This window comes from Oenanthe melanoleuca, chromosome 21 (assembly GCF_029582105.1).
Source record: "Oenanthe melanoleuca isolate GR-GAL-2019-014 chromosome 21, OMel1.0, whole genome shotgun sequence".
In the NCBI taxonomy this organism is placed as follows: Eukaryota; Metazoa; Chordata; class Aves; order Passeriformes; family Muscicapidae; genus Oenanthe; species Oenanthe melanoleuca.
Genome location: NC_079354.1, coordinates 4,950,297 through 5,080,292, shown reverse-complemented (window position 1 = coordinate 5,080,292; position 129,996 = coordinate 4,950,297). Strand labels below are relative to the sequence as shown.

The following is a 129,996-nucleotide window of genomic DNA, read 5'->3' as shown; positions in this document are numbered from 1 at the left end:
TCTCCTTGGTGTCAGTCAAGTCCCAATAACACTCAGCATTTTTCTGGCCCCGTGTGTATTTGGTTAAATGAAGTCCTGCTGTTTTTAGCCCCTGGGGTTAGTGTAAGAGAGGAGGAGAATCTGCCTTTCATCCTCTCAGAATTTTGCAATGTGACTGAAAACTTGGAGAGAATGTGTCAGATCTCAAACAAAGATTAGGTTTGATGGCACAGAGCCATGGGTTCTGTGGCCCAGCCCAGAATTCTGCTGAGGGAGTTGTATCATCTCCCCATACTTTAAAGGATTTAGACTCTGAGTTTAGGATGAAATATGGCTTGAGGTTTTCATATTTATTTCTTGCTTGCTTTCTTGTTTTTTGGGTTGGGATTTTTTTTTTTTTTTTTGTTTGTTTGTTTGTTTTTACTTAATTCTAAGTGTATCTCATTAATTTTAGCCAATAGTAATCTGAATTCTTCTTTGCTGGGTATCATTCCTTCATTTGAAATCAACATGTTAAGGAGCTCCACAAAAAAATCCATAAATCACTTGTTTATGGGCAGGAAACCACAAAACAGTGGGACAAAATTACCCTACTAGTTAATGTGGTGTGATTTAATCCATAACTACAATGGTGTAGAAAATCAACATAAAATAGAAAGTAATTCAACAGATGAGTATGTATTTATTGCTTCAACCAATGTGGGTAATAGGTTTAGTTAGTTTTGCAATTTTTTAAAGATGTGACTAGTGTTTTAGAAAGAAAATAGGGTAAGTCTGAATAATCAAAGCTATGGAGGAAAATAGAAATCTTTGCACTGCGGAGGGTGTATTTTCATATTCATCCTCCCTTTGTCATTAATGCTTTGATAAAAGAAATATAAAATGGGATTAATTTAGAATCCTGACAGTAAAATACAGAAGAACTCTAGTTTATTTTTTTTCCAGGTGTCATTTATTTAATTGTATCAGACATGGGCTGAGTTTGGTTTATTTACATTGACTTAATACCCAGTGAACTGAAACTCCCCTGAGGTGCTGTCAGTGTGAGAGGTCGCTGTGTCTGATCGTCCCTTGTTGTGACCACACCCAGTCCGAGGTGCTGGCAGGGCTGTGCCTGCCCCTGCTGTCACTGACCCCCAGCAGCTGTCACTCAAATCCACTCTGTCCACGATGCCTTCCTGCCACATCCCAAAACTGCTGTTAACAAGGGGAGCTTCATGCTACTGTTGCTGTCATGAGTGAGTTTGGAATTGCACTGATTTTGGAGGATTTTCCCCAACAGAACCTCCCTTGCTCCCTAAATCCGTTTTGCTGTTCCTTCAATCCAACTGTCCTGCTCTCATAGGAAGTTTTGGTTGTTCCCTTTTGATCAGTGGGAAGTCTCTGAGGGAGATGTGTGGTAGCTAAACCAAGATGTTGTGGTGCTGGCTGAGGACAGGAAACATGTTCAGTTAGCTGCAGTGCTTGCTCTGGTTTGTACCACAGTCTGGTTCCATCATTAGCCTGTTTTTATGAGTCTGTCCTCCCATACTGGAATCAGATGTTTTATCAGAGCACTCTGAGGAAAAGCAGCAGCCTCACAGCTCTCCATGACTGTGCTGTACCCTGCAGAAAATGAGCTGTTTAACTTAAAGCCACATCCCACCAGGCAAGAAGCAACATCACAAAGAGCTGCAAAAATATTGGCACCATCAAACCTCAGTATCAAAGGAAGAGATGAATCTGGGTCCTTCCAAGAAGCTGTTTGGGCCTAATTGGGTTGGCTGGGCATGAGGAGATGCAATCTATGACCAGTGCAGCTTTGCAGGCAGAAATGTCAAATATGGATGCATTTAAGTGAGAGCTACCTCCTATTCCCTCTCCAGGCAAATGAGATTTGGAGGAGCCTGCTCGCTGCAGGGTTCAAAGGACAGCAGGGATCAGCAGGGAATTGTCGTCAGTGGTTTGGGAGTGGGCTTTGAGCTTTGCAATTACAGAGAAACTAGAATTGACATCCTCATTTGCTGGTCCCATTATTTAGTAAGGGATGGTTGTTTTTCTGAAATGTTTACCTGTTCAGTGATGATTTAATTTAGGAATTAATTTGGGGAATTTCTACTGCCTGTAGTGTGGTGCAGTAAGTCAGAATACTTAATTATGACGTGCCCTCTGCCTTAAAGTAGCCCTTTCTTACCTAATTTCATACTGATACCTGTTTATGAGATAGAACACAGGTGCACAGAAATTTGGAATATTGCTTGTGATAACACAAGACCCGGTAACTGAACTCTGGCCTGTTCACTGGGTCTCTGCAAGGCATAAGACTGATCTTCCTTTCAAGCCCTGTTTTACTCCCAAGGGCTTCCAACACACTGTCTTTCATCAGCTTTGAGTTCACTAGAAAGAAATAAAAAGCTGGGACATCTTTCTGAAAGTCTCTGCCTAATGGCTCGTGTTTTCCAGAGTATTGATAAACCCCAGTGCAAATCCTGAGCCTGCCCTGCCCCAAAGACGTGCTCTGGCTTCAGTACCACACTTAATGACAAACAGTCACCTAGTTTACCATATGCATTCTTTTATCTTAGCTGCTCTCCGTGCATGCTAGGAGATTTATTCCTCCTCATAATGCATTTCATGTGTGTTAGTTGTAAATATTGTGCTCATAAATCAGCCTGGAGCATCCAGCCCCAAGGATGGAGACAGCTCACAATAGGTCTGTCTGCTTCACATTGTGAGGCTGAGCTCGCTCTGCTTTTTCCATTGCTGGGCTCTGCGAGTGGCCTGTTGCCAGTCTCCTGCCTCACATTAACAGGAATACTATATATTACTAAATTCAAAGTGTTTTTCCTTCAGGACTAGAAGAATGTAATGGAGCATGCATCTGGCAGTAGGACACCGTGCCTGTGGTGTGCAAGGAATCACCCCCAGGGCTCCCTGCTCCAGTCACCCGGGCTGGGGACACCTTATGGCAGGGACTGCAGGCAGATAGACACAATTTGTCATGAAAAACTCATTCTTCTCCCTTCCCTTGGCCAGATTCTTTAAGTTCAGTACCACAAAATTAGCAAATCTGGTGCATAATCCCTAGAACTAATTTTTTTTTTTTTTAATGCCACTTCTAAAGCCAGTTCTATCTGTATTCACACCTACTGACCACACTTTTTTCACCTGGGAGATGGAACCTTTTTTTATCTTGTCTCATAAGAAGTTTTTTTGAGAATGGATGAGTTTGTTATGTATGTGCATGAGGACATGAGGTGCATACCAAACTGCCCCAAAACTTGGATTGTTACTCCCTGTTTTTGAGTAGTATCATTTGGCTTTCTCTCCATCTGTCCTTTCATTGGGAAGTTTCTCTGCCTGGTGGAACTGCAAGTACTTTGTGCAGTGTTCCTGATAAATTACTGCCCTTTTACTGATTTTAAGGATATTGTGCTCTCAAAATTCCTGTATTTACATGCATCAAAACTGCATTAAATTGCATGGTCTAAAGCAATCAATATTCAATAAGCTTTTGGAGTTTTAATTGGCTTGTATTTGGAAGTCTGAAATGGGCTGAGCTGCAGGATTAAAACTAAACAGAGTCTGTCACACCAAAAATACTCTGAAGGAGTGTATTTCTTCATGGTAGTGCAGCTGAAAACACCCCGTTTTCTGTAATTAGTTCAGCTCACTCTTGTGACTAGGCTGCCCACCTAATTTATACATATTCAAATATGTTTCTAGGTATCTGATTCTTGGAGACCGTGTTAAACCGGTGCCTTCTGTTGGTTCTTCTGGTCTAGGAAGATTTTGATTTGTCTCATGCAGTACATCCCAAAGCTATAACCCTTGATCTGCCTCACACAGTACATCCCAAAACTCTGACCCTACATGCAGGATCTGTTCCCCAGAACAGTCTGTAACCATGATGCTCACAATGCATTTCAGGAGAGCTGGAGAGGAGAATGGTGTCATCACCTGAGGGGAAACACAAAGCAGAAAGAAACGAGGAGGGGAAATTTTGGTGCTTATTTTTAGACTCCGTGGGTGAGTATTATTTTCAGCCTTATCTCTATTAATTTCTGCAGAACACGGTGTTAACGTGTGATTAGGCTACCTACAAAGAACACATTGTAGTTCCTAGCTCAAGCTAAAGTAATCCCTCCCTGGCAATCCGTGGAGAGTCAATACACCCCTTTGTACCAGGGTAAGGCAGCAAAGACATGGCTGCAGACGTGTATGTGTCTGAGACAGCTCTAAGCTGTTGAGAAATGAACCTTGCACGTTCATTTATGCTTATGGAGTTCACAAAAATTGCCCCTGACACTGGGTCAGTCCTCCCTGTAGCTGAAAACACTCTGTCAGTGAATTGGTTTAAAACTAAATTTCAATATGTTGACGGGGAGCTGTTCTCACACTCGTCATCACATACCTTCAGCATCTTCTGTATTTAGCACAAGACTACACACTGATACATTTCATTGAAGAACATGCTGCCTGTTAATCAGCACTTTATTGTCTCAGTATGCTTAAAATAAGCATTTTGTCACTTTCAAGAAGAAGAAACTTTATTGGTTTGCCTTCTGGCACAGTGCTCCATGTTGTCAAGTGCTGTCAGTTGGCTTCTCTCTGTAACTTAAGAGATTGAAACATTCTGGTAACAATTTTCATCAGATACATATTGGATGTGTTAGAGAAGTATCTCCAATGTTCCAGAGAAAAGAGATTTAGTGGGTAACAGTTTGATCTGGAGTGCCAGAGGTCCCCTTTAGAGCCTCTGATTGCTGTATGGGACAGGGAAGACGAAACTGAAATTCCCCTGTTGAACAGAGAATGCAGTGAGAGGAAGGAAAGAAGATAACATCTTATCAAGGGATCTTCTTGTTTCCTTTATGAACAGCAAAAAGCAGCATTAGCCCTTCCCTCACTCAGTATTAAGCAGAGGACCTTTAGGGGAGCAGTGGCTGCCAGGCTACCAAAATTCAGCTTGACTGTCTGAGACTGTGTCTGAGGAGCAGTAAAAGCTCATACTGCCTTCAAGCCAGATGTTTTGAGTTAGGCTGCAATGCTGTCTTTTAATTTGGTGTAGAGGCAGAAAAGTACTATGGAGTCTGATCTTTGCTTTGAGAGACCTGTCAGTAGCCCTGAGCCTTTCAGGCAGCTCTGAGCCATTTCAGCTCTGCAGCACTCCCACTTCAGCACCAGCACCAGGAGCAGGCTTGTTCCTGACACAAGAATGACTGATCTTGTTTGACATTAAATTAGTTCACTGTCATTAAATGTAATAATTTTCAGAATTGTCCATTGCTATTTTATATTCTAAGTGGAGCATCAGAAAAGGCAGCAGAGGAGACTGAAAGGAGACAGGGAGAGCCAAACCCTGAAGTGATAAACTCATAGTGCCCAAAGCAGTCTGTGGAACTGCAAAGCATATTAATTCCTAAATTCCAATAATCTGTGAAAACTTTTGAGGCTTGGCTGTGGAAAAATAGACCAGAAGTTTGGGAAGAATTGAGTTGAGCAATGTCCTCTGCAAAAGGCCACAAGTAGCTTTACAAGACTTGTGTAAGCCTATTAAATCTGCTTAGGTTCTTGGATATTTCCTGTTGTAAATAGATATGCTTGGGGCCTTTATTCAAGGCTATATGTAAGAGAATCTAATTATGGTTATATCTTTTAGCCTGTTGCAAAACTTTGCAGCTCTTTTTGAGAAAATAAAAAACAAAACAAAACAAAACAAAACAAAAAATAAAAAAAGAAAATAAAAGTTTCTTAGGGCAGGTGAACACAAATGCATGAGATTTTTGTATTGGAAAATGCAGCAGATGGTAGCTAGCCTTGAACTCTCTAATTAGGAAGAAAAGTTGTGAGAACTTAACAAAATGCTATAATTATCCATGTTTCTAATGGGGTTTTTTGGGTTAATGAGTTTTATTGTGCAGCAACTTTTTCAGAAATCATAGGGGCCAGGAGCATCCCATTGAGTCTTGTTTTGAATCACCCAGCTGACAAAAAAATCTACAAAAGAAAAGCTTTTTGGATTACAAAATGTAAGAAGCATATTGATATAATTACCCTTTAAAGCAGATACTATAGGAAATAGGATGGATTAAGTTATTACAAACATTCATGGAGTAAAAACACTATTAAAGCATTACAAGATTCAAACAACCAGTGAACCAAAAGTGTAAAAACAACACTTTGAAAATTAATATTTTCTCAAGAAATGTTTCCAGTAAGAACCTGGGAAACTGCACTTTTTCTTGTGGGTGAAAAAAAGTCACATTCCAACTTTAAAGGGAACAGTGCATCTGGAGAGTTTAGACATTCAGGATGTTCTCTATCTCCATAAAAGCTGTGAAAAAAGAAGTTTAAGGGCATCATCTGTTTTTTTTTTCCCAGTGTATGCCCGTCAGTCTTTTTGTGTGTTTTTCCATGTGGATGGTAAAAGTAGACAGGACAATTTCACAACTGCTTCCATTTCTTTTTCTGACTCCTGGGTACTTGTGGCATTGCTGCGAGTGGAAAATCCTAATAAAGTCCCTCTGGGGAGCAGAGTGCCCAGCATATTTTGGTGACATTTATGGTGCCCTGGGTAACCCTTTCCCTCCCCCAGCTCTGTGAGCCTGTTCTCAGGGAGGGATGCTGGGCTTTGCTCACAGGCTCTCTGCTAAGGAAACCAGAAACTTTGATTGCATTTCAAATCCAGTCCGTGCCAGTAGCAGCTCCCTGGTTGTTTTCCATTGGGTTATTTTCAAGTGGCCCATAAATAAACAGGGACATGGTCCCCGATGTGTTCCGGCCTCAGTGACGAACACGATTGATCTTAATTGGTTTCCTTGGTAGTTCTCAGAAAGAGCTCTCAGAAAAAGAGAACCTTGACTGGTTATTTAGTCTCAATATTGCTCATTCCTGACTTTTGCTGGTGGTTCCTGGAAGTTTCTCAAGGCATTGTTGATTGAAATATACTGCTGAAACAGTGTCCAAGTGAAGTTCCAGCCTCCTGCTGTCAGAACTGGACCTTTTGTGGAGACAAAGGGCTGCAGACTCCAGGGCTGTCATGTCTGATATCCTTCACTGGGGACAAATGCACAGGGAAAGGGAGCGAGCAGAGGCAGACCCAGCTTCAGCTCCTTTCTGTGTGGAGGCACAGGCTTGGGCTTGTAACGTGTACCATGAAGCATAAATACATATATTTATATCTATATTTTTAACTGTGTACTGCTGGCTGTGCAGCTGAGTGTGGAAGGATTCAGGAATTATGGGATATTTGTATGGTGCAACCCCCCCCCGGATTTGTTCCAGTAATGATCTTTAAAGCAAAATACAGCAGAGAAGGAACAAGAGAACCCTTTTAACTCTTGCTGGAGAAGGACTGACTTCTTTTTTTTTTTTTTTTGATTGGTACCTCTTGAAGTGTCTTAAAGTTTTGTGTGAAGCAGCTTTTCATGGCCAGGGAAAGGATAGGGGGCACTGCATGGGATCCGTTGCAGCAATTCCAGTGCTGAAAATAACACCAACAGCATTTGGTGTCAAGAAACAAAGGCTTGGTCCCAAAATTATTGTGGATCAGAAGAGTAAGCTTTTGAGAATGGAATGAAAAAAGAAAAAATAAAAAAAGGGAAAATAAGGCCTGATTAAAGGCTTTAAAAATGCTTCTTCCTGTGGGATTTTTTGACAGTGTCATTCTATCGGCATAAATTAATTCTAATCCAACAGTGGCCATCCTCCTCGCCGCCTCTTTTCTTTCTTTCTTTTTTTTTTTTTTTGTTTTTTTGGCTTATCTAACTGAACAAATTACTCAGTTTTCCTGTGTAAAAATTCAAACACAGAAAAAATAATCCAATCCCTGGATTTCTAAATTCAAGCAGCTTTCAAATCAGAAATAGTTTTGAGGCAAGAACAATAATCTTTCTGGTAGTGGGTGGCATAAAAAGACTGGTTTTTTCCATTCAAGGCTTTTTCTTTTAAAGGTATTTGATTTAGATTGATTTAGCCTGGTGTGGGAATTGAAAGTCTGACTGAAACTTCCTGTTCTGAGTTGTGGCTTGAGCGAACTGCTGGGTGAAGGTGTCGGAGCAGCCCTGTATCCTCTATCTTGCATAATGATCCTTGGTTCTGATGAGTTTCCATCACCTGCGTGGGCTTGATGAGGCAGAGCCCTCATGACTGATTAAAAGCACAGGAAATCTGTGCTTCTCTCCAGACCTCCTCTGTTTTTTGAGAGAATTGCTTCATTCCTTTCTCTTGCCTCAGTTTGTTAGTACAGTGTAACTTTTCTGAGTGCTCTGAAACCTGGTGGAGGACTTGTTGAAGTCCTTGGGTGGGGGGTTACACATGATATTCCACAGGTACTTCTTTACTGAGATCCTAAATAACCTCAGCACTGTCAGTGGAAATAGTCCAAGTTGCCTTTCCTTCTTAGAACTCAGTTCCTAGTTCTTTCAGTGAATTGGTACTTTTCCTGTTTCCAATACTTCTTTAACGATTTTGTGGAATGTTGTAGGATGTTTGTGGCAGCTCAGACCTTGTCCTGCACTGACAGCTGAGCAGGCTGGCACCAGAGGTTTCCGCTGAGTTAAGGCACATGGGAAGCAGTTCTGTCTTTCCAGGCTGTGCAGGGAAGGCCTTTAAGTAACAGCAACACCTACAGATGTTTCCCCTCTACTGACTGCTCCTGTCAACAGGAAATGGCCAATAAGCAGAGAGGCTTCCAAACTGCAAACTCCTGCAAGAGGTACAGACAGAGGTGGGAGTGCTGGTGCTCTCCAGCTCAGGGAGAGGTTCCTGGGCTCTGGAGTTGGTGGTGCATGGACACACCCCTGACCGAGTGCAGGGTTTTGGTGTTGTGAGCCACAGTCCATTTCCACAGGGCTTTTTGTGCTCATCTTCCTGATCTAGAGGTGGGTCCCTCAGTGCTGTGCTCAGGTATTGGGACTGTGTGGCATGAAACACTCCCCCAGAACAGCTCAGACCTTCTGGGTTGGTGGCACAGACCTACTCTCAGGATCTGGAATATAGGGGAAATTTGGAAGTTTGTGTTCATTGTATGATCTCACTCACAACAGGTTGTGTATTGAAGCCCATGTCCTAAATGCTTCTAGGTTTTTTTAAATGCTCAACTGATTCCTTACTTACACTGAACAGTTACTACTTTCTTAGATTTTTGGAAATTTTCCTCTTCTTTCCCTGCATCAATTAATATAAACTAGAGGTCAGAGCAGCTCTTCATTATAAAAATGTGCTAGTTTTTATCTGGTCTGTGACTCATTTTTCGTGAAGAAAATCAAGAAGGAAAGAGTCTTTGAATCTTTTAGTATGATGAAAAGCACACAAAAATGATTCCTTTATGTGCTTGAGTGTATGATGTTTTCAAGGTTCTGTTTTTGAAGAAAATTTTCAGAATCCTACTGATCATGTTGACCTGCTGAATTTCTTTCTGCACTTCACATTTCTAGTGAGTGATACGTGGGAGCACTAAGTTGAAATCATTTGAGGCAAATCTTTGTGCTTTTCAAAGAGTGTAACTTGCTATCCAAATCCAGTCTGCAAAATACCATCTTAAAAATTCAAATGTCAGTGAAGACAATTAGCATAGATTTAGTGAGTTCAAAATTGAACTTTGGAAGATAAAGGAGGTAACCTTTGGCTTACTACAGAGCATCAGCCACAGAGCCTCTGCTGAGATTTGAGTTCTTAGTGCTCAAGCACTGATGACACAAATCCTGAGGATCACTGTGTGTGGCTGGCTGCTCTGTCTCCAGTTTGGCAATCCCTTGGAGTTAGGTGAGCAGCACCCCTGTGCAGTGCCACCTTTCCAGGGTCTGTGCATTCCCTCTGAGTATGTGGTGCCCAACCAGCCAATTGTTTTTCTCCTTAGCCTTCCTTCCACGGCTGTGAAATATTTCAGGACCTGTATTTCATGACTGGCCCAGTTACTGATTTAACTGCTGTACTGTTTATTCCACTGGGACCATGTTATTTTTTTTCAGAGCTGACCTCCCTTGCTCACAAACCACAGCTAATTTAGGTTTATTTCCCTCCCTGCCCCCCTTCTGGCATGCTCACAGTGATTCCAACTGGCTGTTAACTTCCACTCAGGAATTGTCCCCAGATCTTTCCAGGTAAAATCTTGCAAATGAAAATCACAATATGCTTGGCACTGTCTTCACCTGGAGGTGCAGTCTGCCCTTAGGAGGTGATGGTCATTACCAAATGTCACTTTTGGGGAGATCCAACAGATGGGAATGCTCTGGTTTAGATTAACTGCTCATGTTTTTTGTTTAGACAGTCAGGGGCACTTCTGATGCCTTTGGAAGCCAGAATTCCAGTGCAGAGCACTGGAAAGGAAGGGAAACATGGAGGTGGAAGGAAGTGCTTGAGGTGCACATGAAATGCTTTCAAGTAAGATTTTGAAATTGCACGAACAGTGCATACTCCTGTTTGTTTCAACAATGTGGCAGCAAAATGCATTAAAAATAAATCTGGATGGGCATTCTCTCAGGTGGCTGAGACCAGTGCATGGAGCCCACCTCTGGACACCAGAAACAGAGCTGGACACCAGGAACAAACTCCTGGACACCAGGAACAGAGCTGGACACCAGGAACAATGTCCTGGACACCCCATTATTGACAGATGTCTGTGGGAACCAAGTGTCAGCAACAGTAGCTGCAGCTTTTTAGAAGCAGTCTTTTCTTGCTTGCTATTCCTAGAACTAAAATAAAATGAGAACAGGATCTGTGGCCTGGCCTATCTCCAGAGAAATTTCATGGATTTTATTAATCAATTATATAAGGAAGATCATTGGGCAATGGGCAGAAAAGACAAAGCATCTCTGAACTTGCTGAGTTCTTCTAAGCAGTCCTTTTAAGGACCTCGTTGTTTTTCCTGCTGAGGGAGAAGAGTCTCTCTTCACAGAGGCAATTTAAGGCAGTAGCTCCTTGTGAGAAGGAATGAAAGCATGCCATGAGAACTTGGTTTTGGTAGGTAACACATGACACATGTCTTGTTCCTGGTGCTAAACATGACCCACTCCACTGTTTCTCTTGTGACACACTGCTCTTGGTACAGCCTGTGTACAGCTCTACTACTAAAAGAAGTCATGGTGGTTTGACTTGCTAAAAATGGCCTTTCCAACCTGGGGAAGAACCAGGGATTCAGTTCTGAACTTTCACAATTCCATCAATCCACATGTATTTGTAATTGTAACTGATCAAAATGTCAATTTTGACATTTTGGGTAGAGTAAGCAGGGAAGGAGGGCATGAAAAAGATTAAATATGGATAAACTGCAGGTGAATTCTAAACATACACAACTCCAGTGTGGGTAAGACTGAACATCTAAAAGAAACATTGATATCATTAGTCATGGAGCTTTTCTAGGTATGAGCAAAAATGAAAGGCAGTACAAATCTGTGTCACACACCTCTCATTTGCATGTCTTCTTTAACCTGGATATGTTCCCCATGGAGCTTCTGGGCTAGCCCAAAATAATCTGCATGGATCCAAACAGACTTAATTTTCTGTGTGTAAGGAGACTGAACTTGGCATTTCTGAATCTTGCTAAGCTTTTCTTTTTAGGCTTAAACACAGGAAAGACTTCAAACCTCATTTCTCAGCTTATCGTGCAAATAATATTCTGAATCTTGCAGGATCATAACTTTTTGTATAAAGCTTTCCAGCTGTTTTCTGTTGATAAAAGACTTTAGCTGGGCACCAGGAGATAAGACTGTGGGACTGAGAAATTGCTGACTTAGTCTTGTAATCTTCCAGCCTGGCATTCCCATAGGGAAGTTATGGATAGGTGTAACTCTGCACAAGTTAATGTTCTAATCCTTGAATCCCACTCAATGGCTCAGGCACTGAATTTGATGGAAATTCTGGGCACCTGACACGTTTCAGCATTCAGTTTTATACAGAGACTTTAAATTCCTGGCAGATTGTCAGTGTGGAGCTCAAACTGATTCACTTGGGGCTGTTCCTCTGGATTTGAGAATATCGTGTTCTGAGAGCAAACCTGGCTGGGAACTTCGGTGGCACCCTTTGGAAGGACTCTGAACTTCCAGGCTCCAGATCAGGAAAAACTGTCAGGATCAAACATGATTTATAGCATGAAGAACTTTATTTATTGCCAGCAGAAAATGGCAGTGGAGTTTGGAATAGCTTAGAGCTTATGTTCTTTGCTTCTGATAGCAAATAGAAATAGACTGTCCATCCCTCTGCTGGGACAAAGGCTTATCTTGATGTTCCAGATAACTCTAATTATGTAGACAGGGAGATAAAATTAAGACAAATAAACTGAAGATGGAAAATTAGTTAGACAAATAGAAAAAATGCACGCAGATGGTTAGGAACACCTAAAATCCCACATGGTGCAGTGACTGCTAAGTCAGCCAGCAATTTTTTATGAATGAGAAATCTAATAAGGAGGGGAAACCAGTTAAAATTTGCCCTGGAGCCATTGTAACTTCTACACCTCTTTTTTTGGTTCATAAACACCTCTGTTGCCTGCAAAAATACTTGTGAAGATGCTTTTTAATATGGTTTGCTAAGTTTTGTTGCTTGACTTCATTGTTCCTGCAAATCAGCAAATGAATTCCATTCGCAGTTCGATTTTTTTCCTGAGACAAGGAATGTTCATGCCAGATTGCTGCTCCTACATTTTCCCTCCCAGCTCGCACAGCACTGGAGCTCTGTGCAGGAATACACAAGTGTAGGATCCATGTGCAAAGAGCCAGACTATGTCAGGTATTTTGCAGTGCTAATCCATTAAGTAACTCGAGCCATACATTGAATGGCACTTTTATCTCACATTTAATGGGTAAATACAGGCAGTGAAGTTGTTGGCTGTGTGTCACAGTCCCTTTGTCTCAGCTTCACATGGCAATCATTCTCTTCATTTCACTTGAGCTGTCCTGTAGCTGATTTATCCCCAGCCCAGCAGATAACACTCAGAGAGTGATTGGAGTCAAATCATTCCAGTTTGATACCGATGCAAGACAAAGCTCTATGTTTGAAATAAGATTTTTCCTTAGAGTAAGGAAGAGGAGAAGGTGTTCTCCTCAGCTGAAGCAGCTGGAAGGCTGCTTTGTTTGCTTGTTTCTTCAGAAGTTTATGACTTTTTAATAATCCATTCTGTAGAGGATAGTGCTGATGCAAAGTACATAAAGAAAATAAGAAGTCTAAAGTAGAAAAAGGTCTAAAAATCAGAGAAGGCTTTGGAGCTGGTGAGAAAATGAGAGGTGACATGAGAACAGGAAGGAAAGGGGAAGGTTATGTCATTAGAGGCTGGAATTCAATGTTTTGATGAAACTCCATGGATACAGGAAGGAGCAGGGCGGGTAAAAATAGCCAAATGAAAATGGTATGAGTTCCAAGAATTCAACTCTGAAAAGAAAAAAGAAATACACGTTCTTGTTCAAAACCAGGCAGAAAAAGTTATGTATTCTTATGAAGCATTCGAAAGAATGAAGCAAAATTTGCTGTCTGCAATTTCTTTTTTTTTTTTTCTCCAACAAAAACTTGAAATTTTGTTTTATTATACACAACTCTTCCAAATCTGCAGTGGCCTGGTTCCCAGGAGAGGGAACACTTTGTCAGAAAAGTCATCTCATCAGAAGCCCTTGGAAGCTGTTCAGATCCGAGGAGTTTTTGGGTCTGAGCACATGCAAATGCTTGCAGACACAAGAATTCTCTCCCTCCCTGAGTGACAGGAACACTCCTGATGGCTGCAGGAGGAAATGGCCATCACTGAGAGAACAGTTTACTTTGCAGGACGTTGATTTGCGCAAAGCCAGCAAACAATTACACTGGAGTCTCTATTTTCTTGTACTGAACTCTATGTGCTCACAGTTCCCCTTGGAGATTCACTCTTATCTACAGAACAGAAAGCTCTTACTACAAGAAAAAGAAAGAAAGAAAGAAAAATCAACCCATTTGCTTACTTTGATTTTGTTTTTGTTAATTTCTGAACAGATGGTAACATACCACAATGGAAGTTTTATAAAAATTTCCATCTTTTAAGTGAGTGCAGGCCTGAAATTTTTCCCTGGTGAAAAAGCGGAGTGTGAGTCATTAAACAGGCTCTGTGCTATCTGCCTGGGATTTTCACTCTGCAGTCAGAAGAGTCAGAAAGCCCTTCCATTACAGTAACCACCTTTTTTTTCCCCCTTCACCTGGGCAAATGGCCAATTCCATCATCTCAGGCTCAGTAGGAACAAGGAAGGTACAGTCCGAGGAGGGATATAATGCACAGACAAGGGGAGAGGCCAAGAGCAGGAGTCCAGTTCTAGAGCTCAAACAATTGTCAAAAGGAGTGGCCTGATTTATGATTTCTCCAGTCCAGTCTGAATTCAGTAATTGAAAAATTATGGGCTGGGTTTACAAGGGAGACGTTCTGTTGCCTGCAGACTGCTCAGCACCTACTGAGTCTTGGCCCCAAATTATCATTATGGAGATAGAGAGTCTAAACTTAATCTTTGTTTGGACTCTGTTCGAAATTTGGCACTGCTTGCTGTGGGACAAATCAGGCCCAGAGATGCTGAGTATTCTTTTCTGCAGGACTTCTGATGTGACCTTGGAGAGCTGGAGGAGTGCAAGCTCCCTGGTCTCCAGTGCTGTTCATCTTAGTGAAGTTACAGAACTTTGCTGAGGGGGGTTGGACATAAAAAGGGGTTTTTACCCTAAGGCTCCAGGGCATTTGTAAAATCCTTTGTGTCTCTCCAGAGTCCTGAGTGCAGGCTCTGGTGCCCAGTCTCACACACAGCATCTCCCTGAGCACTGCAGCCCTCACCAGTTTGTTCCTTGTCTCCTTTGTAATGCCTGTAAAGCAAAATCACCTCGGCAAAATCAAACCAGGGTCTGAAGTTTACATTTTGGACTTTCCTCTGTGTAACATCGAGGTGGTGCCTTCACCAGCTTTGGAGTGCAGATGTGACAAAGCTGCTGACAATTAATGGATGTGTTAGAAATGCAGATGGATGGATGGATGGATGGATGGATGGATGGATGGATGGATGGATGGATGGATATATCAACCTTCGAGGTCTCTGTCATTCAGGAAAAGATAAGTTCATCCTTCTCAGTCTGTGTGACACTTAATGACATGTACAAGGGAGGTGAATGGCATCTTGTTGCATAGCAAGGGTAATATAGAACACAATTTCCCCTGAAGAAATAGCTCACATACCTTATATAATGAATGAGCTCATTTTGCCTGTGTTTGCCAGAAACAATAAAAGTTAGAAAATGTCCCAGTAATTAAAATAAAGTGTTACCCAGATTTATGGTGAGAAATGTGAAATGTCAGGCAATTGAGTGCAGCTCCACACTCACAAATAAGCTTCACATTCGTTAGAACAGGTTGCATTCATTAGGAGGAACAGTGTGGGTCCAGTGCTGGCCCCAGAAGGCAAGGAATGGTTTCTTCTGCACAGGGAAAGAAAGCAGAGGGGAGGGAAAGGTGCCAGCTGGCACATTCCTGATGGATCCTGGTCTTAGTAGTGATGCTGCAGCAGGCATGGGACAGACTGGATCATTGCTTCAAGATGGGCTTGGATTACATGATGGATGGTAGGGGGAGAGGAGGGAGAGTCCCACTGTCAGCCTGCCACGTGCAGGGAAGAAATCTAATAAAAATTTTTGAAGGGTGGAGATGAAAAAGAGAATCTAAGCATGGCCAGCCTTTCCTGTAGTCCTTCCTCTCACAGTCACTGTTCATTATTTTAATATAAATGCTGTACCCAGGAATAGTTTAGAAGTTTACTAGATATGAGCTCATCTCTTGCTTAAAATAATCTTAAACCCTAATTACTTTTTCTATGCACCATTCTTTGTCAGAGGGCACGTAAGTGAAGTGGGTTTAATCTACATAAATACCATTCCTGTAGCCATAGGGAGCCCTGGAAGTGCAGAACTGCTGGAGACAGAAGTGGAACTCTGAAAGTCTGGTGGAAGCTCATTTGGGCAGATCCTGCTGGAACATCCCCAGTGCCTCTGTGTTCTGTGCAGCTGGAGGAGGGCTGCTGGGACAGGGATTGGGACACTGGGAACTTGCCCCAATGTCTCCTGTCACCAGCTTTCATGCTCCTCTCTTCTGAAACAGCTAATTAAAGATTGAAGAGACTTGAAATGAAAATGCTTTACATAAAAGCTAGTCTGACAGCTGATGCTGTCTAGAAATGAAAATGTTCAGTGCCTTTGTCCTGAAAAAGAGAACAGGGCACTGTTAAATCAGGCACTTCAGTAAATACAAATCTAGTGGGACACTTTCATTACCTGCTTCTACCAGACTGAAGTGTCTGATTCAAAACATAGCCTATCTTATCCACTGGAGTATGGAATAAGTCTTATTGACAAAAAAAAAATCAAACCCCAGACCTCTTTGTCTTTCAGTGTTGGACTCTCTTATTGCATAGTTTGGATCTGGGAGTAGTTCTAGGAATATCATGGAGTTTTGTTAGGAAAAAACCCAGTCATGAAGTTAAAAACAGTTAATTTTAACTTGGTAAAAGATTTGGATTGTGATAAAGATCTGCAGGGTGGCCTTAAGCCACTTGTATATCCTCCCTGTTCTGCAGTTCCACATCTGTAAAATGACAGAATGAATTTGTTTCGTTTTCATTACATGCTTGTAGGAAAAATCTCATTATGCTAATGAGGTGTGCATGTGCTTTAATCACAGGTTCATTCAGAAAGCCCATAAATTAAATAAATATGAGATCAATGCATAAGAATTTGTGAGAAAGGAGTAGAAATCCAGGATTTTTAGGACAGCATGTTCTGAATGAGTGAAGTGATGATGCAAGCACTGATCTCCACAGAGTGCCTGGTGCTTCATGTGTTATTTATAGGAGGCACAGGCCTCTACAATAAATTGCAGGTTCACCTGTCAGACCAGCAGACAGGGGATCACTTTACAACAAGAGGGAGAGGTCATAAATTTCAAGCAGACTCATTCCCTGCCATGATTTTGGACGTTGAACTGCTGTAAAGGATGTACCAAAGGACATGAGGTGAGACACCAGGATCAGAAGCTGTGGTGATAAAACCCAGCCAGCAGATCAGAACATCTGACAGAGTCTTTGTAGCAAAGGTGCATTAAGCTTATCAATATTATTTGCAAAATACAGATAGCTTGATGATGAGAAATGATCTCCAAGATGGATGAGATTATAGAAGAGAGAGGTGAATTCCCTCTGTGAGAGGCTGTGGAGGGAGGGAATGTTTGGCCTGTGGGTTCTGGGTGAGGTGGGAGCGAGGCTGTGTCACTGCTGCTGTCACAGAGGGTCACACTGCTTGTGGAGCCCAGCTCTGCTGCCTTTGCTCATCCCAGCACTGCAGCAGCTCCAGTCAGCATCCCCAGAGCTTCTCCTCATGGCCGGGTATGTGTGGGAGGGGAGGGAGGGCAGGTCACCCTCCTCATTTGCTGCAGCTCGAGTTTTGCTGATCAGGAGCTCCTGTAGGGCAAGGCTGGCACACTTCTTTAATGTAGATTGCTTTGGAGAGACTTGCTTAAATCCACTTTGTCTGAAATGAGTTGACTTTTCTTCCCTAGGATGGTGGTGGTGGCTCTGGGAGGAGCTGCTGAGGGTGGCCAGCAGCAGTTCAGTGCAATACTGACAGGGACAAGGCTTTGGGTTGGTGTTCCTGACCCTGCCTCTGCTGGATGTGGATGCTCTGCCTTGTTTGCTCAGTGCTGGCTCTGCTGAAAAATGAAAGATTTGCTATTAATGTAAATGACAAAAAGTCTGTGCAGCCCTGATTCCCTACAGGACTATTCTGTGAGCTCCTTTGGGAATCCCAAGAGTTCCAGCCTTATTCCCTTCTCTGACTGATTTTTCCCAGTGAATTAATTTTTTTATTGTCTGTAGCAAGCATGTTTTTTGGAATTTTTTTTTTTTAATGAGGTGTTTGGCAGCGTCCACCAGGACATGTAGGTGCAGAGTGTGTGAGGGAGGGAGGGGTAGCCCTGAGCAACATACCAGGCAACTTGGGATGAAAAAATTCCAAAAAATGGAGAACTCTTTCCTGTGCTTTTAACAACCCCTCACCTCCCATGCTTCCTAGGATGCCTGATGATTTCCTGCAAATTATATATAAATTTTAAGTGAGAGCAAGTCATGTTTTAAGCAGGTCATATGTTCATTGCATGTATTCATCGTGGATATATGGCCAATGGGCCATGACCAAGAGGTTCTGTACTTGGGAAAGATATAAAAGATACAGGAGACAGGCTATGGAGCTGAGCTGAACAGAGCCAAGAATTTGGAAAAGGGTTAAGGAAATAATGATGAGTTCTGAATCCATAGGGTTCTCTGGGAGAAGCTGCTCCCATGGTGAAATAAAATCAGAGGGCTGAGCCAAAGCCCTAAAACACAGCCTTGCTGCCATTGCTGAAAAGTCCCAGCCACCTCACTGAGCTCTTTGCCCTGAATGGTGTCTGGAAATAGTTGACTTTTCCGTTCATTAAAAAAACCCCACTGTTTTGGTTGTCATGAGTCTATTGCTGACCTTCTCATACAGAGAAAATTTTTGTTTGTTCATCTTAAATACGACTGATTCTTGAAACTTTTTTTGGTGACTTTTTAGATGTCTTAAATTCACTTAATGCATATCTCAGAGAAATATGTACAAAATTAATTTTGGCCAAAAAGATAATTTAGTTCACATTTGTGAAGTAATTTTCTGTAAGCAGAATATGTGTGCTGATGAAAAATTGAAACATTTGAATGAAAAAGACCACCTGGCTCTCAGATAATCCTTTCCAACAGAGAGCTTGAAACCTTATTCCTCAGGTTCTGGATAGTTTGGCATTCCCCAGTTTCATTGTAATTGATCAGTGAAAACTATGACTTTGATAAATGATAATCTCTAAAGGAAAAGAGGGAAGGAAATATCCTGGCCATGCAGAAATAGTTTTACTTCTGTCACAATTAGCAATGGATATGTACAGTACAAGCATGGAGAAAGTGGAAATTGGCTGCTCCAAGGGCTGTGCTGTCTAATGTGAGCTGCAGCAGGAATTTTGACGTGTCGCATTCGCACCCACGCTCCCCCCCTTCCTTCTTCACAATCTTCACAATAGGCCCTTCCCAAACGTTTTGTCAAATAGCTGCAATATGCAGCACAGCCCTTGCTAATCCCCAGCTCTCCCCGAGCAGGCAGGCAGTGAGAACCAGAGGGGGCTGGGGGAGCCCTCTCAGAACACACTTCTGCTCTGTGTGTACAAACACAGGCACCAACATCCCCCCCAACCCAGAAGGTGGGACCTGGTGCTGGGGAGAGGCACCGAGTGAAGGCGATGGGGAGGGAAGAGCACTGCCTGTTAAATATGGAAAATGGAGTCTGCTTTTTGTTCTGGGCCTTTGGAATCTGTGGGTGGATTGGAACTGGCAGGCAGGGAGCAAACACCCACCCACCATAGGGCTGTGTGGTTCAGAAGTTTACAAGAGTGTTTGTGTTCCAGGAGCTGTTGGCCTTGAAGCCAATGGAGAGGGGGAGGAGGAGAGGGAGAGAGTGAGAAAAACACTGTGGTGTTAGGGCCCTTCCTCAGAGATATTTTTCTCCTCTCCTTTCTCCAGCTTCAAGAACTGGAGCAAGACAAGCAGTGACTGGGGGACAGATTAATCTGATTTTAAGATGTGGTGCTCACTTGAGAAGCTGCTGCCACCTTAATGCCACATGACAGCTCCCTTCACTCTCCTTCTCCTGCCCTGCTGCTGCTCAGTTCTGCACACTCTGTAAAGATGTGCAACTTTTGCTGTGTTGTTGCTGCAGGAGTTGAAGCTGTCCCATCATGGCTTTCAGTTTGGAAGCTGCCACTCCAATTGCTCACTGTCTGAGTATTGCAGATACAGAAACTGAGGCACAGAGAGACTGCCCAAGGCAACAGGAAATCTGTGGGAGATCTGGGAATTGACCCCAGATGTCCTGAGTTTTCTGTCTTAACCACAAGACCATCCTTCCTGTCTCTTTGGTAGTCCCCTCTGCTTCAGGAATTCCATTTACAAATTCCACCCATAAACAATCTGTTGCACCATCCAATGATTTACTTGCATTAAAAAGTCATTTGGAAGAGAAAATGGCACCTCTTTTAAAATGAACTGCAACTACTGCTTGCTGTCCTTTCTTTCTAGGGGATGAAGGAGAGGGAGTGAGAAAAGAAACCACCAGCTTCCAGAGCTGAGAAGCTTTTCCATTGCTATCCAGACTTCCTGCAGGCATTAGTTTGGTTCTTTAAAAGAATCAGGAACTCCATATGTGATGTTTGAGTATATCTGGCCATTTATATTTTAGTGGATTAAAAAAAAAAAAAAAGCTTGAAACTGCACTAAATCCATCTAGGGAGTGATCCTGCTGCTGGTCCCCATTGTATCCGAGTGTCTCTGATGACAGTCTGGTCAACTGCCACAGCCCTGGGGGAATTCACTGTGTGTCTGCTGCTTCTCCCTTGTCACACTCACAGTCAGAGCTTCACTAAGAGGAGGCTGAATGTTGGGAGGGGTTTCCATTCTACCAAAGCACACCCTTCAGTCTGGAAATGGTGGAGTGGATGGATGTCCCTCATGTTATTGAAAGGTACCATATGTACTTTCTGAATAATATAATTTAAAAATTATTCTTAACTAAAACCTTTTAGATTATCCTGTTACCCAGTGAGGAATGTTCCTAACCCTGCTTTCTCTTAATGTGGTTACTTCTTTAGCATCAGGAATCAACAAGGACTGTATGGCCTAAATTGTTAAATCCCATCTTTAGACTTTGGTATTGTGGTAATATCTAAAAATCCCACTCATGGATCAAATCCATGTGTGATGGATTGTATAAACAGAAACTTCAAGAATCCTTCTTGCTACCAGGACTTTCTATTAAAGCAATTTGGTGAAGATCCTCCAAGTGTCTTCTCTGAGCACATGAAGACACAGCTGCTGACCTGAACCAGTGTGTTTGGTTCCTGCCTCTTCTGAAGCCATTTAGCTCTTTGAGGGTTGATGTCCAAGTTTGGTATATGAGAGTGGATTTCTCTCAAGGGAAAAGCTGACTTAGAGGCAAGGTCAAAACTCTTATACAACTCTTACACCTTTTCCCTTTATTCTGAATAACATTTCAGAATATAAAAGTCCAAATAAAACACAAGAGCTTGTTGTGTGCCCTGCCCCATTACAATGAGTCTGAGTAAATCACAGTGGGTTTGTTTTCCAATTGCTCTTTTAAGCACTGTTTGGATATTTGTCTGTTTGCTCCTCCTCTTTTGTCCTGATGTGCTTTTTCTGCTGTTCCACTGCCATGAACTCTTCCAGATGAGACTGTCCAAAATTCAGTGTCTGTGTCCCTCAGTCACACTCTATGGATGTGCAGTGCTTAAAGTCCTTGTTGCATTACAAACACTATTAACCATTGTGCTGGTGTGAAAGTGCTCCCCAGCCCTTTTTGGCACACAGTTGACAGAGCTCTGAGATAACAGTGGAAACCTTTTCAGCTTGTTCCTTATGGTGATGCTAAGTGGTGGTTGAAATGTTTGTTAGAATTCTGGGTGTGCAGTCCATGGAAAATGGAAGAAGACACAGTTATTGTTTTTTTCTTTGAAGTTTAATATTAGTAGAAAGTAAGAGCATCTCACTCCTGAGAATAATAAATTAATAATAATTTCATAATGGAGTTGGCAGTGCTGCTGGGCAGTGCATGTCCATGTCCTGGTCAATGACTGTCCGCCCCATGGACAATGTATGTTCATGCTATGGTCAGTGTGTGTCCATGCTAGGGGCAGTGGATATGTCAGTGCCCGAAGCAGTAGATGTCAGTACATGTCTGTGCGCTGGGCAGTGGTCATTTGGTGTCCGTGCCATGTGCATGTCCGTGCCCTGGTCAGTGTCAGTGGTGTCCGTGCCATGTGCATGTCCGTGCCCTGGTTAGTGTCAGTGTCAGTGATGTCCATACCATGTGCATGTCCGTGCCCTGGTCAGTGTCAGTGATGTCCGTGCCATGTGCATGTCCGTGCCCTGGTCAGTGTCAGTGTCAGTGGTGTCCGTGCCATGTGCATGTCCGTGCCCTGGTCAGTGTCAGTGGTGTCCATGCTATATGCATGTCCGTGCCCTGGTCAGTTGTGTCCATGCCATGTGCATGTCCGTGCCCTGGTCAGTTGTGTCCATGCCATGTGCATGTCCGTGCCCTGGTCAGTGTCAGTGTCAGTGGTGTCCGTGCCATGTGCATGTCCGTGCCCTGGTCAGTGTCAGTGGTGTCCATGCCATGTGTATGTCCGTGCCCTGGTCAGTGGTGTCCGTGCCCTGGTCAGTGGTCAGCGGTGTCCGTGCCCGGCCACGGTTGTGCGGCCGGTCGCGGTGATCTCTCATCGGTCGGTAGAGGGCGCCCGTCCCCGACGTGCGGGGGCGCTCGGTGCCCCCGGACACTCCGGACACTCCGGACAGTCTCGGACACTCCGGACAGCCCCGGTCCCGCGGGTGGCAGCCCAGGAGCCGACCCGCCTGTGTGCCACCAGCGTGGCCTTAGCGCTGCCTCTGCCTTCCTGCTGCAGCGAGGACTCGGACAGCCCCAGCCCCTGCCCACCCGCGCTGCGGTTGCGCCTCTCGCTCCTTCCACGCGTTGAGCGTCGCCCGTGGGTGGAAGGAGCGTGTGACGTGTGCCGGGAGCGGGGAACATGTGTGTCGGAGCAAGGGAGCACATGTGTGTCGGAGCAAGGGAGCACACGCGTGTCGGGACAGGGAAGCCCACGCGTGTCGCTCGTCGGTAGCGCTCAGTGGGTTCGGGGCTCCGGTGTCCCGCGGCGCCCCGAGGATGCGCTCTCGTTGGGTTGTCGCCCATCAGTCGCGCTCTCCCGCCTGTGGTTGCTGTCGGCGCGGGGTGTGTGCCCGCAGTTGACGCTCCGTGAGCGCTCACACACGCTCCGTGCCCGTGCGAGCGCCGCTCCCCGCGTCTGTTCCATTTCACCGCTGCCAGAAATCCAGCGGCGACAGGGAAAAAGCCCTCGCCCTACCGCCCCTCCTTGGCGGCGCGGCGGTCCGTGAACCCAGCAGTTTATCCTCCCCCCGCTCCCTCCCTCCCTCTCCGGCGCTGCCGCGCGCCCGCCCGTGCAGCGGCTCGGCTCGGTTCGGCTGAGCTCGGCACGGTTCGGCTTGGCTCGGCACGGCTGGGTTTGGCCCGGCAGCACTCAGCACAGCTCGGTTCGGTTCGGCAGCACTCAGCACAGCTCGGTTCGGTTCGGCTGGACTCGGCACATCCCAGCTGGGTTCGGCTCGGCGCGGCTGGGCTTGGATCAGCTCGGTTGGAGCGGCTCGGCTCGGCCCGGCTCGGCCGATCCCGGCACATCCCGGCCGGTCTGGGCGCAGCGCGAAGGGGGAGGCGGGCGCTGTTCCTGGAAGAGCCCGGCCCGGGGAGTTGGTCACATTCTTGGCCGGGATTCAATGACTGAGGCAGACACCAACAAACAGAGGGGGGGAGGCGGAGGGCGGGAGGCTGAGCCCGCCTGCATTAGCTCAGCTCTCAGGCACTCTCAGTCACTGCTGGAAAGAGGAGCTGGGAGGATGTGCGCGCTCTCACCGCGGCTCCCCACGGCACAGCGAGAGCACCGGCAGAAGTGAGGGAAGGAAGGCGAGCCCGGAGCCGACGAGCCTCCCAGGCCGAGCGGAGGGACCACGAGGGGCAGCGGAGCCGCTCTTCGCCCGTGCGGAGCCCCCGCGCCGCTTCGCCAGTGCCGGAGATTTGGGCCTTTTCTCCTGCCTTGTTCCTTGCACAGACCGAGCGTTCTGCCTCCTCCTGCTTTTTACTTTCCTCCCCCGCGCCTTCCCTCGGTGGATATGGACAGAAGGGGGATCACTGCAGAGAAGCAGCAGCCGCTAGAACATATTTGAGCCCCGGGTGCTCGGAGCGTGGCACAGACTTTTTGTGTTTCTGTGGGTGGTGTGTGTGTGTGTGAGTGAGTGTGTGTGTGTTGGAGGTGTGGGAGGAGGGATTGGTTTGCCTGGGGGTTGGCTGAGGGGGTGAGTGCTCGGATGAAGACCTCTTTTTGCCGTGATTCTCTGCTCCATCGGGGCAGCTTGGAGACTTGGAGGGTTTGAAATTGTAACGCGAACCAAGAGAAAAGAAAGAAGAGAGAGACACGCATACAAAAGGATTTATTTCCTCTCCGTTAGTGGATTGCTGAGTGAGAAGGAGGAAAAACACAAGGGTGGGTTGTTTTATTTTGTTCATATTTTTTCCTTAAAAAAAAATCCATTAAGTGGATTTGCATCAGGGTGGAAGATAACTGGGGATTTTTGCTGTTTGTTTTGGGAATAGAAACTAAAAAATGGAGACTGTAAGTAGAAGCAGCTTCCAGCCTCATCCAGGACTGCAGAAGACCTTGGAACAGTTTCATCTGAGCTCTATGAGCTCCCTGGGTGGCCCTGCTGCTTTCTCAGCGCGATGGGCACAGGAGATGTACAAGAAAGACAATGGCAAAGACCCAGCGGAACCTGTACTGCATCTACCCCCGATCCAGCCTCCTCCGGTCATGCCTGGTCCCTTCTTCATGCCCTCGGACAGATCCACGGAGAGGTGCGAGACCATCCTGGAAGGGGAAACCATCTCCTGCTTCGTGGTGGGCGGAGAGAAGCGGCTTTGCTTGCCCCAGATCCTGAACTCGGTGCTCAGGGACTTCTCCCTGCAGCAGATTAATTCGGTGTGTGATGAGCTACATATTTACTGCTCCAGATGCACTGCTGACCAGCTGGAAATCCTCAAAGTCATGGGCATCCTGCCCTTCTCCGCTCCTTCCTGCGGGCTCATCACGAAAACTGATGCTGAGAGGCTTTGTAACGCCTTGCTTTATGGTGGCACCTACCCTCCCCACTGCAAGAAGGAATTCTCTAGCACAATTGAGCTGGAGCTCACGGAGAAGAGCTTCAAGGTGTATCATGAGTGCTTTGGGAAGTGTAAGGGACTCCTGGTGCCAGAGCTTTACAGTAACCCCAGCGCAGCCTGCATCCAGTGCTTGGACTGCAGGCTCATGTACCCACCTCACAAATTTGTGGTCCACTCTCATAAATCGCTGGAAAACAGGACTTGCCACTGGGGCTTTGACTCTGCAAACTGGAGATCCTATATCCTCCTCAGCCAGGATTATGCTGGGAAAGAGGAGAAAGCTAGACTGGGCCAGCTCTTAGATGAAATGAAAGAAAAATTTGACTATAACAACAAATACAAGAGGAAAGCCCCCCGGGTAAGTGGTGCTTGTAATTTTAAAGGGGGCGGGGGGAATTTCGGTAACGTTCATCGATATACCCAAATTGTTCCCGGCTGCTTTCCCTCGGAGTCATTTAGCAGTTTTAGTGGTGTTCTCCATTCTCCCCGCGTGTGTGTCACTGGAGGAGCAGTGCTCGAGATGGCACCTTTATTTCTCTGGTTGTGTTCTGACCACGGTGGTTGGAGTTTGTTTAAATTACGTATGTGTATTTGTGTATTTTACTACGTGTGGACCTTGATCTTTGAAGCCCATCAAACTGCCCCAGACTTTATCTGGCAGTGCGTGATTTCGGCTCCTCAAGGGCTTCTTCACTCAGGGGTCAAGGCAAGGAAGAAGCCAGAAAAAAGAAGCAGGTACTTAGAGCTCCAGACACAAGTCTATGCACTTTTCTGGTCGATTGAGTGTCGCTAGGGATGGAGGTGCGGGCTGAATGCTCTAAATGCTTGTATAGAAATAAAATGTGCCTGTAAAGAAAAAAAAAAAAAAAAATATGCCGGTAGTGCAGGTTACTGGTTTATAGATGAAGTGTTCAGAACGTGAATGGAGAAGTCCCTGCTTTTAGAGTATCCCTGTGGAGCCTAAATTTCCCCGGCAGACAGGCTTTTGTATATTGGATTATGTATACATCCAGCAAATGACTCTGTCTTGGGCCAGCTGCAGCAGCTCCTTAAGGTATTCCATGCCGTGCTGTGCTGAGCCAGACAGCTAAAGCACATTTTTTTTAGGTGCCACTTGTTTTTCTTTCAGTCTGAGCTGCCTTTAGATCCCAGAATCCCTGGTGTGTGGGTGGGAGGCTGCCTTGGCATCTGGCAGCGGTCCTGCTCCATGGGCAGCAGTGCCACAAGGCCTTGGGGACGCGCAGACACCGGGATGTCTGTTTGTCTGTCTGTGTGTCTGTCTGGCTCCTGGTGTGGTGCAACTGCCTGGGGATGAGCCATGCTGCTTCCTGCTCCTTCCCCCCGGTGCGAGGGGAAAGCAAACTCCTGCCTCCCGAGTTCTGCCCTGCAGGTTTGGTGGTTGGGCTCTGCCTCACTGTCAGAGATTTCCAGACTTTAGGGTTTTGTGTCTGGAGTGGAGGGGCAATACAGGAGCCTGGAAAAGAGAAGCAAAGCCTGCTGTGAAAACTCTGAATTAACTTACCAAATACCTGCTTAAAGGGGCAGACACACACTCTGACTAAGGTAGAGCTTTTATTTATTAAAAATTGTAACAAAAATACTCAATCAAAACCCAGATTTTTTTTTTTTTTAAATATGCGGTGCCAACAGTACAGTAATTCCACAGCCAGACTAGGAGGCCCAGTGAGCCCATCTGACCGGGCTGCACACTTCTGGATTAAGCAGCACAGTCTCACTCTTGCAGTTCCAGTTTCTCTCCTGGCCCCCGGCTCAGTCCTTGTCCTCACCCCTCCTTTTCCTCCCCGGAGTGTCAGGACGCTGTGACAAAGCTGGGCTGTAATGAGGGACATTATCCCCGTGGTTGGAGGTGGATGTGTTTTTAATGGCTTGTCTATTCTCCGTCAGTCATGTGCTGAGATGGAATGGTGGGATAGATCTACATGCATGTGAGAGGAGAATATGGCTCTCAAACTGGAGACATTTTTCATGCTGGGAAAGGAATTTTCTAGGGCATGCTTTGTTTGGGAAGTAAAACGAAGAAATCTCCACATTTTTGTTGTAGAAAGGTCCTGTTCTCCTGGCTTGTGTAATTTCCAGAGTCTAATTAAAATGAGTGTTAGTAGAGAAGTGCTTTCCTTTTCTTGCAAGGCTTTTTCTCTTCAACTGCATCATTTATCCAACACCCCAGGCGAGGCTGCAGATGGAGAACAAGAAAAGGTTACAAAACCTCAGGTTTTTTGGGGACCCTTTCATAAGTCCTAGTTCAGAACATGAGAAACACTCTTCCCTCACCCTCCGAAATCTGCCTGGAGTGCAGCACTTCTTGCAGAGTGAATTGAAGATATCAAATAGTGAAAGCCAAAAATTGTGCGAGGAAATGGTGGCCATCTATTTTTTGGAAAATTTTACCAGAAATCCATCATGATGAAATTCTGAGTTTCCTGCATAAGTTCATCTGGAAGGTGGCAAGGAATGAGGTGGGAAAGAATAGAGTGGTGTGTGCTCAGATGATGGGGTAGGGAAAACAGAATGTTTTATCTCATATTAAGTTTCAACGCCTTCAGGACTCTTCTGTTAAAACGTTGCAGTCCTGAGGAGACCCTGACGGTGCTGGCAGAGTTTTGTACACTTATCCTTCCTTTTCCTGAAGTCTTTTTCCATTGGGCTTAGCCAACGGATATCATATGCTAAGGTCATTTGTGTTGTAGCAGTGTGTGCGGATAATTAGGGAGAGATTTAATCAGACTCTAAGATTGGTAGGCTGTGGCCAGGGGCAAGTAACATTGGAGTAAAGTTAGATGCCTGGTGAGGAAATGACAGCATGGTCCCATTCCGTGTGTGTTAAATCCTGTGTGGGTTTTGTGTGTCTGTGGGACTCTGGCTGTCTTGGGGATGAAAGGGTGAAGCACATGTGTCTTTGTGGTGGGCTTCCTTTTTGATGTAGATCTCAGCTTTGCTTTGTTCTGTTTCATACAGAGGTGTTTGTGTGCCATAAGCTGCCATGTCAGATACTGGGTTTTCTGCTTTCAGGAGTGGCCTTTTTTATTCAGTCTCTCAATTTATTTATTTCTCTGTGTGTGTAGACACATTGCTTTGTGTGGTATGTTCTCCCTGGGGCTCTGGTAGTATGTTGGTAGCATGGGATGCATATGACCAATTTTATGGCTCTTTAAGCAGCAGTGAGTGTTTTGACCTTTTCATGTGTCTCCATGAGGTTTCTGTGATGAGGTCTGGAGATTCTGCCAGCACAGCTCTGCCTTTTAAGGGTCTGACTTAAATGGAGGAGCTGGGTTGGCACAAGCCTCTGGTGCAGATTCAGCGTAGTGGCAGAACTGCCTTTTTTTCCTCTCTTTTTTCCCCCCCTTTTCTTTTTTTTTTTTCCCTTGGCGTGGTTTTAAAGCTTTTCTACAAGGCGTAGCTTTTCCTAGATACTTCATTCCCAGTGCATATTTCTCTCTACATCAAGTATCTGTAGTGTATATCCATCCTTCTGTACCATGAGATGGATGTGTAGATGCAGAAATCTCCTCTCTGTCATCTGTGTTGGTTGAAAAAGACTCCTGTTGCCTGGTCTTGCAGCTTGCAGAAGAACCCTTTGTCCAGACCTGTGTGAAGTCAGCAAAGGGTCTTAAGCAAAAGTTGGAGGGAGTTGTGACAACTGGAGCCCCCCATTTGAGCAGGGACCATAAAGGCCTCGGTCACATTCCTTACCCTCTTCTAAAATTTTGGTTTTTATGTCCTCCTTGTTCATGCTTGGATGAGTAACTGATCTCCCATAAGGTCCTTCACCTTCTGCCACTTCCCAAAACTCTTTCTTTTCTTGAGCCATATAACTTCTCCATTTTACTTGTTTTGTATTCCAAAAAAATCTGCGTGTTCCACCTTGCCATGCAGGGTTTGTTGTGCTTTGCTTTCTCTCTGCACCAACATGGCTTTTACTTGTGTGGGTGTCCAGTTTCCTTACCTGTCTCATCTCATCCACCATTACAGGTGTGGAGCACAGCCATTCCATTTGGGGTATTTCTAGAAATCAGAAATGTGAATAACCTGGCAGGGTTCCAAAACAGGGTCTTAGAAATCCACCCTCAGTACCAAAGCCTTTTCTTGAGCTCAGCTCGTGGTGCCTGGTGCATGCTCTCCCCTTGGACCGATGTGGCCTCGCTGTGTCTGTAGCACTGCTCTCCACTCTGTGTGACAGACAGCTCCCTGCTTGCCTCACATCAGGATGCTCCTCTCACACAGAATTAGTTCAGACACAGCCCTGAAGGCTTTGTTGGTTGCTATTTCCAGAAGCGGAGGGTGGGTTCAACTGTGTCTATTTCGAACCCTTTTTCTCCAATGCTGAACCGAGCACTGTTTGACAGCACTTTGAGATTCCCCACCTGTGTGCCAGACGTGTCCCCTGAGCAGGACTGTGAGCAGGGCCCAGAGAGGCAGAGCTGTCCTTGCACGCGTGTGAGCACACCCACACACCCAGCGCTGCCGTGTTCCCACGGTTCAAGTCCCAGCAGCACTTCTATGAAGTAGCTGGAAGCCAGAAGCAGCATTCTGGGTACTGACACACAAATGAGCACATGAGGCCTCCCACTTTATTTCACAATGCCTCCCAACCCAGCGCTGCCACAACATGCAGCTCACTCAGCTGGAGGAAGGTTTAGCCAGGTCAAGTGTGCAGCAGAATCAAAGAACCCAAATTGCTGCGAGCGGAGCAGCGCGGTGCTGGCGCTGGATGGAGGGAGGATCTGGGCTTTTAGGTGCTGCCCAGTGCTTGCTGTGCTGTGCTTTATGGCCACCTGAAAGGCTGCAGGAGTAGAGCTGGAATTTGTGTCTTATCCTAAAGTTCTGCCTCCTGGCAGTAGTAACCTTTATTTGTTAATAGGTATATCCTGTGGTGGGTGTAGCAGAGAGATTCTGAGTTTATTCCCTGGCAATGGTTCAGACTTCAGGGCTGATCTATTCCTCTTGGTAGAAACTGAAAAATACTGTAGCAAAATTTTTGCCCGACAACTGAGGGTTCAGTTGTTTTCCCGTGGAAATACTGAAGTCATGTCTTCTACCTGATATTCAAGAATTGTTTCAGAGATTCTCCAGTGAAAACTTAGAAGTCCCTAAAACAAAAACATTGATGTATTGGGCAGTAGTTTAGTTCAGAAGTCTTTTCCAGCTTAAAAGTTGAACTTCAAAAGTGACACCAGCTTGAAGGAAATCCCATGTACCCAGGAAGAGGACAGTGTTTAAGCACACATCAGCAGTTTTTCCCAAGCGTGCAAACAGTTTTACAGATGTTGTAGATCGAGAACAAAGCAGCAGGTACGTGCATGTGTGTTGGACAGAGAGTTTGCTGCCAATGATCTCATGGTGTTGAGTCAACCACGGCTCTCTCTTGCTCCAGAAGAGTTCCTAAGTTCCTCAAATAATTTCTCTTGAATTAGGGTGAGAATTATATGCAATCTCTGCTTTTGAAAATCGCTGCCTAAAATATTTAAACCTCTGCCTCTCCCTCCATTGTCTGGGCTGTCTTGCTTGCCTCTCCATTTCTGTGGTTTCGGGCTTGGGCGTGTGTTCTGCCCAAACAGTAGCAGCTTTGAAGATGCGTGTAAACAGCGCTCATTTTTTGGATGTGCTGGGAGCCTGACACCTGGTCCCTGGCAGGCTGGGAGCCCAGTTATCGCTGGCTGGGGCTGCCTGACCCGGGAGGGTGTGTTTGCACTTGCTGAGAGGCGCCTTTGCATTGGTGTTGTAAAAGCATCTGGAGGCGTCTGCGCCAGGCTGCTCCGAGCGTGTCCGGGCAGGGCAGCAGGGCTGGAGCCTCTCGTTCCTTATCTGCACCCCCAGCACCAGCACTGCCAGAGCAGGGGGGCTCCAGAGCCACAGCCATGGCCTCTGGGTGTCTGCAGCAGAGATGCACTGTCCAGTCCCACAAAAAACTCACTTATGTTCCTCTACTGGCAGAGTAATTCCACCAAAGTGAAGGGTTCGAATGTCCCCAGTGCAGCAAGGAGTGGGCTGGTGCTACTGGGGATCACTGGTGATTGAACTCACATTGCTGGCTCAGCTGGCCAGACTGCTTTGCCTTCACATGAGGAGCTGTGTCTCCATGTGTGCAGTATTAAGACACAGATTTATTTATTTTTTTCATATTTGGCTTGGTTTAGTTGTTTTGGTTTTATTTTACAGCACACTTTGGACTTGACTCTGTAATTCTTATTTAAGAGGGAACCGTCATGGAAGAGTTACACCAAAACCAGTAGGGGGATCTTGGAAAAAAATTAGACAAAAAGTACTTATACTGGATTTCTGAGAATCTATTGGTAGAATCCCATCAATTACTAGGCTGATCTGTTTTAGCTGAGTGGCCATAGAGCACTTAATTCAAATTGATCTTCACATACTGGAAGTATTACTCTAAAATGTAGGAATATAGCATGTTTTTGTTTGAAATCTGTCAATTAGAGCATGTGTGTTAATCGTTCAGCTTATTAGATAATATCAACTTTGCATATGTTTCTTGTATTTATGTAGTGTGTATTGTGAATTAATAAATCAGCAGCAGTTTTTTAATGCTATTCCACTCTGTCTCTAAAGGGCAGTGTATATTCTTGGAAATAATTTCAGAGAAGCAAGCTTGCTCTGAAAAAATGTGCTGTGGTCCCTTCCGTCCTCCTTTACACCTTGTGCAGTCTTGTATGCCTTAAATTTCATTGTCAGCATGGAGATTCAGACTCAGATTGTCACTGAAATCACCTGCTCTGGATCTTCTGGAACACAGCGGGTTAATCCGAAGGTTTGGGGCTTTGGGGCCGGTTCTACAGCTCCCACTCAAGCAATCAGTCCATAGTAATTGGAACCAGTTCACCCACAAACCACAGCAGACTCGTGTGTATCAGACTCCTTCCTGTGTGTTGGCTGGCAGAGACCAGGGGCAGATCTGAACCAGACTGTCCCAGTGCTGAGGCAGAGTGGTTTCACCAAGTTTATGGCCTTAGCTGATATTTACACGACTGTTCTGACTCTGAGAGCCTGCAGTTCTGCTACTGCAGTATTTTCATTTTGCTCATTAACCAGGATTTGGTTTAGTAGACATTTGGTGCTCTGGTCCTGTTGGATCTCCCTGAATGGGGCAACTGGGAGCTGGTTTCAGGTTGAAAGGGTCTTATCTGTTGGTCACTGCATGCAGGATTTGGTTTTAAGGTTGTGGTAGAGATCTGCCACAGAGATCTCTTCCTCTACTTAGGATTTGTCAGTTTTTGTTTTCTACTAATGGAGAAATATGTCTAAGGTTAGGGTAAGGACCAGCATTTTCTGCTGAGGCAGATTCAAGGACCATAAGCCTGGCCTCAGAGTTAAATCAGGAGCAGTTGATGGAGTGTGCAGCTTTCCTTGGCGTTGGGGAATCCTGCTGGCTGATAGGCACTGGCCCTTCTGCACTGAGATAACGATTTTGCTTTGACTTTTGGTTGGATGAGGTGACGAAAACACTGATACTAATTTGAGCTCTGATGCTGTCAGTGTGTGATGGACAGAGCTGTCCTGGGAACCAATGGGAATTCCCATGTGTGGAGCTCTTATCACCTCCTCCATCTATGGTTTGGTTGCTATCATGTAAAATTAGGCTTCTCTAAGCAGTGGATGCATATTAACACAACCTGATAAGCTGCACAGACATATGTTCTGGGAAATAAGGCAAGTCCTGCCATCCCAACTCAGGCAGCCTTGTTCTAACGGTCCTGTTTGAAGAGTCAGGGAAAATGAGCATGAGGCTGGAGATTCTGTGTGTGTGTAAAAATTGCAGCATCATTCTGTATGCTGGAGGTAAACAGCAAAGGAGCTAATCAATAACCTGGGTTCTGGCTTTGTTGTTTATTGATTTATGTACAGTTACCTTTGCACGTGCTTTGTAGAAAAGGAGAGTTTTATGTTTGGTTTTCTGTAGTTTTTTCTTAAAAAAAAAATGGAAGCTGTTTCTGTTTTGGTATGAGAATCAGTGCCCCTGGAAGCACAAGGACTGCTCAGGCTTTAAGGATTAAAAGATAGCAGCATTATCAACAAGACAAGGTAGAGCCTGGTGCTTGTCTTTTCCTGGGGAAGACTGCAGTGATGGATTTGGGGGCTGTGGTACCCTGTGCTTTGTTCACTCAGTGGTATCGTTTTATAGAATAAGGTCATTGACTTGGATGGCTTCTTGGTTTCTCAACCCTTTTCACCAGCCAGTTTGTGTAATGTCTGTCTGAAACATTGAGTAAGGGCATTGAAATAGCAGACAGGATATCAAGTGTTCGGAAGTCTGGGTTAAGTATAACAGACAGTTCTGGCTGGCGAAAGGGGAGCAGCCCCTGGAGCTCGCTCTCAGCTCAGTCTCTGTGGAAACACCAGACTCGGGGCTCTGCAGCTCTGTTCCAGCTCTTCCCCTCTGTTCCCTCCACACCCATATAATTAATGGTGTGTGGGTGCACCTCTTTTCTAGATATGTCTTCCTTGTTTCTTAGTGGCGCAGAATTGTATGTAATAATGTCTCTTTCTAAGGATTACATAAGTTGAAGATGATTTCTCCACTGGGAGAATTATGCAAGTTTAAACTGAAATGTATTTAGAAAGCTTTTATGTGTGTGTTTTCTGACTCGCAAGGCAGAGGGTGATTTATTTGCATCCTTAATTGAACAACATCTGTTGGGGTTGGAAGAAAAACCATTTCATATCTTTTCACTGTCATATCCTGCATTTTTTATGAAGTCCTCTACTCCCTCCACTTCTCACATTACCTGTGTTACAGGTGCTGATTTTTATCCAGGTAGATCAGCCAGGCATTCCTGTGGGATGTTCTGGGCTCTGCAGCACTGTTGATGCATATCCTGTAGAGTTTTCTGTCACTTATTGCATTTCACAGAGTCACATAATCACTGAGGCTGGAAAAGACCTTGAGATCCTCAAGCCCAGATCACCACCCTGTCTGCACACACTTGAGTGCTGTGTAAGAAGTGTCCTTTATTACCATTAGAAAGTCAGAAACACCTCTGTAATACTGCTTTTGATATGCTTTGGTTTAGTAAGGAAGTTCCTGCTGCCCTTGAGCAAAATCAAGGTTTGTGTCCCAGGAGAAGAAAGCACTGCAGTCAAGAGCATTTATTAACTTGAAGAGGGTGAAACAACTTCTTGAGTATGAATTTCTGTGTGAGGCTCTGTGTGACCTCCTGGCACGTGTGCCCATTGCAGAGGGTGCACAGGTCTGAGAGCTGTTCCTGCACTCCCAGAGCCTTTGGGAGAGTCACTTTCCCTGCCTGTGGAATCTGGACTGCTGCGCTCATAGAGCTGCACTTTCCAGGATTGAGCTCACAAATTAATTCTGCTGAGTAATAAAAAATACAAAGTTGCACAGGCATCCTGCTGCTTACCCAGACAGAGGTTGCAGCAGTACCAGCTAGAAGCAGTGAAATACTTCAAATAATTAAAAAACTATTACATTTTTCTAGGTTCCATACTTTTTCATGCTACAAAATCTTCAACATTGTTTAGGTTTACCTGTTCATAGCAGTAAAATAAGTTTTATAGCTTTCATACAGACTAGTGGACTAAAAAAAGGCAGAAAATGCACAATTTTAAGGCTACAATATGGTTTGATTTCAGTAAACTTCACTGATGTAATGATTTCAGACTTACACTTTTGTTATTAAGAATTGTGTGTTGAACAGGCTTTTCTGAAGCATCATAATTCCACAGTTGGAAAACTTATCTGAGTTGAAAGATAACAGTGTCATCCAAAAAAAAAAAAATTGCCATTCTTAACTCCCCACTGGCAGTTCCAGTTTATTCAGTGAATTATCTCACCCATGCTGGTATAATTTAGAAATACTTCTTTGAAATAACTGTTTAGAGTGGTGCAGAGCTGCTGGAAGAAGTAAATCAGCCTCAGAGCAGCACAGGCTGCAGCATCAGGTCCATCATTGATATTTCTTTGTTCCCATTTAGTCACTAATAAGAAATATGCCATGCAATGAGTCCTTGTGCTTATATAGCCAAAGATTTTGTTTTATTTGGCTTTTTGCCCTTTTTTTGCCACAACAGTGTAGTTTTTTGTGAAACCAACAGAGGCAAATAACCTTTGGGCCATTTTCAGTGACAGACAGTGATAGAAGTGAAGTAAAGTGCTCTAGTTTACTATCAGTGAATATGCAGAACTACTACTCAAAGGCCTGGGCCCTCACAGCCTGCAAATTAGGAGCTTCTATTCTAAAACCTTAATTTCTAAAAACATTTCTGTGAAAATCTTATTTTGTAATGGATTGATAATTATTTTGCCCTATTGATTCTAGAGCAAAAGTCTTGTGTTGAAGACTACTGAGTTCTGAAGGAAAAAATCGAATTACATTTATTATTATATAGTTAATTATAGTTTTATAATATAAAATTGTGAGTACAAAATAAAAGTAAATCAGTAATTTTGAGGGGAAAAAGGGGTAAAGGGAGTTGGCAGTGCCTTAACTACTATTTACTTGTATTTGTTGTATGACTGCTTCAGTATTTGCAGCATTAACTTTTTCATGTCTTTTAAGTAAATTTGATCTTTTTGCAGTTTTTGAGCAATTAACCTAGCTGTGATGAGGCTTGAAAGAATATCATCTGCACACCTGTTTAATGTTAAAGATGAGGCATTCAGTGCTTTGTGGCTTTAGCTTGAAATTCAAGTTGCTTTGAGTCATCCCTTTAGTCTTTTGTTTGGGTGGAAAAAAGGAGTGGCAGCAAAGGGCCTGCAGCTAAGAAATGAAAGAGTTGAATTAGGTTTTAGAAATGTTAGTCTTGGCATTTGGGCCATTTGCATTTGTAGAGATCGTCACGCTTGGGCTTGGCTTTAGTTGGGGTCGAGCAGTTTGAGGATGGAGAATGTTCCACATCTCTGTCCCAGTCACTGCTCAGGGGCACTGGGGCAGCAGGAGGAGCTGGACTGGAAGCTCTGGGCTCACTTCCCACCACATTCCCTCACTGGGATTATTGCTTCACCTGTATTTCCATGCTGTGGTGCACAACTGACTCGGTTTTTTTCCTGACAGCAGCTTCTAATTCTGTGACCCAGAGGACTCTCCACTCTTAAATCACAGAGTCACAAACATGGGGCAGAAACTGCTACTGAAGAATTGCAGTGTTCTCTTTGTTTCCCTTGTTTTGGGTTATTTTGTGAAGCTTCTCAGTTCCTGCAGCTCCAGGAGAAGCACAAAAGGGACAGCATGGAGGTTCCCAGCAGGAGCATCTTCCCTGGAATCATTGCTGGGAATTGTGTGACATCACTGCACTGCTTGGTCCATGGTGTGCTCGTGGTGAGCTTTAACTCCTGCCATGAGAGAAAAGAGAGAATATTCTAAATGTCCCTGTGGTCCAGACCTTGAGGGTCTTTACTCAGATCTCCTGGGATGCAGCCAGGATAATCCATGTTACATCACTGCTGTCAGGGAAACCCTGCCAGGGACTGAAAGGGAAGAAATTGGAGCTTCCCTGCCCCAGACCTGCCCCAGACCTGCCATGCAGCCCCAGCTGCCCCAGTGCCTCATTCCAGCCTCTGTGCTTTGACTCCATTGAGGTCACTGGACTTGGTCCAGATTTATTAAAATGTGGAAATCACTCCCAAATGTGGCCAGGTTTTCCTCACTGGCAATAATTTGTGGGCTGCATTCTGCTGAGATGTTACAAGGAAAGATTTCAGTGGAGGTTTTCTTTTCAGATATCTATTTCAACATTGGAATTCTGCTCTTGCAAATACACATGCAAATTTACAATTTAGGTTTCTAAAAAATTTCATCAAATTTGCCCTCGTTGGCTGGACTAATTTATTGGTGCAGTTTTCTCTTATTATAACATGATTTGATTTCAGTAGAGTCACACAAAACTCCATATATTCCTTTGTTAATAAGAGGGATGCTCATTCATGTGCTTGTAAAAGAGCAGCTGGATCCCATCTTGGCGGATGTGAAACCCTTACACTGAAATTGCTGTAGTTTTTGTATGTAGGTTTTTCCCTTGAAAAAAATCTCTTATTAATTAGATCCCACTCACTTTTGAACTTTTTTGCTCCCTCAGCCAAAATCTTAATCCCCTGTGACATCAAAACTAACTGCTGCAGACAATTGTGATGTCACAAATTCTCAGGAAAGAGAAATATGGAGACACACAGATACTGCTCAAACCAATTTCTTAACTAAGAAAAGGTTGCTTGGGTTTTATTTTCATTATAAAACCAGAAAGAAATTTTACCTCAGATTATCATGGCAAAATAACAGTTGAGTTGGTCCAAATTTGCCCTCAGCCATTACATAAAGGCCTCTCCAGTATGTGATTCTTGCTTGGGCAGGGGAGAGCTGCAGCTCTGGTTGAGTCACCAAAGGGCCAGAAGAGAATTGCAGCCCTAAAAAATTTGGTGAAGAGCAGCAGGGCAGAGCCATGTCCCAAAGGAGAAGTTTGCAGAAGTAAATTCATAATTACCAGCTCCATTGCTCTTCCTCCTGCTGGTTTGGACACACTTGGTAGCGCTTCTTTTTTTTTTTTTTTTTTTTTTTTTTTTTTTTTTTTTTTTTTTTGGGGGTTGGGGGGGTGTGGTGGTGTTTTTTGTTGGTTTGGGATTTTTTCTCCAAGCTCCTTCTCTAGGCTCTGTGCCCGAGTGCATCTCGGGATTTCCCTTTTGCTGAATGAGCTGCTTGTTTGAGAGGGAGGAAGTAAGGTCCCTTCTGGATTAGGAGGGAATGGGGGTGGAGGGTGGGGAAATGTCCTGTTTCATATGCAAAGCACACTGAACTGAAAAAACCCCACATGAAAACCTTTTAACAAAACCATCCATGTCACAGACTGGCAGAGCAGCTGCTGGCTTTGTTAGGGAGAATATTAATGTTTCAAAGACTTACAGAACCTTTTAAAAAATGAGATGAAGAATTGATTTTTTTTATTTAAGATACAAGCTGTGGTAAAAAAAAAAATCTCCTTATCAATATCTGTGAATGGAATGTGCAATCAACTGATGTGACACCAACTTCCACACAATGTGGTGAGACGTTAAGGTCCACACTCTTCTTTTGGCGACTGGAATGCCAGGATGGCCTGGATTCTTCAGGTGCTCACGTGTACATTGGTGTAGAACTCTCACTTGAAAAGCAGATTATGGAAAGGAACTCCTAGAACTATTTTTTACCATGAGGGGAATTTGTGTTCCTGACTCTGAGTCTTTACCCACTTTAAAAAACATCATCTGATCTTGGAGCAAGGTTTCTGCCAGGCTGGGTTCATCCTGCACACCTTGGCTTTGGGAATGATGGGAGTGGCAGATAATTACACATTTTCCTTGACTCTGGTTGATCTTAAGAGTCAAACTGTTTCTTTGCTGCTACAGTCTAGAAGTTTGCTCAAACTCTCCTTAAATTCACATTGAGTTCAGTGGCAGAGAGGGACAGACATTGATATTTTTTCTCCTATGGTTATTGAAGTGAAGGTATTGGGGTTTTCCAAGTAGAAATGGATGTAAACTCATTTTTTGTACAGATGAGCAGACAGTGGTCATGGGTTAAACAGTAGGGAAATGGAACAGATATAAAACATTTGCTGTATTTCTGGATATTACTACTGGAGTAGTAACTGACTGCAGTGAGTTCTGGTCTAATGTTCCTCACAAAACCATGTTGAAAATTTCTATTTCATTCAGAAACTGTCATTGTTTTTGTCTTATAACTTAGTTTATGTTACTGAGCTGCCTTCCTGTACAAGGAAGTGCTTGTGTAATGCCCAAGCCATTCCCATTCCTCACTGAATGATATGCAAATCTAGTCAATTAAGCAGGGGGGATTTAATTAGCAGTTTAAGTTCATGTGTGAAGTGTCTTGCCTTAATTACTTAACAGTTTTGTTGCAAATTTGCTAAGGTTTTTTTTTTTTTCCCACAGAACTATCAAAACTGTGATTATATTTATTTATTTATTTTATTTTTTTGGTAACATTTTCCAGTTCTGAGCATTGTCCAGTGCCTTTAACCTCTGTGTGTGCCTGTCCCCCTCCTTCTGCAGCTCTTTTCAAAACCGGGGGGACAAAGCAGAACTATGCTTATTGTCTCAGAGCAGAACAGTATATACCGAAAAAAACCTCAGGAATTTTGGAGTGAAAAGCCATTTATTTGTTGGTTTTTTTTGCAGCTAGGTGACATCATTATAGTAGTATCAGTAGCAGCCTCATGTAGTTGTCATGATTATGTTAAATGGTGGCTTTTATGTTATGTTCTGCCTGGCCAAGGTGCTTTTCTGCAGCTCCAGAAGCTCAGGCTGTGGCTGTGTCAGGGGGTTGCAGTGCTGCAGGTCACTCAGCATTGATACAAGATTTTTTGTGCTGATATCAGACCTGGTGGGTTTTTAATTTCACATCTCCCCCTGTGGAATAGCTGGGCAGGTGAGGCTGGGGGATGTGCAGGTGGTTTGTGTCAGGAGGTGCTGGCTGCTGGCCTTGTCTGTGGTGTAAAGGTGGGAAACTGCCATGGACTGATGTGGCATCACCTGCTGCTCTCTCACCACTCACATCTGCATCAAAACTATAAAACCACGGGCTGCTGCAGCTTCATGCTTTGTTCCTGCTCTGTTTGACACCGAGGGCTGGTTGGTGTTGGTGACCCCAGAGCAGGAGGAATGTGTTTGAGACAGTCCCAGGTGTGTCCCAGGACAGTCCCAGGGTCCAGGAGGCGCACGCTGGGTGTGCTCAGTGATCCCCAGGCTCCTTATGGTGCTCCACTGCTCCTTCTGCAGCTGGAGATGCCACAGGAGGAAACCTTGGGAAGTGAGGGAAGAGGGTGTTGGGTGTCAGGAGCAGGGCAGGGATGCCTGAAGGAGCCTCAGGACCACGTCTGGTGCTCTGTTCTTCACCAGGGCACCTGGCTGCTGTGGCTTTCTGGCCCAAGGGGTTGATTGAGTCTGATCCCTTGAAGAGCCCTTCTTGCTGGGCTGAAGGTGTCCATCTGTATCTCATGGCAGAGTGCCAGTCCTGGTCCTTTCACTGCTCCAGTTTTGGATCTGTGATGTGCATGCAGGGAGGAGAGGCTGGTGAGGAACAAGGACAACACTTTCACATCCAGGGCACTGCACCAGATTTACAGATTGATCCAGTGATTGTTTTAAAGGGTCTCTTCTTCAGGATTGACATAAGTTTTTGATTCTCCATCAGTACATTGTGAGATTTTGTCTTCCACAGTGCACAAACTGTCTTTAATTTCTCTGTGTAGTTGGTGCTGTAGTGCTGTAGTGGTGACTGATGTCCTGGATTTAGAACTTTTAGACTTGAAAATGGGGTTTCTACCAAGCAGGAGTTTGAGACACATGGGTAGGAAAGTAGTGCATTAGTTCTAGTGACTAATTCTCACATCTGGGCATCTTGTGGAGAACAGATTTTAAATAATTCAGTGCACAGATTGAATTGTCTGCAGTAGGAGCATTGTTAGAATCACTTCAGTCAGCAGACATCCAGTCTGGGCAAAAGGCTGGGGTGCTCATGTTACTCTCAGGTCCTTGGGTTAAAGGATCCTGTTTAAAGATTTACTGGAGCACCCTATGATGGGAAATTCACCCTATTAATAATTCTCTTTATGAAGACAGGAGTCCTCATTTCATGTAACTGCTCTTTGTAAATTGCTTTTATGAAACAAAGCGATCATAAAGAAAGAATAAAACCACTACCCTTCTTACAAGCAGAGACTGAAATCCTGAGTTATCTCCACCACCCCAACCCCCAATATCAGTGGAAATGTCAAAGAATACTGTAATACAAAGCACTTCTCCCTCTCCACAGACTTGCAGCACATTTCATATTGGCCTATTCAGGTCTTACTTCCTAAGAACAGCGTAAGGGGCTCAAGAAAGCAAAAGTTACCAAAAAACATGGAGTGACCTGACCTATTTAGTTTTCAAACAGAGGTGTAAATGCTGTGATTCAGAATTTTCATTTTGCTTTGAAATTTCGCACCACTTCTAAAAATAGAATAATGTAAAATACCCACTTTTAATTGGATGTGTTTATTCCCTCATATTTTTTTTTCCTGTGCTTTCCCCAAGCTACATTCTGGAGGCATTTTCTGCAAATTTGTTATTATTACTAATCTTATTAAGATCCTGCGTTGGTGCCAGGATATTTTTTTAAGAGAATTTCTTTCCAGTTCAGCCAGGGCAACCCCTTTGTTGAACCTTCTTTTGGATAGTGTTCCCATGTGCTGCAAAGGCGCTGACACATGACCTCGTTACACATAGAAAATCCTAAATGTCCTGCCCCTTGCCAAACCTATCACAAAACTACCCATCACCCCCTTTTCAGGATCCCAGATGGTAAATAGCAGCAGGAGGTGAAAGGGGAGCTTTGTCTCCATTCTGAGGCCTGTTTTAAGTATTCTGTGTCTGTCTGTATCCCTCTGCTTTTCCCACTCTGCCCATAAATTAGCAAGCCAGCTTTTCTGACAAGGGAAGACAAAATGTCCTTAAGCTGCAGTAACATCACCTACTCAACAGAATGTTTTTGAACAGTTCCATTTATTTGATTGTGATCTCTCTTCATTTTGGTAGAACCTCTGCCTGCCCTCCCTGCTGCAGCACTGAGGGAAAGGCAACTTTGCCCAAATGCCAGGCTGCAGTTTATAATCTCTGTGCCACATTGGAGTTTACCTACAAACAAAAAAAAAAAAAATCAAACCCAGAAAAGAAAAACTCTACAAAGATCTGCTTTGTCTGTTTCCAGTGTTTTTATAAAGCCAAAGGGGCAGGAGGAGCAGCAGTTCCTGCTGGATGGGGAGTGCTGGGAGCAGCTGGGAGCTGGGTTAGGAGGCAGAGAGAGGAGCAGGGATATGGACAAGGGACTCAGCAGCAAATCTGGGACCATTTTGAGAAGCTGTGGGGATGCACCAAGCAGGATATTGTCTCTGCACACTTCCCATGGAGTTCCCCTCGCTGGCAATAATTTCCTGTCCTTAGTGCAGGAAGGATGATGTTGATTTTTGTGCAGGGGGGATTGTGTGGTGGAGCTGTGCTTGGCAGGGTCTGTGTGGAGGCAATAGCTGGGTACTCGCCATGGCTTTGGGCTGGCAGGGGTGAAGGACGTGGAATTCACACTGGAGCATCTCTCAAAGCCAGATATCAAACTGACCTAAAGCTGCAAGCACAGGAGGCTGTGGTTTCTGTGAGCTGCTCTGGGCAGGTTTCACACTGAGTGGCTCCCGTGGCTCCTGCTCAGTAACACTGATTTATGCTGCCCAAGTACATGTCCTTGTTTGTTGGCACAGGTTGTTTGTTTTTCCTTAATTAAGATACTGCATTCTACTTATTCTCCCTTATAATTCCCCAACCACCCTGCATTCATCCTGAACCTGGAATCTGGCAGCTTTGTCAGTTTGAGATTAGTCTTTCCTCTGACCTGGGCTCTAGCTGAAGTAATGACTTTCCAGTTTCAGCTGACTGGAAATCAGAGACTGGTGAACTGAAATACTGAAGGCTTAATGAATTCCCTGGATTCCCTGGTGGTTTTTTGGTACATCTTTATTTTAAACTGTTGAATATTAATAAGGAAAGGGGAGTGGGAGTGCAAGGCCTGTTTACTGTCTAGTAGTTGAAAGGGATATTATTTTTTATTTGTTTGTTTCATTTTATGTTGCAAATATTGTTGTAGAAATCCTGCATGTTTGCCAAGTTCCTACCTAGTCTTTGGATGCCAAGTTGTTGTCAGCTGGGAAGCTGCTGGGAGGGATTTAAAGCAATATTACCTCTTTTGCAAACGTGGTTCTCAAACCAAGAGTGAGTTCACCTTTGACCATTTTTTAATGAGACTTCATTTTTAAGGTATGAGGAGAATTATGAAGAAGAGAGAGAAGAGCTCAGGTGTCATTTGCTCCTTTTTTTCTAGGTAAGATTACTCTGCTTTCCATATTGTGAGGTGATTAGCAAAGGAATAGCAAAGGTTTTTTCCTTCTCTGAGATCTCCTGTGTTTCTCCTGACCTGTAATTCTATGTATAGTCATCAAGTAAACTAGATCTGATGGGCTCAGTTCTGACATGTTGTGTTTTGACAGCACATTTTGTTCATACTGACTCAATACTTTTGAAGCTGTAGTTGCTTGGTCACTTTAATTTGACATATACTTAGTTACTGCCAAAACTCCTTTTGGCTTCTCCCCTAACACCAGCCTACTGTTCCTGTCACCTTCTTTGACTGTCACTGGTGCTTTTATGGCTGCACAATGTGCAACAACTCACCAGGGAATCAATCTGCCTGAAAATCAGTCGTTATATAAGGGAGAGTCACAAAAATTTACTGAACAAATGTGCTGTTGAGTGCCCAGCAAAAGCACTTGGGGGTCGGCTGGTTTATTCACTGGGGTTGTGTGTTGCTGTTTGAGACTGCCAAAGGTGTTAAAGTTTCACTTAAAAGTAGGCTGTGTTCATGTTGATGGTTTCTCCCTTACCCTAAACCCAAAAAAGATAAATAACAGATGAACAATGGTGGGAGCGTGGGTTAAATCAAATGGTACTTCTGTAAGTACATCTGCAATTTGTTGAACTTTTGTGTGGTAGATATGGCTGCTAGAGCTTGGGTCCATGTCTTAAACACCTTATTAGGCTCTTGGTCTAAACCAGGAGCTTCTGGAAATGCATTTTTCGATTTTTTTAGAAAGGCTTTTGATGGATGAAGCTGTAAAATGAATAGAAATAGTGTCTCCCTCTTCCTTTTTCCTCCTACTCAACGCTCACACACAGTCAGCCCTGGGGTCTTTTCTTTCTGTGTGGTTGGCAGAACAGAGGAAAAGAGAGAGAGCAGGAGACTGTCTGGGCCCCTGGTGCTGTCAGGAGAAGAATAGCCATGCTGTTACCACTAAATCCAAGGGGACAGCCTGGGAGATGTGTGCTGCAGCATCCAGCGGGCTGAATTAGTGCCATTTAGGCACTGCTAAGAGGCTAATTGAGTCGCTGGTACTTGCTGATTAAACCAGCAAATCCAATAATGTATGGATGTGCATGTTTGGGTTTGGTTCTGTGCTCCCTGGAAAATAGGCAGGCTGGGTTTGCTGTAACCCCTTCCACTTTGGGCAGGTTACTCGGTAGCTTAAGGAATATCAAAATGTCAAAATGAATGTTTTGGGGAGGAGCTGCCTGTATTCCATTCTCCTCCTCCTCCTTGTGGTAGGATTGGGTGAGAAAGCATTAAAACAGTTCCATTACCAATGGCTGAATTCCACCAGTTTTAAAAACACCACCTTAACCGAGCCCTGGGTTGAATGTGGGATAATCCCAATTGGGAGGTGGCAGAAGGTAAAGAACTGAAGCCATCCTCAGTGGGTGATACATCTGTGCCATGTGGGGATGACAAACAAAGCCTGTGTTGGAATTTTGGTTGGCAACCATCTCCAACCACCCCACCTTCTCAGAGGTGTGTTAGTAATGCACAGGTGGTGCTGGCACTGTGTAATAATGAGGATTAGAATGTGGGTACAGAGAATTCTTGTTTTCAGTGGGTTAGAAGGGGAGTTCATCGAGAGCCTTTTAAGCTGACCTAAACTTTAATAAACCCTTGCCATGTATTTTCTAATCTATTGTCACTCCTGAAATGTGCCCACAGGCAGGCCCTGCTTCACTTTTGCTCGCAGTGGTTGTTATAATGATTGTGGCTTGATTGACTTCAGCAGAATTATTCCTAATTTGCAGCACTCTGACTGGAGAGCAGAATTAGATTCTTGTGTTTTTCTTTGAAGTATGCAGAGCTCTCAGGGAGGCTGTTGTGCTGAGGGCATATTGCTTTCAGTGATTCTTTTTAATTTCGTTTTTAACATTTAAGAAGAATAAGACGCCTCTCAATCTAAACCAGAAGGACTCGTATGAAAAAATAGTGAGACTCAGAGGCGAATGGTGGGTTCAGAACCTTGTGAGTCACTGCGGGGAGATTGACAGTTTGGGAACATGAACGCGGAGGAGTGAGGATGGGATGCTCAGGGGCTGATGAGATAAGGGAGTCTATGGAGTGGCAGCACAGGGGTCAGCAGCAGCGTGCATCTCATTCCAGAGTTAAACTCAGGCATTGGGAAATGGCATTCCTTGATGGCAAACACAATCTGACAGTTCTCAGCTAGCTACAGTATTCACCTCCTCCTCCTCCTCCTCCCCCCAACTGCGGAGCAGTGGGTGCTTGGGAGATCGTGTCTGTTCTTGCCTTCAAAGCAGCAACAAGAAAATATTTAAAGCCACAAGCACACCTTGGAGGCTGAGCAGGGTAAGTCAGGTTAGCGAGACATTTCTGCACTTGAAAAGCTGTGTCCCTGTTGAGGCAGCTCCGTCCTTGGGGCAGTCAGTCTGGTTTAGCTCCTGCTCGGGGATTACGACGCTTCACTTGATGTGGAGCACTTCACTTCTGTCTTTCTTCTTTGTCTTTCTTTCTTCTTTCTGTATATGTGAAAGAATTTCCCTCTGTTCGTGGGCAGGCCTGGACTGGATCAGCTCCTGGAATTAACTACATAGGAGTTCATTCATCCCTCCTCTGGAATTACTTGGTGTTTGCTAGGTATAACTTGTTCATGGGTGGTGTTATTGTTATTACCAAGGGTGCAGGGAGGTAATGCTGCCTCAGTGGGTAGGGCAGAAGATTGAGGCAAGAGCAGGTTTTTATAGTCCCAGCTCCTGACACCACTTAACTGGGTGACCTTGGGCAAGTTACTTCCCTGGCAAGTCACCTCACTTCTCTGTGAACAGGACTAACAATATTTACCTCCCTGCCCAATAAGGCTCTTAAGAGGAATTTTGTGAAACATTTTACATATAGACAGGAGCGTGTTAGTGCTGAGAGTTGTTGTTTCTTTATGAATATGTATGAAAGGTGCCAAGACGTTACCTCACCTTGGCCTTCACACGTTACTCATTACAGGCTTGTGGTTGCTCTGAATTTAGGCAGTGGCAGAGACATGGAGTGTTGTCCTCAGAAGCTGGTGACGTACTCAGAAGAGAAAGTGCCAAACAATTTCTCCTCTAATTAGCACTGTGTTAAAAGAAAAATGTATTTATTGTGAATGTGCAGTCCTTCTGGTGACATTTTAGGGATAGGGCCTAGGAAGGCTCCTGTCAAACTAAGTCTGTAGAGCTTTTTGTGAGATCCTACAATGCAACTCGTACTGCTGAGGGAGGAGAAATAATGTTGAAACATTTTGCTATAGTTTTATTTTTGATTCCTGACGACTGAGCTTTGACAGGGAAATGAAGAGCACAGCCCCACAAGGAGGTTGCACAAGTGCTGTCTCCCTGGTGTCACTCTCTGGTGTCAAGGAAAACTTCCTCTTTTAATCAATTCTGCAGTGCAGCTGCTCTGAAAGGGTGCTCAGAGCTGGGAGGGTTTCCAGTTTGTAAAGGAGAGACGTGATCCTCATCTCATTGAATCTCTTAGGCAGAGTGGGAAAAGGGCAGGAGCTGTAAAGGAGACCATCACAGATCTGGGATGTGGAGGGAGAACGTTCTTAGGCAGAAACTAAGGACCACAACCTTGTGATGCTGGTGCCCATACAGCAAAACCCTGCTTATTTTATCATAAATGTGTTTCCCAGATGTCACATGAAGAATTTGTGAGTTAATTTTTAAGATTTTATGGATGTTATTCTTGAGCTCTGCCAATATTTAGTTCCGTTTCTGTTGTGCTGTCTATGAAAAAAAAAAAAGGAAGGAAAATTTTGATGGGGTTGCTGTAGAACTTCATGTTTGGGTTGCAGCTGTTGAAAGGCAGACAGACCTGAGTACCATGTGCTTTGTAATAACATCCCAGCCCTGCAGTCCAGAGGTCTTCTCAGGTGATGTGACTCAGTGGTGTAATGACAGCTCTCAGATAACATCTGTCCCTGCTCAGAGCCAGCAATCTTGGATTTAGTCTGCTGTGTTGGCAAGGCAGGTTTAGGTCAGAGAGAAACCTGTTGAAGCACTGGTCTGAATAGAGAACTGGCCTTCCTCCTCTTCTGACATCTTTGAGTTTGTGGTTTTTGGCCAGGACATTAACACTCATCTCTAAAAGCCCATGGTGTTCACTCCACGTGGATATAAAGAATTAAGAAGTGAACGTGTGACTTGAAGAAATATAAAAGGCTGTAGGGTTGGTTAAGCATTGCTGTTATTCTTACCAGTCTGTAAGAAATTTCTGGAGTGCTGCAGGCTGCTCTTCCACAAGTTCTGTCAAGCTGAGTGGTTCAAGAGATGCAGTGGATTTTCACACATTTTAGGGGAGGTCTGTGATAAATTAATGGGGGTTTATTCACTAGTAAAACATAATTACGTAAAATAATTATGTGAAGTTTTGGCCTCATATTCAGGTTATTGTCTGGAGAAAGAAAAGTTACTTTCAGTGGTGGAAGATGGAATGAAATTCAAACTTTTTGTTAATAGAGGACAGAACCTTTTCCAGATTGCAAGCAAGGTGCTACACACAAAAGTCTGGTTGATTTTCATTAGAAGCAGGAATTGCTAGCTGGATTCTGTCCATTTGAAGGTTTGGGAGGTTTTACTGTTTTTCATGGCTCTGTGGGTTCTTCTACCCCTGACTCAACACTGATCCTGGAAAGGCTGTGTGAGCACACTGGGGTGACCTGCACTAAACACCCAGGTGTTGTGGCTGGTGGGGACTGTTGGAAGATTAAAAAATCTGGTGTGACCTGTTCCTTTTTCCTCCCCTTCCTTCCATCCTGACTTGTTGATAATTTGAAAATAATAGGTTTGAAAATTTTTATTTTATTCATTTTAAAATTGCATTATCAGTAGGCATCAGGTAGAGGACTGGTGTAAATCAGAACTTTCACAGTAGTAAAAAAGGTTCACATAAAGAAATACTTTGTTTCGTGGTTTGAAACACAAGTGCACTGATTGGCACTTCCTCTCTGTATTTGTGGCTGGCTTCACCTTGTCACGTTGGGGAGATCTGTGTCACTTAGCACCTGATTCTGCTGAGCAAAGGTCAGGCATCTTTCACAGAGAATCTTTTTGGGATGTACCAGAGATACTTTCCAATATGCTTACACTCTTTTCATGGCACCTGTGCATTCCCTTCTACTCAGCTGACAAAGGGAATTGAGTGTAAGTGAGAAATAGTCTGTACATTTACTAGGAGAAGTATTGCCTGGAAAGCATGACTGCAACATTGCAGATGCTTTCCTGGTTTGAGGTTGGAATTCTTACCTTTGAAAGCAAGAGGGGAATTTAAATGTGGGCAATTACTTTATATTAAATGTGCTTTCTTAATTTGTAAAGTGCTTGAAGATGTACTGACATGAATGGCCCTGTGAAAGGGTGAGTCTGTGGCAATAAAAAAGGAATTTTGCAGATTTCTGTTCTGTGCAAGGGCTGATTCGACTGGAATGGATTTGTTTAGTTGAAATGATTCTTGTTGGAGAAAATTAGAAGGGCTTCATTCCTGTCATAACAGAATTGGGTCACTGTATTTAACTGGGTCATAGGAGTTTCCAGCATGGGAGACCTCTTACCATGTTTGATGAGGGTGAAGCATTAAGCAGCCCAGTCCTGTTAACTCTTAGAAGGTGTTGAGTTTTCTGCCTGAAGAAGCTGAGAGAACCTGTGTGCCCCCTGAAATGCCAGCTGCTGCTTTATGGTGTTTTTGGTCACTGAACTGGGAGCCAGGTTTGGCTTCTGTTGTGGCCCGAGGCTCTCCTGTGTTTCACTGGGGGAGAGGGAAAATGCAAATATAGGGAGCTGTGTGTGACCTGAGTGCTGTGGGCTCACCTATTCCAAAGAACCCTGCTCTGAAATCACTGTTGGTGAAGCACTGGGTGAGTGTGGGAAGGCTTTAGAGCAAACCCCCTCTCATTAGGGAGCCAGGGAGAGTCTCCCCGTTTGTCTGCGTGCTGTGAAAAGAAGCAGTGTCTGCAAACCCAAACAAAACCCCCGGAGCACAACAACTGGCCGTGTTCCATGAGGCAGCAGCCCTGCTCCCAGGCTGTCCCTGCTCCAGCAGCCAGCCCTGGGCAGTACCAGGGCCATGTGCCCATAAAACCCCGGGGTTTGTGCTTGGAGGCTCCTCCAGTGCAGCTCGGCTGGAACACAATGTTCAAGACAATACTGTGGGATCCAGCTGGAGCATCAGCGCTAGTGCAGCGTCAGCCAGATGGAAATGAGGTGGAGAGGGCTGTGCAGCAGTGGGGGATGGGGAATCCCTTCCCTCTACAGGGAGGGGGAAACAATAGTGACTCTGAAATCCATATTCACATGGATCTGCAGAGTTCAATGCGAGCTCTGATGGGCACGCTGGCAGTCAGCTCGTGCCAGCGAGATGTCACTTGTGCTTTGTGTGGCATTGAGGAAACAGGGCAGAGACAGCACAGGGAGAGCCTGTGCCACTGCACCAGGGCAGGGTGGGCACCACAGAGCCACAGCAGGATTTGCTTTTTGCCTCTGAGTTTCAGCAGCCCCCATGAGTTTGTGTGTGCAGCTGGACGTGCCTGGTGTTGACTTGCTCTTCGAAACATTCTAAAACTGCCAACATTGAAAGGTACTTCTCAAGCAACTCTTTCAAAACTTTCATTTCTCGATGTACCACACAGCTGGTAAGCGGTGATAGCCCAAATTTGTCCTTTCAGACATCTTTTATTTCTACTGATGTAAATGGATGTGCTGATGGATAGCTGAGCACAGAGCAAGGTCCATCAAGTTTTTCCTCCTTGATTTATGGCATTGCTGTGTCCTTTGCAATGGCTGTGATGGGGTAAGGCATCATCTGTTTGGATAAAACGATAGTGAAACGAAGCTCCCATCTCCTATTTGTGCATGGTGATGGAGTTGAGGTTTTAGATCTCTCTTTGCACTTGATGCCAAAATTTGATGTGATGAAAGTAATTTCACATTAGTAGTTGCTTTGAAGAAAAATCTGTTCTGTTTCATCTCTCACTTCCTATGTAAGATTGGAAATTGTGAACCCTACTGAGCCTCTGGAAAATCTGTGTGACTGTGAAGAAACTGGGAGCGTTGAGTTCATGTTTTCATGGAGAAGACAAGGTAACTTTTCACTACTCCCTGTTTCTCAGTCACACAGCCTTGTGCTGCTGTCCTGAGAGAATAAAGTTCAGCAACCTACTGTCCTTCATATATTGCTTCAAATGAGCCAAAATCCATGGGATTCACCTAAGGATGGTTGAAGGAGCTTAGTAGGTGGCTTTCCACAGGAGCCATGGAAGTTCTTCACATGGTTTGTCTCTCCATTTTCTGTCCGTTTCCCATCTGAACTGAGCAAAAGCAGAACTACCTGAATGCAGATTGAAAGAGCCAGTTCTGTTTTTACAGAAACAGGGTTTTAGAAAGAAGGAATCTCTCCTGTCCCTCTTTTGTTGGTTCATTTTGCTCTTTCCTCTTTAAGGGTGGAGGTCAGCAGGTTCTAGTGAACTCTGCTTGAAAAGATTGAGAAATACCTCATGGTCCATCCCTGTAAGCAGGCTTGGTTCAGCAGTGACTCTTAGAACATATCTGAAAGTGCCCTGGGGCTCTAAACCATGGTTCAGGGCCCTTCAGACTAACATCAAGCATTAATTTAACATCACAACACAGATAGCTGCAGTTGGATGGGCAGTGGGGAAGCCTGGATTTTGGTCCTTTGAGGAACATCTTTGGGGAAAAAACGTTTCCTTCCTGTAATAAAGGGAACACTTCTAAAATAGGAAGAAGAACAAGGAGAGGAAGCACAGAGATGTTGCACTTACTGGCCTCAGTAGGCAAGAGGAGGTGCATTCTCTCTCCTGGAATATTACTAGGTTGTTCTCCAAGGGGCTGAAGACTTGCAGTATCAAAGTTGGCTGCAGTCATGTGTTGGATGCTGAACTGTTAATTAAATTATCCACAGCACAGGTCCCTGGCTAAAGCCTTTAAAAGTGCTCAGCACTCTTTGATCTGTGCCCGAGTATCTTCTGGGAGCAGCTTGCAATTACAGTCAGATCCTGATGAGAACTGTGGAGGCTCTCGAGCAGGGCAGTGTTAGTGGCAGTAAAAATCCAGCAAACTCAGTGATTTACTGGTGGCAGGTCAGTGCTGGGAAAGCCCTTGCCCCTTCTTTAAAAGTCCCTTTAAAAGTTCTTGCAAACCTGCTGTTCCCAGGCTCCCATTCACGATTCATGGAATGAAATGTGTCTCTCTCCTGCTCTCCTGCATGTTCCTGTGGTCCTGCAATCATAAGTTGTGTTGCTGTGCTCCATTTTCCCCTGCCTGTGGCTTCTGGGCTTTTGTGTGACTTCTTTAGAATTTCACAAGTACATCACAAGATGCTATTTTGGGTCTCTACAGGATAATGAGTGTTTAAGATCTTTAAGATGCCCTTTGCCACTCCCCATTAAGACTGTGGAGATACTCAGAAAACAAAATGAATAAACCAAAACTCTTGGTAAATCTTGGTTCATCCTGTTCACTTTTTACTTGCATAGATAAGTTCAAGAGGTGTTACTTCTTTCTTTTTTTTTTTCCCCTGGGTTTATTTTGATACTAGCACACAGTTTTCCAAATGCCTGAGTCAGAGGCATATGCTTAATGAGCCACAGAACTGGAGCGTGTCCCTCAGCCCCTCCAACACTTCTTACACACTGTCCTTGGGCAGAGGAGCTGTTTCCAGCAGGAACAGACATGCTGCAGGTATTGATGTTCTGTCTGGGGGCTTCTCATCCCTCAGCTGGGGGATCCTGGGCTGTGTCTGAAAATCCACCAGGTGTATTTTGTTCAGGTGCAATTCCTCAGCGCTCTCATATAGAACAGGCTTCACTTCTCCATCCAGTGTGTCTCTTCTGACATGTGTGGTGCCAGCTGCTCCTGGGGATGGGGTGCCCTGTGGCTGGTGAGTGTTGCTGTGGCAGGACACAGAGCTGGAGCAGCACCTGCCTGGGATGAGGAGCAGGAACCCGCTGGCCCCAGCGCTTCCTCCCTCCTGTGCCGCATTCCTGGCGCTTCCCACTCCGGCCTTATGTAACTGTCTCCGAGCAGGAGAGGTCACTCCAGGTGCCTGTTTTGATCCCGTGGTGTCTCCTCTCCTCTCTAATGCTGTCTGGAAGGATTTGTTCGAGCCTTTTTTCAGCAGGACAGGCGGGCTGTGCTCTTTGGCACATGCACACGGAGCTGCTGCGCTGGATTTAAGGGCAAATGGAAGGCAGGGCTGTGACGGGAGGCGTGATTAGGAACACAGTCCTTCCACAGCGCTCTGCTTTTGCATTTAAAGAGACCTGTGTGTGCTCAGCCTTCAGATGGCTGCCCCAGTGGCATCCCAGCCTGTGGGGACCCACTTACAGCAACACCCCCAGCAGTGCTTTGCTTTCCCCGTTTAGTTTGCTGGAGACTGTTGGAACATTTACATATGTTAAACAGCCATTGTGTGACCCCTGACAAAGAGTTTTATTTTATCCGCTCCTTCGAGGAGCAAACTGAGATAGAGAACACCCCATGGCTTGTCTGTGGCCACACAAGAAGTTTTCTGCTGGACCTGCAATTTAGAATCCTCCAGTCCAGGCTCTGCTGTGTCCTGATGAGCTTTTCCTCCTGGCACACAGCCTTTGCCTCCAGTGTGATGTTCTGACCTCCCTGTTGTATCTCCAGACCTGGATAAAAGCTGGGTGTCACAATTCCATGTGGTCCATGAGGAGGATGCCCTGGCAGCTCCCAGGGATGCCATGTAGTCTGGGATTAGCTGAGGGGCCGTTGGGAGCTGCCCATGTGGAGAAAATCCATGTGCTGCCTTTGGCCTGGTGAGCTCTTAGAAACACTTATTGTTGCCCTTTGTACACAGAAAAAAAAACTAAGCAGGATCCTGTTTGGTAACATGGTGCCTCTTTGAAGAAGTAGAAAATCCAGAAACCAACCTCAGTGCTGGAAAGATGAAAGTTTGGATGAATGTCAAAACGCCTTGAGCTGAATTCAAAGTAGAGTTTCTGACGAGTGTAAATAACAGGGGGGGGATTGCACAGCACCAGATTGACACATCTCAGTGTCCTTCCCATAAAGTGCTGCCTTGTAAAATGGAAATTGTGTTTAGCTCTGGTTTTCCCCTAAACTGTATTCCACTTTTTTGTGGGATGGCAGTGCATGTTAGGAGAGCTTTCTGCAGAAACAGGCTGTCCAAACCAGCATTTAATTCAATGAGAGATGCTGGTGGGATGTTACTGTATAGAGAAAATGCTGAATTATTTATTTACCTTAACCTCTTAATGATAACAAGAATTCACTGTAAATAAACTCAAACTTTACATATCTCGCTTTATAGTGAGCCTTGAATTTGTGTCCCTTTCCTCTGGTTCAGCTGTAATTGGACTGTAGTTGGACTGGCTCATGTCCCTCCTGGGTTGGGCTAGTTTTGGGATGATTTATCCCTTGGCTAAAGAAAAATAAGGGTTATTTAGGTAAATTCCTAATTTTTTAAGACTTCCAGTTGTATTCAGGCGCCACTATAAAAGGTATCCACATTCCACATTCCCCTTTCTCAAAATGTTTCCCAGCCCTGTGTTAATTAATAAAAAAAACCCTCTTTTTTTTCCCCCTGGTGTTAACTCATTTATAGGCGAAGTGCATGTTAAATTCAGTAAATAACTTCCTGCATTTTTGTAAGTATTTTGAGAGTATCAGACTCTCTGGCAGTGTTGGAAGGATTCATGTGGTCTGTATTTAGTGTTGGGATGTGAGTTACATGCAAGCAGTAAAGAAGAGGGGTGTATCAGCCCTTCTGCTGACCAGATGTTACACGAAAAGAAAAACAGAATACAAAATCCTAAACCAAAAATGGCAGGAAAAAAGGTGTGCAAAGAATTTACTTCTCAATTTGGTGTAGGTTTTACAAGAAATAGCAAGAGAACTCAGTATGGCCAAAATAATGTATCCTTTGTCATAGTAGTGAGTAAGGAAAACTCCATCATAGGAACAGAGTTAGAAATGCTTCCATTTATCTGGAAGTAGGGAAAGGGGGAGGGCCAACAAGGATGAAGCTGAATTTCCCAAAGAAATTCTCCCTTCCAGAACAGTGTATACTTCTAAAATCAGAGATGAAGTAAATTCATCCCCAAGTGGGACAGTTGGGAAACGGTGCTCATATTTTTTGGTTCTGTTCCTTATGGAATATTGAACTACATTGACCATTATATTCATTACTTTTTGGGGCCTCATTAATGAGTTATTTACAGTTTTAATTCTATTGTATCAAACTTACAGAAATGTGTTTGAAGTTGTCTGATGTAGCATATACTGTGCACCTCTGTGGGTTTGATTTTGTTCTGTGATGGGTTACCTGAGGATCCCTGCAAGCATTTGGGCTTGTTATTTACAGGAGTCAGATCAGGATCACAAGGAAAAGAATAATAATGAGCATTCGAAATTCTTCTGGGTTTGTGTCTTTTTAGAAAATTTTATCAGAACAGGATGAATCCATACAAGAAAAATAACACTTAAATGGTGATTGAGCTGAACAATCCACATGTAAATAAGAAATTCTCCCTAAAACAACCTGAAGTCCTCATTTTGCTTGTGTGACTGTGGCTTCCTCCCAATACTGGTGATTCTGTGCTGAGTGGTGAGATCTTGCTCTGAACCACACTAAAGACAACACCTAAGGGAGAAGAGGGAGCAATAAAATCCAACTGAAGTATGTGAGAGGAGAATCAATCCCCTAATTAAATCTAAGTGATAAAAATTAAGATACCTTCTGAGTTCCTGCCTGTGCATATTCTAGTAAAGTTCAGCAGAAGTTAAAGTTGTGTGTAATTGAGAAGCACAGAGATGAGGCTTTCTCTGGGTTTGAAAGGCTGAATTCTTTTCTTTTTCACTTTCTTTCTTTCTCCCCCTTCTCTGCTCATTAAAAAGGTGCTATTTGTGGTCATTAGGAGGCACCCAGAGCAATTAGGTCCAAGTGACCTTCGTGATAGCTATTCAAGACAGAAGCTGAAGCAGGATTGTATTGTAAACAACCCCAGAAAGGGGGTCACACTAAACTTTATGGCTTGTTGGTATGTCGGGGGGAGATTAGAGGATGATGCAGTCACCATCCCTGTAAATCTTATTTATCACTGATGTGGGGGAGGATGCCATATCTGAGGGGAATCCTAGGACAGTGAGGTTGTGAACTTTGGGGGTTTATCAGTTAAAATGGCAGAGAGAGGAATGGGAGAAGGAGGGAATGAAAACAGAATAAGGCCAGGCAACTCAGCTCTGAGTGTGAACTGCTGGAGTTCGAAGGAGAAATGCTTCATCAGCTGTGGTGTTTGAGAGTGACCATTCTGGTCATCCACCTACCCCAGTGCCCTGACTTGGAAAGTGGACAGCAGTGGACAAATGAAGGAAAGAGACTGGGCTGAGCATGCAGAAATGCTTTTCCCAGTATATATTCCCACCAGTCATGGGTGGCTTAAGGGCTTCTTGAGTTGGGAAGTTTGTGTTTAAGAGCCTTAAGGGACTTCCCTCCCTTGAGTTTGTCAGCTTTCTGTTTTACCAGTGCTGGCTCTAGTGAAAAGTTAATTCTGACTGAGTACTGGAAAAGTGAATTATAGCCAAGCAGTCCCTGGCATTGGAACTGCCTCGTCCTCAGCTGAGGGGGATCGGCAGGAGGGTGTGCACACTCCCAGCTGGGAGAATGGCATCTTAAACCGTATTTGCTTGTATGGCCCTGCTGGGCAGAGATCCCACCTGCTGCAGTGCAGATTAACCGGGGCAGGAGTGCCTTTAGCTTCATAATCCTGTGGGAAGAACCCTTGGTGTCCAGGTTTTTTAGCAATAAAAATCTTTGCAGCTGAATGTATTGAAAGAAGCTGGTTTCTACCAGCCCTTAAAGCAGACGCAGCATGTGACACTGCTGGAGGAACATGGTTAGGGTGTATCAATAACCAGATTTGTTAATATGGAGTCATGGGTGGATCCACTGCCTCCCCAGTGGCAATTCCCACTTCTCTGGAAGATGAATCCATGATATTTTTTTGGGTTTTGGTGGGAGATTTTCTGGTTTCTTTGGTGTCTGTTTGGGAGAGATGAAGAGGATCTTTGTAGTGCCTTCACAAGTTGGATGGTTATGGTTATGGGGTAGAGCAAGAGGAAAAAAAGGATTCAGGAGAAAAGAATCTGGACAGTTAAGGCCAAACAGAAGAGAGTTGCAGCTGAAGCAGAAATGGGAGCTGTGTTCCCTCCTGCTCTGGGCTCTGTGGTGTTGCTCAGTCTTGGCCCAGGCAGGCAGTGTTGGAAATCTGGAGCTTGTTCATGTGAGGAAACTGAGGGTAGTGGGAAGAAAAATAAAAGGTCAGTCTTCCACAGCAGCTCCTTGCCTGGGATTCTGGTAATAAAAGTTGACAAGTTGACTCTGTTATGGAAGCTCCCTGGGCACTATGGCATAAAATGCCTTTTATTTGCACATGGCCCATTCTGGAATAGGTGTTGGGATTTTTTTATGTGTGTCCACAAGCCAGTATCTTTAAAACTGCATTTTTGCTTTCCTTGTGTGTGATTATGTTCACTCATTGCACAGCAGTCAAGAGAAATAGTTGTGAAATGCTCATCCCTAAGAGCATCTCCACCCCTTGTGCACAGGGCAGTACCGGGCTTTAAATCCCCTCCTGGAGCTCATGTGTGTTCCCCTGCTGGGCTTGCAGTGCACTTTTGGTGTAGTGCGATGTTTTATGAAGGGCTGACCCGCTGCTCGTTCTAAATGCGGGTGTGAATTCCTTACACAGAATTGGAAACCACGCCGGTACAAATGGGGTCGGCTTCTTTAAGGTTTGGAGGTCTCTGTGTGGGATGGGCAGGGAAAGGCTCGGCCCCTTCCAGTTTTATGTGGGGTCAGGCAGTCACGGGGATGAAGAAGGCTCTCAGTAGAGTCCACCATCTGGCAATCATAAAACAAGTAATCAACATTTTTTTCTGAGGAGGATGGTGAGGAAACAAGCTGCAGACGATTGTCGTGAGATCCCGGCCCTGCACAGACACCTTTATGGCTCTTCTCTGCTCCGGTTGGGTGTCTGCGCTGCAGGTCAAAAGTTCAGCCTGTCCTCTCCCCCTTCTTTTTTCTTCCTAAGATGGGAATTAGGCAGCGGGCTGGAATGCCGAGAGACTGTAAAATGGCTTGTCCGGAGCCCCTCCTACCCCTGCCCGAGCTCCGTGCTGGAGGAGGCTGAGCAGCGCAGGCCCGCAGTGCTGGGCCGGGCAGAGTCAAACCGGGACTCAGCCTTGTCAGGAACACGGGAATTAAACACAAACACAGCCCCAGCTTTGTCAGGGAACGCAGGAACTAAACACGGCCCCAACTTTGTCAGGGAATGCAGGAATTAAACAGGGCTTCAGCCTTGTCAGGAATACAGGAATTAAACACAAACACAGCCCCAACTTTGTCAGGGAATGCAGGAATTAAACATGACTTTGGATTTGTCAGGGAATGCAGGAATTAAACACGGCCCCAACTTTGTCAGGGAATGCAGGAACTAAACACAGCCCCAACTTTGTCAGGGAATGCAGGAGTTAAACAGGGCTTCAGCATCGTCAGGAATACAGGAATCAAACACAGCCCCAACTTTGTCAGGGAATACAGGAATCAAACACAGCCCCAACTTTGCCAGGCTGTGCTCGGATGGAGCGGGCAGGCAGCTCCCAAACAATGAGCTGGCAAGGGCAGGCTGGCTGGTTACTCTTCTTTTTTTTTTCCCTGAACACAATTAGTAGCTTATAAAAGTTGTTCTGCTGCAGCAGCAGACCTTGGAGGAAAACGTGAACATGAAGATTTTGGGGTGTGCTGTTCTGAACAAGGCATGAAGTCCTTTTGAGAGAGATGAGGTGTTGTCTCTGGAGCAGTTCTGGGCAATGCTGCCACAGGAGCACATGACATTGACGGGTAAACACATCAATGATTCAGCAGATCTGATCCTTCTCTGAATTACACCAAAGGAAAGTAAAACTTGGAATAACTATATAAGGCTTTCTCTTCTGCTGACTTGCACGTTGTGTGCAGTCACAGCTCCTCCCACTGAGCTCCGTGGCCATCCCTCTCTGCCAGGGTGAAAGTTCCAGCTGCCCAGATGTGACAGGAGTAACATCTGACAGATGCACTTTGTGCATTACCCAAATGCCACGAGGGTTTCATGCTGAAAACACAGAGCAGGAGGCACTGCTGGGCAGGCAGCTCCATCATGGCAGGGCAGGGCAGGAGGGGGCTCAAGGTCTTCAGACAGCTACAACACAAGTAAGAGAGCAGTGTCTGAAACCAGGAGCAAGAATAAAATACAAGGAAGGTTCAGCTGTGAACATGGAATGTTTTTAAAGTGATGGATGATAAAAGACCGATCTCTTTTTTTCTAAAGAAGAGAACCTGATTAATTTCTGTTTCTGAATAATAAAGAGCATTTTAAACCAGCCATACCTGGTTAATGTGAATCATTCTATAAACTGTTTTTTCCTCCCACACAGCACAGAACCTCCAGATTAACAAATATGCTGGAATGCAGAAGGCACATCTGGTCTGCATTACTGTGGACCCGGCTGTAATCACATGAGAAAGCTACCTTGGGTTTTTATGTAGAAATGTTTGTATTATACAAACCCCTGTTGCCAAGCAATTTTTATTAAAACAGCCAGTTTATGCTCAATATAGTGTCCTGCTGAGGAGCTCGGAATGCCATGCAAATCTGCTCACAGCTTCACTCCTAGTGCTCGAGTTCCAGGGGCTGAGCGTCACCAGAGGAGGAGGTGATGGCTCTGGTGGCTGAGCTTCGTCTGAACCAACAATTTCCCTTTGGAATCTGCCATCCTGACAGCCTTGCCTTGTCACAGTGGATTGCTAAGGAAGCTGGAAATGCAGCCACCATTTTGCCTGGTTATAATGACATGGAAATTAAAATATCACTACCTAGGCTGAGCTAGTACTCCAGATGGGCCTGGATTCCAGAAGTGGGGAATTAAACCAAAATGTATTGTAGCCAAGGGGAGCATGGCAGGGTTAGTTTTGAGGGCCGGAGGGTTTCTAATGATGCATGGAAGATTAGAAATGCTTACTTTGAAATCCCAATTCTCAGGACATAATTTTAGAAGTTGCTTAGGATAATTCTCTTAGGGACTTAAAATGATTAAGATTTACCATGTGCTTTAAAGATGCTTCACATTAGAATACTGATCTGACCTGACTAGCAATGCTTCCCTGAACTTGAGTCTAAAAGTGTAACTGTAAATCCAGAAGTTTGGCTGAGTGAAATTTAGGTAAATAAGTATCTGTGAAACTTCTCACACTCAAGGCATGTTCATCTAGACATACTGGGAAGGCGTCTAGTAGTAGAAAGCTGGAAATAAATACTACAAAATTATTTTCCTCTTATCCTGTAAGAGTCAGAACAGTTGGTACTTGTGGTAGATAAGGAAAACTTCCCCAGCATTTTTCACTATCTCACCCTCCTTAGTTAAGAATGTTTTTTTTGCCTTTCCAACTCAGAGTGTGCTCCAGAAATGGTTACACACAGTAAACCTGAACAAGTGGTACTAAAGGTCATGAGACAGGAAGGGGAAGGAGGAGGTTTTTTTGGTTGTGTCAGTCACAACTGTCTGCAGGAAACCACAGAAACCTGCCCCAGTCTGGGGGACGTCCAGTCACAACACACGTCCTTGGCCAAGTGGTTCCTTCCTGTCCTACAATTCTGCATGTCCTCGAACAGGGAACTCTCTTCTCTTCCCCAGCCTGTCCAGGGGGAGGGCTGGGAGCTCCCACAGAGTGTGTGCAAGTTTATATCCTGCCCTGGCACAGACTGTCTTGCTTTAGTTTTGAAATGCAGTTGCTGAACAAGCAAAGACTGGTGGATAGAGGGGCTGCAGGTGCCTCATCCCCTTGCAGTGCCCTTTCCTGCATTCCACAACTGGGACATGGCTCTTCCTGTCCTGACTGCTTAGAAATTGAATGTGTTCTTTCAAATAACTGTGTGAGAATCCTCGATGGTTTTTGCTTCCACAAAGTAGTGAGCAGTTTGTAGAATCAGGCCCTAAGATTTTACACATCTGGGATCCACTACATGCTGTGTCCACATGGAAAATCTGCATAATATTTAACCTAATGGGTGAATTTAAACTCCTGCAGCTAAGTCAGTGCAGCTGTACTTGGAATGTGTGCAAACAGAGCTGATAAGAATGGTCTTTTTGTTTAGATTTGTCAGTTAGGAACATCTTAATTTTAAGTACAACACACAAAAAAATACGAGTCTGTTGCTGTTGACACCAGTTTAGTTTGAAACGGGTGCAGCTTTTCAGTGTAGGAATGATGTTGGTGTTCCTTTCCTCATGAACAGTTTAATTGCTCTCCTTTAAAGAGAAGTTTAAATCTCCAAGGGAGTGTGTGCCAGACTCCTGACATGCATGACAATTGAACTGTGTCTTTTCCTGCCTGCTATTTAACAACACTATTGGCATATAAAATCACTTAAATTGAATGACTTGGCCTAGCTGAAAGTGGTGTTAGGTGCAGAGATAAAACGAAGGTAATGAAGTTGCATTGTTAGCATAAAACTGAATTTTGCCTTGATACTCTTACTACAGCAATGATTTAAAAAATCCCCAAACCACCATGCCTGTCCTGTAGCAGAACTTGTGCAGCTTATTAAATCCATATACAGCCCTGCAGTGAGGTGCCACTTTCCCTTATTTTTACTGAACATGCTCATTATATTTAATTTTTTAGTGCAGGAGCCCTGTTAGAGCTATAGATGTACCACCTTTTTTGAACACATTTTCTTGGCACAAATTGGTGTGTTTTGTTGGTCTGTCACATCAAGCAATATCCTTGTCAGTGCCAACTAATTGCTATCAATCAACCGCTGAGCATGAAAGGCTGGTCTGAACGTTTATTAAAGCACGTTAGAAAGCACAGGACACACGATTGCTGCTCAAATAGGAGGCTGGGAGGGTGGTTCTGGAGGAAACAGGCTGACACATCCCCGTTCTGTGCGGTGGGTGGGTAGATGGAGCAGGCGTGAGTGATTTATGTCAGGATTTAGTGCCTGTCACTTGAGAGCGAGTGTGAAAGTGGTCAGGAGGAAACCATTCCTCCCTGATTGCTGCAGGGACCATCAGGGACCATCTGCCTGCTCCCACAGAGCTGCTGTAGCTGCTGGGGTGGTGCTGCAGGGCACCAGGAGTGCAGGTGATGCTGCATGGACAGTGCTGAAATACTCCAGCAGCACCCACTTGGGGAATTTAGGGCATCACTGAGTCTGAATTTCCCCCTCTTGTTAATTCCTCTGTTTGCAGGCTGTTTATTTCAGTGTGTGCTGCCTTTTGGATTGGCTTGGCATCCAACCTGATGTTTAAATTGTGTATAATTTATTAAGGTAGCAGTAATGTGTAGCCTGGTTGTCCAGAGCTGTTGCTTTTCCTGCCTCTCTCATTCCTGGTCCAGACCCAGGATCCCTCCCAAGGCTTTGCAAGCCCTGAGTGAGGAGCTGCAGCTCCCAGGTGTCCTTCCCAGCAGCTCCATGTGGATCCAAGGCCCAAAAGGTCAGAGCTCTTGTGTGTGTTTATTACCTTCCCTTGCCTTCTCAGGAGTCCCATTTCACGACCATCATCACTTCTGGCCAGGGCACCAGGCGGGTCAGGGCTGTTGTCTCTTTTTTTATGACTCCTGATGTTTTTTTAGGGGAAGCAGCCATTCCTTCTCTTTCTCACAAGCAAAACTGAAATTTCTAGAAATAACGTTGGCTGTTTGAAACGTTTTTATTCTTTAAGAGAAGCTGAGTGTTCACCTTAATTTTAAAACAAGACATAAACTTCAAAACCCAAAGCAATTGCAAGACTTCACAGCTGTCTGGAATAACAGCCTGAGCGGAGGAAAAGGAGCAGGATTGGAAATAAGGGAGAAACAGCTGTGCCTCATTTTGGCCTCTCTTTCCTAACAGCAGGAACCCTTTTCCCACTGAAGGACTTGTAGACTGCAGTTTACTGGTGCCCTGTACACTCATAAACCATTTCAAGGGCCCTTAGGCTTTTTTTTTCTCCTTGAAAATGTGAAACATAATTCTGGAAAATGTGGCTTGCTATGACAGGAGGCACAAAAAAACCTAAATTCTGAGAAGTGAACAGGTTTGGGGAGAAGGAGGAAGAATCAGTCTCCCCCTCCCCCTTTTTTAATCTGGTTGGTGGAGTTGGGTAAGTAACACATATTTTGTGTCTTGTATTTAAATTGTGATGATGGGTTTGAAAGAATTTTTCTTGCTTTCTCACTGGAAGTTGGGTTTATTCCTACAGCTCTGTTCTGGAATTCTGTTACCTGCCTTCTGTTGTTTCACAAGGGGTTCCTTGTGCTTTGGGGAACTTTTTATGTAGTAGTAGTTTAGTTCTCCCTCTCCCCTTATTTATTTAAAATAAGCAAACAAACAAAAAATGGACAAAACATTGTTAAAGCACTTGAACACCAGAGCAGTGTATTACTCCTTCTTGTTAAAGTTATTTGTCTTACCATTCATATGCATTGTCATTAAATTACATTTTAATTTCCTTGTGAATGGTATAGGAAAATATTTTCCAAATGGATTTCTCGAGAGCTTTGCTGATAACAGGCAGTAATGGGGCATTTTTCTGTGAAAGCACAGCAGAGCTGCTGTTCTGTATCACAGAATTTGAATGTATCTTTGGAGAAATATCCAAGAGCACTGATTGCTTTGCCCAGGTGGACTGTTAGAGAAGTGCACGTTCCCCAGCTGCAGATCAGCTTTCATCATTCACTGGGATCTTTCCTAATCCATCACAGGCGCCTTTGGAGAAAACCCCAGAGAAGTCTGCAGGAGACCTGGGCTTTTGCTGGGGTAGCCTAAGTAACAGAACACAGTCAAAATATAGAAACAGAGCTTTAAATTTCATATGCTGCTTTACAAACAGGCTAATGTTTCAGAATAGTGTTGTTTTTTTGGGTTTTTTTCTTCTTTAAAATTAAGCAATACAAGGCCCAAAAAGAAACATTTGCTAATCAAAAATGAAGGCTGTGAACAGGTAAAAAAATGAAGATGTGTTTAATTAAGATAAGGATCTCCATAAGAAAAGGAAAGGGATTATAATGCACTTAAGGTCTTAATTTTTGTGGTCTCATACTTCCAGGGATGCCTCAGTTGTCTTCACTGGAAGCACTGGGTTTCTTCCTAATGAAGCTGGGCTTTGCAGATGGTGTTGGATGAGAGGCTTTGCTGAGATGCTCTTTGGAAAGCAGTGCCAGGAGAGGAGAGGCATGGGCTGTGTCACTCAGGGTCACTGTGGTGGATTTGGTTTTCTTTGGAACCCATTTCCTTCAGGCTGGGGTTTGCCAGGTGAAGCTTTGTTTGCTGCAGGCTTAAATTACATTTTTCAGGACATTAATTCAGAAGTATTTGAAATACGCATTTTCCCCTTTTCTTCCCAGTTAAAATAAGATAAACCTAAAGTTTTTCAGCTCTCAACATCCCTCCTGAAGCCTGAGCTGGACCTGTCCTGGAACTTCCCAATTGCAGCTTGGTGGTGTTTCAGTGCAATGGGTTGTTCACAATCAAACTTCAGTACCTTGGCTGCTATTGAACTTTTCCCTTTTTGTCACAAAATATTGAAAGTGAGGAAGTGAGTATTTGTTTTTGGTTGTCCAAACCAAAACCACCTCAAAAGGGTTCAGGTTCTGGGAAGCAGTGAGGCTTATGTTGGTTTGTAGGTTTGTCATAGAGTGTTCCACAAAGTGTTATTCAATCACTGCCTGTATTTTTAGTCACAGTTTATTTGTATTATGGTAGAAATCGGAGGTAGTAAAAACACAATAGAGGTTCCCACTGCTGGGAAGTTCAGTACGTAATCCCAGAGAAAACTCACTGGATGCAGTGGAAAAGTGGAGGAAAAAAACCCAACTCTCCCCAACGTGCATTGGTAGATGTGTCCTAAAACCAACCCCAAATCCTTGCCAGATTCCATTGGCTTGGTTATCAGGCCAGAGCAATTTCTGAACTGCAAAAAGCAGGAATGCCATTGTGTCCCAGGAAATAATGATCCTACAACATTTACATCACACCAGATCTGCCTGTCACTGTGTGAATGGTGGAACAGATCTGATTCCCAGCTGCACTTCCAGAGGGAATCTGAAAAAGGCAGGGTCACAGGGAGGTGTCCCTGCTGGCTGTGCAACTGGTTACAAGATTATTTGCTTTTTTTTGGTGTATGCAGTGACAAGTGCTGGTCTGTATTTGTACACAACTTGAAAGCAGAATGATTTGCATTCGATGGCACAGACACAAAAATGGACATATGGATTGTTTTGAAGGAAGTGAAAGTTGTTTTGTTTCTGCAAAATGGAGCAGTTAAAAATACATTGTCAAAAAAATTTCTAAACTCACTTTTCCTTCAGGCAGTTCAGTGAGAGCATGTTTAGGAGTTAATATTGCAGGCTTGAGTGACTTGAAGTTGTAAGAACCCTTGGAATGTGTAAAGAGGGGAAGGATTCCGTAGATAAGGCTGAACTCTGAACTCGGGGCACAATCCAGTTTCCAGTTAATCCCCCCCCATAAAAGCAGCATCAGCTGTCAGACCGAGCCAGGACAGCACTCCTCCTCTTCAGCTTGTCCAAATAAAGAAAGTAGGCTATTGCACCTGAGAGGAGGGCAGGGAAGGTGGATTCTGTGATTCCTGAGCTTTGAAGCACACAGAGCAGTAGTAGAAAAAGAAAGGAAAAGAGGAAGTGTTGATCTCAGGTGGTTCAGCCTGTTCAGTCTCATGGATATTTGCAGGGGAGCTGTGTTTTGTGGGTTCATTTGGGTTTTTTTAATACTAAGCCCATTGCTCTGCAGCCCCAAGCCCATTTCCATTCCTGGGTGTCATTGGGAGCTCTCAGGGACTGCACTGTGCAGCCCTGGAGGCAGCAGATTTGGAGTTACCTGTTTGTGTGTGAGCAGGGAAGAGGGGGAAGAGAGACGCCCACTGCAGCTGTACTGTCTTTCCAAAATGTTTCACTTTTAAAATGGTAAAAATCTGCCATAGACATGACTCCAAGTCCAATATTTTATCAGTAGAGGCCTGTTATTTAGTTTGCATCTTAATGTCCTTTCCTTTTTGGGATTGTTGTGGTTCCCTCCTAATTTCACCCCTCAGTGAAGTTCTGAAGAAATTGCCCATGTAGGAAAACATGGAGTGAGTAGGTTTGTGTGACTTTTGTTTTCTTACTTTGATTCTATGGCAATCAGTCTTGTTCCATGTGTTTAATCTCAAGTATTTTCTGTGAGGGTAAACCTCTTTGAGTTGATTTTAGAACACAGAAAAATAGTTTATGATTATAAACAGAGGTAGGACGAGATTATTGTTGGATCATACCTGCATCTTGATGAAAATGGTCAGCTTGAGGGTATTTGAAGTGTGGACTTAACAGCTGTTGAAAAATCTGCAAGGGAAAAAAAGTACATAAACTTTAAATCCAGGAATTTGCATTCTTTGCCAAAAGCTGATTGGGAATTTGCATCGACTGCCCAAGTAATGACTGGGCAGCTGGTGACAATTAGATCTCTTTATCTTGATTTTAGCACCTGATGTGCACTGACCTTCTCTCTTGCTCCTCCAGAAATGAAGGGATGTGAAAACATAATTTATTTCCAAAATCTTAAACCAGTCCCACAGGCAGAACAAACTTGTATTTGGTCATTCTACCTGGAGCAACAGTTTGTGACCTTGCTAAAATCAGAAGATTGCTGTGTCATTCTAACTCTCATTTCCTCAATATATTCCCTTTTTACATTATTCCAGCTGATTTTCTGACCTAGGACATCATTAATTTTCTTACAGTCAGAGTGTGGGGGTATTAAGAACTGGGCATGGGTGTGAAGGTCGGGCACTTGGTTTCTATTTTGGACTGCTGCTGAGTGATGGACTCAAAATCCTTGTCTCTGTTAACCTGCCTGCAAAAATGGAGATAATGCTGCTTATAGACTTATATGAAGCACTTAGAGGGTTATCTTTTTTGATAGGCTGCTTGTTAGGGAAGGATAAAATGGCTTGAGAGCTTGTGCCAAAACTAGACTGCACTGAACATTTGGAGAAATTGATTTTAATTTAAATTTTCACTCTCGCTGCTGGTGGAAGCCAGAAGGGAAGGAGCACTTCAAAAAGCAAGTCTCACTGGCTTTTTTTTTTTTCTTTTTGGGCTCTTTTTGGAAGGCAGGAGTGCAGCAGTTCCCATGGAAGAGGTGCAGCCCATGTTTTTAATGACTGAAACTGGGGGATCACTGATGAGGCTGAGTTCTTATTTAAACTAAGTTTCAAATCCAGCTAGTTGTGCTGAAGAACACAGTCCTGTGAGGTGCAAAAAATACCTGTTCTGCTGTTCCTTTTCAAATAGGGCCCTGCTAATGCGAGCAGAGGCTCCTGCTTAGGAGATTCCTAAGGAAAGGATTGGACCTTTGAAATAGGGGCAGTACCAGAAAAAAACACCCATAGGAGTCTAAATGGTACCTCTGAAGTGTGTAGGGCAGGGATGGCAAAGCCTTGCTGCTGTCAGCAGGAAAATTCATTATTAAGAGATCATTTTTAGGAGTGCCAGTTCTGTTCAGTGCCAGACTCGGGGATGGGGTCAAGGATTCATTATTCCTACTATAAATTACATATTTGAGAGGAGCCTCCTGTGTCCTACTGGAATTGCAATTCCTGTATCCCACTGGGATTGCTGGTGGGGCCAGTGTGTTCCAGGAGTGTTTGGCTCTTGCTGTGCCCTTTGGAGCTCCTGCAGCCACCCGGGCTTGGAGAGGGGCACAGCAGAGGTGAGGGAGTGTCTGCTTGGCTGGCCCTTATCACCTGCCACCACTTCTTCAAAGGTTGCTCAAGGTTTAAAGTTCTGGGTTTGAGTAATCGGCCCGGGAGGACCTTACGGAGGGAAACAAAGGCTGAATACAGAGCTGTAAATGCTGTCACCAAGGAAGTGACTGCGTTTGTCTGAATTTACAACCTTCTGAGAGAACCCAAAATGCTCTGCTTACATTCTGCCTTTCAAAGGAAAGTGTCCTCTTGGCTATATTTTTCAGTCCAGTTTCTGTCCCCTCCCCCCCCATATTTTTTTAAGCCACCATTTTCTTCCCATGCTTGTTCTCTAGGGTTTTTTTTTGTCATTATATCATGTTTCTCAGTGGAGATGCTTTTTTTCTTTTAAAAAAAAAAAAAAAAGAAAGAAAAGCAGCCTCTCATCAGAGGAATGTGCAAGCAGAGTACATTTAAGAGCCACATTCTGTGCTGCCATGGCAACCAGAGTTTTAAAAATGATACCGTCGGTGTTCCAAAATGATGCAACCTACAATGAACATCAGGAATAATTAAGAAAAGTCGTGTGTGCTCTATGCTCAGGAGAAGAAATGATGAGGGGACCATTTCTCTATTGATTCTTTCCCCCTCCAAGTGACATGTGCTGCTGTTTGGGGTGGGTTTTTGCATCAGCAGTACTCTCACAGGGGTCAGTGGCAGGTTTGTGAGGGTTTTTATTTTCCTGAGGGGTTTTCTAAGGTTTTCCCCTGCTGAATGTATTTATTTATTTCAATAACTGCAGAGCTGGGATGCAGCTGTGGGATGAAGGTCCTGCTCCAATGCCCCATGTTTGCCTTCCAGCCCTTGCTGGTATCCACAGCCAGGAATTCTTGTCACAACATACAGGCTGTGGCATAATGTAAAGGCTGTGCATTTATTATTGTCCCTTTTAAATCTTCATTTCCATCTTTCATTGTACTGCCACTACTGGAGAGGGAGCAGTAAAGCCTGGAAGTCCCAGGGGTGGATGCTGGTGTGTGGAGGAGTCAGGAGGGCTTGCAAATGGCAAAGGTCACAGGTTAAGACCCTTCAGTGAGGAGCACAGAAGTCTGAACTTGTTAATGAAATGACTGGGATTTTTAGCTGGGTTGGGAAAGGGAGGAGATTGGGAAGGAACACAGCCCCAGTTTTTGGGAAGTCTCACAAAGCTTAATTGTGAATATTGCTGCTAATCCCATGAACTGGATACCTTCTCCTACCTCATTTTTTTCCCAAACCAAAAATTAGCTTTTATTCCAAATAAACTGTTCAGTCTGTGTAGGAGAATAAGACTGAATCCTGCTGTTTGCCAGACATCTAAGTAGAAATTATATCTGCTAATTAAATTACTGCAATCCAAATAGCCATGCAAGTTCCAAACAGGATTGCTATGCTGGGGGAACTTAGTGCATTTCCAATTGAAGGAGAAACATTTCTTTAGTGGACATGGAAGGTTCTGCTCTTTTGCTGATTCCTCAGATCTTCATTACCAGCCAAACTAAATATTTCAGACCTAGGTTTGTGCATGAAGGTAGTGTAAAACACCAAAATTACTTCTGAATTCCACTTCCTGAAAAGCTGTTAAGTTTTTCTTTCCTTTTCCTGCTCTGCTTGTGTCTGTTTTTGTGCCCAAACACAGACCAGCCTTGAGAAACAGGTTCTGTATCCCTTCAAGGTTATTTCATGAGGACCTTAAACAATGATAATAAAAGAAAAAACCCAAACCAATACCCAGAAGGGAATGGTCCGAGGCCAGCTCACTCCCATCTGTTCCAGCAGGGTGAGATTGCACATCCCAGCAGTGTAATTGCCACCCACAGCTGTACCTCCACACCCCCACGCTCCTTCCCCTCCTCCCAGCATCCCCACCCGGCAGCCAGAAAGAAACACTGCTGTGGTAACGTGGAGTTTCTTCTTGTTAATTGTTCGGGGTGAATCTGTAAAAGAACACGGAGTTCATGCCCCAACCACTTCCCTAGAGTCTGGTATTATAAGAATCTGATTTCTTTCCTCTTTTGCTGACGAGACAGATTGAAAGTGTGTTTTATGGGCACACCCTTTCAGGTTTCTCTATCTCCTCTCTTGCATTAATTTTTAATCACTTCCTCCAGTTGACATGCAACAACGCCTCTGAGGACTGGCTGGATTTATTCTGAGGCAGGCACTGCTCACCCTTTATCAAAAAATCTAAGGTGACATGACCTTAAAAACTTCGAAAACAGATTCTAATTTCAGACAGGCTGGTGTGCATTGGCTTCAGGGGGGCAACACGAGGCTCCTGGAGATGGGAATCACAAAAACACCCCTTGCATTGGAGAGCAAATTCAGGGTTTCCTGGGCTATCACGTGTGCCTGTTAGCAGAGGACTCCTTGTGCAATTATGGAATTATGGAAGTGCTGCCCAGTTTTCAGGCAAGAGAGAAAGGTCCTGCTGGTTCATTAACCCTCTTGTTCTGAAGTTTTAAACTCAGAGAGGGAAGTGAACACTTGGGAGGATGTGAATGTCTGTGTATGGATATGTATTCGAAGGGTCTGTATGAAAAACTCCACAGATGATTAAAGATGCAGTTTCATTCCCCAGGTGATGTGCCAAATTCATTCCAATTAACTAGAAAACCAGCACGGGGGGAGGGGGATTTATGTATTTAGTGCGAGTAACCTTTTCACAGTTTGAAAAGTAGCCAGCACTGCAATCTATGGGATCCCAACACTCACTCGTACTCAGCTCCCGGGCACTATGGGGGCAGATCTTAGTGCGGGACACTTGGTGTCTGTCTGGGGCTGATAATTCGGGTCAGAGACCCGAAAGGAGCCGCAGGTGAGGTGAGGTGAGCTGGGGTGCAGCTCTGCCCATGCAGGTGCTCCTTTAAGCCTCTGCTGAGGGTTGCCTGTCCTGGAGGCACGAGAGGAAGTCATGCGGTGCTGCTGAATGGATTTGCCTTGGACACAGTCCCAGCCAGGGGAAATTGTGTGACAATTTTAGGGCAAAGGTTCCCCTTGGGTGACATTCGACAATATTTCAAATATCCCGTGTGCTTTCCCCGGGCCGCCTCGAGACAAATCAGACCGAGGAGAATTAATGAGCTGCTGGCTGGGGATGCCCCGCGCGTCCCGGGGTGACAGAGGGTGACAGAGGGTGACAAAGGCGGGTGCGGGCCGGGCTGGGCTGGGCAGGCTCCCCCGCGGTACCCGCACAGAGCACAGCGCCTGGGAAAGGACACGGCACATCCATCCCCCAGCGGGATGCCGTGCCGGAAAAGCAGCCGGGGCTGCAGAGGCCGGCAGGGAGCCCAGGCTCCCCCGGCTCCTCCAGGGATGCCTGCGGGATGCGTCAGCGGCGGCAGCCGGGGCGGAACAGCCGCAGTCTGGGCTCCAGCCTCCTGGCTAGACTGGAGAAACTTCTAATTGAGTTCCTGAGCCCTCCCCTCCCCTCCCTGCAGCTCAGCTGAAAAACACCCTGGCTCCCAGCCATGCCCTTTCGCAGTGACCTTGCCTGCAAATAGCGCGCAGGAATTTTTACAGGCGCTGTGCACTTGGAAAAGGGCTGGGGGGGTGGGTGGCAGCAGGGAGCTGGGGAGGGGGTGCTGGTCCCTCGGCTTTAAAAGCCAAATCCATCAGCTTTCCTTGTCAACCTCCTCCCCTCCCCCCCCCCCCCCCCTCAAAAAAAACCCCACTGAGCCAATGAATTGTGCTTTCTCCTTTTTTTACAATGCTATAGATTAATTTATCTCTCTGATGGTATGACAGATTTTAAGACTCTAAAGCAATCAGTTCCATCAATCTTTAAAGGGAATTGTTTTGTGTAGTGGCAGGGTGATACACTGTGTGCTCAGGTTCCTTGCAGGTAGAATTATTCTTTCACATGTATGTAAAAAATATGTGCTTAAAATGTAGGGGGTGTGTGTGTGTGTATGGATGTATGAAAATGTTCCTACATCCATAATGTAAAATGATCCTGGTAATGGCTGTCTCCTTAGTGTATATACATAAAAAGCAGCAGCAACCACTGGCTAAAAATAACCCCAAATTCTCCTCTCAGATTACATCAATTAAACTTAGAACATTTGATGCAAAAAGTTGGGCTGTTAAATTCTGATTGTGGGATGCTGGGATGCAGGCTGTGGAAATACCCAGGGCAGGGGCAGAGGAGCCACCCGTGGCTGTGGCCCTGCCCAGGATTGTGACGGCTCCTCCACCTCCTGTCAGCAGCACTAAGTCAAATTCTGAGCTTTTCTGGGAGGGCTGAGTATGACCCGTGTCAGCAGAGGTGTCAGAAGGGATATTCCTGCTGGAGCTGTGTGGTGCAGGCTCTTGGATCTGGGGATGTTCAGCACTTTGCAGGATCCTGCTGTTCACACGTTGCCACCTTGTTTTCAGTCCCCGAATCGCCTTGTGTAACGTGTCACTGGTATCACACTCTTCAGGCGTGTGTTCAGACTTTGTGGTACAAAAGGGAAAATTGATAATCTAGAAGTGGCTTTAATTAAAACTTGTTTTTCTTGTTCCTTCTGCCGTGTTTGTCTGGGGCAGCCCCACTCCCTGTAGTCAGCAAGCTGCTTTTCCCTGCTCTCAGAAGTTCAACTGTTGCAATCAAAGGTAATTTTGTTTGTGCAAGATACTCATCTCCAAAGGAAGGGCCAAGAATAGGGGTGAAAGAGAGGACAGCAGGCTGATGACTTAAGTGTTCCTGTCAGGCCTTTCTGACAACCCCAATAATTCTTTAATGGCTTCCTAATAAAGGGTAACATCATTATGTCTGAGAGGTTTTTTGGAGCGCTCTTCTACTCATTTGCTAAAGGGGATGAATAAGAAGTGGTCAAAACCAGCAGACCTCTGTTTGTGCCTCCATGCTGTGTTGAGAAGGTGCTTCAACAGTATCCAAGTCCTTTTTAGCTTTTTATACAAAAAGGGGATAACAGACTAAATTTCATTGCTCGTAAATTCAGCTGCAAGATTCACCAGTACACATTATGCTCCTGGCACTTTTTGTGTAAGCACCCCAGAGTCTCCCCAGAGGGTTCTGATACCTGAGGGATCCAAAAGAAAAAAAAATAATCTTCTGTTGCAAGATAGAATTTGCTTAGTGTGACTTTCTCTGAGACATATGGTGCAGCAGCACCTGTTTTGTAAGTATGATCTCAGTGCAGAGAGAGCAGATCCTCGAGAATAGAGGAAATTTCTGCTCTCCTTCCCATAATTCCACCTGGCTGCCACCTGCTCCCACATTTAATTGGCCTTAGTCCCTTGGCTTCCCACTCCGACCGCAGGGTAGGCAGGAGGAGGCAGAGACAGACAGTGAGTGTGCAAAGTGTTGTGGGGAAACAAAAGGGACTTGGAAAGAGCAGCTCAGGGAGAAGCTGGGCTGCTCTGTGTGAGCCTCAGCATCCCTGGGGACACAGCACAGCCTCCTGTCCACCTGGGCCAGGTAACCTCGGCAGTTCTGCACTGTCCACTGCTCTGGGTACTGGGCTGGTGGTTCTGAAGCCCCCACCTTTCAGTTTTGTAGCACAAGACAGTGGTGATAACAGCTGGGAGTATCCAAGTGTGGCTGGCAATGATGGAGCCACACACCAGGGATAAACATCCTGACAAAACTGAAGTGTTTATTTGCATGTGGATGTCACTGGTTGGTAATTCCCACCACATCTGGTTACCACCACTGAGATTTGCCAGTAAAAAGGAGGGTGTTTTTCCTCATTTTTCCCAGAACAAAGTGAGCAAGACTGCTCATGGAGAGGAGCTTTGAGAAGCTGATACTTAACACATTTCATTCCTCCTTGGCTGTGTTCACCCCACCCTGACAGAGTTCAACCACCTTTTTTCACTTACTTACTATGACCACAGATATTTAACCACGGATTCTTAACTCAGTCTAACCACACTGGTAGCCGTGGTGAAGACGAGCAGCTTCGGAAGGAAAAGGTGGCAGTGACACACCAACCTGTCTGCAGAGCTGAGCACTTGTTCAAGCACTTCCTGTCTCTCTCTATTACATGTGTACCCTGGACAGCGAGCTGGAGTTAGAGGCTCAGAACACATGAAATAAGGACTTTCTTTATGAGGTGGGCCCTGAGTTACAGGCAGAGCTGAGATGGATCAAAGCAATTCTTGGTAAAGCCAGGATTCCTGTCAGTATTGTGCTGTAAAGTCAGCGAGATTTCCCATTCTGAGTGAGGCCTGCAGTTGCTTACTGTCTTACAACACATTCTGAAGTGTTCTCCATCCATTTTCTGCTGCTGAAAATACTCAGGTCTGAACTATTCTGAGTTCCTGAAGCCCAGAATTTCACTGACACGTGTTAGGAGATGCTTCTCAAATAGCTCCGGGAAGCCTTTTTCCATCCTAAGGTTTTGCTTTTCTGTGCAGTGGAGCTTAGGATTTCATTTCAGCACCTGGCTGGGGGTCAGTGGATGGGCACCTTCTCCCTCCCAGTGTGCAGGAAGAGGGAGGAGAAGGACATCCGGAGGAACAAGTGGCTTAGGAGGTGTCCAGACTGTCTGCAGAGTGTGCTGGATGATCTGGGGCCACGAGACACTCCCAGGCACTGTGAGGTGGCTCTTGCTGATCTGCAGCATTAATTTAAGGTTCTTTCTATGTTAGTGCACTTTCACTTCCTTTTCTAGAAAAACAGCAAACTGTAGCTGAACACTCCTGTTAGTGCCCTGTAGGCCCCTTATGCAGCAGTGGGGAGTCTGTGGAGGGAGGAGATAAGGAAACCACCTTACTTGAATGAGAATTAATTGCTTTGCCTTGGTTCTGGAACATTCCTAAGTATAAGACTGTAATGGTTACTTTAATATATAGACCAATATATGAAATTGTCTTTTTTTCTCTTTGAATTTTCTTTAATTCCTGCCTACACAAGAGGTCAGAAAGTGCAGGAAGCAGGGCTGACTGAGCTTTCCACTGCTTACATGAAGGAATATGTGCACTGTTCTTCAGGTCCAGTGCCCAGTTTTCAGTGTTTGGGACACTGTTGCATTTAGCAGAGGAAGGAAGAGACCGAGATGACCCTTGTTTAGCTCTCCCTCAGTGATCTGGCTTATAGCTTTTGCCTCTCACTCTCAGTTCTTAATGGATTTTAGAACAGTTTAAGCAGTTGGACAGTAATGGATGTGGAGGCTCACATGTCTACACGTGTGGAGAAGTGGACATCCAGAGGCAGTGTCCATAGCAGACATTCCAAGGTGAGCTTTTTTTGGACAATTAGAACTTTAGACCAGCCTCAGTCCTGCTCTGTCTCACAGTTACTGGGTATAGACGTGACCTGGGAGGGTGCAAACACACACACAGAGTGCATTGTTACACCTGTGCTGGGGCTGAAACAGAGCTTGCAGAAACGTTACAGAAACCATTTCTATAAAATCTGTTCTCACAGAGCCTTTCTGTTTACTTTGAGGCTGCTGTATGCTGTAAAGAGGTTTTAGTGCAGTTCAGACTGCACAGTCCATCATCACCAGCCTCCAGGCACACAAATGGGAGCATTCCCAGCTGTTTCCCAGTGAAGCTGATTTCCCCAGGCCCACCTCTGCCCCTGTCATGGAGCACAGAGGTGAGAGTGAAATGCAGTAGCAGAGCAGCAGGAGCTGCCCCTCTAAATCATGTCTCAGGCAGCAGCGCGGAGCAGCGCCGGTGCCAAGTGCGCCTTATCGGCGGGGCAGATAAGGGAAGGTCAGTGCCCTCGGAGCTGTGTTTGCAGAGGTGTCTGCACAGTCAACACACATCTGCTTCTCTGCCTTTCCTTCAGGTTTAAGCCTCAGGTAGAAGATCTCTACTCTGCCTAGAGGCAGTGTTCTGAGGATCTAAAGTTCCATGCGCTCCGTGGAATATTGTAGTGAGGAGTCTCGCAGCCGCTCCAGTGGAAGCTGGGACTAAGGATATGTAAATTTAATTCCTTTGCCACATAAATCCTCTGTAAGTATGATCTAAATCGTGTTAATCCAGATCTGCAAAAAGGGGTCTTTCTTTTCCTTTTCTTTGGATTTAAACTCTTTGGAATAGGAATTGCTTGTAAATGCGCGTGCTCACAGCGCTGCGCTCTTGTTAGAGGTCTGTAAAAACTTCTGCAGGGACCCTGCTGAAAGAATGGGATCCATTGGAAGTTGGTAGAGAGAGAGCAAGGTCTTAGTGAGCTGAGAATTCTTCCGTCTGCCAAGGAGGAAGTGAGGGCAGAGATAGCCTGGTGCTGTTTGATTGCAGAACAAAGAAGGAAGTCATTAGGCCACACCCTTTATGTGTTCCCTTCCCCTGCACGGATGTGAATTTCGGACTGAGACTTAAAGAATCCTAAAGTTAGGGGTGTGTTTGTGCCCTAGAAAAACCAGACTGGGTGGTACAGAGTCCTCACGAGCTGCTGTGCACCCACTGAATCTGGGTTTGCTGCCAGCTGAAACAAGAAGTTACGCATGATTCTGTTTTTCTCCTTTCCATATTTCTTTTTTCCATTAGCTTTAGAGTCAGTTAATGTTTATACAGACTGAGTCACTCATCCCTACCCAGCCACCAAAGAATGCATTTAATTCACAGCTCAAGAAGCAAACTGAATGTTTAAATTGACTCAACCTTTGTGGAGGCTTTGATCCATTCTGGAGCGGAGTGACTAAGTGAAACCAGGGGAAGTCAGATTGCAGTACCCAGCTCACGACTGTTGCTGTGGGATCGTTTTCACAAAGAACCCTGAATGCTGCAGCACTTTGGGAGTGGCATCGGGGGTTCTGGGCTGGGACAATGGCTGCTTTCTGCAGGGCACCACAGTGCAAAATGACTGGGCAGCAGCCAGCGGCGCAGAGCTTTGGGGCTCTGCAGACTGCCTCTGGAAATGCCAGCCCCTTCCAGGCCTTGGACTTGGATACCTTGGAGGGATTGAATTTTCATAAAGTGCTGAATACACACACTCTGAAAAACAGAGGTGCTGGAAACTTGTCCTGTGTGAAGCCTTGCTTGGTGCCTTTTTCAGAGTGTGGTGTTAAAAAAAGCCAATCGAGTGTGGCCAAAGACCAAAGCATTAAAAGAAGCCTTTTCTCTGTTGTCCCCATCTCATCTGTTTGTCCTCAATCCCTCTTCCCCATTATTTTCCTTACACTTCTGGAGCACTGAAGGATTTTAATGCAGCTGGATTTGAGGTGTAAATAACTAAGCTGTGTGTGGCTGGTTGTGGGAAGTATCCTGGCTCTCTCCTCCAGGGGCTCTGCAGTATCTGGAACGTGTCCTGTCCCGGCTGCAGTGCCATGCTCCTGTCTCTGACCACCATTCCATACTGAACCAAGGGCTCCAGAGCCTTGCAGAAAGGGGGTAAATTGTCTCTTTTGAGCTGTGCAATTCCTGTTGTACGTTTTCTGGGGAGCAGCCAGAAATCCCTGCACACTGCCTCTCTCTTCTCCCTCTTATGCACACTTTGTCTCTCTAGCTTTTCCCTTGCCTTTTGTGCCAAGAATGTGATGGGGGAAGGGGGAACCGCACAGGAAATGCCTCTTCTTTTCTCTAACGACATTTCCAGCTGCATTTGGATGGGAGAATTCGAGGAGGGGGAAAGCATCAAATCAGTGGAAAGTTGTTCAGCTGCCAAGTCAAACTGGTACATTTTAGCTCTGGAGACAGTAGAGCCTTTTCTCCTGAATTTTGGCCCATTTTTAAAGTTCCGTTTTTGGAAAAGCAGGGGGAAAAGAAGTTAGTGACATCAGTGCTCCTGGTTTTTATTTATATATGTATTTTTTTCAGCAAAAATGAAGCTAAATTGTAGCTTTACTTTTAAAGCTTGAAAGTGCAGTGGGGTTTAGGAAAGCTTGAGCAGGGTGATGCCTTTTTCTTTCATAGCAAGGAATGCCCACCTGCCTTCCCATCTTTTATCATCTTTTATTGTCTTTTATCCATCCAGCCACCCACGTGCAGAACCAGAACCTCCTGCTCTCATCTCCTCACCGTTGTTGTTCAGTAACTCTTCTGTCACACCTGGGGCATGGGCTGAAGCAACGCCCTGCAATGCAGGATCAGCCCTTTTCCAGCAGCTGGGGATTGATCCCTGCAAGGGTGGCCTCGCAGTTTATGAGGTGCCAAGGATGCAGAGCGGGTAGCTGCAAAGTGGAGGTGTAGATAGAACAGGAGATGAAAGGTGTTCCAGCCAGACAACAGAATTTCTTCCCTTCATCTCAGTCCAACGAGGAGGAGGAGTTCTCCCTGAGTTGTCTGAAGTGTTGCAGGAGATGGGCTTTGCCTGTGCAGGCTAAATTTGGAGTTTATCTCTCTCCTTGGTTCAGTGCCCATCATCCTGAGATCTTTTGTTCAACTCATGTTCACACAATATTCTCTTTGTGGCCTGTGAGAGTAAAACTTGTGGTGGACCTAACAGAAGTGGCAGGCAAGCACCAAGATCATTCCAGTGGTGCCTGTTACAGTTTTAACAGCTCAGGTGCTGTGGATTTTGCAATTGTTTGCCATATAAACTGTGTTTCTTTGAGTAAGGTGCAGTGAGACATCAAATCTCTGCAGCAGTTTTACCTTGTGGAAAAAAAAAAATAAAATGAGTAGGAAAGAAAAGGGGGGAAAAAAGCAGCTTGTTATTAGCAGCCTGGTTGTCTGCATTTAGAAAACCTATTAAAAATGCATCATGCTGAGGAGACAGTCTGCACAGTGTGTAAAAAAGATGGGTTGCAATAATTCTGTCTCAGTGTTTTGAACCACAGCCTCAGACAACATACACAGGATGGGGAAGGGGGGTTGGGAATAGAATTCTAAGAAAAGTTGTTTATTGCAGTGCAGTCCTATCCTGGACTGGAACCAAATGCGTGACTGTGCCAGGGTCAGGGAGGAGCTGCAGCAGGAGAGAGGAAAAGGGGAGCAGGATGGTGGGGGCAGGAGGAGAGCTCTCCCCTGAGCTGGGATGATGCTCTGGGGAAGGTACAGGAGAGCTGGAGTTGAGCTCAGCTGGATTGATCCCAGTCTCTCTTGAGCTGGGCTAAATCAAAGCTGGATTTCTGGAAGTCACATGGCACCACATTGATGGGAATCTCCAATATGACTTAAGGGAAACATAGGAGTTGTTTGATTCTTCTTCTCTGTGTGTTTGTTAAGGTTAACAGGAGTGCACAGAGGGAACAGAATGTCTGGAGAAGTGGGGGAGAAGTCCAGTCTGTGAATTCTCTGTTTGAGGGGGTGGATCCTGGTGAATGCCCTGGCACAGAGTTTCAGGTCCCCACCAGCAGGGAAGGTGAATCAGTCACCTGCACCAGCATCCTCTTTGTGCCCATGAGAGCTCTGATGCTGCCAGGGACACGTTGTGTGTTCAGTGTGCCATGGGCCTGGCCTCAGTGATCTCAAAGATCTGTTCCAGCCTGGTGGCTCTGTGACTCTGGGGGGTCACAGGCAGGGTGGGCAGCATCCCACACAGCCCAGCTGCTGTCCCAGGGCTTTTCCCCCAAACCTGCAGTTGCTGATGAGTTTATTCTTTCCCTGGCAGCACAGAGCAGCAGATGGGTGTAGTGCAATGCCAGCTTCTCTGGAGATGCTCTGCAGCCTCCTGTCTCTGTGCTTAGAGAGAGGAGAGGGGAGGGGGTGTTGGAGCCTCATCCTTTCCAGGGGTGAATCCCCAAAGCCAGAGTCACTGAATTTGCCTGTTTTCACAGCCTTGAGGCTGGATGTCCTCGCTGGGAGCAGTCTCTGCCCTTTTCCTTCTCCCCTCTGGAAATGTTGGGTTCCTTTATCTCTCTGCTCCCAAGCCTCTGTGGTCCCTTTCTGCTCTCCAGACACACAGGGCAGGTCAGTGAGTGCCCAGGCTGGGCTGGGCTGGTGTTTCCTGCAGATTGGGAGGGAAGGAGCAGCAAGGGAGCTCAGAGCCTGCCCCTGCTGATAGCAGGAATTGTTTTCACTTGGCATTTCCATACTGTAGCTGTGCTGTTCTTCTTACCTAACATTGCAGAAGAATAATTGTGATATAGCAGGGCTGGGAGTTTGCTTTCTCTGCTGTTTTTGAAATCTTTTTATTCAAAGGTTTGAAGCTTCTTGTGTTGAAAGGCAACAGAAATACTGAAGAAAGCCCTAAATTGTGATAATTTCTTCAGTTTATTACTTTGTTGCTCTCTCTTTACTTAAGTTTTTTTGTACTAAGATCTTTCTGAACATGCACTAAAGGAGCATATCAGGGTCCAGCAAGGTATTCTCTCACAGCCTCTTCACTCAAAACTTCATTTTAACATTGGGGACAGTCTCCTGCTCTTGTAAGCATAAATTCCTTTGGCTTAGATAAGGGAGAGCTGCCTGATGGCTACACATGGCCTAGAACACACAGCTGAGCAGTTCTGCTCCTGCACAGCAGGTTAGAGCTCAGATCTGAATTGTAGAACAAATGGGGTCTGTTCTTGTACTTGCTTTTTGTGGCAAATTATTGTGCCCTCTTATGTCTGTTTCTCCAGCTGCAGAAAGTCAGCATTAAACATGTTTAATTTGTGTGCCTTTTGGTGTCTGCAGTCACACAGTGAGGTGTATGGTGATACTGTGACCTGTTGTGAGAAGCTGCTGCTTCTTCAGTGCCACTCTGGGCACATTATTCCTTCTGCTGTGCTTGATGAATTATCTCTGATGGGTGCTGTTTCATAATGGCATTATTTGATAGAAGCTGGAGGGCTTGGTGTGGAGCAGAGGGCGTAAGATTGTGTTGCCTTGCTGGACAGATGGGACTGTGCCTTTCTCCTGAGCAGCTCAGAGCAGTACCTTGAAAGATCAGATGTGCTTGGCAGCCTGAGGGTATCCTGGACATTTCTTTCCATGTCTCTGTGTTTCTCTTGAGTCTGCCCTGGGCCAGGCTGTGTTTGTGGAGCTGGAGCCTGGCTCAAACTCGCTGTTATGTCGGTTTCTATGGAGGAAAAAAAAAACACACGGGTTGCCAGACCTGGAAGAGTATTAAAAAAGGAGAAGAAGGAAGTGGAGGGAGTGTGGGGTGGAGAAGAAATGTGATCCTCTTGTGCTCTGAAGGTGGAATCTTGATTTCACCCCTCTCTCCCCATTTCTGAATTGTGAGGGGTGGGTTTTGCCTTCCCAGGTGTGCAAAATCAGCCTGAAATCTGTGTGTCTTTAACTGAGGGGTGTTTCCAGCAGGGAGGGGATGAACCACAAGAACCAGGACCACAAGGGGAATTCAGTGGGTGGCTGATCCCAGCTGGTGTTGGGGTTCAGCAGCACAGAGGTGATTTCTGCCAGAGCCTCTGGCTGAGCTGCAGAACTGGGGATTCATGGAGCCAGTGCTTCATGCACATGCTTCCAAACCCTCCCTTGCCTTCCTCAGGCTTTTCAGTCAGTCTCAACAAAGCTCTGCTTTTTTAGGAGCAGTTTCCAAGTGCTCCCCCTCTCTCCCCATCCACACTGTGGGTTCCATTTCAGCAGGTGCGTTTCCAGTGGCTCAGTAGCAACCTCTGGCATCAGATAAAAGCCCCTGCACCGTTGCTGTTAATGGCAGTGAGTGGGTTTTATCATCTCCTCTCCATCTGGTGCAGGAGACATCTCTTAATATCCTCCAGGGAGTTGCTGGAGGTTCCTGTAAAGCAGCGAGGCCTGACGTGTGCAGGGGAACCACAGCACATCAGCAAGAAATCACCTGCCCCCACACCCATCCCTGGCCTCCAGCCTCCTGACACATGTCCATTGTGAAATGTCTTCATAGCTGTGTGCTGGGATGATGCCTGGAATTGTTTTGGATGGGTTTGTAGCTTTGTGTTGATGTATCCCTAAAGGAGAGATCCTCCCCAACCTCACTTCACTCATCAAAACAGCCCTAAACAAGAGTTGGTGGTGTCTCTGCAGGACCCCAGACCTCAGACTTGAAGGAAATCCTGGGGTCTTCAGGTGTCATGACAGTAATTCAGACTTGGACTGAGGTGGTTGAATTTGGAAGCTTGTTTTGTGACCAGGCTTGGAGCTGGCTTCCAGGGAAGCTGGGAGCAATTTATGGTTTTGTGCACAAACCAGACAGAATTTCTGTGGGTTTTTTTCCCCCTGAGTTTTGGTTTTATTGGCTTCAGAAATAGTCACAGGACATATACAAACATCTATAGCTGAAGTGAAAAAACCCTCAGTGCAGTTTCTCACGGTAGACTATTCAATTGTTCCTCATTATAGGGAATATTCCCTCCTTTGAGACCTAAAGGTACATCTCTCAGAAGTGCTGAGTCATAGAACTTTGGTGTCTTTGCCTTTAAAAGAAATCCCCAGCTCTGGTTTGTGTAAACTTTTGGGTGCTGATAAAAGTGTGTCATATTTGAGGCTCTTCTTGCTTCCACATTTTAAATTCAAAATCAAGACAAACCAAGGAACAACTTCTGTACTCTTTGGGCATAATTATTTGCACCTTAGGGCTCAGTATAATTGCTTTTACAGGTAGATCATATTCTCAGAAATATTCAAAAAGCATGTTCAATTTGATATACTGTCTTTACAGAGAGATTTTTTTTTTTTAAAAAGAGAAGGAATCCATCAGAATCTTGCACATTAGTGACAGTCTTAAGATAAACATATATTTGCTCCAAGCAGCCCAGTGTGTCTTTTCCTTTTCACTAAAGAGAGGTTATTTTATTTTCAAAGTGTTGCACCTGCTCATTGAATGTTGGTATTTTTACCTGGAGAAAAGATGGGTAAAAGCCCAGGACAAGGCACAGACACAGCCAGGGGATCCTCACCTGCCTGGCAGTGGGAGGGAGTTCTGTGCTAAGAAAAAACTGCATGAGCTCACATGGGATTTTACTGTTGGTGTTGTTGGAGGGGTCCACACATCTAATTTAGAATCTGGCTGTTCCCACTGGTGTCTGTAGGATGTCCTGACACTTGTGCACAGTGTCACTGTGAATAGCACTGTAACTGCAGCCCAGAGCTCAGCATTGGGAAGGTCCTGGGAAATGTGCAGCTCCTCCATATAATACTTGGTTTTAGAACATCCCCTTTTATTTTGACAGTCCAGACACTGACCACAGGAAAGGCAGTTCCAAACATCTTAATTGCAGCCTGGGCTGGAGGAAGTGGCATTTCTGTTTAAATTCTCCTCACTGCAGCAGCATGGCCCTGGACTAGTGGGGGAAGGCGTGGTGGTCTCATCCCATCACCCTCTGAGGAATGGGCTGGCATGTTTGGAGCTGAGATGTGGGACCCAAACAGAGCCCAGAGGCTGTTCAGTGCACCCTTGTGTGTGAATGTAATATTTGTAAAAACTCTGCTGAAGCTGGAAAAGTTTGATAAGGAAGGGAAAAGCAGCAGTGGGTCCAATGTGCCAGCTCAGAAATGCAGTGTGGGGCAGGGGGCACAGCCCATGAGGCTGCTGGAACTCCTCCACCTGAAAGTCTCTGTGGTTCCAAGCATTCCCCTCAGCAAACATTGGCCTCAGCTGGCAGCTAAAGCAGGGCAAGAGTTTATTTTTATTTCTTGGAATTCGGTAGACCTGAAATCTCTGTTAAATGTTAACTTTCAAAAGGCACATGCATCAGCATTCTGAGCCACCACTGGTAGGAAAAAGAACAGATTATAGAGAACATAAATTAAGCCACATTTTGGCCTTTCTCAGCCTGCTGCTTTCCTTCTCTCCATGCTCATCTGCATGACCTGAAGAACAACCTGCAGACAACTCACATCTAGTAACTACTATGGTTTGCTTTTAATTTGATCACAGAAGAAACTGTGCTGGCAAGGATCTAATCCCATTCCTTCTCTTCCTTTTTTCAGAATGTTTTCATTTAAGTGAGTATGGTGGTTGCCATAGGAAAAACCCAGCAGTTGGGAGTCAGTTGCTGGAGTGTTGACTCATAGATCGAGTGCTAAAGAGGTGTTTGAGTCTGTGGAACTGTTATCAGAAATGGCACAAAATGTCTCTCTTGACTCAGTTTGTAAACTGCATATGCATATATAATGAACAAAGGGACCTTGTTAAATAGACAGTTTTGACCTCAGAAAGGAAAAAAAAAAACTATCTGGAATTTTAGCTTAAATTTAAGCAGTTTCTCATTCAGATTAAGCTTCATTCTGTAAAGACCCCAGAGAAGAAATGTCTCCCTCTTGCATTAATTTGGTACTTTTAGGAATTTCATCTAGTAATTTTAGGTTTTTTTTAGTTTTTCTTCCCAACAACAATTTGGAATTATTCCAGATTTATGTCAAACTAAATGACAATTGAAAGAATTGTATATGTAATGAATCTTCTCCCACTTCTGAGTTTTTGTGGCTAAGGACAATAATCTGTGCAAGGGAGTGGTCTGAATTATTCTTCCCCAAGTTTCAGGTTTTATTTTCTACGATAGTTGTGTAAATCTGGACTGATTCCAATTGACATCATCTTGGCATTCATTTGTTGACTTTTGTTTCTCTCTATGCTAATAGTAGTACGTCCCTCTCTGATCTCACGCTGTGATTACAGGCTCCATTTCACTGTAACACCAACACCAGAGTCATTATTATTCCTGCTGTAGTAGAGGCTGGAAACCAGAGTCATGACCTTCTGTGCTTCGTGCTCTGTAAATGCATCGAGAGGCACTGACTTCCTTCTTGAAATCTAATTTAGCAGAAAATGAAGCAAATGAATGAGAGTGTTGAGAGGAGGACAAAGGTAATGAGTAGGTGTAGCAGAGTCGAGGTGGCTGTTGTGCAACCTGATTGTTTTATCATAATACTAAATATATGGATATAAATGTGATCCACACCAACTCCCTTCACCCAGCACAGCCTTTCAGTGTGCTTGAAATCAGAATAGGCATGAGAGCAGGGAAGTGTTCTAAATAGAGGAGTGTAGGGGTTTCAGGGGTAAACTCAGGCAGGAGGATTCCATCCAGTGAACACTTGCAGGAAGGGATGGCACGTGCCTGTCCCTCAGCTACTGCAAAGGGCCTTCCACAGACTGGGGAACTGCCCCAGATGTTTTCTGTAACAGGTATTTTGTGAAATAAAGTTGTTCCTATTTGGGGAAGAAGTGAGAGAGAATCTGATCTTTTGGAATTTGGATTTTTTGCTGCTGATTGTTTTAAGGATGAATTTCAAAGCACCTCAGCTATGTAGTAAAAATAATAATATCTACTTTGCCCTCTCCCAGTTCCCATGTGAGCTGTGCACTCCGTTCCAGCTGCTCACGTTGAACTGGGGCAAAAACATTTGCTTCTCCCAAAGCTTGTTTAGACTAAAGGCATTTGCTACCTTACTGTAATTCTGAAGGGGGATGGGAAACCATTGGCAGAATCTAACTGGTCCCAGCTGTGTGGGGTGAGCAGATCTCTGGGGCTCTGCTGGGATGTTTATAGTGCATCCTGCAATCTCAAGTGAGGCTCCTCTGGCTCCAAGTATCCTTTTAATTTACACAGATGTTTCTTCATCATCTATTCTTTTTGGGCTGTTGGAATGATCAACAATTTAGTCTAATTGTGCTGGCTGTTTGGGTTGTGGGGCTGTTTATTTTGTCTGTGTGTCTGGAACAGTCACTCTCTCAAGGACTCTGCTCCCCAGGCCGCACATGATTTAGAGAGGAATGGGTTGTGTTGGCTAAAACCTTGGAGCTGATGTACCCAAGCACAGTTCTCAGTTCTGTTCTTGGCTCTGCTCCATGGCATTCCCTCCTCCTTGGTGCTGCAGGTGGGGAAGGGCACAGTGATGATCGTGATTCCCTGGCAGTGTAATGGCTTGGGCTCAAGGGAGAGGAAAAGGCTTTTATGCTGCTCCACAGAATAATTTCCCTTTTCTGGAGATGTCTGTAGTCAATTCCTGCACTACTGTGTCTTATTCTAGCATCTAGAATTGTCTGTATGGCCTTGGAACAGCACTGGCAAAGACTGTGTGTCAGAGCATCCTCACCAATACCCCCAGTCTATGTGTCAGCCTGGGCTCCAGGGCCAGTCCAATTCAGGGCAATCCTTTCCAGTAGCTGCAGTTTCTCAGTTGAATTAGTATTGTCTGATAAATAACAGAGGTGATTTGTCTTTTAAAATAACAAACTTTACATTATTGGTAGTGTGTTTTCTTCATAATTAAGGTATTGATTGTAAGTAAACATTTATGGCAGGTCCCACTGCAGGATGGTTTTTCTTGGAGAATTCATCCCAGCACACCTCAGTGACTGGAGTAAGTGCAGGAGATGCTGTGATCCCTGATATAAATGAATGTTCTTGTAACTGAGGGAGATGAAGAGAAACTAGAAAAGCAATGGAGTAATTGTTCCCTTTTTAACAATTCTGATGGATCTTTAATAGCTGTAGTCAAACAACCTTTCTTCACCTCCCATGATCATGATAGATAATCAATTGTCTAGGACAACTGATGTGTAATAAAACACCAGTTAGTGCAAGAAAACCCAATGCGTGGAGAAAGAAACAGCCTTTAATGACTATAAGACTATTATTTAATCCCAGGATGTTCCTTGGAGAGTTCTTGAGTTTATAGAGGTGTCCTGGCCTATAATACATTAGGTTTGCAATTTAATAGCTGGTTTTCACTCATGAAAAGTATTTATAAAGTGACTCAAGTATTGCTTTTTAACACCAGCAGTAAATTTAGATGTATGTGGCATCAGGTGGTGTTCCTGCCATGGAGTTGTTGGTGTCTGGAGTGTGCACTCAGTTACACTGGGGGAGGTGAGCAAAATGTACTTTCTCTTTTTTAGTCTTGAACTTCTGCCTTAGACACTGTGACTTTATTCAGGAAATGTGTTACTTTTCCTTATTACTTAGACTAATAATTTGAAAGCCTGCAGACCACCCGATGGAGGCCATTTATTAAGGAACATTTGAAATACATAAAGTTGGTGGGTTGGTTTGTCACTTACTGCATTTTTCCACAGCCAGCTGTGGGACCTGGGGAGCTTTTGGGAAGACTGGGAATATGTGTGTGTGTGTGTCTGTGCTTTCCACCCACAGCTGGTCAGTGCTTGCATGTTTTTCAAGTTATTTTCAGTGTGAATGCATTACCTTGGTTTGTGTTTTAGTCCTGACCAGCACTTAGGTGGAATTTTCCTGGTAATATTGTGGTTGTGATTGATGGTTCTGCAGGTGTCAGTCAGGTCTGGTGGCTGGACTACAAGGGGAGTTGTATATTTTATATTTTACTGTTGGAACTTGGGGGGCTCAGAGCCAAGGTAAGCAGGGAACATCAAGAGTGACCAGAAATGAGACCTGGTCTTTTCAGGACTAAGCATTGGAGCCAAAGATTCCAAGATTTGCAGCACAGGACTGTGGGTCACTGATGATGGGAGTGTGGCCATATTTCTGGGCAACAGTAGCCAATAATCACAGTGTTAGCAATGCTTTTGTGGCATTCCAGTGACAGCCCCCAGAACTGTGGATTTTGGGAACTGACAGCTGCTATTGGCTTTTCCCATTTTGGGAACTGTTCCATGAATTGATCTGGTTTTTAGGTAAAACTCCATTCAACAAAAGCATTAAACCATTTTGAAGACAAGCTGTAAAAATGGGATTGTCCCCTCCCTGGTGCATTTTGTTCTTTCCTGGGGGTGAAGTGGAGGCAACTCTTCATTGGATGTCAGAGCTGCCTTCTCAAATTCCTCTGGTTGGGTTAATGACCCACCCTGATGACCATGGTGACACTGTTGGGTGTTTCTTCATCTCTCCTTGCATGGATGGATCAAAGTTCCCATAGCTGGGGCACATTGCTTTGTTTCAGGGTCTTTTACAGCAAGCAGGTCCTGTGGAAAAAGAAAGAATGGGATGAAATAGGATTTCTGTCTCACACTGTGGATAACTTCACTTTGCAAACTGTGGTTTGGCCAGGCAGTCATGGCAGCAGCTTCCCAAGGGATCCCAAACCACCAGCATGGGATTTCTCCCTGTCACATTGGTCAGAACTTGCAGGGTGAGCAAGGCTTGGGGTGAATTGTGGTGTCTTAACTGGGGGCTGGTATTGTACTCTGAAATATTTCATTCCGTGTTCTGCTTTATTTTGCTTTTCTCCTAAAACTGTGAGCAGTAGCACGTCCTACCCTTTTCAAATGTTCCTTGAGTTCCCTTCCTTTTTCTTGTTGCTTTACCTGATGTTTTCTTCCTTCAATTATTTGTTCTGTGCCAAACCAGGAATATTTTGCATGAGGAGAGGGGAGAAAGAAATTAGAGGAAATAAAAGGTTTTTATTTTGAATGGAAACTTGGCAGAGTTTGATGCCAGCTCCCAGACACAACCTGTGCTGGGCCTACCTTGCATAAGGAGTGATTTAAAGAAATCACTTCTTGCTAGACATCCTAGAACTTGTTTTCTTCTTGTGACTCCTCCTTTATCACCTTTGAAATGCTGTGCTTTGCACCAGATTACTTTTGGTGACATTCCTCTCCCAAGTCTTTAAGGCTAATAGCCAGTGCAAAGAGCTCTTTCCTGTTGCTCCTTTTCCTGGCTGCAAATAGAGCCGGTGCTTTGCAATTCTATCGGTGGGTCCGGGGACACTTGGCAAAGATGTGGTAATTACACATCCCGTGCTGCTTTTCAATGGGCTGATGCTGCAGTGAGCAGGGAAATTCATGGCTCGATTTAAGCCCTGTCCCCCTGTGCTGGGTCAGGGCAAGGGAGACATTGAGGAGCTGGAGCTGGGAAAGGGCTGGAGAATTCCTGAGAGAGCTGGGAAAGGGCGGGAGAATTCCTGAGGGAGCTGGGAAAGGGCTGGAGGATTTGGAGAATTCCTGAGGGAGCTGGGAAAGGGCTGGAGAATTCCTGAGGGAGCTGGGAAGGGGCTCAGCCTGGAGAAAAGGGGATCAGGAGGGACCTCGTGGCTCTGCACAACTCCCTGCCAGGAGGGACAGCCCCAGGTCGGGCTCTGCTCCAGGGAACAGGGACAGGAGGAGAGGGAATGGGCTCAGGTTGGACACCAGCAGGAATTTCCCCATGGAAAGGGTGCTCAGGCCTTGGAACTGCCCAGGGAGGTTTGGAGTGCCCATCCCTGGAGGTGCCCAAGGAATTCCTGCATGTGGCACTCAGGGCTCTGGGGACAAGGTGGGGATGGGCACAGCTGGGAGTCTGATCCTGGAGGCCTTTTCCAACCTCAGTGACTCCCTGATTCTGTGATTCACAGCCCAGGACTGTGCAGTACCCAGAATTCTCCCTCTTGCTGCCCTGAGTAGCTGCTGAAGTCAGAAATGTCAGTCCTGTCACAGTCGAATGTGGCACATCTGTATGGAGCCCCAGCCTGTCAGCAGCAGCATTCCATGGAAACGTGGCCAGCTGTCCTGGGGCAGTATCAGCTCGCAGGAGGAACGGAGTTTTAACAAGTATAATGGTACTTTTGTGATTCTTAAGGTGCTGGAGTAGAAAATCAACATACTGGGGATTTAGATATTTCTGATTTTCTCTGTTGGTCTCCCAGAACTCTGAACTGGCTTGGGTTAAAAATGTTTTGTAGGCCCCTTATGTATTTCATTTCATTGAAGGTGGGAAAGTGTCCAGCCAGTGATTGATGGGTTTTTGGAACTTGTTCAGACCTTTTACTTTGCTGGGATGGAGAGGGTTCTTACCCTGGAATTAGATCCAGCCTTCCCTGTGCTGCAGGGCTCCTGCTGGCTTCCTACTGACTTTTTGCTCTTAAATTTATAAAGAAAAGAGAGAGGGGAAAAGCAGCAAAAAGTAGAGCAGACCTGAAGTATTTCAGTTGATTTTGTGTTGAGGATGAAATTTAAAATTTCAGAACAGACAGGTCTGCACTTCCTGCTTCTTTTTTTCCCCTTGTCTTGTTGCCCTGCTCCTGTGCTTGCTGAGATTTTCATCTGGAGCCAAAATCCAGCTGATCAGATGAGTTAAATACGAGCAGTCAGTGTTAGAGGACAGTTCCTTCTGTGAAGTTTTCAGTGAAAGTTAAAAAACTTCTCAAGTCCAGGATTTTTGAGGACCCTGTAAATGTTAAAAGCTAAGCCTGAATTGGGGCCTCATTCCAGGAAAAGGAGATGTGAGCCATCCCTGAGGGAGCTTGGGACAGGTGTGTCCCAAAAGGAGCAGATTTTCAACAGCATAGCAAAAATGATGTCAGAACCCTTCCTGATCTCTGTGCAGAAAGGGGTTTGGAAAAAACTGACTTAGAAGGCAGGCCTGGTGCATCCTTAACGCTGGAGCAGCTTTCAAGCAGCTCTGTAATTTGGAATGTGAGTGACGTCAGTTCTTCTGGCCATCTGCTTAGAAAATCTAGTTGTAACTGAAAATATCCAGCCCTTTTTTCTCCATTGCTAGGTGGTGACTACACACTTATGTAATTTAACAGCTCAAATTCTTTTCCATTCTGGTGATCTCTTCATGAAGCTGTAGTGGGTAGGATGCTGTGGGAAGGGGATCAGTGATTCCTCAGCTGCAGGGTCACTGCCCCGGGGGAAACACAGGGCTGGGGGTTAGAAAATGGGATCCTGCCTCTTCTGGGGCTGTTTGCTGGGTGACCTTGCACAAACGTTCTCTTTTTTCCCCTACCTCAGTTTCCCCCACTTATTAAATAGTGATAATGACATTTCCTATCTCCCAGGCATTGTTAGGATCTAATGAGTCATGCTATGGAACACTCAGCAAGGCACAAGGTATTGTTATAATTACTGCCTGTGCTCTTCTGCTCAGTCCCTGCCTTTCCCCCCCTCGTTTTTTCCTGCTTGGCACATCCAAACATCCCATTTTAATGCTGTTCCTTAAATACCTGTCGAGCTGCCCTGCTCCTTCTGCACAGGTTGTAACTGGATTATAAAACTGTATTGATGGAAAAATTGCATGAAAATGCACCCTGTGATAGTGCCTGAAAAATAAAGGGAGCAGAGCTGTCAGCCATTTCCTAAAGGCTTTTTAATGGCAAAACTTATAAGAACCCAAGAACAGGTTGTAAACCTAGAAACTGTAGGCATTGCCATACAAACTCAACGCTCAGATAAAACATTTCTTTTTTTTTTTTTTTTTTATTATTTACTCATTCCTAGTAAATAAATTTTCCGAGTGAAATAACGGCAACGCCCTGTGATTCATTTTTTGTTTAGCACTTCCTCTAATTCTTGGTGAAAAAGTTAAATCTTTTTGTATTATTGATCTTTAATGCCAGCAGAGTCCTGGATCAAGCATCCCTTTAGTTCCCTCCCTTTCACCAGTGACCATGAAAGAAGAGCTGATATCACTGGGGACAGGAATGAGAGAGAATTTGCCAGGGATGATCTGAAGTTTTAGGATGTAGGGGGAAAAAAAAACCAAAACTTTCTGCATATTCTTTATAGTTGCTCAAGTCATGCATATTAAAATTAAATTTGGAACAGGAGAAACTACTCCAGGTTTTTGTTTGCTTTTTTTTTTGTTGTTTTTTTCTTCCAAAGGAGTGCATGAAGGGGAAAAACTAATGATAAATAAAATAGAAACCAGCTTGCTCAGTGGAGGTAAAAACTGATGACAGTGTTCTGCCCCCTCCCCTTTTTTAAAGCAAACACATTACTGCAGGTAAAATGGGGTTTGGATTTGCCTTACAGGAGCTACTTTGATAAAAGACTTTTAGCTCCTGTAAATACATAAATAGTGGTGAAGGGGAAGCTGAATCACTGAATGCAGAGCTGCCCTGGCCTTACAGGAATATATGTCTGGGCTGTATATTTGCTCCCTGGCATATTTGCTTATGTGCCACCACTCCTGTGCTCTTAGGAAATAAATTAAGAAATAAATCAGTTGTCAGTGAATAAATAACAGCGAAAAAAACCCTCCCAGCCTTAAGGAAGGCTGTGATAGGCAGGAAATGCTCTCATTTGTATAATATCAGAACCAGTCACTATACAATAATTTATTTTTTTTTCCCTGAAAGCTTTTCCACCTGTCATGCATAGCTGAAAACTTTAAATGACCGTTCAGCTGGCTCCAGCACCCGCTCCGGGAAACAGTAAATCTTTGTGCTGCATCTCCTGTTACAATGCACCATTTTGGTACATTAATACTGACTTGGAGCTCTAGAGCTTACATTTATTTTCCTAAAGCACTAGAAAGAATGATTTCATATTAGGGGAAAAAAAAAAAAAAAGGAGTGGGAATTACTCAGTCGTTAGGTTTAATTGTTCTGGATCCTTCCAGTGCTTCATGAGAAAATGTACCGAGGAGATGTGCAGTATAGTGGGAAATGTGATGGAAAGGTATAATTTGACCACCTACCAGTAGCAGCTGAAAAGCAATTCCAAGGGCTGCTTGTCTATCAGGATTAATCACCGGCTCATTATTGAGAATCCCTTCGTGCTCACTCCTGGATCCTCCTTCAGGACAGGCTCCAGCTCAGCTCTTCCCCTCCCTGGAGGGAGGCTGGAGTTCCAGCCCAGCTCTGTGCTGGCATTGCACAAGAGCACCTTTTGTTTGGGGCAGTTTTGGAGCTTTTTGCTGTGGAAATTGCCTTGGTGGAAGGGCTGGAAGGGCAGGGCAGCCCCCAGAGCAGCATCATCTCTAGACAGTTTATGGCCCCCCTGTCTGGTCATTTACCTCCAGCTGAACTCTGCCGGTGGACGTGGCCAAGTATTTCATTTGGACAAGGAAAAAAGAGCGTTATTGAAAGGGACTGACCTTTCCATCACCCTGTTCTGTCGTCATGGTGCTTTTATAGCATTTCTCTAGACCAACCCCTTCCCTTTTCTCAACCACAATAATTCCCCTCCTCCTCTCCCGTCCATCCTCCCTGGTGGTTTCTGTGTTTCCACAGACACCTGCCCTGCTGCCCTCATCCTGAGAGTCCTGGGGGCTCCTGGCAGAAGCTGAAATGATCAGCTTTGGTCCATCAGCAATGTTCTGTGCTGGTTAGGAGAGAGCCCAGAACACAGGAGGAGCCTTGGGAATGCATTTCCTCTTCTGCTCTGGGAAGAGGAGCTGAGGGATTTCATGGCACTTGTGCTCCTGGAGCATTTGTTTTATAGGGACAGTGGCTGCTCTTTATAGGGAGTTCAGTGACTTTCCTCTGATCTGAAATCTGTATGGAAATGGGAAATAATCCTGTGAGTGGTGGCTGTGGCACTGAGGGGATAATTCAGGCAGAGATCTGTGCTGGACACTTGGTGAGCGATGGAGAGAGAACCTGTGAAATGGGAAATGTGTGCCCTGCTCAGGGAAAAGTCCAGCCTGGAAATGGGATTACTGATTCTCCCTGAGCTTGTAGGGAACACCAACATTACCACCGCAGCGGTAACAGTGAAAATAGCCATTTGTTATGTTTCATTTTTATTTTCTTTGCAGAAATTCCTAGCCAGAATTGTTTAAAATTACAGATTTGCAGAATATTGGGGAAGGTGAGGTGTTTCCATGAATTTGTGTTGATAAACACAAAGTACCAAACTTGCTCAAAGCCATTTTCAGGGGAAACGGAGATGGTTTTGGGGGTGATAATTTACACTAAATAGTTCTGGTTGCCATTGAATTCCTGGGATTATTCGATATTCTGCATGGAAAAATTCTACCTGTCCTGCTTCAGTATTATGCACAATTTTGGGGCCTTTTGTTCTGACTGTTGAGGTCATCTGGACTGTACCTACAGGAATCTGTGCAAAATTTCAGGTAATCCCTTCTATTGTTGCTGTTAGTGTTGGACATTCAGTGTTTACTGGGTATTGACTTCTGGATATTTGATTTTTCTTCTAGATGCAGCTCCCTTCCACTGATTCTTAAATCTCACATGCTTTTAGGGACTAAAATCCAAACTTTACACTTCCCATTTTCAAGTCAAGCACAGCATCAGAGAGGTGTATATTTAAAAAGTGATCCCATATTTCTGCTTCAGAACATGGCAGAATACCTGTGGTATTTTAATAAAAGCATTGAAATGAAAGACTTAATGAGTCTTAATGAAAGACATCTCTGTGTGTGCTTGGACAAGTAAAAACCTGGGTTTTCCTCCAGTTTCTAGTGGATATTTCAGTTTAGTAATATACAGCTCACAGTGCACCTGGGCTGGAATAAACTGACAGTTCTGTACAGGGGAAACCAAGTGTGATGCTGGATTCATGAGGAGGGGTTAATGTAGTTCAGCCCCTCAGGTGAGACCTGGACAGGTCAGACAGCCAAGGCCTCACCCAGGTTGTGTTCCTGCTATTTTTGTTTTGCACTTCTGCACATTTTAATCTTTACAGTGATCACTCTGGCTAAGCATGAGGCTCCAGGAGGAGAAGGGAGCAGGCAGAGGCTGCTGTGCTGCTCACTGCTTGGTGCTGTATTGATGAGCATGGGCTGTGAGCCAGGGCTCCCTGGCCTCTCCCAGATCCAGGGGATGGAGCAGGGGGGCCCTGGCACGGGGTGGGGAAGAGCCAGACAGAAACATTGATCGTCCCTTTAATGTGATCTGACATCAGGGAAAGTGGAAGCAGAGGACACAGAGGGAAAACTGCAGCCTCAGTGCTCCACGAGGAGACTGTGGGATGGATTGGTGGTATTGCCCTCCCAGAAATGAGTTTGTGGGATCCTTTCTAGGGAAAACAAGGAGTGTGTGTAGTTCAGTTGCTCAGTGTCCCATTAGGGCTGTGTTACATTAGTCAGACCCTTGATGATTCCTGCAGAATTGTAACCTCCTCCTAATGATGCTGTCAATAAACCCATCAGAAAGGGTAAAATCACAGTAAAATGATTCAGGTGTGTGGTTGGAGTGGTAAAAACCTTCCAAAGAGTGTAACCTGAGTATGATGGCTCAGCTACCTTTACACAAAGATAATTTGCTTTATTTGTAATCTGCTTTTTGGGTACAGAGTGAAACATCTTTGCCCACAAGGAAGGAGTTGTCTTTCACTCCCTCCTTCCTACCCCAGAGCTTTCTGTATATGGGATAAATGTACCTTGGTTTCCTTGTGGGTCTGGATCAGATCACTTTTGTTCTACTGAAGAATATAATCATTAAAAGAGAGCCATTCATTAAAATAATTCTTTAGACTTGTTGTTTCATGTGGAGGAGAAAACACCACAAAAATAAATCTGACTTATGCATGAGGCATAAAAGTGTTGTCTAAGATGTTAACAGATCTCAGTCAGCTGACATGAGGGAGCTGGGAGAAAAGATGCTTAAATGTTGCCCCTTTAAAGAGGGACCAGGCTTGTACAAGGGTTTTGAACAGGTCTTTGAGGATATTTAGACATTTATTTCTCTATGCAGAGTCTTGGATAAACCCAGGGCTAAGTTACTGGTTGGCTCCAGCATAGGTATCTAAGTCAGTGCTAACTGATGGATTATCTGCAGGTTTTAAAGCATCTCCTTCAGGGTGAGTTTCACTCCAAAAGTGCCTTTCTGTTGCCTGCAAGGGAATCTGGACAACTAGCTCAAATAGAGGCAGCCCCATGTAAACACCTGTAAGCAGACAGTACCCTTGGTGAACCAGTTCTAAATAACCATATTTTACATATCAGTGCTTGGCTTTGAACTTGGCATGTGGACTCAGTGTTGGAGAAAATAATGAGCAGAAATTCATAGGGATGTGTGAGAGGTGTCAGGAAAAGGAGCAGAAAAAGAGCCACTCTTGTGGAGTGTCCAGTTTTGGAGGATTTTATCACAGACTGACTTAAATCTTCTTTTCTCTTGAACTCTCTGCTTTTATTTAGAAAGATGAACTGAGCCCTTTTGAGTTGTTGGGAGTTTCCACAACTACATCCTGCAACAGTTTTCTGCAGCTATTGGCAAGTTGCAGTCAAAGGTTTGAAAACTGAATGTTCAACATGTACTGGACAAAACTCATGAGCTGCACCTTGAATTGTTTCCCAGCTGGAATTAATGGTGTTTAACCTTATTAAAGAATTAGGAAAAGGAGGTTCTTTGGGGTCTGTTGGCTGTGAAAACCTCAGTCTTGTTTCTGTAGTGCCTTCTGCTGGAAAATACTAGACTTCTTCAGAAACTGTGATGCTGTTTGCATTTTTTAATGTTTACATTTTATTTAGCTAAAACCATTCAAATAACATCAGTGTCAGAGCCAGGAATAAAACCCAGTGCTGCTGACCTTCAGGCCTGTGTAACTCAGTCCTGCCCTAAAGCTGATGGACAGATCGTTCTCCAAATGTCATAACAGAGAGAAGGGGGCTATGCTCTTCTATTTTAATTTTTTTTTCTGGGAAAACAAGGAAAAGTTATTGGAAATATCCATGGGAAGGGCATGTGCTCTTTATATTGGCTGCAATGAAAGTAGGTAGAACCAGTGAGTTTTGCACAAACCCCAGGTGTGTGACCCTAGATTTAAAACACATGTGCCTGCTTTAGTTCAGTAGATCTTAAAATTAGGCTGTTGGCATGTATTTGTCCAATGTCCTCACTGTCCTCAGCACTGCTTGAGGACAGCTTCACCTCCCCTTGTTTTGGGTTCAGACTGATCTGCAAGCTAAAGAAATTGGCTCTGAAAAGAGTGAAGTTGAGGTTTGGGGGTTTTGGTGGGATTTTTGTCCAGCTTTAATTCTATTGAAAAAGGGGAAGAAAGCACAAACTAATGTGACTGCTTTCCCACCCATCTGAAGCTGCCTCGACTTGCATTCCACGTGGGTCCTGCTGGCTCTACAATGTCTGCTGCTGACAGCACATGATTTTAGTATCTAATTCTATTAGTCATGACCCAAATCAGCTTTAAAATGGTTAAACACATAGAAGAGGAGTAGGAGTAGAGTGTCAAGAATAGCTTGGAAGAAGATGTTATCCCACATACCAAGGAGCTGGTATCTCAAAGGTGTCACAGTGATGGAAGTGAGGAGAGGGTTGAGCTGCCAAGTTGGCATAACAAATAAATATTGACTCCCAATGGAACGTGCACTTCTCCATTAATTCAGAATATCCTGGGGCAGAGCTACCATGCAGTTCCAGGGGAGCTGTGCTTGTGCTGCACCTTTGGGAACAATTCCCATCCAACCTGGCAGGGCTCAGGGAGCAGGAGCAGGAGCCAGAACCCAGCAGCCTTCATCCTCAGCTGCTGAGTGAGTCACTTGGGCTGTTTGTGTTGTGCAGGGGGAAGCTGGGATGGGGCTCATGGTTCTGGGTTGGCTCTTCATACAGGTCATGATGTAAAATTAGGCCTCATTTCTGAGACTAATTGTCACTAAAAAGGCGTTTTTGGCCTTAATGTTTGGGTTGCTCTGGTTTCCTCTGTGTAGAGCTGTGGAAATGCTGCTCCATTTACATTTTTTATAATCCTATTTCTCACCACTCCCAACATGCTATCGTGCTGTCTTTGGATGGATGAAAGGAACCACAGACCTCCAAAGCAGCAAGTGGAAAACTGTAGGAAAGAATGTCAGGAGCACTGACAGGGTCTGAGGGAGCTGTGCTGGAAGTTTACAGGGGATGTGTTGGAGCCAAGGGAGTGTCAGCAAACCCCACTCCCAGGGTGTCTTGGTGGTGTTAATGCATTCACATTAACTGCAGCCCTTAATTCATTTGCATTTCTTCATTTCTTGGTACTTGCCAGGAGCTTCGCACCCTATCGAGAGGAAAGGTGACCCAGAAGGAGCAAAAATCCAGGATTTTTTTTAAAAGCATGCCTTTGCCAGAGATAGATATTGCTTCTCCTTGGATTTTAAAGGGGGAGAGCTCAGTTGGAGCTCTGTGCTGGAGCTCTCCCTTTAAGGCTTGTGGTTATAGCCCATGTTTTAATCGCTACTTTGATCTGATTAAATCCTCAGCCACAGAGAAATCAGCTTAGAGAAACATGTCTCCTGTTGAACCTGAGAGCAGCAGCAGTTCAGAATGCCAAGCCAAGCCAAATACCATTAGAAAAAAAAAAAGGAAGCTTTGGGTATCACCAAGAGTTGGGACTTGGTGAATCACTGGCAGGGTGCTCCAGCCTGTCCTGGGGATATCCAGACTCCCCTGTGGCTTCATCTCCTGTGCAAACACTCAGACCTGTCCCAGAAGGGAAATCTGGGTTTGGTTGGGTTTTTATTCTTGTGCCTTTTGCCTCTTGGCAGTGTTGGGATCAGGTGTGTGTAGGATGGAGGACAGGGAGGAGTTACTGTGCTTTGCCTGGGAGTTGGGGATCAAATGAGTTTTAATCTTCTTTCAATCTGTCTGCCACCTTATTACACTCAATCTCCTTTCAAGATATTACTCAAATCCACATGTGGGTCTCTTTACCAAGATTATAACCCAAGAAGTATCCCATTAAACAATTCCGGTGGCACCCTACAACAATCCTTAGCCTGTGGATCAATATTAAAGTTGTATGGAGAAAAAAAGGGGGGAAAACACCACTTAAAACAAGAAACGTGTTTTCTCTGATCTCATATTTACCCTAATATTACTCACAGTGCAGCTTTCAGCAGGCTCATCCCTACTGGTGCAGGCAAGGAATGTCTAATGCTGACTGCTAATCTTAAATTAAACGTTTTATGTTTCACCTGATACTTTGAGCCAGCAGGACTGCAGCAGTTTCATCCCAGAGTGAAAAATCAAGACCTGTTCCTCTCCAAACTCACACAAAGTAGGATGAGCCTACCAAAGTAGGAGTCAGGATATGCAAGCCTTGGTTAGAATAATTCTGTGAGAAAAGTCAGTCTCTTCTGTCCGTGCTTTCATCAGAAATTCCAAGGAAGCAGTGAAGTCCTTGTTTACACTCTCACTTCAGCTCTTCTAAGCCCAACCAGACTAAGACTCTCCCATTGTGTAAGAATTGCCATTTTAAAGCTCTTCTGCAGTGGGATCAGGTTTGCAGCATTCCTGGAGCACAGCGGCCCTGGCTGGATCAGGGTTCAATGCCTTGCCCGAGGTCATGCGAGGCTGCAGGGAGAGGCAGGACACGAATCATGTGTTATTTACTATGGTGGCCAGAATCTTAGCTGGCCAGGTTTTTGGCCATTTTTGTTCACTAAACTTTGTGAACTGTTGACAGACCCTGTTTTATCCCTCTGTCTGCTACAAGCTCTCTTCTACTCTATCAAACAGCAGTGTCTCCACTCCCCTCTGGAGCAGCATTCCTAGCTCAGGAAAAGCTGGGATTCTGACAGGTTTGTCACAGTGTCCTGCAGTATGGCATTAGCTTTGTCCTGGGAGAGAAATTCAGCTGAGGAGAGAGGGTCAGAGAAAATAAATTTCATGGGACTGAGTCTGTTTTGAGCTTTTTTCCACCCCTTGCTAAAGCTTAAAACCTCCCCCTGCCTCCTTGGTCAGCTGAAGGTGTTGCAGAGGTGCTCAGGAGCCAGGCACACAAATGGGGGGGATGGAGGTGTCACTTTTCCTTTTAAATTGTGGAGCTGCAGGGGAGAAAAGGCCTGTCCAGACCCAGCCCCTGAGCTGCCCGAGTGCAGCCAGCTATTCTGGGAAGGCAGCAGCTCACAAAAGCCATGAGAAAGGCAAGAAGACAGAGGGCCCCAACCTATTGTTTCCCCTCTTCATTCCAAATAATCGTGACTCCCGTGACCTCCTGGCTCTTCCCTCCAGTGAGGATTTGGGGACAGCTGCTGCCCTGAACAGCTGAGCCCAGCATTATCTGCCTGGCTTCCCGCTGCTCCTTCCTCCCACTCCAGCAGAGCAGCAGTGGCAATGACCACCTTCTCTCCCACAGAATTAATCTGTACTCCTTAGAGAAGGTTTGGGATTCTGCTTGGTGTTTCAAGTGCTTATTCTCTCCCTTCTCCTGAGATTTTGCTGCTTTATCCCCATTCCCTGTTCCATTTGCAGTTGTTGCTGTAAAGCTCAGCCTGTTCCTTAGGGAAGTTGTCTGAACTTGGCCTTGTTGAGAGCAGGATTGTGTTTTTTGTCAGAGAGTTCAGCAGAGGTGGGGAATTTGCAGCCTGGTTCAGTTCTTTTCCCTCCTAAGCTGAAGTTTTCTTATCCTGGTTGGAGGAACCTGCCTGAATTTCTTGGACAATAATTCTCAAACCATGTGTATGGAACAGCTTTGATGGTTGCAAAGGGTTTTTGCCTTAATGTGTTTGAGGCCTTTGAAGCTTTTGGCTGTTGCACCATTTAAATTAGATTTATATCTACCTGAAGGTGATAGTTTTTGTTTCCTTTAGTAGCTGCAAAACTCTCCTTGAGGTGAGCTTTGATTTTCTCAGCCTCACTTGTGTTTAGGTGAAATGTCAACTTCCTCCTGCTGCAGTCTAAATGCACTACCAGACTGTGTTTATACCTGCAGGTTGTTGTGATTTTTGTTGGGGAGACAAAAATCGACCCTGGGTGGGGTCATCCCTCCATCAAACCCATCTTGTCCCCTCCTCTTGGTTTCTGGGGCTCATCACCTCCTCCAGCCTCCTCCTGCCATGCATGGGGAGAGAAGGGATTTTCATCCAGTGAGTGGCAATTGGTCCCACTGGCAAAGGGAACAGTGACATTCTTCACTGCTCTCTCCAGGGCAGGCCTCAGGCTCCACCTGGCAGAGGTATATTCTGTTAAACCTTCAAGTTAACCTGCTTTTTAATACTCAATCTCAGAAAAATGGGACAGAGAGACCTGGAAGCCTGGAATTCAGCTCTGTTGGTCCCCATGCTGGGTTTGGTGTAGGGTCAGTGTTGTGGCAGCAGAATTCCACAAGCAGAAAGAAAGGGCTCAGACTGATAGCTTGGAAATCTTGCTTACAGTTTGGAAGTTGGCTGTGTTGACAATAATAAGAAAAAAGTTCACCCCATGGTTTAAGCAAAGGAAAGTGGAGGAAGGGACGTTGGCATTTAGAGCTCCAACCCCCTCAGCCCCTTCCTTTGTGTTTCTGATCAGGGCTGCAGTCCAGACTCTGTGGTGGTTTGTAATTAAACCCAAAGCTTGGAGGTTCTGTGGAGTTCTCGTTGCCTACCAGGTCAAACTGAATCTGGTTTCTATCATGGAATATTTCAGTTCAGTTACCCCTTGAGGAAGTCTGGGAACAGACAGGCCATTCATATTGAACAGATGACCTAGGCTTAAAAAAACCCCCTTTTTGTCTGTTAAGCTTATGGCTAAGATATTATGAAAACGGCTTAATAATGTGCCCTAACATTTATACCACACTATTTTCTAACTTTAATTTTCCAGGCAATTAAAAATAATTGAAAGTTACTGCCAAACCCCCTGAAGATATACTTTTTCTTTCAAATAAGCTTATTTTCATACTTGTGAGGTCACCAGATATTTATTTGACCATCTTTATAGGGGTCAGGCCCGTTCCACACACAGAATGGGGATGTGGAATAGAACTTGCATTGTAAGAGCAAAGTGAGAAGTGAGAGCCAAGCCCAGCTCACGTTGTGTTTATTGCTGGGGCACCACAAACAGGACTTGTGCATCGACCAACCAGGCCTGAATTCTGCAGTTCAGCACTAAAAATCTGTGTTTAAAGCCTGTTAATTCTGAACAGGGGCAATCAGAGGTTTGAGTGCTTGGTGAGGATGGTTGGGGGCAGGCAGTGCTTGGGGGGGTCTGGGTAGAAGGGTCTGGTTTGGGCTGCAGTGGAGCCCTTTTGGGGGCTCTGGGCATTCTGAGCCCCCCATTGTCACTGTGGCCATGAGAGGGGTTGCAGTGGGGAGGGAAAGCAGGAGTTTTGTTGGTGGATGTGGAGGGTGCACAGTCAAACCTCCCTGTGTGCTCTCCTGATAATAGGGCTGTAGCAGACACAGCCCAGTCATGCTGCTCTCAGAATTGCTCAGCCAGTTCTCCCCTAAAGGCTTAAATCCATCGTGTTATACAAGAACTGAAAGCCTTCCTGGAGTGGCCCAGATTTCCCCCTCCTGTCCATCCTATTCCTCCTCCATTTTCCCCTTCAAGTTATCTTTTGCTGCCTCATCTGGTGTTACACAAAGTGTATTTTTTGAAATGTTGTGCTTTTCTCTCTCTCTCTCTCCATGTTCACATACATGGGGCATTTCCTCTTAGATCTCTTACCTGTAGGCAAAAGGTGAGTTTATGTTGGGAAAAAGGAGAGAAATGGGTGGGCTCTTCAGTGATGCTGTTCATGTTGAACATCCCAGTGAAGGGGATAATATTTTTACAGAATATCCTGAGCTGGAAGGGACCCAGAAAGATCATCCAAGTCCAACTGCTGGCCCTGCACAGGACCCCCCAGCAGCCCCACCATGTGATTTTCCCCAGTTATTTTATTTTTTGGTAACTGTTGGAAGTGTTTCTCTTTTCTCAAGGTGACCAGGCCTTCTGAAGGATAAAAATCCTTTTTCTTCTGAGTGCATCACTCCAGCATGGTGGATATTGTGGCTAAAATTAACTCAGTTTAGACAAATCACTCATTGGAACATGGAAGGTTCCTCCAAAGCAAACCCTTCCTGACACAGCAGAGCTGCTTTGCTGCTTGGCTTTGGCACAAAGAGCAAATTCAAGGGCCCTCTGCTCTCCTTCCTCCTCTTAAACCACCCCTAACCCCCCCTTAACTCCATGTCTGGTGGAAAGAGCATGTGATGCTTATTTCTAAAGGCAGCAAAATAAGCTTTGGAAGTCTAAGACTGTAATTGGTTGTCTGCCTTTTTATCCTGGGAGCTCTGGGGACAGTTCAGGAGTAATAACTGTTACTTAAAGCAGATGAGCTTCTTGTGGCTTTCTCAGAACTGCAGAGCACCGTGGTTTTCGGGTGCTTAGGGGAGCATCTGCCTGTCTGCAGCTTCCCAAACATTTTGTAAGCAAAGAGTTTCGGTTTTTCCTCTCTTCCCTGCATGGAGAAGTTACTCCTCAGTGTGTTCTTGCAGTGCTTGACTGAAAACTGAGTTCCTTTAAAAGGTATTAAATTTGCTTAGTAACTTAAAGCCATTGGCACCTAAAATATATATGTGTGGTTACTCCTCTTCTTTTGAATAGAAACAGAATAGAAATAGAAATAGAATCTTCTGATAGAAAGACTCAAGGTGTGAGTTTTTAGATATCTGAGGCTTTGCTCTGGCTTTTTTTCCACTGGGACTGGGGGTTTTCCATGGCACTGCTTTGTAACCTTAATAGGATTTGTAACTATTAATCCATGGCCGATGTATTGACTTTCACTGATATTTATGTAAAGCAGTTTTGGATTTAAAAACTGTGTTGGGCACTGTGTGGAGCAGAAAATTCAGATTCTGTGGTGATGTTCCAGTGACTTTGTGAAGCTATTGGAGCTAATTGCAGTTGTTTCCCTACACCTCATTGTGCCTGGCTCCAGGTGCCTTCATTGCACACACACTGAATCCCCCAGAATTCTCTGAAGCTTTTCCTGTGGTCATCTCAAGTAAATGAAATTCAGTGAGGAATAAATGTAGGGCAGTGCTGCCTTTCTGCAGCCTGAGGATCCCAGTTGTTTTGTACAGTTTTTATTCTGTGACCAAAGCGCAACCCTGCAACCAGCCAGATGTGCTGCTAAAATGTATTTTCCTGCAGTGGGGGGCTGAGGATGCAGAGCAGGAGCCCTTGAATAATCCAGGTGAGTGTGAGGCACAGTGCAGACGTGGGGGCTGTGCTTGATGTGCTCCCCTGGCTCTTCATCCTTTGAGGTAATTCCTGGGGATGTCCTCAGGCTCTTCTCCCAGCTTAGGCTGACAAAAGGAGCTGTCCCTTGCCCTCAGCAGCAGTGTCACACGCTCACACACATGTGCCAGGCCAGCAGAGCCAGCCTGGCAGCAATTCCAGATTATGTGCTGGGAGGGTGAGCGGGGTGAGGGCTGACTGAGAATTCTTCAGCTGCACTGGGAGAATTGGTAAATCAGGGCTGGTTACTGACTTGGCTGCTTTCTGTGCTGTTTGCTTTTCCTCCCAGAATTAAAAAGGTTGGGTGCTGGTGGCTCTTCAGTAGAGTCAGGGCAGGTTCTGTGCCCCAGGGAGCTCTGCAGAGGGGTTGGGGGACACCCAAATCAGGGCACTCTGGAGCCTGGCAGCTCTATAGCCAGGGACTGCAGAAGAGTTTGACAAAAGAGCATCAAAAGCCCATCAGTTTTAATCAGTTTTAGAGCTCCCTCTCTCCTTTCTTGGCTTCTTAAACTGTGCTGGAATTAATGGAAGTCACAAGGGGAATACTTGTCCTTTTATATAACATTGGAGACTGAACTGAGGCTCTTGGCTGGCAGGGTGGACATCTCCACAGTCCAGGAACAGATGCCTGGGAGAGTTTGGAGCTGGAACTTGAGTTTTACAACAAGGGAGCCTGGTTGTACTGCAGAGAAAATGTGAGGAGAAAATTCTGTTCACAAAGGGCTTTGTAATTACCAGAACTGTGACCCCACAAACTGGGCACAGCAAGTCTGGCCACAGAGGAAATTCTGCTTTTCTGAACCTGTGGCATCACTTCCTTCCCCCTAGTTCCTTCCAGTGCCAGAAGTGCTCCCTGTTTTCCTGGGACACAGATCCCTGCCCATGTTTCCCTCCCTTGGTCTCTCTCCTTCCCCTGGTCCTGACAGGGCATCCCAGATTTCCCAGGAGCTGCTGCCAATAAAAACAGCCAGAGGAAAAGGGGCCATTCCCTCTGCTCAGCCCCTCTGACCTGCTTTGTGCTGGGCTCCAGCACACTGTGCCAGGGGGAAGGGTGACTTGAGCTGTTTTGTTTTGGTTCAGACCACAGGGCAGGGAATTCTTTTCAAGCTGTAACTTTTAGTTTCCACTGGAAGGGCAAAACAGACTCCTAGCCAGTGGAAAAGAGGCTTCCAGTTGCATCAGCCAAGAGGCAAAAGGCAAGCACATCATGTAACAAATGCTCAGCTCTTTGCAGAGGCTTCTTTACCAGAAAAATCAACAAATCAGGAGTGCTTCATTTGAGGGATTGAACACTGAGGTAGCCACATTCACATGGCTTTTCCTTTTTGTCTGGCTTATTTCAGTGTTCCCATCTGGGCAGAGGGTACCACAGTGGATTTGTGCTCTGCCCATGCAGAGGGATTTCTGGAGGAATCAAAATCACTCTGAATAGGAAATACTGATTTTATGAGCAACTACTGAAGGTTCATAGAATTTTGAGACCAAGAGAATGGCTATTAAGAAGTCATTACTTGTAGAAGATTTGAAAAGTTGTATGGATTTATAGATCTATATCTATATCAAAGAGTAATTCCACGTGATGGATGTAGCAGGAGAACAGTAAATTAAAAGCATAATTGTAGAGATCAGGGATTAAACATTCAGGTGAGCTGGCTGAGCATTTTTTATCAGTGCAGGTTTCCAGGTAGAATCTTCATCATGTCCAAGTTTCATGGAACTTGGGAAAAAGTTCCCAGGTTGCAGTGAAGTCCGCAGTGGGAATCCCAGCAGTTTGACTGGTGTGTGAGAAACAGAAAAGATTTGCCTTTGCTCCCTGCATTTCAGCCTGAGGATTGTGGCCCTGGGTGAGCCTGGGAGGTGCTTGCTGGGTTTGCTGTAGCACAGCCTGCTAGAAATGCCTTGTGTTTGCTCCCAAGGAGAAGTGCAATCAGCAGATGTCATCTGGCCTAATTTTTGTGCTAAAGGAATAAAAGGAGAGAAATCTTGAGACAGGAGAGAAAATGGAGGTTTTTTTCTTTCTTTTATGCTAGCCAAGAAGCTTTGAAAATGGATGATGACTTATGCCAGGGGCTATGGAGAGTGTTCTAGAAAATAATTTAAATTTGCCTTTACAAAATGAATTCATCAAAGGGTACTTGCAGGACTTTGCTTTAAACTGTCTGAAATAAAGCAGCCCAGTCCCTTTTCACTTCTGCTGTTGTAAATTTTGGACGTGTTTCCATAGAAATTAAAGATTTTTGCACAGGTGTGAGAAAAACTCAGTTCCCAGTTTTTTTAAGGTGAACTTCCCATGCTGCCACATGACCAAACCATCTCCTCTTTACATCCAGTTCTTCCAGACCAGCTGGGAAGGTGTGTTTGCATTGAAAAATCAGCCCTGGGCTCCCAGGAGCCCCTCTGAGGAGGAGACAAAGCCCCCGAGGCTCATCCGTGGGCAGGGAGAGCAGGGCAGTCCAGGAGGGAGTTTTCCTTCCCTGCCTGTGCCTGGCAGTTGTGGCTGGTGGAGATTCCCCCAGGTCACCCCTGGGGGACACACTGGCAGCCAGCATCTGCTGTGAAGGCAGGAATAGAAAGCAAATACTTCCCGTAATCACACGTCCCAAAATGACAGGGGAAAATGAGTCCTTGTGCTTCCACCAGAGCAGCGAAAAACGGGAAGATGGAAAGTCTGGATTCCTGCCCAATGAAACCAAAATTGTAAAAAAAAAAAAAAAGAAAAAAAAGGAAAAATAAAACAAATGCTACATACGCTCCCTGGAACTGACACCGCAGTGTGGTAGGTTTTTTCTCTTTTAAATATCTACAGTAGACAAGCAGTAAATCTTCTTACAGCTCCGTGGCACAGCTTTATTTTTAGCTTTTTCTATTATGGAGACAACCCTCCCCAGCTTTCAATCTGTACCTGAGTATATTTATTCCTCTAATCCACGTGAAAGTGCAGTCCTTACAAAGACCTCTAATACCTTATTAATCACTTCTGGACCACGTCACAAAGAGGCTTTAGGGAGAAGAGTTCTGGCCATGGGCAACGTGCTCCTGGAGGCTTAGAGGATGTGGATAAAGGGCCCTTTTCCCACATGGAAGAAGCCTCCACTGGGCATTTTGAAATTTGATTTTAATTGGAAATCTGAAAGCAATCTTAAGGCTGTCAGAGCCCTCTCCCTTCTCATGTGGTTCAGCCTGTTCTCAGAGAGACTCAGGCCTGTGACTCGTGAAAGCAGCACGTGGAAAATTCCAAATTCAGTTCCCAGGTGTGGGAATTGTGGTCTCAGTAACCTCCAGAAGTAGATTTGAATCCTTGTCACTGGTCAAGGTACATTCCTTCTGAAATGCCATTTTACACAGCTGGGGAACTTCTTAATCGCAGTGCCAGCAGGAGCCTGAAAAGCTCCTGGGTGCTCCTGGAGGAGGAGTGGCCACTCAGGGCCAGGACTTCACTGAATTTAAAATAAAACTGCATCCTTGTGCTCCAAGTAAAAGCAGGAGGTAAATGTCATGGCAGCCTTTCAAAATGGGTCAGTGGTGTTACCCATTTTCTGTCTGCTGCTCAGCTGGGTGTGGCTGGTCTGTGGTCACACGAGCGAACCAGGAAAGCCACCCAGAACAGACCCTGCAGTTCTCTCTCAGCTCCACTTGTGTTTCTCAACGTGCTCTTGGTGGAGCAGGGCTCAGACACTGATTGCTCAACCTTGGTTTATGCAGATATTTTCTGGAGTTCAGGGCACCATGGAACAGAGACTGGCAGCTCCTTGTGGGGCACGGGGTGCTCCCTGTTGGCTGCTCTGCTGTGGTTTTACCCCGTGCTGTCTGGCACGTCTGGGCTCCAGCTGAGCCTCCCTGGGTTTCTCTGGGTTTGCATCAGCCCAGCCCTGCTGAGAAAGTGGCTGAGTTTTTACCCCCAGACGGGGAATCCGATGGGACAGGAAGCCCCACCCGTTCTCAGGGTGTAGCTGAGCTGCCCGGGTGAGAATGAGCAGCAGAATGAGAGGACACTGCACATTTACAGCCTGGTTTTTATTTTCTCTGCTTATCACTGCTTTTCCAGCTGCTGGGTTTTCCAGTGGAATCGTTTCTGATTTTACACCTGCATTGAGGATACAAAACAGAATTCTTCAGCCTTGCAGTATTTTCCCAATTAATTTTTCAAGAGGCTGGAATACAGATTTCTCTGTGTTGGCATAGCTCAGTAGCTTTGGGGACATGAAATCTTTTATTTCTAAAGATGCCACACGATGTGCCAGGATTCCTGCTGGTCTGGGGCCCACATTTCCCATCCCTGTTCTAAAGGAGGGGATGGGGCCAAGGGCTGGATTCCCAGTGAAAGCGGCACAGGAGTGCAGCCAGCCCTGCTGGGAAGGGGGACCAGTGCACAGAAACCTGTGCCACTGCCCTGCTTCACCTGATCTCTGTCTTTAACCAGCTTTTGGGATTTATTGCCCAATTCAGTTTGGGGAGATCTTACCAGCAGAGGGTAGATGAGGATTTGGAGCATGGGCTGATTTTTGGAGGTACACTTCCGAGCTAAAAATTCCACAGGTATGGAGGCTTCCTAAGTGTTTTCCACTTGTTTTCATTCTTAACAGGGCAAAAGCAGTCCAGTTTTCAGTACCACATGATGTGGGTTTGGGGCAGAGTAGCAAAGGATGAAGACTCATCCTGATCACCTTTGCTCAGCCCAGGTGTGTGACACTGGGATACTGCAGGGAAAACAAAAGTGAATTATTCATGAAGTATATTTGGTAAATACTCAGGCACCAAGAAACCTGTGGGCACTCTCACATCTTAAAATATAAGAATTTTTTCTGGGCTCAATTTCCATTGGGTTTGTAACAAAAAGTGTTGTTGAGGTGCTTGACCTGCAACTGCTGGTACCGAGCTCTGGGGGAGGTTTGTCTTCCTGAGAAGGAGAGGGTCAAAAATTCTTTCCACTGGTCTCATGGTTTGTTACTGTAATACTTAATTGAAGTAGAAAATTTGATCTGACATGTCAAATGTGGCCCTGGCTGGCTGCAAGCCAGGCTGAGCCGCCTAATTTCGGTTTGCCTTAAAATGGCTGGCAGAGTTCACAGGCCCCAATTTCCCTTTGGAATGTACCTCTGAAATCTTTTTTTAGTGACTGTATAAATCTTTCTTTATCTATTTTTCTGTAAAATTTGCTTCAGAAACCAACAGTCCCAAAGCTTAAGTAAATGTTTCACATAAGCATTTCTGGGCCCACTTTGTATCCTGAAGTTTCTTCCATCTGTGGATTGGAGAAAATGTTTATTAACAAGTGGCTGTGCCCAGCACAAAGCCCATTTGACAGCAGATTATTAAGTTGCCTCCAATGGAAATAAAAATGAATAGGAAATAAGGAAATATTTATTCCAGTCTACTCGAGTTTTTGTTCAAATGTTTCATAAATCATTTATGAAGATGGCAAAAAAGTTAGATCGGATTTTCAGTATTTCTTTTGCAACTTAGTGTGGGTTTCATTATTTGGTACAGAGCAATAATGAATCAAATCATCCCCATTTGAAGCAGTACCAAGGTTTGCTGGCTGCTGTGGCTGGGCTGGAAGTGTCAGTGGGGTGTCTTGGTGCCTGGAATCTGTCCTGGAGTGGGAAGAAATGGCTGAGTCACATGGAGAGGAGATTTGGTGCTTAGTGTCTGTCTTGTTCCACATCTGAGGCTCTTCCTGTAGTAGGAACTATTGGGATTGTTGCATTTTTACGTTGTTAAAGTGAAGTGTAAATCCAGTGTGGGTTTTTTAAAGCATCTACCAAGAGGCAATTCCTGCAGATGATCCATGTAACCCAGGTGGGATAGGGGTGGGGAGATTGGAGGAGTCATCACAGCAGTCCCCAAAGCATGCAGTGTCCTGCCCTGAGCCCTCTGGAGTGCTGCTCTGTGTCAGGCAGCTCTGGGTTCTCAGGAGTGTCAGGGTGGGAGATGACTTCAGGTCAGAAAAACCTGGGGCTCTGCTCAGCACCTCCTTCTCTGTGCCCTTTCCATCCTCTGGGGGAGGCCAGCCCTGTGTCCCCCTGTGTGCACAGCTCCTTTGCTGCTTTTCTCCAGCATGTTTCCTGATCAGCACAGGCTTCAGGACATGGAGGTGAAGCAGCACTGCCCAGGTTTGTGCTCAGAGCCTCCTGGTCCTTGGGGTCAGCCTTGACTTGATGGCGAAAGAAGGGGGCAGTGGAGAAAGCTGGAGATGATTCCTTAAAAAATGCAAAGAGATCATTCTGGTGAAACATCTCCCCCCAGCCTTTCCAGGGCTGCCCCTGCTCCCCATTTCCAGAGCTGGGTCCTGCTCTGGCCCATTCCTGGGGCCTGGACAGAATGTTCAGGATGGACGGACGGGGGGAGGGACGGGTTCCATGCTGAGTCTTGCCACCTGTTGCCTTTTTCATTCCAAGCCCCCCTTCCTCCCCACCCTGCAGCCCGGGCTTCCCTCCCCACACAGTTCCCCATCCCCAGTGGATAGGGCTGGGATCAGGAGCCACTTGCCAAATGCCTTTCTCATGCTGTCACTAATTCTGCACAGGCAGCATCTCCGAGAGCAGAAACAAATCTTTTCCAGTGCATTGTCCTGTGTTTTCTACAGAAAGGCTCAGCAGTGCCTTCTCCTAGTTGGGTAGAGGGCCTGTGCCATGGCTGGGCAGGAGGCAGCCCTGGGGAAGCCTGAAGCTGTGCCCAAAGAATCTGCTGCAAATCCCATGGAGCTGGAATTTGGCACTGGCATGGGCTAATTTTGTCCTGGGGGTTGCACACACACACACACACACACCCCTCCCATGTCATCCTCCTTCATCTGCTCCATATGGAAAGCTGCCCCGAGCTCTGCAGTGCCAGGGAATGTTGTGTGAGCCCTCCAGGCTTGGCTTGGTGACATTGCTGGGCACACTGGGCTGTCCAGGGCAGTGAGGGCTGCTGCCAGATGGGCTGGAGAATCATCTGCCCTGTCCCAGGGGAGCAGCAGGCTCTGCAGGGACGCGAGGCTGCCATTTCCTCCTAAGCTGACAGGGTGCAGTCAGAGAGCTCTTGGGTAAAGAGCCCTGAGAAGGGCAGCTGGACAATTCTGCAGGTGCTTTTCAGGTAAATCATTTAAATCACAGTGCTCTCAGGGTTCAGTATCACCTGGAGAAGAAGCCTCAGGGCTCCCAGCTGAAGGTGCCTTGAGGGAACTGATTTTCAGGACACAAATGGGATCCTTTCTGTCACCTGGGCTGGAGCATTTCAGGCTCCCAGGATATTGCCATCCCCAGGTTCTCCAGACACACCTGGATCAACACTTGTTTGCCCACAAAAATCACAGTGAAGTGAAAGGATGAAACCAATGAATTCAAATATGAGCAATTATGAATTTCTGCAGTGTGGTTCTGCCATCCTTCTGGGAGCCAGGCTGAGTGGGAATGGGGAAAAGTGGAGAGTCTGGAACTGCAAAAAAACAGAAAAAGGAATAGAAACCAGGGTGGGATGTTTCTTTTATTGTTTCTGGTCATGATGCAGCACAAGGTCCAGAACCTTCTCCCTCCCTGCTGTGAGAGGTGTTTGTACTGGCAGGGCTTCCAGCTGGTATCCCCAGTGCACCAGTTAAACCAGTAGTTACCAATTTTTTTGCAAGCCACGCTGGGACTATAGGAATTTTATTCCTTCACAGTGTTGAAGGAAAGGGATTTTGCTTGCCAAAGGGCTTTCTTATGCTTGAGGATGATTTATGGGCCAAGCTGAGCCACTTGTGGAAAAGGCAAAGCAGCTCTTGGCAGCACCCCCAGAATCCACTGCAGCTGTGGGGTAGTGAAGTCATCGGCATAACAACCACTGCAAACAGAATAACAAAGTCTGTTCTGTTCTCGTTTAAAATAATCTTTCCAGTTCAGCAACCACATTAAACTTACCTTTCTGCATGCAAAAATCATAAAAGGCTGATAGTTCTCTGCAGCTTGGAGTGAGTGTCTGCCTTTGATCACTGCCCATCTCTGCTGTGCCATGCACACTTGACCTGAGTGTCTCCCATGAAGGAGTGAAGTGTGTTATGTCACAGTCTGTGTCTGCCCCTTGTTTGCACTCCTTTGTTTGGGCTTACATTTGAAAAAGCAGAAAAACACCCAGAGTTTTTTCCTTTTAAATAACAAAATTTGCTTCTGCCTTATAACTTGTTTCTAAGCTGATTGCAAAATGAGGAATTCTGACTTTGATTTTTTTCCTGCCTTTGTTTCAGGTCTCTTCAGATCCTCCAGCTTCCAAAAAGCCCAAAATAGATGACTCTGCTTCCCAATCTCCAGCTTCTACTGAGAAGGAAAAACAGTCCAGTTGGTTACGGTCCTTATCCAGTTCATCTAATAAGGTGATTGTTGAATATTTTGTAATCAAGAGAGATTAAATTGTCACAAAGCATCACTCCACTGAAACCAGAGGAGAAAATGAGGGAAAGAACATGCCCAGGGTTTCTAAATTAGTAACATTTCTATCCTTTTCCTAGTCCCCCCAGATTCCTTGTCACCCTCCAGTGCTCATTGATCTGGATTGTGACAGGGAAGTAAGGAATTCCCTTGTGCCTTTGAGGTACAGGAATCCTGCAAGGCTCAGGAGCTGTTTGTGATCCCTACAAACTACCCAGAGCTTGTTGGCCAACAAAACCCACGAGTGCAGTGGAACCCCTGAGCACAGAGGTCATGGCTGGTGGGGGGAGCAGCTGTGGGGATAACTGAGGGTGCCCTGGGTAGCCCCAGTTCCCCTGTGGGTGCTTGGCTGTTGCCAAGGTTGTTGCAGTCACTGATGTGGTGCCCTGGGCAGCCCCAGGTCCCCTGTGGGTGCTTGGCTGTTGCCAGGGTTGTTGCAGTCACTGATGTGGTGCCCTGTCCCCAGAGCATCGGCTGTGTCCATCCCCGGCAGCGCCTCTCCGCCTTCCGGCCCTGGTCCCCCGCGGTGTCGGCCGGCGAGAAGGAGCTCTCCAGCCACCTGCCCGCCCTCATCCGGGACAGGTAAGGACACAGGGACAGGGGCTGGGGCTGGGGCTGGGGCTGGCAGCTGCCTCTGGGCTTGTCCCCGTGCTCAGAGCGTTTGCAGCTGCAGAAAGGAAACACAAAGAGGTGTTGCTGGTTTGTGACGAAGGGGGGTTAAAGGGACACCTGCCATAGAGGCTCTGTGAAGGGTGCAGTGCTGGACTTGGGGGTACAGGTATCAAAGGTTTTGGGCTTTGCTGCTGAAAGGAAGGCAGAGTCCCTGTCCTGGGGCAGTGGTCAGGGAGATGCAGCCATTCCAGGCCCCTGTCCGTGGTACCTGCACAGCTCCCTGTTCCCAGCACAGCTCCATCCCCTCCTGTCCCCACAAGGGCAGCAGAGGTTTCCCCAAACCCTCTGTGTGCCCTGGCCCTGGGGGTTCCTGGCTCTGGAGCCTGTCAGACCTGTCCAGACATTCTGCTCTTGGAGAGGAGCAGCTCTGAGTGAGTCACCCACAGCAGGTGGGACCTCGGTGTCACACTGAGAGCAGAAAGTGTCAGGGCAATTCGACATCCCTGTGCCAGACTGGAGCTGTGCAGTCTGAAAAACCTCCGAGCCAGATTTCTGCCTGAGGGTGATGATTTCTTTGGAAAGTTTGACTTAAGTGACCAGGTGTTTTTAGGGGATATTATGGAGAACATACTGTGCTGCCCTTATGAACAAGTTTCTTAGAAGCTGTGGGGATTGATTTAAAAAAAAAAAAGAAAAAGAAAATAGAAGGAGAAAAGCCTATCAACATATCCCAATTTTTAAACTAGGTAGGGAGAGAAGTGGTGTAAGTCCCCTTGGTATCCCTGTGAGAAACTTGGCTGATTTCAGTATTGGATAAACCCACCTACCACAGCTCCAGGAGAAACAGTAACTGATAAAACATCATATTGTAGGTGCTGAAACGAAGTTGCAAAGTCTTTACTCTGCTTCCTGCAAAATTCCATGTATTTGATGTTATGTTTGCTCCTCTTTAACAGCAAGATTTAACCAAAGGTTTGTTGGTTGTTGTACCTGTGGTTTTACACACAGACACTCAGGTGTGTGTCAGAATCACAGAGGCACAAGAAGATGCTTTTCCACTCCGTGGTTTTCCTTAGGGAGGTGCTGTTTTGAGTTTACAAAACATTTGTGGGTAGACACAATTCCAGCTGTCCAGCTGGGTAAAACAACAGCGCCATGAAGAGTAGGAGGAAACAGCTTTAAGACTTTCAGGCTCTGGGAGATCTCATCTCCTTGGTGCTCTTAGCATATGTGGCACTTGGGATGGGAGGGCAAAACACAGAACAGTACCATGGGCAGGTTCTCAGCTGCTGTAAATCACTGGGGTCACTGCCATCCCCGTGCATGTTTGCAGTGGAACCCTGGATGGGAAGCTCTCCAAAGCCAGGAACGTGACCACTTTCCCTTTCTGCCTCTCTGTCCAAAGCAGCTTTTACTCCTACAAGAGCTTCGAGAGCGCCGTGGCCCCCAACGTGGCGCTGGCCCCCCCCGCGCAGCAGAAGGTGCTGAGCGCGGCGCCCTGTGCCGCAGCACGGAGCAGTGAGGCGCCGGCCGCGGGGCAGCCCCGGAGGCGGCGGCACGGCCCCGAGCACGCGGCCGCCCCCGAGGCTGCGGCCAGCGCGGCCAGCACGGCCAGCACGGCCACTGCCCCCGAGGAGGACAAGGAGTCAGAAGCAGAGATTGAAGTAGAAACCAGGGAAGAATGTAAGTGACACGTGTGGCTGCCTTTGTGTCGGTTTATTTGGGCTGGGAGTTCCTGTGCAGCTTCTGTGGGGTTTAAATGGAATTCTGGAAGCCTCAGTGGTGCCTTTGTGACATGAGTTGTACAGTTATAATTCAAACAAATTGAACCCAGTCCTTTATGTCAAGGTTGTATTTTCATCGTATTTCAAGTATCAAAGTATAAAATGAGTAGGTTTTTAATTTCCTTTCCTTTTTAAAATTGATTATTGTCTCTGTACAAAAGGGACAGCACATTTCGATCTGTATAATATACATATATGAGTTGTATATAATTACGTCTTAATTTTTGACATTTTAAAATTAATTTTCAATGTTTCTGTTTTCCAGTCACCTCCTCCTTATCTTCGCTCTCCTCCCCATCCTTCACCTCCTCCAGCTCTGCCAAGGACATGAGCTCCCCTGGGATGCAGCCCCCAGCCCCTGTCAACAGCTCCTACGAGGTGGCCACACACCCTGACCCCCACAGCAGCGGGCTGGAGGCTGAGCTGGAGCACCTCAGGCAGGCCCTGGACAGTGGGCTGGACACCAAAGAAGCCAAAGAGAAGTTCCTGCACGAGGTGGTGAAGATGAGGGTGAAGCAGGAGGAGAAGCTGAATGCAGCCCTGCAGGCCAAGCGCAGCCTGCACCAGGTAAGACTGCCCTGCCCTGCCAGGTACAGCCCAGCAGGGAGCTCTGCAAAAGGAATTGCCTCATTTTTCCCAAATAGCAACAGCCTTTGCTGAGGCTCTGTTTGTAAATCCAGCTGGGAAACCAAAGCACAGGAACCAGTCCTACATTTTTAAGCTTGCCACCTGTTTTTCCTTGGGTTATAAATCCATGGTTACCAAAATCAACATCTTTTCATTACTGCAAAAATCTTCTAGTCCAGCAGAGTTTATTTTGTTTTCATTTCACTGAACAGGAAACATTTCTGGAGGCTTTAGCTGGAGTTTTAAAGGCTCTGTGAGGGAGGGTGTTCCTGGGACACAGCCACAGCTGAAGTAAGGGCTTTGTCAGGCATCCCACTGGCTACACTGCTGAGCTTCAGCTCCTTGTTTCTGGAAATCCTGGATCCATCAGTTGTATCATGGTCAGGCAGGGCTGCAGGTCAGGACTGATCACAATGATGGGTGAGCTGGCTTTTATGTGAGTTGGGGTAAAAAGAGTGCAGAGAAATAGAAGAGGAAGCCAAGGTAGAAGATTTATGTGTCCTCTTTGAATATTTGGTGTGGAGCTGTTCTCATCTGGGGCTGGAATCCATGGGATGGAGTAAACAAGGGCCTGGTTGATCAAATGTGGGAGACACAAAACCAGCACTGATGCTGTTTTTTTCAGTTACCCTAAACAAATTACTTAATTCCTTTGTGTTCCAGTAAATCTGTGTTTTATTTTATGTATTTAAAAGTAAACATTTATGTGTAATACCTAAAGAGTGTGTACTTAAAGCAGGAATTACATGAAGCAGTTGAGTGTTAAATGAAGTCCTGTGTCAGGGGCAGGGAACTCTGGTGTCCAACCACCATTCTCCATTTGGGAAGGTCTGGGTTCCCAGTTCCACACACAGAAGAGGTGTGTGTATGTACTTCCAGGGGCTGTGTGTGTATTTCCAGAGGCTGTGTATGTACTTCCAGAGTTAACAATGGCCTGGCTGGGAAGTGAGATTGTCAGAAGAGTGAATTTCCCATGACCCTGCAGTGTTACTTCGCAGCAGCCAGGGCTGCAGGGTTTGACTCGGACAGGGAGGAAATGCTGCTTCTGGGGGAAAAAATAGATCTTTAGTTTCTCATTTAACCATTTAGGAAACGTGAGTCACATCTCTGTGCTTGCTGTGAACATGTATTTTAACAACTTGTACCTTGAAGGTTCCTTATCATTATCACTTCAATTAATGGTTCCCTCATGGATTTGAGATTCCAAGGCAGCAGCTCCCAGCCTGGGCAGGGGGAGTGGCAGTTCCCAGAGGAAAGCGTGGTTTCTGTTCAGCTTCAGGTTTTAGCCTGGAGTTTTCCAGCTCTTGTGACAAAGCAGTACTTGGGCTGGTTGTCAGGAGTCTTGGGACTCACTCCAGTCACCTACAGCACCCCAGAGCTAGAAACGACACAGTTTGTGTTCTGTCCTTGCCTTGAGTGGATTTTTTGGGGGGGATTGATAAAATGGAACTGATTTCTGATGTCTTGTTGAGCTTTGCCCTACACAAAGGACGCTCAGAGCTGCACCTTCCACGTTGTGCATCTTCAGAGCCTTCAGCTCCAGCCCAGGCACTGCAGTCGGGTGGTTTGGAACGTGGAGCTGGTGCTGGAGCTCTCTCCAACTGCAGTTCATCTTTATTCAGGCCCAGATGGTCGCAGCTATTCTGCTTGACAAAGCAAAATGGGGCTGTAGCGCTGAGCTTTTTGTTATCCTGGGCTTCAGGGTAGCTGGAGTGCAGGAACTCCACAGGATTTAAAGAAGAAGGGCTCGTGCAAAGTTCCGAGTGGGCTTTAGCCGTGGTCACAAGCAGCAGGAGGTGGGAACGAGGTTTGGATGGCTCCCCTTGCAGCTCTGCTCCCTTCACTCCCCCTCACCTGCTTGTGTCCCAGGAGCTGGAGTTCCTGCGAGTGGCCAAGAAGGAGAAGCTGAGGGAAGCGACGGAGGCCAAGCGCAACCTGCGGAAGGAGATCGAGCGGCTGCGGGCCGAGAACGAGAAGAAGATGAAGGAGGCCAACGAGTCGCGGGTGCGGCTGAAGCGGGAGCTGGAGCAGGCGCGGCAGATCCGCGTGTGCGACAAGGGCTGCGAGGCCGGCAGGCTGCGCGCCAAGTACTCGGCACAGGTGAGCTCAGGGGCAGCTCCTCTGCTCCCTCCCCTGCCCTGCAGCCCCGGCCCTGGGTGGGAAGGAGCAACAGAGAGCAGGACTCCAAAACATGGGGCCTGAATTTTAAACTCACTCCATGCCACAGACACGTCAGGGCCTCCCGTGTTAAAGGCAGCCCTCAAAAGTTACTGTTTAACATACTTGAATTTCTGTGTGTTTATATATACTTCAAATACTTTACATAGTTTAGCATAGCCCTGAAAAGCTCGTGGCAGAGGGAATTGTAGGAGTTGTGAGACACAGGTGCTCCTGGAGGTGGGAGCTGCAGCTCTCTGGTGTGGTGGCTTTAAGGGAGGAGGGGAAGAGCAGAAGCAAAGCTCACAATCTCCAGGGCTCTGATAAGGGGAAGGGGAGTGGCCGCCTGCTCCCGCTGAGACACGTCTGGCCAGGAGCAGGAAATGATGTGGGGCTTCCTCCCAGCATCACAGGATGTCTCACTGATAAGGGGTGATAAGGGGTGTCCAGACTAAACAGAGCTGCCCCAGGCTGGGCGTTCCCTCAGGGCCCTGGGGAGCAGCTCCAGGGCAGGTGAACGGGCTGGGCTGGGCCTGGGGGCTCAGGTGTGTCCTGGGGGTCACTGTGTGACACTGGGCATTTTCAGTCTCCTAATGCATTCCCTCCTTGGGAAGGAATAGATGAGGTTTAAGCTTAAGGGCTAAGAATCCCTCAAAAAGAACTCAAGCAGCCAGTTATTTCTCTTTGCTGAGGCCAGGCCTGGCAGGTTGGCAGTGTCCCCCATCACAGCCACCCCTGAGCCCCCCCAGAGCTGTCCTTGGGCAAAGGGCACCTGGCAGTTCCTGTTTTGAGGCTGGCACAGCTGCTAACAAAACTCCTGTGAGTAACTCACTCCCAGGGCTGAATTTTATAAGATGTCATTATAACTTAAGTTCTTGAGAAATTTTAAAATAAAGCTTTATACATCCTTGTAACTACAGCTTGGGGTGCAAGAGGAAGTTGGTCACATATTATTTTTGAGGAAACCACAGTTCTCTAAACAGGCTCAGTCTGACAGAAATAGCATCAGGCCAGGGTGGGAGAAGACAACAGAGTCAGGGTGGCATTGCCTCTGTGTAGGCTTAAAGTATTAGATGCTTAATGCCCATTGAGGAGCTGTGGTTTATGCCTTCATTTTCTTGCTTGATACTGGAAATCCAAATGTGGATGGGGGCGGTTTACCTGCATATTAGCCCAAAACAGTTGAGGTCTCCTTTCCTTGTTAAAGGGCAATCTTTGCTGACTGGTGACATTTCCTTTCTCAGTGGGTGCTGTTTCTCTGATATTTGCACCCTCCAGTCCTGGGGGTTTTCTCTGCCTTTGCTGTCAGAAAGTACCAAACAAGGAGATCAGAGAGGCAAAAGGCAGCTGCAGGTCCTGCTGGGACAGAGTGGGGACACTGCAGATCTTTAATCCATAGCTGGGACAGACCTGGCCCCTCAGCACCAAGGCCCTTTCTGGTCACTTCCCTTAACAATCTTTGTAGAAGAGCTGAAAGTGAATCCCCTGTGCCTACACCTGGGCTTTGCTTTGCTGAGCTGCCTAAAGAAATAGCAGCCATGCTTGAAGAAGTGACCAGAGTTCTGTGGCACTAATGAATTCCTAAACTGTTTCTTAACTCGTGTGGCTCTCCCCTTCCTTTCTGGAGCTAACATTGGGAATGTTTAGGTTTCAAAGCTAAGCAGGCACTGTACTGCAGTAGTGTGTGGAAAATAGGAACAGGGAATTCCTTCCTCACCCCAATCTTGATAATCTATGCCTAGAGCACACATTTCCTTGCCTCCCTGACCCTGTGCAGGGTGTGTGGGGAGGCCCAGGCTCTGGGCAGCCCCTGTGGCTCAGCCCTGTGTGTCCTGTCCCCGCAGATCGAGGACCTGCAGGTGAAGCTGCAGCACGCCGAGGCCGACCGCGAGCAGCTGCGCGCCGACCTGCTGCACGAGCGGGAGGCCCGCGAGCACCTGGAGAAGGTGGTCAAGGAGCTTCAGGAACAACTGTGGCCTAAAGCCAGCAGCCAGCCCAGCAGTGAGAGCACCTCGAGCCCCATGGAGAACTGAGCTCTCGTCCCCCAGCACAGGGAGGGAGAGATGGGACTGGGAGTGCACGTGTGAGTAGTGGTGTCCTGGCACACACTTTAGGAATATGGATTCTCAGTAGTTGGAAGGCAAATGTTGTTACTCTCTAGAACAGAAGCACTGAATTCCGCCTCTTTTTTTTTCCCAATCCATATAGCACAACATCTTACTGTGCCTAGAAAACACAAAGTGTTTGTAAACAAAATACTTTTAAGTCCACAGCAAATTTTCTACTGGCAAACTCCAAGCAAAGCAGCGTGGTCCAGCTAAACCCGGAGTCCAAGGCAAGCACGGCAGTGGCTTTGTGTTCTCCTGCCTGTTGGAACATTTTGGAATTTAAAAACAAACCAACTTTTCTTATAAGCTATTTAAAATAATTCATTACACAGACTTGGTATTAAAAAAAAAAATTAACAAGATTTTTATAATGAACCTTTAAAAGCAAAACAAACAAACAAAAAAAAAAAAAGACAAAAAAATAAAACACAAACCTTCGATGCACAATTTTTAATGACTTTATAGGCTTTGGGATTCTTTGTGCAGAAGCCCCTCTGTGGTGATGATGCCATCCATGTCAGGAGCAGTTTTCCAGCCATCGTGGTTCCATCCCGTCATGTGGGTGTAGGAGAAGTTCAGAGTGCTTTTCCAAGTTGATTTTTTCCTTAGAATGAGTGATGTCCATTTCCTGCCCTGGACACAGGAAGAAGAGAGGCTGCAGGAGCGTGCAGGGGGTGAGGGGAGGAGCAGGGGTTGGGTTGAGAGCCCCAGCCCAGCCCCACAGACCCCCCTGTGTTCAGAGACTTCACCCAGGAGCGCTTCAGCCTTGGGAAAAGAAAGAGAGAAAGGAAGAAAGGAAGGAAATGGGTGATCAGTTGGTAGAGGAACAAAGCAGAGACATCTGTGTGTTGAAATCATTCTGAAATCTTCAGCTTTCAGTTTTCTGGAAAACTCATCTTGTTGCACCATCTTACCATGAATTCAGTATTTCCCTGCTTCCATTCTGAGCTGTCAGTCAGGATTTCTGTGCCCAAGGAGAGTCCAACATCGCAGTGTCGGATACTACAGAACAGAAAACCAACATTTTTGCTGCTGTGAATAAGCCTACATCTTTTTTTAAAAAAACTTTTTTGTTTTTAAAAAGAGAAATTACTTTAATTTTGGGATCCAAGCCGCAGCCCGGGGATACAATGCAGCAAGCCATCACTGCCTTGGGGGTGGTGCTGAGGTTTTTTATTTTTTATTTTTTTTTAAAACCTGCACTTTGTCAGAATCTTACTCTGCATTTTGTTCCCTGTTTCTAAGATGTACATGTCAAGCATTTGAGATTCTGCCCTAACAGCTGTGCAAACCATGAACCCAATCTGCCACCACTGGCACCTCCCATCAGCATCTGTCTAAGCAAAGGAGGATCCAGCAGGTCCAGAATCCCCAGAGCAGGAACTCCCCCTGTGCTGCTGGGTCAGTTAGAGCCTGGTTTCGTGGCTGTGTGTCTGACCTAAGCTGGGGAGCATCAGAGATGCTCCCAAAAGTGCTTAACAAATAAAGCTGGTGCTTTACTGATCAGGAGAAAATTAATTTTCACCCATAAACACTCACCTCTGACACACTCAAGCAAGTGAAAATGTGATCTGGGGCTGCAGATGTGCCTTCCAGCTCATTTTTCCTCTCAGCAGCTTCTCTAGGCAATGCTGACACTTTTTTACCTTAATAAATAAAAAGAAAAAAAAAAGAAAAAAAAAAGATAACCCCCTATGCATCATCATACCCAGAGTTATTCTAAAAGAAGAAACATATTTCCAGTAATCTTTATTTGCTTTTGGACATTAATGCAAACTATGTAAGCTACAAAATTATTTCCCAGTAGACAGAAAGCGGCTTCCAATCCTAAAATTATGGTATTTACTTACAGTACATTAGAGAGATTTTTTTTTTTTTTTTTAAAACAAGAGCTGTTTGCTTGAAACCATTATAGTAACTATTATAGTAACTGTGAGCATTAACAAAGAAGTTCATATATATGTTTTAGGTACAAAAAAAATAAGAAATATGAAAGGAGTGGAATTACTGGGACAATGTAAAACTGTTGGGAGCAAGAAACAGTCACACCAAGTCAATGTCCTGAACCTGTCTGTGGATACAGGGGTTGGCCCTTGTGTGTTTGGGATGCTGGAGACTGGCTCTAGGTGCAGATCTCCTTCTAAAGTGCAATGCAAAAGGAATTTTGATTATGCTTGAGCAGGTTTTTTTATTTTAATGTGGGGTTTTATTTTCTTTGTATGTTTTTTTTCTGCGATTATTAAATCATATGCATGGATTAAACTGCCATATAGTCATTAATGGGCATTATTACTGTCTTATGTAAAGGGGTTCTTTTGTTATGCAGTATGCAGAAAAATGTTCTCAGCCTTATGATTTCCAGATCTGTATTATCCACTTATTTCTTCAAGGGAAACTAAACAACTGTAGCTGTAGCTGATCATTTTTGTGCATTTCAAGTCTCTCATGCTCTGCTTTACTGCTGTGTTGGGAACCACACAGAGAACAGACCCCGCTCCTGTGACAGCTCATGGAAGCCTGGCTTTGGAAATTTTGCTTGTTTGGGTTTTTCCCCCTGATCTGTGATAGTTTCTCTCCCTTTATAACCCCAAAAAAATAGCAACATGTCCATGTCCAGCTGTTGTCTCCCAGGAAAAGCCACTCACCTGAGCACACCATCAGTTTTCTTTTTTGTGTCCAGGGAGCCAGGGAGATGCAGTCACTCACTGGGCATGAGGCTCCCACACTTCTGAAGGAAGGAAATCTGCAGGATTTTCAAAGGAAAGAAGCAGAACAGTAAAATAGTTACTGACCACCAGGCAGCCTCACCTGTGCTGCACAGGTAAAGGGTCACAGGGCAGCACAGAATCTCCCACCCAGAATTCCAGCTGGGGTTTCCTCACAGTCACTCCATGCAGGGCCATACCTGCAGGTGAACTCACCCCAAGGCTCCCAGGATTTGGTCCTTGGGAGTGAAAGGCCATTTCTATCAATTAAGGTTTAAAAGCACGAAGATAAATAAGGTGCAAGAAGAGCAGGAACAAACATTCTCCAGCAGCAGCCACTGCCCAGGAGGGGCTCCAGGGCTGGGTTTGGCTTCAACTACTGGGCATTTCCTAACCATGTTTAACAATCAAATTGTTCTTTCTGCAGATCAGATGTTATTTCTGCAGAGTATGTAATTTATTTCTAATTCAGAGTAATTAGAAGTGTCTCTGTCCCAGCCCCAGAGGCTGATTGTCCCGGGGGGCTCTGCAGAGCAGCCCCCCAGTGTGAAGGTGCTCGAGGCCAGGGAGCTCTGGGGTCATTCCTGTGTCTGCAACACCTCAGTAAAGCTGTGTGAGCCTGGTCCCATGGAATCCCTTCCTTCCTGCAGCCCCCACTCCCTGCTGCATCCCCAGGGACAGGGGCTGCCCCTCCATCTCCCCCACCCTCTGTGCTTTAGTTTCCTTTAAGAAGTTCCAAGGGAGAAGAGGTGTTTCATACAGGCTGTTGACTCTCCCTGTACCTACAAATATATTACTACTTGTATATTCAGTTTAATTACTCCTTGTTTCTATTACTGAGTGAAGACTTAACGAAGGGAAAAAAAAACCAACAGCAATAACATTCATATCTATGGAGCAGCTAACTCTATACATAATATTCTGCTTTTCAAACAGAACTAGCCAATGTAAAAAAACATTAAAAGTAAATTCAACATGTAAATACTTTTTTTCATTTTACACTGTTGTATTATAAGTGTATATGGTGTTTACTTTTTCAAAACTCTTTCTTACCTGGTAGTTGTCTTGTTTTATGAGTTGTGTTTTTAACTGAGAAGAACCTTTGCTGTCTGTTAGGAAAAAACAAAACAAAATCTTTTTGCAAGTTTTCAATGTGGGTTATAACCTTTTCTCCATCATTTGCATTTTATTTGTCCTTATTTTCACTGTAAAGTATTTTATTACCAAAAGGTTGGTTTTTGTTCCATTCTGCCCTCTCAGCAGTCCATGTGTTTTAGAGAGAAGTTTTTTTGTTGGCTTGGTTGTTGTTTTGTTTTTTGGTTTTTTTTTTTTTTTTTTTTTTTTTAATTGAAAGAACTCACAGAAATGACATTTTTTCAATTGAAGAAAAATAAATCTTTACATTTATAATAGCCAATAGCATTTCAGCACATTTTTGTTATCCTGGTCTCTCCTATGCTGCTGCTAATGACAATATTATGACTTACTCTACTATTCTAGAACTATTTTTATGTAAGTAATGTATGCTTTCTTGTTTATAAATGCCTGATTTAAAAAAAAAATAAGAAAAAAGCTTGGCATATTTATCTATTTCGCTGTGTACCTTGATAGTCCTTTTCCACCCCCTTTTCCACATCCCCTCCCCCAATGCAGATAATATTGTAAAATAAAGGACTTTATGAGATTATGTATGAAAATAGCTATGCTTATATACCACAGTGACTGAATGTACAGTGTATAGACGCATTACCGAAAATAAAATTGTTTGTCCAGAAAAAAATAAAGAGCTCTGGGATGTTTTTGGAGTTCTCTGTGCTTTGCTGAGGTGCTGCTCCTCCCTTCAATGTGCCATGGCCACGATCCCACAGCACCTGGCTCCTGTGTTCCTGGAGAGCCCAGGAAATCATTGAACACCAAACCTCTGCAGGGCTGCAAGGAGACTGGAATTGGCATCACTGCATTCCACTGAGTGGGGAAACTCTAACACTCAAGTGAGATTTCTTTGGAACAGTGAGAATTGTAAGCATAGAGAAGTTTGTTCTAGGTCAAAGAAAAAGAAACACAAGAGGGGAAAATGCAAAAAGCAGGAGATGGAAACATATGTCAGAATAATTCTCTCATGGTTTTCTGAGAAGTAGCTGCAGAATTTCCACAGCTCTGGGACATTTCTGAAATGCCTTTGTAAAGCAGTGGAAAAGCTTGAGAATGAGCAAAGAGCTTAAAAAAATAAATCTCTTATTTGAGACTCACCCAGCTTTCCAAAGGGTGGGTTTGTGTCCTGAATGCAGCTCCACATCTTTGGGGAGGGATCTTGTGCCCCATATCCCATCCACATCCCTGTCCTTCCACCTGCACAGCTTTACTGTGACTCTGGGTCCTGAAATTAAAAGTTCAAGTAATTTTCCTCCTGCTGTTCCTTCTCAGAGAGTCATGGTATTCCCGTTCCAAACTAAATAGCAAACTAGATTTGGATTGATAAGGCTTGGTACAGAGGCTGAAAAAATTATATATTCTGTCTCCAAGGACCTCTGAGTGCAACAACACAGATGGGTAAAGCCCAGTCAAGCTGTCTTGTGTTTCTGGGTAAGGGGTAACGGAGTTTGAAAATTCTGGTTCTGCTGACAAAATAACTCCAATTTACTAGCAACAAGAAACATTACAAATGAGACCTGAACATGCTCAGTAACCAAGTGAGCTGAACTGACCCAAACTCAAAGTAGCTGAAATAAATAGAAATAAAAATGCAATTTCCTGAGGCCTGGAGTAAAAACTTTTCATGACTTATTCAAGAGCTTGTGTTACCCAGACCTCAGAAAACACCACTAAAAACCCAAATACAGGGTGTAGGTGGCAAATCCCAACCTTGTGTGGGACACAGCTGAAAGAAACGACCACAAAATCCCACAAATGGGGTTAAACAGAGCACCCCAGTGGTTCCAAAGTGCTGGGAGCAGCTCCCCTGATCCCAGCCTGGCAGATGGAGCACAGGGAAGCTCAGCACACACAGAGCAGGGAGAGGCCTGAGGGATTTGGGGGAGAAATGAGGAGATTCCTTTATACTGCTCAAGGGATCCAAACCAGACCTTTCAGGTGCTCCCACCTTCATCAGCTGAAAAGGCATTAAAGAAACACATCCTGCAGGGAAGGGATAGAGTGTGGAGAAGGACGGGAGTCTGGGAAGCAGCAGAAGCCCAGGAATGCCAGAGTTAATGGAGATCTGAGCTCCCAGGCACTGTCAGGATGAAGAGCACAGCTCTAATAGAACCCAGCTGTGTGACGTACACGCTGCTGGAATTTTTATGAGATGGCTTATGTGCACTTGAAGCATTACCTGACTGCAATGCAAATTCCCACACACTTTTATTTGGGAGGGAAAAAGTTTCCACAGCTCTCTGGGCTGGACTGATTGAGCCGAATTGTTCTGCACAGCATCTGGGGTTTTGGCTCATCATTTTGGATTCACTTTTGTATTTGTTGAGTCAGCTCCTCAACCTAGAACCTTGAGGATTTCGCCCTTATAACACTGCCCCAGAGCCACCCTGGCCCAGCCATCCCAGTCCTCTGCTCTTCCACCTCCCATACCTGTGCTGTTGAGAAAGATTCCAAGGAACAAGAGGAAACCTGCACAGGTAAAAAGAAAATGAGGTTTCACTGCTTCAAAGGTCAGGTTTGCTCCAAAGTCTCATTTCTGTAAACACCATAAGGACCATAAGCTTGAGTGACCATGATCTTGGGAAGAAAGTTTACAAGGAGCCCTTTATAAAACCTGCTTACAATGCAATGTTTTGGGTTGCTCCATGTGCTCAGTTCCAGCCCTGGCACTGAAATTCCTTTATTGTCTGGTTGTCAGAAAAGGTCATTAAACCCTTTCCTTTATGTGGCCAAGGATCAAACAGGTACCACACAGTGCATGAACAGAGCTCTTGGCCCCACAGCCCAGGAGTGAAACCACTGCAGCCAGCACAGAGGGATTCCCTTTGCACATCCCAAGTGCCAGTGCCCTGCTGTGCCTCCCTGCAGCCACATTCCTGCTGCTCCAGGTCCCAGCAGGGCACAGTGTCCATTCCCAGCTGCTCAGCATTCCTGAATCCAGCTCCTGGATTTCCAGAGTAAGTGACCAGTCAGACACAAAGAAGTCAAATTTCCTTCAGTTACTTTTCCAAGCCACAAGGTGAATGGAGCAGCAGAGGAAGGCACAGCACCAAACCTTCCCTGTTCCATTTCCTGGCATGTTAAACTCCCCCACAAACCCTCTGCCCCAAATTCCAGCCCCTCTGCCTGGCAGCAGCTCCCAGCTCAGGATTACACTGCAGTGCCAAGGGATTCAACACACACAGCATTTTTCAGCAATAGAGGTTTCCTAGTCCTGGCTCTGCAGCCTGCAATTACTGCATCTTTGCTGATGTCAGCCCTGCTGCTTTCCCTACAGCACTCTGCTTGGAAAAACTGGGACGGGACTTCGGCTACACCAAAAAAAGAACACAGGATGGGATTGTACACCAGGACTGTGAACAGACACGAGGCTCCCAGCTGGAGCTGCTGCTGTGGGGTTGGAGGTTCTGCATGGGAAATTCTGAGCTCTTTGTGCCCACCCAGGCCCTGCTGGTGTCAGTGGATGCCCAGGAAGCTGCCAGGGAGCAGCAGCCCAGGGCAGCTGCCACCATCCCTGCCCAGCTCTGAGCACACCAAACACAGCTCCCGTGCAGGGATCCCGTGCTGCTTAATTCAATTTGGCAGATAACACTGGGGAAAGGCATTGATTTCCTCCCCTCGCTCCCTCCTTCCCCTCCATCAATTTTCCCAGATAAGCAGCCTGTGGCTCAGGTCCTGCTGGTGACGGATGCCTTGTAATTGCTCTGAATGGATTATCCCCAGACATGGAGCAGGCATTTACAGTGCACAGCTGTAATCAGAAACACTCGCACCCGGGAGAGGGGCTCTGAGGAGCAGACAGCTGGCTCTGGCCTCTGCCTTGGCTCTCTGCTTTTATATTAAGCCTAACTTTATGTATTTATATTTTTAATACAGTAATATCCAGGACATCCACTGAAATCAGAGTCCAGATGGGCCCAGCACCATCCCAACCATCAGAACTGATCACTACTTCTGACAACATCACAACTCAGGCTACAGAGGGATGGTCCACCCTGCTCATATCTTTCTAAAGATCTTGCAAATTATTATTTGGCTAAATAAGAATCCACCCATTTGAATGGGTAACATCACCCCAAACTTGGGAACTCCATTCAGACATATTCTGTCCTGGCAATTGCTGGCTAAAAGACATTAGCTGAGACAGTTCTCACCTCAGTTTATTGCTGCTTTTCTCTCTGCCCAGACTAAATTGTCAGCAGTTTGTTTATCAAGATCCCAGTGACTTTCTAATTTGTATGTCTGGGGGGAGAAAACCCATGAATAGCTAAGTGTGAGACAGACTATTGCACAGGAACAAAACACAGCAATTTGATCCACTGTATTTTAATTTTGTGCAATTATCCACAGCAGCCCAGTACCAAGGGGCAGCAAATCCATGTCCAGGGTATTTAGACTGAAAATCTGATCAACGTCAAAGTGATTTGCCCTGCAAACTTTCATTGAGGTAATTTTATGAATGAAGGAAAACAGCAGAATAGGACTGGAAAAACAGCAAGGAAAAACTGATCCTGCTCTTTGTTCCTGTTACTGGAAGCTCTCGTGCACTGGGGCTTCCTCCTCCAGCACTGTTTTTTCTCTAGGATCCCTACATTAAGCAACAGAGCAGGATGGTGCTGGAGGAGGCAGAACTCAGGTACTCTCATCCCCTTTGGTTTGGTGCTTGTGCCAGCCTGGTTTTCATTCTCTGCTCCTGCAGCATCAAGTGCAGGACACGGGCAATGGCACCTCCACAGGAAAGGTTTTGTGTTCAGTATGAACAGTACAAACTTCACTCCTCCAACCTTTAATTCTAAGATCCAATCCTACTCTGAAACAAAGTCCATCTAACCCCACATTCCAGCTCCCTCTGCTTCTGGGAAAGCAACAGGAATTCCTTCCTGGAGCAAATGAGGTGCTGCTGCTGGTTTGGTGCTGGAATTGGGAATCCTTCCCTGCACACCCCACCCCTCCCCTGCACAGCCCTGCAGGGCCTTTCCTGAAGTGGTGCCCATTTCCCAGAATTCAGGGAGTGACACCTTAGAATGTTTCACACTGGTCTATTAAACATGCAGAAATCAACTACTCAGAAAAAAAGCTTTGTTAAAAACTCATGCAACCCAAACCCCTCTCCCAATTCTGCCCCCCAGAAGCAGCCTGCAGGCAGGGGCAGGGGGACAGTGGCTCTGGGACCACACGTGCACACCCTGGCTCGTGCAGCTGGGAGATAATGGGCTTTGCAGGTCACTGGCTCTTGAGCACTGTTATCTCTGTGTAACATACACCTTGTTGTGTCTTACTGCTTAATTACAGCTGATACACAGGCCATAATATTGCTTATCATTAGCCAGAGGGTGACAATTACCATTTAAGATTAAACAGCTTGCTTTCTTCAGCCAGGTCTCCATGTGACACTTCCTTGCCCAAGAAAAGATTTGCACATGCATAACAAATCCCCAGACTAATTGGGGATGTGCCCCTCACAAGGAAGTGAGATGTAGATGAACATCACCAAGCCACTGCAGGGTTCAGCAGAATCCTAAATTTGAGGTGAAAACAGTGTTTAATAGAATTTCTAAAATCTCTTGGCTTTTCCAGGGCTCTTGTTTCTGAAATGGACACAGTAAACAGAGAGTTGGAAGCAGTTGGAAAGCCTGGACTATTAAAGGATCAGCAAAACTGCTGAGGCTGCACAAGCTGAGCTGTCATTAAGTAGCTTCGCCCTTTCCACAAAACACAGATGTGTTCCTGTGCACAAACATGTTTTTGTGTTACTGTGCACAGACAACACGAAAACTGCTGGGAAATGTTCTGCACTGAAACCCACCCAGGCCTGGGAGGAGATTTCACTACTGATCACCTACCAAAAAAACAGAAAGACTAAGTGAGAACCACATCCCTGCACCTCTGCTGAGCATTTCTGAGATTCCCTCAGAGCAGAACCTTTCCCTCCAGAACATAAATGTGGTAACATACAGTCATGATGACTTGCAATGTCACAGGTCAAGGGTTTAAATCTCGTGTCCTGTATTTTGTCAACTCCCATTTATCCCATCCAGCACGGCACAAGGGTATCACACATAAATCTTCCAAAAATGTGTTCTGATCTTTCACCTAGAGTAGATTAAAAATAGCCTGGAGCAAGAGCTTTTAGCATTTTGTCATAGCAATTCCTCCATCAAGCAAGACAGATCACCAGCTCCACAGGAGGGAATGAACCCACCCCGAGCTCAGAGCAGGGAAAGGCTGAGTTCCACCTCCAAGGAGCAGGAGTTGTGCCCTGGGTGGGAATCCCTGCTGAGCTCCCCCTGCTGAGCCCCATTGCAGCACAGAACACCCAGGGAAGCTTTTCTTCCCTCCCTGCACACTTTTCATTTAAGCCTCAAAACAGTTTGGGGAGCTCAGTCAAAAGTTCGGGTCCTGGTTTGGATTTTGAAATCCTCCAGCATGACTTTGAGCACAACTCCCATTTCAGGTTTTATTTTTAAGAAGTATCATTTGAAGACAGTGCTAATTTTGGCTACCCAGTATAATTATTAGAGCTCAAATTCTCTGAAAACCTAAAGGCCAGAAAGTGAGTAGCCACAACAAAACATCTTCTTCTTATAATCCTAGTGAATTACTCTGTTCTTAAGCCTTAAGTTATTTCTTAGGATCTTGTGGTGATCTTGCAGAAGTGAGATGCACGTCACCATTATGAAAGCACAGAACACCTGCACAAGCAAATCTTGACAAAACCTCCCCTGATCCATTCATATCTGCTGGGCATTAATGGTTCCCTTGCAAAAGTTCAAGACCTAAGTGCCTGAAAGTGAATCCACCTTTCTGTTATCAGTTGGTTTGATAAAAGGTCCAGCCTATTGCTGCAACTGGGTTTTACTTGTGTCTTTATCTCACCACAGCCACAGTTGCCAAAGTGGAATAGATGTCCAAAGAATTTATTCAGGAAACTAAAGCTTCCAAAGCTGCAGCTGCTTCCACATGAATTCAGTGATGCACAGTTTCCCAGCAGCTCACAGAGACTGGAACATCTGTTTACCAGACGCCTTTATGACATTCTACCTCAGTGTGCTGAGATCTCAAGAGTTATCACATTAAATATTGCAGAGGTGCTAAATAAACTGCACTCAAAACACCCCACAAAAAACAAAAACCAAAAACAAACAAAAAACCCACCCAAAACCAACCAAACAAAACAATACAGTCTTGCTCATAACCCAGAAAATCCTGAGAAACTGAGAATTTGTACTCTCTGCCACAATTAAGGGCCAAACTTCCAGGTTTTCCAGAGGCTGCCCCTTTCATTTCAGGCTGATTGCAGATCCCATTGCCTTAGAACGTGAGCAGACATAATATTGTGATATATATATATGTATATATGTATATATATATATATATATATATAAACCCAGCAAACCAGCAGCTGTAACAGAGATGTGCAGCTCTCACTCATTCAAGTTATCAATGAGCACTTTCAGCACCATGTGAGAGAAACTGGAGCATCACCTGTGAGTCAGAACTGGGCAAAGCCTACAGAATTTACCCAGTATTTCCCATTGATTCCTCTTTTCCAAAACACATTTTAATCAGATTTTACTTCTGCATCAGGGAAAGAGTCTCTGCTTTGCTTTCTACTGTCACAGCTAGAACAACCTCCCACATCAGAGATTTCCACATTTTTCTAATGGGATGCTCATCAAGAAAAGAGCCTTCAACCTTCCTTCCTCTCAAGCCCATACTGCAGCTCTTGGATTAAAAAAGAAAATATGGGGAAAAAAACATTTAGGGTTTGGACTAGATTATCTTTAAAGCTTCTTGCCAACACAAACCATTCTGTGATGACACTTGTGGTATTTGTGTTTATGTTTTTCCATAGGTTTTTGTAACAGGCCTTAGGGAATCATTTGTGGGGCCAAAGTAATGTGGATTCACATGATCCCATCACATGTTCCTGTTGGTTTTGATGCCAGGATCAAAAGAAGAGATCCTGTGTTATTTTTGTGCTTCTGTTACATTTATGTTATTTTAGCCTCATTAAGAGGCCCATGGAAGGGGAAGGCCCCATGAAAAACACACACAAATGCCAAGACATTGGGTTAATTCAGACTGAACTGAACATTAAAGTATCCTCAGAGCTCCCTTTGGGGTTTGGGGAGTGGGGCAGGGGGACAACAGGGCAGATTCAATCTATGGCACACTGCAGGGTTCTCTGGCTACTGAGTCACATAAGAAACTCTGACACACAAAAATCTGCAATTTCATATTCATATTCATGCAGCAGTGAGAGAAGACAGAAAACAAAGGTAGAGCTGCTAAACTTCCCACAAGAAGCCATTCCAAATGAAGGGAACGGGGTGAGTCAAGCAGGGTCAAATGCATCCTCACAGGGAAGATGAGAAAAGAAAGGAAAACATGTTCATCACAGTTATACTGTAAGATATTTGTGATTTTTATCATTCATGTTTTGGTGTCCTGTGGATTATTTACATCTGGAAGTGAGTATGAGATTCAGCCTCAGGCCCAGGTGATTTGTGACACCCTAGATAAGGAAGGGCCTGACCCTCCCAACCCCAGGCAGTGATGGAAAGAAACATCTCCCAGAGCCATCCAGTCCCTTCCAGCACTGAATCAGGCAGCATTCCCCATTTTCTTCCAGCTGCCAGTCAGCATAATACCTTCTTATCTGTATCCTCAGGATGAATC

At 45.3% G+C, this 129,996-nt stretch overlaps 1 protein-coding gene across 1 annotated transcript; it reads left to right on the top strand.

Annotated features, from left to right (window-relative positions):
* Positions 1-21,953: 21,953 nt before the first annotated feature.
* On the top strand, positions 21,954-121,948 carry SKI (SKI proto-oncogene). Its single transcript, XM_056508134.1, has 8 exons — positions 21,954-24,121; positions 24,232-25,153; positions 109,989-110,114; positions 110,636-110,751; positions 112,190-112,464; positions 112,831-113,132; positions 115,062-115,292; positions 117,194-121,948. The coding sequence occupies exons 2-8, from the start codon at positions 24,242-24,244 to the stop codon at positions 117,380-117,382; spliced, it is 2,151 nt and encodes a 716-aa protein (XP_056364109.1). The 5' UTR covers positions 21,954-24,121; positions 24,232-24,241; the 3' UTR covers positions 117,383-121,948.
* Positions 121,949-129,996: the final 8,048 nt, after the last annotated feature.

Excerpts from the sequence above, each read along its gene's own strand:
- SKI (XM_056508134.1), top strand. The coding sequence starts at position 24,242 with ATGGAGACTGTAAGTAGAAGCAGCTTCCAGCCTCATCCAGGACTGCAG. Across the intron at positions 110,115-110,635 it reads TATCCAGTTCATCTAATAAG|AGCATCGGCTGTGTCCATCC; the intron begins GTGATTGTTGAA and ends CCCTGTCCCCAG. Across the intron at positions 115,293-117,193 it reads GCGCCAAGTACTCGGCACAG|ATCGAGGACCTGCAGGTGAA; the intron begins GTGAGCTCAGGG and ends CTGTCCCCGCAG.